The sequence below is a fragment of the Antedon bifida genome, chromosome 7, assembly GCF_963402885.1.
Source record: "Antedon bifida chromosome 7, ecAntBifi1.1, whole genome shotgun sequence".
Lineage (NCBI taxonomy): Eukaryota > Metazoa > Echinodermata > Crinoidea > Comatulida > Antedonidae > Antedon > Antedon bifida.
Genome location: NC_136232.1, coordinates 14,890,493 through 15,034,671, shown reverse-complemented (window position 1 = coordinate 15,034,671; position 144,179 = coordinate 14,890,493). Strand labels below are relative to the sequence as shown.

At 33.8% G+C, this 144,179-nt stretch overlaps 5 protein-coding genes and 2 long non-coding RNA genes across 7 annotated transcripts; 6 read left to right on the top strand and 1 right to left on the bottom strand.

Annotated features, from left to right (window-relative positions):
• Nucleotides 1-1,247: 1,247 nt before the first annotated feature.
• Nucleotides 1,248-17,589, bottom strand: LOC144848397 (uncharacterized). The gene is made up of 3 exons (XM_078705123.1): nucleotides 17,453-17,589; nucleotides 16,911-17,269; nucleotides 1,248-2,358 (listed from the first exon to the last, which is right to left on the bottom strand). The coding sequence occupies exon 3, from the start codon at nucleotides 2,209-2,211 to the stop codon at nucleotides 1,456-1,458; it is 756 nt and encodes a 251-aa protein (XP_078561249.1). The 5' UTR covers nucleotides 2,212-2,358; nucleotides 16,911-17,269; nucleotides 17,453-17,589; the 3' UTR covers nucleotides 1,248-1,455.
• Nucleotides 17,590-57,743: 40,154 nt separating this feature from the next.
• LOC144849230 (uncharacterized) lies at nucleotides 57,744-59,065 on the top strand. The gene is made up of 3 exons (XR_013613960.1): nucleotides 57,744-57,828; nucleotides 58,279-58,617; nucleotides 59,029-59,065. It is a non-coding gene; the product is annotated as an uncharacterized LOC144849230 (long non-coding RNA).
• A 1,498-nt stretch (nucleotides 59,066-60,563) lies between these two features.
• Nucleotides 60,564-65,561, top strand: LOC144848942 (uncharacterized). The gene is made up of 8 exons (XM_078705893.1): nucleotides 60,564-60,741; nucleotides 60,844-60,895; nucleotides 61,269-61,316; nucleotides 62,855-62,947; nucleotides 63,513-64,040; nucleotides 64,562-64,612; nucleotides 64,800-64,901; nucleotides 65,281-65,561. Exons 2-8 carry the CDS (start codon nucleotides 60,850-60,852, stop codon nucleotides 65,559-65,561), a joined length of 1,149 nt encoding a protein of 382 aa, XP_078562019.1. The 5' UTR covers nucleotides 60,564-60,741; nucleotides 60,844-60,849.
• Nucleotides 65,562-98,703: 33,142 nt separating this feature from the next.
• LOC144848941 (uncharacterized) lies at nucleotides 98,704-113,629 on the top strand. Its single transcript, XM_078705891.1, has 11 exons — nucleotides 98,704-99,096; nucleotides 99,314-99,658; nucleotides 99,959-99,997; nucleotides 100,327-100,722; nucleotides 107,464-107,538; nucleotides 107,680-107,766; nucleotides 108,928-108,978; nucleotides 109,162-109,209; nucleotides 112,381-112,479; nucleotides 112,846-112,977; nucleotides 113,328-113,629. Exons 2-11 carry the CDS (start codon nucleotides 99,514-99,516, stop codon nucleotides 113,627-113,629), a joined length of 1,374 nt encoding a protein of 457 aa, XP_078562017.1. The 5' UTR covers nucleotides 98,704-99,096; nucleotides 99,314-99,513.
• On the top strand, nucleotides 109,745-112,337 carry LOC144848247 (uncharacterized). Its single transcript, XM_078704962.1, has 4 exons — nucleotides 109,745-109,818; nucleotides 110,399-110,524; nucleotides 111,112-111,639; nucleotides 112,225-112,337. The coding sequence occupies exons 2-4, from the start codon at nucleotides 110,419-110,421 to the stop codon at nucleotides 112,335-112,337; spliced, it is 747 nt and encodes a 248-aa protein (XP_078561088.1). The 5' UTR covers nucleotides 109,745-109,818; nucleotides 110,399-110,418.
• A 2,354-nt stretch (nucleotides 113,630-115,983) lies between the features above and the next one.
• Nucleotides 115,984-118,785, top strand: LOC144849229 (uncharacterized). Its single transcript, XR_013613959.1, has 4 exons — nucleotides 115,984-116,628; nucleotides 116,676-116,892; nucleotides 118,021-118,212; nucleotides 118,367-118,785. It is a non-coding gene; the product is annotated as an uncharacterized LOC144849229 (long non-coding RNA).
• Nucleotides 118,786-128,809: 10,024 nt separating this feature from the next.
• On the top strand, nucleotides 128,810-134,409 carry LOC144849225 (uncharacterized). The gene is made up of 3 exons (XM_078706289.1): nucleotides 128,810-129,152; nucleotides 132,636-132,686; nucleotides 133,690-134,409. The coding sequence occupies exons 1-3, from the start codon at nucleotides 128,975-128,977 to the stop codon at nucleotides 133,896-133,898; spliced, it is 438 nt and encodes a 145-aa protein (XP_078562415.1). The 5' UTR covers nucleotides 128,810-128,974; the 3' UTR covers nucleotides 133,899-134,409.
• The last annotated feature ends 9,770 nt before the right edge of the window (nucleotides 134,410-144,179 follow it).

The window sequence follows — 144,179 nt, the reverse complement described above, 5'->3', positions numbered from 1 at the left end:
ACCAACTCCAACAATAACCAAAACAGCAAAAGATCCAGAACCTCAACAACTACCTAACCAACAACCAATCACGCAACCAACAGTAAAAGGCGAACATTATGTTACCCGCTCAGGCAGAATCAGCAAGAAAGCAACAAAACTGGATCTATAAGTCTCTTGAATTTCCAAAATGAACTATAATACTTGAACACTTACAAAACTTTATAAATACGCAACACTTTTAGACAGAAATCAGACAAAGAATGTATATACTGTATTGGATATAGATACACTGTAAATAATTACTAAACTACGTCATAAGTTAAGGCAACTCACCAAACTAAATGCTAGCCTATTTAAGCGAAACAACTCACATAAATCAAAATGTTGTGTTTTACGTTAGTTTTTTTTTCTTACGTTAGCTAAAGTTAAAAAAAAAAAAAAAAAAAAAAATGAGATAAACATTAACTTTATTAAAGAAAAAAAGATGTTACGTGATGCTACGCCTGAGGGCGCACTACCATATCTAATGTACACATGGCTCGCTCTCTCTAGATGATCGTAGATGTTAGCGAACGTGTTATTATATTTGCTTTAATAAACACTTGAGTAATCACAAGTACTAGAGTCTATTCTCGTTTCTTTCATATGGGTATGACACACGAAACACTTACCTGTTCGAAGTTTGATCTTTATTTTATGAGGTAGGTGTAAGTGAGAGATAACATGAGATCCCGTTGCGCACGCGCACGTCAGTCTTCAACATGAGGCCAGAGTTGCATCCGTATGGAATTTCTGACCAAGTGGAGCGAAATTCAATAATCAAGTTTATAACATATTGGAGCTGTCTTCCATTTATTAAAGCTCAGTTAATTTTAGGGTAGGGCGTGGAGGGCATGTTATCTCTCACTTACACCTACCTCATAAAATAAAGATCAAACTTCGAACAGGTAAGTTCTCGTTTAATCTTCTTATTTTATTTCGCTACGGTGATCGTTCGAGATCACATGAGAGTTTAAAGAAACTCTGGCCTCAACGACCAGTTTGTTTAGGTAAATAATAACGACACATGTAATTAAATAACATTGATATTTATTATTTAAATAACATTTTGATTGCTGGGTATAACTTCCCAACGTGGGATTTCAAAGTTAATCCCAAACATAACTTGTATATTGCCATAAACACTTTTAACAACCTATACTTCAACTTGTTTTGAAGTACCTTAGTATTTAGAATGCCATTTTAAATATAACGTTTTGTAGCAACTTCAATTTCTCTGTGTATAACATTCCCATCATGGGATATTAAACTCAACACAACATGTAACTGTACTACAGTTATAACATTTTATCAAACTAACTCAATAAAGTGTCCTCGCTTGTTAGTTGTGGTAATTAACATTTATTCTTTCAATTTCATTAGTGCGAGAGAAAAGTTACAACCATCTTCTCGAATGGGTTTATCGTAATATGATCAAAATGTTTTTTCACTGTTCCAACTCACATATTGCAAAATATCAGAGACTGGAAGCATAGATCGTTTTACTTTTGAAACTGCTGCCGACCTAGTTGAGTGAGGTTTAAATTGTGTAACATCAATTCCTGCAATTTGCATATCGCATTTAATCCATCGTGCTATAGTGTCAGTTGAAACTTTCTTATAAGGTTTTTTATAGCTTATAAATAAATACTCTTCACCATTGCGAAGGTCTTTCGTGCGGTCAATGTATTCTACCAACGAGGTGTAAACACAAATATTAGGGTCTGGTAGATATTTCTTGATATTGAGATAGCAACCCGTCGGCTTCCCTGGTCTGTTCTGTTTCAATAATTCATTTATTTTGAAATTTACCGACGACGACGTCACTTGCATTGTGTCTATGTTTAGCAAATGTAGTGTTTGTTGACGTTGTGCAGTGACTAGAGCTACCAGCATGTATGTTTTTATGGTCAAATCTCGAAGGTTGAGAGATTCAACTGGAGACTGTTTCCTTATAAGGTTAATTACTGGTTTTATATCCCATGTAGTGTTATAGCGAGGTGCAGGTGGTTTCAGGTTAAATACGCCTTTCATAAATTTGCAAATTAAAGGATGAGTGCCTAACGGAGTGCCATCTTTGAGGGTCACAAACGATGACAACGCAGCTTTTGCGGTGTTGAGAGCACTATATCCTAACGTAGGATATAGTGCAGTAAAAAAATCCAGAATGTTTCCGACAGTGGTCTGCATAGAATTAATCTGTCGTTGATGCGAAAATTCCAGCCATTTGTTAACAAATATGGAGTATTGTTTTCTGGTTGATTCTCGCCATGATGATAATAAGATGTTGGTAGTCTCTGCTGAAAAGCCATTGTCTTTGAAGATTTCCCCGACAACCTGCAACACATAAGATATAATCGTTTGTAAAGTGGGTGTTCTCGACCGGAAACCGGTTGAGTAATTATATTTTTCCCAGATGGAAGTATTATTAGCTCTTCAATTAATAATGAGAGTAGCTTAGCAAACCAGGGTTGTGAAGGCCATCGTGGTACTATCATAAACCCATCCGATTCTTCCACCTCTATTTTTCGAAGGCACCTTGCAATGAGGCAAAATAGGGGAAATGCATAGAAAAACGTTTTTCCCCAATGAAGTGTAAACGCATCAATAGCAATTGCGTTTGGGTCTGGTTTCCATGATACAAATGTTCTCACTTGAGCATTGAGGCGAGATGCAAACAAATCTATGTCGGGTTTTACATACTGTATACACAGTTTTTGGAAAACTGCCCCATCAAGTTCCCATTCTATTTGGTCATTAAACTTCCTAGATTTTGTATCAGCAATAACATTTAGAATTCCAGGTATGTATTGAGCAGTGACAAATATGTCTCTGGGTATGCACCATTCCCAAATCTCTTTTGCCATAGCATTGCAAGCCTGTGATTTTATTCCCCCCATGTTATTTATATACACCACTGCAGTGGTATTGCCAATTTTTATCAAAACATGGCTATTTGAACTATTTACACAAAAGGCTTTTAGTGCAAACAAGGCAGCCTTCATTTCTAGATAGTTTATTTCATTTGACTTGATTTTTTCTATTTCCTTGGAATTCCATCCGAGGCCCGAAGCATCACTAGTTAGGTTCACAGAGGGTACCCCATGATCTATTTTCTTTGTTGCCGATTTAGAATTTTCAATCCACCATTTGAGTTCCCTTTTAGCGGTTTGTGTGATGGCCATTTTTCTATCAAAGTGGCCCTTGTTTAGTCTCAGTGCATAGATTTTGTCTTTTTCAAGCCTACGGTAATGTAATGGTCAATATTGAAAACCCGGAAAAGCCGCAACGAGCTTACCTATAACTGATGATACAGAACGAATAGTGGGCCTAATTTTTGTATTTAGCGATATACATTGATTACATATTTCTTGGGCCTTTTCTTTTGTGAGGCTTATTTTCATGGTGCGAGAGTTTATTACAAATCCAATAAATTTGATTTCCCTCACTGGCTCAATTACAGATTTAGATGAGTGTATGGCAAACCCTAAGTTAGAAAATAGTTCTGCTGTTTGTTTAACTGCTTCGTGGGCAGCTTTTTTATTCTTAGCAATTATAATTGTATCATCAATGTAGGCAATAACAGTATGTCCACAAATTCATAGTTGCTAATGGCGGTTTTAGGAGTTTAGTGAATATGCGTGGACCTGAAGAGAGTCTGTTGGGCAAACAACAGAATTGCCATAGATCATCATTCCATCTAAACTTTAAATATTTTCTATGGTGTTTTGCAATAGAAATTGAATAATATGCATCTCGGAGATCAATTGATGCCATAAAGCAGTCTTTTGTTATGAATGTCATGGCTGTATCAAAACAGTCCATCTTGAAATGGTAATATTTTATGAATTTGTTTAATTGAGATAGGTCGAGGATCATACGATATCCGCCATCTTTATTTCGCCTGGTAAAAATATTTGATAAAAATTCACCATTCTCATGATTGGAGTGTTCAATCACACCAATTTGCAAAAGGCGATTGATTTCATTGGGGACTGCCTTTGTTTCCTCATGATTGAGTTTGTAAGGCCTTGGTATATAGGCTGGGATTGGTGGTTCTGATGATTCAAATTCTAATTCATAACCATTTACAATACTCAGGATATTAATATCTCTGGTAATACGGAGCCAAACTGCTTTATTGTGTACCAATCGACCTTCTGTATGTTTAGTTTCAGTAACATTTAATCGAGAGGAGAAACCGTTACTAACTTGGTTTAGATTTGATACTGGAGAAGATTGGTTTAGTTCTGATTGAACTGCCGCTTTCCCAACGGCAGTGGAGGAAGCATATCTTCCCCGTTTGTACCTGGGATTTCTCATCGACAGTGCAGGTTTTTGGTGTTGGGGATACTGATTTTTGTAACCTTGCCCTAAAAAAGACAGGTGAGATCTACTACGGCTTGCTGACCCGCCTGTGTTTATCGAACGGTTTTGATAAGACCTCCTATTAGCAATAGAGCCCGAATTCTGATATGGTGTGAACCGATGTGACCTATATTGCCCCTGGCGGTTTTTCATAACGCCCCTGGTTTTCTGTTCTTCCTCTAATTCTTTTACTGCCTTGTGAAGGTCATTGCCAAACAACCATTCAGTTGTCTTTACTCGTGTTTTACAGAGATGAGTGTATCGAGCATTGAGATCAGGTTTGATCAGCTCCTTTCGCAACTGATTTAGTTCAAAGTGTGCGCCTTAGTGAAAGTTGGCAATTCATCAGCTGATCTCAAAAGGCCACAAGTCCTTTGACAAGGGGTTTCTGGCATTTCTGAATCTTCAAATCCAGATTTCGTACATTTGGTGTTAAGTTTTCCCATATCAATGGGTTTACCTTTGGTACAAGAAGATTCTGACAGTTTATTGGTTTGGGATACTTTTGACAAATTTCTGTCATGTATTTCTCTTCGAGCGGAGTCGTGACATTCTTGCAGAGGTTTTCCCTCCTCAATAAGAGTGGCAAAACGTTTAGCAAACTCTAACTTTTCGGTTTGTTTATCCTTTTCTTGGCACTGGGCCAAACTCTCTAGGTCAACCGCTTCTTCAGAGTCAGATATATTGTTATTGATGTACCCACTTGCAACATCATTCTGTTGGTGAGTTTGATATTCTGATTCTATGTATTGACCTTGATCATCATCATATTCATCACTAGGCCTGGTACGTTCTAGCAATACTGTTTCTAAAATCTCCCGTAGTTCACTGTTTTCCTGACGAGACTCTGTCATAAAATGCTCAATTTTGTCAAGACGGTTATCAACCGTAGGTGTTTCTGAGACAGGTTTTTGTTTTGATTTAGTGGATTTATGTTTAGAATCAATCAATCAATCAGTTTCCCCTGCTGGGAAGCTACTGATACATCAGCGGGAGCAGCCGGCCCGGACGGGGCAACCTTCCTACGCTTTCCACTACTAGTACTATGCTTCATAGTTACCGGCCCAGCGGGCGCGGTATTATTCCCGCTATTAATTAGCACGTCTGGCCCCGCAGGGTCGGCGAAACCTGTCGAAGTTTCTGAGCTCTCAAGCCCTACTTCTACTATTTTTCTTGATTGTTCGTTATCCCTCTTACCAAGTGATAAGTTGTCCATAACAAACAATGCTTGATAGATAATATGACGTGTATTTCTTACAAAATAATCAATTTTTCTTTAGATATCGGATGTCGAAGACTTCTGATTTTGTGCGTATGCAACGAACTGACGTGCGCGTGCGCAACGGGATCTCATGTGATCTCGAACGACCACCATAGCGAAATAAAATACAAATGCTGCCTGACTAGTAGTAGAGGCTATATATGGTTTGACCTTGAAAAAATTCAAATAAAAGGTCTTTTGGTATTTTCTTGTAGCTTTAGGTGTCAATAATTCTAATAATAATAGTTGCTGCGTTAGTGAGATATTGAGGGTCAAAGGTCAGTGACCTTTTTGTGGCATTTGATGGCTCATAACTCCTCAACTCCTGGGTTTAAAAAGACAAATGTGGTTTCTACATCTATGTTTTAGTGGTCAAACAACAAAATAAAGTTTTTGCAAATTTCGGGTTACTTGTGCCATTGGTCAGATAGTCGGGTCCAAGGTCATTGACCTTTATTCATTAATAACTACTGCTAGAGTAGGACCTGAGTAAGATTTGTATGCATTCAATTTAGGAGAGAATATCTCAACTGTTATAGGATAATTTGACCCCAAGGAACAACATGGGATATGTGTCAAATTCATTATCTGGGGCGAACATGCCCAAAATCGGGGTCAAGGGTTAGAAATGTGTGGTTCTTATATCTCGACAACCACTTGTCATACAGATTTGCTTTTGGTGTCAAATTGTTCAGAATATACATATTTATTTATTTTATTTTTATTTTATTCAATTTTCAGGCACAAAAATACATAACAACAAGACAGCGGTGCAGCACCCTGAGGATTGCCATGAGTGCAAAGCACTATCGAGATGGCTCTCCATATACTGCACTTGAACATATAAGTAAACCATAAAAAAACAAAGATATAAAAATTTTAAAACTGCGAGGCATCAAGTTGAACAATCATTAAAATTGAATCTAAAAAATATATATATATAAATATTATGTACAGATAAAAATGATTGTTTAAAGATAAAAAAAAGATAAAAAGTTTAAAGTTGCCTGACATAAGACCGGAGAGCTGTCACAAATGTGTTAAAACTAAATAAAGAATGTTCTCTAATATAATTAGGAATCTCTTGCCATACACGGGGAAAATTAGTGTACAATGAATATTTAAAAGAATTGGTTCTGGCATATTTGTGTTTAAAAATAACTGATTCGGAATACCTTGGATTAAAATCAACAAACTCGTGAATATTAAGATCAATTCGACCATACAAACATTTCATAATAAAAAGTATACTGAGAAAACACACTCTCTGGTCCATAGATGTCAAATTTAAATGTTCGAGTCGTTGCTCGTAATCGCCCTTAGCACACAATTTTGTGATCCTTCGAAGAGGTTTATTTATGCTAGTAATATGTTGTTTTTGATGAGGCACCCAAACAGGGGCAGCATACTCAAGTATGGGCCTACATAAACCGTTAAAAAGCCTCATCAAAATTACAGGGTCGTTAAATATCACAAAACGCTTTCTGAATCCGACAATTTGGAGAGATTTTGTGGTAATTGCGGACACATGCGTTGACCAAGAGAGATTGCTTTCAAAGTGAATACCAAGATATTTGTAGGAGGTAACTGCTTGAAGGTCATTAGTGTGAATATGATAACGAGCATGAATGGGATTACGTTTGCGAGTAATATGGAGAACTTTGCATTTTTTAGCATTAAGTCTCATCATGTTATTTTGACACCATTCATCGATGTTATCTAGATCTTTTTGAAGTAATATCGCATCATATTCACATCTAATTGGCCTAAACACCACCGTATCGTCGGCATATTGTCTAATTTGAGAGGTGATCGACATAGGGAGGTCAAAAACGAACGAGTTGAAAAGTAATGGGCCAGGTACCGACCCTTGAGGTACACCTGAAACAACAGGTGTACGGTCAGATATCAGTCCATTAAGGACAATCTGTTGGCAACGATCAGTAAGAAATGAGCCCATCCATTTCAAAATTGGACCACATAGACCAAAATTGTGGAGCTTACGTAATAGTTTAGGGTGACTCACACGGTCAAATGCTTTTTCCCAATCAAGGAATATAGCATCGACGACTGGTGGGTTCGTACCATCTAATATTTTGGACCATTCGTGGTATATGGATGAAGCTTGTGTAACACAAGATCTTCCAGGATAGAACCCGTGCTGTACAGGACTAACAAACGCATTACATTGAAGATGAAATAAAAAATTATCAGCCACTATACGTTCTAGAACTTTGCCAACAACTGAACAAAGTGATATTGGTCTATAATTACTTATATCATTTCTACTACCAGATTTAAAAATTGGTACAACATTGGCCAATTTCCATTCCTTCACCACAATGCCTTGGTCAAGGGACATTTGAAAAATTTTGAGCAAAATTGGGGATATAACAGGTGCAGCCATACTCAACATCATAGGGGTAATCCCGTCGGGCCCAGGGGATTTATTAGTATCTAAAGATAACAGAGCACGGAAAATTTGATCCCTATTGATGACAATACTAGTTAAAGGTAAGACAGTTTCACTGTGATTACAATAAGATGTTTCGTTTGTTACATTGAAATCATCATTATCTTCAGTAAAATTAGAATGAAAATATGTCGAAAATGCTTTAGTAGCATTTAAATCTGAGTCTATGATATTGCCGTTTAAAGTATACTTTCTTTCTGTTGCACATTTTCGTTTTTTCTTAACATATGACCAAAATCGTTTAGGATTAGATTTACAGCCTAAACTAAGATTATGGAGGTAATCATAATGAGACTTTCTCGTAGTTTCACGCAATGCGTTACTAAATTTTCTGTATTTTTCCCACTTATACATGTTATTCGGATGTTTCTTTGCATCTCGATAAAGGCGTCTCTTTTTACGAGACATTTTAATAATTTCAGTTGTTATCCAGATTGATTTTCTGCGAGGTTTGCTTTTAGCTTTGGGTATGCAATCATCAATTGCGGCTAGAAAAAGGTCTTTAAAACAAGCCCAAGTGGAATCTAAGTTAAGCTGCGTAAAGCAGAGATCCCACGGGACTGAATTAAGAGTTTGGAAAAAATCATCATGATTAACCTTTTTATATTGATAAAAATATCTAGGAACTTGTTTAGGACAGACCAACCGTCCAGCTAAGTCAAAGAAGATACCTATATGATCACTTGTACTAATTCCAGGTTCACCTGTGACATTATGAATAATGTCATTATTATTACAGAACACAAGGTCTAACATAGAATGTGATCCATTATTTGCATATCTGGTAGGAAAATTTACAAGTTGAACAAGATTAAGAGATGACATTATATTTTCAAACTCAATATTACAGTTCGAGTTCGAACTAAAGTCATAATTGAAATCACCAGCGATGATCACAGCAGTATATTTGTGCATGATGGAGAGTATATTGTCTGAGAGTTCTTGAAAATTGGTTAACCATTCTCTTGATGAACTCGGGGGTCTATAAACACAGCCAAGCAGAATACTCTCTCCAGATACATGGATTTCAGCCAGTTGAACCTCAATATTAGTGTCAATGTCCACAGGTAATACATCTATAGAATTTTTGCATGCTATCAGAACACCACCACCGTGTCTTTTTCTGTCGTTTCTATGAACACAGTAATCTAACGGGAAAATCTCTGCACTCTTAATCGTTGGATCCAACCATGTTTCAGTCAACAACACTATATCAACATTATTTTCTATCCGTACTTGAAGATCCTGGATTTTATTAGCAATACTTCGGGCGTTGAACATAGCGATTTTTATGTTGTTGGGTCGGTGGATTTCGTTTAAATCTTTCATTCTGGAATTCATTGGACCTGGATTTGTTTCAATATCACCAGCAGACAAGATATCAATACTAAAACATGCCGTATGGTTACTGTAATAAGCGATTTACATATATATTTATATTATTATATTTACAAAAAAATGACCGGAAATGCTTTTACTGACCTTTGACCAAAAAACACATTTTTGGGTTAAATTATTATTTAAAATGTCAATGGACACACTGTATGGTATCAAATGAAAGCATATACAATATGCTACCCATTGCTACCCAACTTGTATTGAACATTTTTTAATTAGGAATCTAATCTTATGGAAAATGTGCCTAATTTGATTACTTTTATACAAAAAATGAATATTTAGTAGCGTAATTGTTGTGCTTATTTATATAATATTAAATAATTTTAAATAAGTGTTTGGAAGAACTATTTGGTATCAAATAAAAGCCCATACAATATTCTATCCATTGCTATCTAACTTGTAATAAAAATCTGTAATTACGATGCTACTTTGGTGAAAAATGTGCATATTTTATTGCTTTTTGACAAAAATGGGTATACATTACCAGATAATTTATTTTGGTTTATTTATGATATTAAATAATTCAAATGTTTGAAAAGACATATTTGGTATCAAAGGAAAGCACATACAATATGCTATCCATAGCTACCTAACTTGTATTAAATTATGTGATGTTATTTTTGGAAAATATGCATATATTTTATTAAATTTAGACAAAAATGAGTATAAATTAATGTAAGTTTATTTTGGGTGAAATAATTCTAGCGTTGTAATGAAATATTTGGTATAAAAAAGAAAAGACTTAGTTGTAGTTTATTAAGTTCTTTATTTGGTAGACCAAACAAAATGGCATTGCAGTAGTCTAACCGTGATGTTATTAGTGCATGGACAAGTTTAATAAGCGAGGAGTGGGTTAAGGATTTGCGAATTGATCTTATGTTACGAAGGTGGTAGGTATCAGATTTACTAATGTTGTTGATATGTCTGGACATAATCATTGCTGAATCAAATACAACTCCGATATATCTAACCTCCAACGATGATGTGATTGTTGTTTCTAGCAATGGCCAATTTCTTAAAGTGTTTTGAATGAAGAAATAAGATTTCTGTTTTACCAGGGTTAAAAAGAGCATGTTTTTAGTTAACCAATCCTGAACATCAACAACACTTCGATAACCGACTTCGCCTCATTAAACTCTGCTGAATTAAAGCTGATGTACAGTTGTGTATCATCTGCGTACACATGATATTGGACACAATGTCTCTTAATGATATCACTCATGGGCGAGATGTAAACTAAAAACAATACTGGACAGTATTGATCCTTGAGGAACACCGCATTTCAGGTCGATAGAGGTGGATTTGACATTACCAATCTGGACCTGCTGCTTCCTAGAAGACAAATATGACTTGAACTAATTTATAGCAGATCCACGGATGCAATAATAATGGAATAGTCCATGGTATCAGAAGCTGCCGACAGGTCTAGGTACACAGAAAAAAGACAATTACTGTACCTTTATCCAGAGCTAAAATAATATCTATGCACCTTGAGAATGGCTGACTCTGTACTGTGGTGCTTTCTATATGCTGATTGAAGAGGGTCGAACAGATTATTGTCGTCAAGAAAATGTATGAGATCTAAAGCAACGCATTTCTCAAGGATCTTAGATAAGAAAGCGACATTAGAAATAGATCAAAAATTTGCCATGCAAGTATGATCCAGTGAAGGCTTCTTTAAAATAAGTGTAACTAGACCCAACTTCAAATCATCAGGAAAGGTCGTACCAGTTGATAAAGATAAATTAATAATAAATAATAATTCTAAATACTGAAGTCAATTATGCACATTTTCCATAAAGTTATTGTAATGATATTACATTACAAGTGACTGAACTTACAGGTTCAACAGGTCCACACACCTTACTGGTATCTAGGTTAGCTATCCTCATAGCCATGACAACCACATACCAGACGTATTAGTAATGATAACTAATGTTTCATAACCACTTGCTATATTGCTGAGCTACAATAAACATCTACCAAACCAAATTAACGTCTTCGTTCATTTATATATTATATTGTTGTGTACAAACAAAGACATAACATCACATGGTGTCAGAAATTCGAACCAATTTAATGTGGATATATTTTATGTTATCATCGGATTAATTTTTTCATTGGCATATTGAAGTTAGACCTCGATCTTTGGACTCTTCTTGCTTCAGTGGATAATATCAAGGTCTGTGAGTAACTTTATTTTATAACACATTAACAATGGCCGACAAGAATAAACCAGCAATGGACTGGGCATCACCAGATTTGTTGAGAGAATTTAAACGGTTCAAACAACACTGTCAATTCACGTTTGATGGTCCTTTAGGCGCAAAGACGGAAATACAAAAAGTTAACTATTTAATGACTTATATTGGGGACCGTGGACGAGAAATATATGGGACATTTGTATGGGCCGCAGCTCAGCCCGAAAATGGTGACCAAGCAGCAATACCTGCAGAAAACGAGATGCTGAGTGGGGTTTTAAATAAGTTTGAAAATTACCTAAAACCCAAGCGAAACGTGATCAAAGCAACAATAGACTTCCACAAAAGATGCCAGCACAAAAGTGAAAATTTTAATGACTTTTTGACGGACATTAGAATTCTTGTAAAATTGTGCGACTATGGCGATCTAGAGGAAAGGATGTTGCGCGATGCTATTGTACTGAGAGCCATTCATCCCAGAGTCAAGGAAAAGTGTATGGATGAAGGGGACAATCTAACCCTGGATAAGGCAATCAGCATTGCACAAAATCAATAAGTTAGTGATGACACGTTGCAAGCATCGGCAAGTCAACTAAATGCATTGAGCATGAATAATCATAGTAACTCAAAAAGGAGCACTACTAAACACTTTGACTGCAGAAGGTGTGCCACAAAACATGGACCAAAATCATGTCCAGCATTTGGTAAAATATGTGACAAATTCAACGGGCGCAATCACTTCGGAAAATGCTGCACAACGAAAACAAGCTACGCAAAGAAACACGCAAAAGATGATAAACACAAATATCACAGCAAAAGCTTTAAAAGAGCGAATGTGGTTGTGGCATCGGAATCGGAATCTGAGGAGGAAACCTTTCTATTGAACACAATTGAAATAGAGTGTAACGCCATTTCAAAACCCTCCCATGGATTTTTCTGTCAACTTGACATAAACAACAACAAAGTTGTATTTCTACTTGACAGTGGGGCAAAAGTTAACATATTGCCATACACGGAATACAGCAAACTGAACAGCAAACCACTCCTCATTCCCGTAAGTACGCCAGTCAAAAGCTACTCTGATGCTGCTATCCCAATTTCAGGGAAATGCAACCTGGACATAGCGTACAGTAAGGATCGTAAAGGAACATTTGCAGTATACATAGTTGATGACAAATTGACAAATTATAAACCACTATTAAGTGCCGATACATGTTTGCAGCTACAACTAATAATACCAAACTTTGAGGAAGCGTCACTGAATACAGTGGAACGAAACACAACTAACGTTGTCTTCAAAGGTCTTGGGTGCTTACCAAGGAAGTATCACATACACACTGACAAATCGATTCCACCAGTTCAAAGTCCTTGTCGGAAAATACCCTTTCAAGATAAGAGATAAAGTTAAAATGGAACTTGACCGCATGGAACAGCTTGGTGTGATAGAAAAAATTCAGGAACCAACTGAATGGGTAAGCAACATAGTTACCGTGAACAAACGGAATGGTGACATTCGCCTATGCCTTGACCCTAGAAATCTCAATAAAGCCATAAAGCGTGAACACTTCAAGCTACCGTCGAGGGAAGAAATTATGGCCGAATTCGCTGATGCTAAATTTTTTACAAAACTAGATTTCACATCAGGATATTGGCAGCAACCTCTCGATGACGAAAGTGCTCAACTAACATGCTTTATTACACCTGTGGGACGTTACATCTTCAAACGTTTACCATTTGGAATTAACTGCGCAAGCAAAGGGTTCCAAGTGGCAATTAGCAACTTGTTGGAAAACATACCACGAGTAAACTCAATGCAAGATGACATCATAATATCATCTAAAACAATTGAAGAACATAGAGACACATTAAGCCAAGTACTTGACATCATAGAGAAGAACGGCATAAAGCTAAACAAACGAAAATGTGAGTTCTGTGTCAAGCAAGTTGTATTCCTTGGTGATTTACTGACAGATAAAGGCATAAAGCCAGATCCAGAGAAAATTAAGGAAATAACAAATATGCCACAACCCTCAACCAAGCTCGAGATGCAACGATACTTAGGCATGGTCACATACCTAGCAAAGTTCGTACCAGACTTATCAAACATAACTGCTCCGCTAAGAGAGTTGACGAAAGATAACGTAGTCTGGGTATGGCAAACATCCCAAGATAATGCTTGGAGAGAAGTTAACAAGCTGCTGACAACTGCGCCAGTTTTGCAATTATATGATCCAAACAAGCAATGCAAAGTCAGTGCGGATGCATCAAAGGATGGCATCGGAGCTGTTCTACTCCAACAGCACAATGATAGATGGGCGCCAATAGCATATGCCTCAAGAGCAATGACCTCAGCAGAAACAAGGTACGCACAAATTGAAAAAGAGTGCCTAGCCACAATGTTTGCATGTGAAAGATTCCACCAATTTCTTTATGGACAATCAGTTATATGCGAGACTGATCACAAGCCACTTGTATCAATTTTCTCGAAACCGCTAGCGGATGGACCTCTGCGTCTACAAAGAATGCGATTGCGTCTGCAAAAGTACGACATAAAGATAATCTATGTACCTGGAAAATCACTCCAAACAGCGGATACTCTTTCACGAGCAGTTGACTCGACATACCAACTGTCGTTAGAGCAACAATTTAATGATGAAATTGATATGTATGTACAATCAATAATTGCAGCGCTACCTACTACTGACAAAAAACTCAATGAAATTGAAGTTGAATCAGGCAACGATGAAGCGATAAGAGAACTGAATCGCACAATTCAACAAGGATGGCCTAACAAGCGAAACAAATGCCACCCAGCAACACGAGATTACTGGAATTATCGTGATGAGCTATCAATAAAAGGCGATCTCGTATTCAAAGGTGATCGAATTGTAATACCTGCTAAAATGACAAAGGACATGCTTAAGCAAATCCATACTGGACACTTGGGTATCGAAAAATGCAGGAGACGGGCTAGACAAGTAATATTCTGGCCAAACATCAACAAGGACATAGATGACAAAGTAAAATCTTGTCCGACATGCCAGAAACACCAACCAATGCAACCAAAGGAACCAATGATATATGCAGCCAATAACACCCAACCATGGCAAAAAATTGGGGTTGATCTTTTCACGGTAAACAATAACAATTATATCACATGTGTTGACTATTATTCTCAATACATTGAAGTTCGTCAACTAACAAGTTCATCTTCAGCAGCTATAATCAACATACTGAAATCATGGTTTGCGATACATGGTACACCATTTGTACTCTTTTCTGATAATGGTCCACAATTCGTCAGTGAAGAATTTCGGAAATTCACCAACGAATGGAACATTGAACATACAACTTCCAGTCCATATTTTGCGCAGTCAAATGGACAAGCTGAAAATGCAGTAAAGATAGTCAAACGAATTATCAAGAAATGTACAGAGACAAAGGAAGATATATACTTAGCACTACAGATATATCGTGCTACACCACTCGAGCATGGACTTAGTCCAGCAGAAATGATGTTCTCAAGGAAAATCAGATCAAACCTCCCAGTTAATGAGTCAGCGCTAAAACCAAAACTTATTGAATTAAAGGAAAAGAAGGATGAGCTAAAGCAAAAACAAGCGCGGAACTATAACAAACATTCAAAAACTCTAGAAACCATACAATACGGACAGAAAGTTAGAGTATATGATACAACATCTAAGTTGTGGAACAAAGTTGGAACAATTCACAAATCACTACCTCATAAATCTTATCTTGTGAAATGTGGAAATGATATCTATAGACGGAACAGAAGGCACATCATGCCAATACCATCCATTGACAGATATGACAATGACGACTATGACTCGGATGACGACGTACCGGTTACAAATGACAGAAATGGTCAAACTACCGATAAAAGCCGACCACGACGTCAAGCCCGACGACCAGCATACTTAGACGACTATGTTACAGACAAAATATAATGTATATAGATAATTATGCAACGACTTATGAATAATGCTAGCATGTACATAAATAAATTTAAATAACAAGATAAAAATATTAAAAAAAAAAAAAAAAAAATCTAAGTATAATACTCTTGAAATCTTATGCATGAACTATGGATACATAAATAACGGATTTAAAAGAATACTAAGAAAAATATTTTAACTTTCAAAAGAGGGAAGATGTAATGATATTACATTACAAGTGACTGAACTTACAGGTTCAACAGGTCCACACACCTTACAGGTATCTAGGTTAGCTATCCTCATAGCCATGACAACCACATACCAGACGTATTAGTAATGATAACTAATGTTTCATAACCACTTGCTATATTGCTGAGCTACAATAAACATCTACCAAACCAAACTAACGTCTTCGTTCATTTATATATTATATTGTTGTGTACAAACAAAGACATAACATCACAGTTATATTCCTAATTAAAAATTTTCAATACAAGTTGGGTAGCAATGGGTAGCATATTGTATATGCTTTCATTTTATACCATACAGTGTGTCCATTGACATTTTAAAGAATAATTTAACCCGAAAATGTGTTTTTTGGTCAAAGGTCAGTAAAAGCATTTCCTGTCATTTTTTGGGGTAAAAGTTGTCTTAGACTGAATATAAATATGTATATTCTGAACAATTTGACACCAAAAGCAAATCTGTATGACAAGTGGTTGTCGAGATATAAGAACCACACATTTCTAACCTTTGACCCCGATTTTGGGCATGTTCGCCCCAGATAACGAATTTGGCGCATATCCCATGTTGTTCCTTGGGGTCTAATTATCCTATAACAGTTAAGATATTCTCTCCTAAATTGAATGCATACAAATCTTACCAAGGTCCTAGACTAGCAGTAGTTATTAATGAAAAAAGGTCAATGACCTTTGATCCGACTATCTGACCAATGGCACAAGTAATCCGAAATTTGCAAAAACTTTATTTTGTTGTTTGACCACTAAAACATAGATGTAGACACCACATTTGTCTTTTTAAACCCAGGAGTTGAGGAGTTATGAGCCATCAAATGCCACAAAAAGGTCACTGACCTTTGACCCTCAATATCTCACTAACGCAGCAACTTCTAGAAGGCTGCAAAAATTTTTTGGTATTTATTCACACCTAAAGCAACAAGAAAAGGCGCTACTGCAGTTTCGCACCACACCGTTATATCTTCGATTTCTTACCTAAACTTTCCTTTTCACACTCACAACATAAATATTATGTAACATGTTTATACGATTCGACCACTTACAAAGTCATTTTTTTTAAATAACAATACTTTTCAAAACATTTTAAACGATACTGAACTCGCTGTCAACACACTGCGAAATGTTCGCCATCTTATATTTATCACTTAATTGCCAGAATGTATGCTTCATTTTCCCAAAAAATGTAGAAACTATAGAGGGCAGTGTTATAAAATCCGATTACTCATATATTAGGCCTATTTAGTTTTGAAAGGCAAGAAATGTTTTCAGCTGGCGAAATAGAGGTTAAATTAATATTTCATTATTAGTATTATTATTCATATTAATAGGTCTGACTCCTATCAATCTCGGTCACTAATCAATACATTCACTAAAACAAAAACAATAATTTTCTATGTTTTAATACAGTGAGTGAGATAGCAATATTTGCTATGATCATGGATTAATCCATGATGTGTTTTACATATTGAAATTGAAATATGGTTTATGATTTTTAAAACTGTGAATTGTTTTTTAACGGATGGTTTTATGTACGGACTCATATCGTCGCCGTTTTGATGTACAGCTGGTTCTTTATAAAAACCACTCTCTGCAGTTTAAAAATAAAAACAGAAAATAAAACATACATTGATTTCTGGCAATTTTCTAATTCTAAAATGGCAACAGTTCGATCGAAGTATTCATGGAAAAGGAACGGTTTTCAAAGGCATTTTTTATTGTGATAAATGTAATTTAACGGTGGCTAAATCATGGGAACATTACATAATGGCCCAAAATTGTATGATGTGAGTGTGAAAAGAAAATTAGGTGAGAAATCGAAGAAATAACAGTGTGGTGCGAAACTGCAGTAGCGCCCAAGGGGAATACCAAAAGACCTTTTATTAGAATTTTTTTAAGGTTACATAGGATAAATGTCACATATAGCCTGTACTATAGCCTAGTAGTAGGTGTGGTGGTAATGAGAACAAACCAGGACTGCCGCCATGTTGATTCAACTTGTTCTTTTCCAATAAATTCCGGAAGGTTTTCAAGTATGTACAGCAGTATACTTTTAACATTGTAACAATTAATGTCCCTAAACAATCAGCCTACTTACTAGCTAGGCCTAGGCCTGGTAACTTATAATAGTTTTTAGGGGCTAGGCCTAGGCCTAGCTCAGCACAATGATTTACAGTACTTCCAGCCGGTGGGAAGTCTCCACCGAGTACACCTTGCTTGGCCCTGGAATGTCGTGTGGTTCCACTCATAGCCCACTATGACACTAGGTTTAAGTTAGGTAGTAGTAGTAGTGTATTAAAGTGGCAATACGACCACATCCGACGCCTCGGGCCGGGTTCACAATAGTATAGATTGACGTAGTATGGTCCTGGCATACTAGAAATGTGCCAGTTGTCCCGGCCCAGTGCGGGCAAGTACGTGTTTTAAAGCAATTAAAAAATGCGTATTTTTAGTGTTATTTTACTAAGTGTTAATACTAGTACCACTTTTAAAGTGACAATATGACCACACCCCGACGCCTCGGGCCGGGTTCACAATAATACAGATTGATCTAGGCTAGTATGGTCCTGGCATTCCAGAAATGTCCCACTTGCCCAGGCCCAGTGGGGAAAAGTACGTGTTTAAAGCAATTTAAAATTATATTAATTAATTAATTAATTAATTTAAAAAACACCACTTTTAAAGTGGCGATATGACTAAACCCCGACGCCTCGGACCGGGTTCACAATGGTATAGATTGACGTAGTATGGTCCTGGTATTCAAGAAATTGCCAGTTGCCCCGGCCCAGTGCGGACAAGTACGTATTTTAAACTTTTAAAGCAATTTAAAATGCGTATTTTTAGCATTAATTTAGTAAACACCATTTTTAAAGTGGCCATTATGACCACAGCCCGACGCCTCGGGCCGGGTTCACAATAGTATAGATTGACGTAGTATGGTCCTGGCATTCCAGAAATGTGCCACTTGCCCCGGCCCAGTGCGGGCAAGTACGTGTTTTAAAGCAATTTAAAATGTGTATATTAGCATTAATTTAAAAAACACCACTTTTAAAGTGGCCATATGACCACACCCCAACGCCTCGGGCCGGGTTCACAATAGTATAGATTGACGTAGTATGGTCCTGGCATTCCAGAAATGTGCCACTTGCCCCGACCCAGTGCGGGCAAGTACGTGTTTTAAAGCAATTTAAAATGCGTATTTTTAGCGTTATTTTAGTAAACACCACTTTTAAAGTGGCCATTATGACCACAGCCCGACGCCTCGGGCCGGGTTCACAATAGTATAGATTGACGTAGTATGGTCCTGGTATTCCAAAAATGTGCCACTTGCCCCGGCCCAGTGCGGGCAAGTACGTGTTTTAAAGCAATTTAAAATGTGTATTATTACCATTAATTTAAAAAACACCACTTTTAAAGTGGCCATATGACCACACCCCGACACCTCGGGCCGGGTTCACAATAGTATAGATTGACGTAGTATGGTCCTGGCATTCTAGAAATGTGCCACTTGCCCCGACCCAGTGCGGACAAGTACGTGTTTTAAAGCAATTTAAAATGCGTATTTTTAGTGTTTTTTTACTATGTATTAATAGCACCACTTTTAAAGTGGCAATATAACCACACCCGACGCCTCGGGCCGGGTTCACAATAGTATAGATTGACGTAGTATGGTCCTGGCATTCCAGAAATGTGCCACTTGCCCCGGCCCAGTGCGGGCAAGTACGTGTTTTAAAGCAATTTAAAATGTGTATATTAGCATTAATTTAAAAAACACCACTTTTAAAGTGGCCATATGACCACACCCCAACGCCTCGGGCCGGGTTCACAATAGTATAGATTGACGTAGTATGGTCCTGGCATTCCAGAAATGTGCCACTTGCCCCGACCCAGTGCGGGCAAGTACGTGTTTTAAAGCAATTTAAAATGTGTATTATTACCATTAATTTAAAAAACACCACTTTTAAAGTGGCCATATGACCACACCCCGACACCTCGGGCCGGGTTCACAATAGTATAGATTGACGTAGTATGGTCCTGGCATTCTAGAAATGTGCCACTTGCCCCGACCCAGTGCGGACAAGTACGTGTTTTAAAGCAATTTAAAATGCGTATTTTTAGTGTTTTTTTACTAAGTATTAATAGCACCACTTTTAAAGTGGCAATATAACCACACCCGACGTCTCGGGCCAAGTTCATAATAGTATAGATTGACGTAGTATGGTCCTGGCATTCCAGAAATGTGGCACTTGCCCCGGCCCAGTGCGGGCAAGTACGTGTTTTAAAGCAATTTAAAATGCGTATTTGTAGCATTAATTTAAAAAACACCACTTTTAAAGTGGCCATAATGACCACATGACCACACCCGACGCCTCGGGCCGGGTTCACAATAGTATAGATTGACGTAGTATGGTCCTGGCTTTTCAGAAATGTGCCACTTGCCCTGGCCCAGTGCGGGCAAGTACGTGTTTTAAGGCAATTTAAAATGCGTATTTTTAGTGTTATTTTATTAAGTATTAATAGCACTAAAAATACGCATTTTAAATTTCTTTAAAACACGTCCTTGTCCGCACTGGGCCGGGGCAAGTGGCACATTTCTGGAATACCAGGACCATTCTACGTCAATCTATACTATTATGAACCCGGACCGAGGCGTCGGGTGTGGTTATATTGCCACTTTAAAAGTGGTGAGATTAATACTTACACTTACAGTAGTAAAAAAACACTAAAAATATGCATTTTAAATTGCTTTAAAACACGTACTTGCCCGCACTGGGCTGGGGCATGTGGCACATTTCTGGAATGCCAGGACCATACTACGTCAATCTATACTATTGTGAACCCGGCCCGAGGCGTCGGGCTGTGGTCATAATGGCCACCTTAAAAGTGGTGTTTACTAAATTAATGCTAAAAAATACGCATTTTAAATTGCTTTAAAACACGTACTTGCCCGCACTGGGCCGGGGCAAGTGCCACATTTCTGGAATGCCAGGATCATACTACGTCAATCTATACTATTATGAACCCGGCCCGAGGCGTCGGGTGTGGTTATATTGCCACTTTAAAAGTGGTGCTATTAATACTTAGTAAAAAAACACTAAAAATACGCATTTTAAATTGCTTTAAAACACATACTTACCCGCACTGGGCCGGGGCATGTGGCACATTTCTTGAATACCAGGACTATACTACGTCAATCTATACTGTTGTGAACCCGGCCCGAGGCGTCAGGGTGTGGTCATATGGCCACTTTAAATGATGTGCTTTTTAAATTAATGCTAAAAATACACATTTTAAATTGCTTTAAAATACGTACTTGCCCCCCCACTGGGCCAGGGCGAGTGGCACATTTCTGAAAAGCCAGGACCATACTACGTCAATCTATACTATTGTGAACCCGGCCCGAGGTGTCGGGGTGTGGTTATATGGCCACTTTAAAACTGGTGCTATTAATACTTAGTAAAAAAACACTAAAAACACGCATTTTAAATTGCTTTAAAACACGTACTTGCCCGCACTGGGCCGGGGCAAGTTGCACATTTCTGGAATGCCAGGACCATATTATGTCAATCTATACTATTGTGAAACCGGCCCGAGGCGTTGGGCGTGGTCATATTTTGAATTGAAAAGTGGTGTTTTTTTACTAAATTAATGCTAAAAATACGCACTTTAAATTGCGTTAAAATACGTACTTGCCCGCACTGGGCCGGGGCAAGTGGCATATTTCTGGAATGCCAGGACCATACTACGTCAATCTATATTTTTTTTAACCCGGCCCGAGGCGTTGGTATGGTTTGTAACTCACAGAAAGCAGTAAAACAGATGTTGTCACTTTGCATAACAAATGCAGGTTTCTTGATTGTACAGTAGCATTATATGCTAGGCCAGGTAGAAAAACAAGATTAGAAAAATGGAAATTCCGTAAAATGAGCTGAATTTTTTGATAAAAACATACTTTTTACTTAGGAAACCTACTGTTTAGTATTAAAGATGTATTGTCCCCCATAAATGAAGATTAATAAAATCAGAGTTTGAATAGACCATTTTGTAGTTTGCAAACAAATTCATATGTAATTCTATATTTAAGCTTTAATATCAAAATAGAAACTGTAATTATAATAAAAACAATATTAACTAATGCTATGAAAAAAGACAAGAAATTAAAACTCAAAACTCAAAAAATTTGCTTAAAAAATTGTCATAATGTATAGTAGTAGGCATGTTAAAGGTGCATATTTTAGGCAAATCCTTCAAATTGTGATAATATTTTGAAACTTTGCACAGTTATTCATTAGGGTGTCAAAAACATGAAATGGAAGGGTTGCACAAAATTTGGTCAGGGGAAAGCCGCCATTTTGGATTTCAAAATGGCGGACCCCAAATTTTCACTTTTCAGGTATATCTCTGCTAAAAAGGCACCTGGAGTTCTGATTTTAGGTGCAAATTATATGGTAATGGGGTCACCAAACATTGGTATAACTAACATTTTGATTGCATGGCGGCCATGTTGGATTTCAAAATTTTCACTTTTCAGGTATATCTCTGCTAAAAAGGCACCTACTAGTTCTGATTTTAAGTGCAAATTATATGGTAATGGGGTCACCAAACATATTAGTATAACTAACATTTTGATTGAATGGTGGCCATTTTGGATTTCAAAATGGCGGACCCCAAATTTTCACTTTTCAGGTATATCTCTGCTAAAAAGGTACACAGACTTCTGATTTTAGGTGCAAATTATATGGTAATGGGTCACCAAACATATTGATTGTTTTCAAAATGGCGAACTCAAAATGTTTCAGTACGGTACCTACAGTTATAATTTTAGGTACAAAGTATAATATGGTATTGAGGTCAACAAACATATTGGGATAACTTCTTTGATTGCATGGCGGCCATTTTGAACGTAGCTCAAACTGTACTGGCTTTACACTATTTGGTTATGTTTATAGTTACATGCATTTAACATGGACACTTATTGTAGGTCACATTTTCCCTGGCAACCACACAGCTCTGTACATTGTAAATCACTCTTTCTGCATTTGCAGCGTCCAAGATCACAGTCGGTGTGTCCACAGCGAATTAAAACCTTTGTGACATCTGAAAGTTTTGGCAATGAACTGTTTCACTAACATCCCCTACAGACAATGGAGTGTGGAGCACTGTGGCGCAGTGGTTAGAGCATTGGACTTGCAATCAAGAGGTTGCTGGTTGAAGCCCGGCCGGTCACTGCAGTGTTGAGTCCTTGAGCAAGATTCTTTATCCATATTGTTCCTCCCCACCCAGATGATAGAAATGGGTACCGGTATGTAAAATGTACTGGGAAGGTAAATCAGACTCGTTTGTGCGGGAGGAGTGGCGTACCCCCACAAACATACACACTTAGTGGAGTCTGGCTCAAACGCTAAAGAAATGGAGATGGGCACCACGGCCATTAGCATTAGCTTAGGTCTCGACAATAATACAGACAATGACATCCTATCGAAAACTAAAGTCATACATTGCATCTTTTTCCAAGTCTCGTTAAATGTAGCTTTACCTTTTCCTTGAACAGATGAAATTGTATCACAACCGCTAAAGGAATGAAAGAACAAGTAAGCGGCTGATGCTTGTGGTCCAAGAGAAGAAACAGTGTGTATTGGGATGTGCTTCCCCACTCCAAACTCGATCATCGTGGATGCCAGGTATTCTGTGGAAAGCTGACAATGCAATAACAATAACATCACTGTAGTGTCTACAGTCTTGACAAGAATGCGCGGAAAAATTTCAGTGGCATGTTTAACATGAACAAACATACGTTCATCTGCCTCTATGTTACATGGCATCAGCAGTTATATTTACAGACTGGTTTGTTACAGCTCTGTCTCCCAGTTCGCCATTTTGAAATTCAAAATGGCCGCCATGCAATCAAAATGTTAGTTAAATACCAATATGTTTGGTGACCCATTACCATATAATTTGCACCTAAAATCAGAACTCTGTGTACCTTTTAAGCAGATATACCTGAAAAGTGAAAATTTGGGGTCCGCCATTTTGAAATCCAAAATGGCCACCATTCAATCAAAATGTTGGTTATACCAATATGTTTGGTGACCCCATTACCATATAATTTGCACCTAAAATCAGAACTCTAGGTGCCTTTTTAACAGAGATATACATGAAAAGTGAAAATTTAAAGTCCGCCATTTTGAAATCCAAAATGGCCGCCATGCAATCAAAATGTTAGTTAAATACCAATATGTTTGGTGACCCCATTACCATATAATTTGCAACTAAAATCAGAACTCTAGGTGCCTCTTTAGCAGAGATATACCTGAAAAGTGAACATTTGGGGTCCGCCATTTTGAAATCCAAAATGGCGGCTTTCCCCTGACCAAATTTTGTGCAACCCTTCCATTTCATATTTTTGACACCCTAATGAATAACTGTGCAAAGTTTCAGAATGTTATCACAATTTGAAGGATTGGTTCACTTAACAGGCCTACTATAGTTAATCCACAGTTATTGAATCCTGATTCCTAACATAATGTCAAATGTACATTTATTGCAGATTTGGTAGTAAAATGGCTGAAATTGAATATAAAATGGAAAAATTCACAAAATTAAAAGCTGATGTTAGTAAACACTATGTTGGTGACACATATGCTTGGTTGCAGTGCTTACTGTTTGATAATTTACATGTAGGGGACATCACCAGACAAGATTACACTGCACAAGATTTACTAAATGCTCTAGATGCCAAAGGTCATATTTCTCCTACTAATGTCCAACTTTTACTCGATATCTGTAAACTATCAGAATTGAATGCTGCTGAAAATCTTATCATTCAGTATATGAAAGACGTTGAACAAAGTACTGAGAATTATAAACAGTTGTCATCGTATAGGATAACACTGTTTACTGCATTGAGAGAAGTTGACCCAAAAGGGTTTAGTGATGTTACTGCTAATTATCAACTTAAACAATTACAATTTGACAATATTTGGGAGGTAGTACTTCACCTAGAGGTTAATCAACTGTTAATCAATAAACCAGAAAAAATTAGAAGGTTTGCAGGTTGCCTTGGACAATGTGCAAAGAATATATTACTATTAGGTACGTATAAGAGAATATTTAAAAGCTCGTTGGAATTTCTTTTAAATTTGTATTCTTGTTTTCTCTACATGTTATATAATTTAGTTTATGATGAATTGAAGTTAGTAAATGTTTCATTGTTCAACAAATTGTCGAAGAATTAGTTAAACTAGAGGGTGAGCTCACTTCGCTCGCTCCCCCTCTAGGAAGTGTAGACGATGGTTCTCGGAATGATAATGTTCTTCTTTTACGTTTTCTGTCGGTTACCATTATTGAAAATGCTTGACATTCGTAAAACTAAACTATTCTGTTTCACAGTGTCTTAGATGATTAATAACATTTTAAAATATAGTCTTTATTATTTGGTAGGGCCCTTATAGGGCGGAGGTGGGGAGGCGGAGTTCATTTGACTCGAGGGAGGGGCTTATTCGAGGGATATATGTTAATTTTTTTAGTTTTAATAATATGGTAACATTTATAATCAAATGAAATCCTCTATGGGGCATTCCACAGTATTTGGTCCGTGGGTTTAAAAATTTCTTTTACTGATTTTGATGTAACTCTTGGCCATTTCTCAAAGTAGACATGTTGAAGTTTATCAAATAACATTTTTTTTATTTTTCTGATATTGATTTTTTAAGTTATTGAATATTAAATATGAAAAAGTCATATTTGGCGTTACGGACGGGACATTTTTAATCCTATTTATTTCATAAACTATGCATCTTATTACTGTTTTTTCAACAGATATAGTTACTTTATGTCTCAATAATACATAATCAAGTATTTAATTAAAATTTTGTTGTTTATTAATTTCATACAACCATTTCAAATTCATAAATGTCCCGTCCGCGACGTTTTAGGCGGTTTTTTTACATTTATTTTAAAAGTAATGAAACAAAAATCTTGATATTTCATTTTCTCCTCCTGAGGACTATATCTCATTATATTATGAACACATTTTTTGAAAATTTTAGATTTTGATGAAAATATCATATTTCAAAAATATATTGTTACGGACGGGACATTTTTGTTAAGGACGGGACGTATCATTTAAATCCTAATTATTTCACAAACCATGCATCTTTTGAACATTTTTTTGCCAGATATAGTTACTCTATGTCCCTATTGTACATATTCAAGCATTTTATAACACATATTTTGTTTATTAAATTTCATATATACATTTCAAAATTCATAATTGTCCCATCCGCAACATTTTAATAGTAGTTTTATGGTGTTTTTTACATTTCAGATAAGTATTGATACCACAATTTAATATTTTGTTTTCTCCTTTTAAAACTATATGCAATACATTATAAACAAATATTTTGAAACTTTTGGTGAAAATATCATATTAAAAAATATATTGATGACATTTTTCGTAGGCACGGGACAGACATTTTTGTTAAGGACGGGACATATCATTTAAATCCTTTTTATTTCATAATAAAACCATGCATCTTGTTAACATTTTTGCCCATAAATATACTGCCGTTACTTTTTTTTCAAAGTAAGCTCCAATTATTCATAATAAAGTATTTTATTAAAATTAATTTCATACTTGCATTTCAAAATTCATTATTATTACTTCTGAGACATTTCGATTGGGGGTTTTTCCTCACTTGTGTTTATTGAAGTAATGGCTTTAAAATTGTTATTTAATTCCTAATTTTAAATCTTAATTTTCAACTCCTAAGGATATTAAATTGCAATAGATTTAAACAAGTTTTTTAAAACTTGTATTTTTTTATTAAAAAAACATTACTATCAAAATTTATTGAATGTTACGGATGGGACATTTTTTTTATAGATGTGATGACAATATTGTAAGAATTAAAAAGTGTTATTTGTACTGTAGGCTGAGAAGTACTGTACAAAGGTGTTAACTGTTGTTTATTAATCACAAAACATTGTGGTCTGTATTTAAAATAACAATCCACAAAAGAACAATACCTAAATCCAAAACAACATGACCAGTATGAATGGGAGTATTGGGTGCGGTCATCGCTTTGTAGATTTCATTATTTGGTGAATTTGCAACCAAGAACCTTTTATAAATCAGATACTAAATAATTAAGATTGAATTTTAATAGAAGTAGGCCTACAGTTATTAAATCCAAGCAAGGATAGAAGAAAATTTCAGATGCAACTTGGATCCACTAACAAATTCAGACGTCAAACGCCAACGCCAATTTTTAAAGATTCGCCTTAAATGTGTTAATATCTTGAAGTCTTGTTTAATATGCCAAGCATAACTTTTATATTAGTGTAAATAAATATTTTGATAACATTTTACAATATTGCTTCTCGTTATAACTCTTCGAATAATTAATTTTATAAATAATATTTCATATTTATGAATTTTAATATTTTCAATTGACATAAACTTTTAAACAGTGTTTCAAAGGTTGAATTATATTTTGATTTGTAAATAAAAGATTACATTAACATTACATTACATTATTAAATTTTTTTAATACCAAAATTATACAATTTTTTAACGTGGACAAAGTTGTCCTGTCCGCGACGTTAGAAATGTCCCGTCCGTAACGACATATAAATCATATTTATTAATAAATTTGCAGTTCAATTTTTATAATTAACATTCAGTTATCTAAAACAACTATCTGGCAACATAATAATACAAAACAAATTTTAAAATCTCTTTTAAATTAGGAGAAATATTACAATACGTAAACCTTCTCAAAAGTCATGTCCATTTGCCGTCCCATCCGCGACGCATACAATTTTCATAATAAAATTTTTTTTGTACAGTCTTTTTTCTTTTTTTGACTTTCATAATAAACATTGGCCATATATGTATATATTTATTCTACTTTGAATCTTGTATTCTTTTTTATTTCTAAGATATGTCTAGTTATATTCTCAAAAATGTCCCGTCCGTAACAAAAAAATACTGTGGAATGCCCCCTATCTAATACTATGAAAAGTGGTAAAAAAGAATAACAAATGCTTGGTAAATTGTAGATAACAGTGGGGGGGGGGGGGGGGCTGGGGAGGTGGGGGGGGGGGGTGGTTATTATTATTTAAAGTGATGTTTTATTGGAGAGGCGTTTATTCAAATAAATATCATCCTAATAAGTATTAATACATTATTTATTCCGCCGTGACAGAGTGAGCCATTTCGGCCCAAGAAAGAAGCAACATGGGCAGACATCCCGGTCCTAACAGGACACAGATAGCCTACAGTTATTCCTGTCAGCTTACTTAATAAAACTCAGCTATCGGGATTTCACTCGATTAATGTCTTATCATCAAATCTCCCTATGTAATTTTATAATACTATTCCCCACAATATATTCCGATTCTTTATGGCGTATATTTGATTTGATCTTTATTAATTTGCAGTATAATTTTTATTTTTTAACTACTGTACCTTTCACACGCGCGGTCCGTTCCTAAAATAAACAAAAAACTAAAATGGCTATGACTAATGGCCAGCTCCAGTCCTACTATAGTATCTGTTTTTTTATTCCGTCTTCCAAAGGGACACTGTATTGATTGATGGAAAGTGCCTGTTTCCAGTCACCTTTAGGGTCAAATCTATTATTTTAACTGCTCCCTTGTGTATAAAAGAGAGAAAATAGTTGAAACCAAGTTGCTGCAAGGTGAACTTATCATAAAGCCGGAAATAACTTGACCGCCAAGAATTGAAATTGAGTAGAAAATCTACTGTTGAAATCATAAATGTTGTTAAAAAACTCTTTATAATATCTTGCTAAGATAGAAATATGGAAAAATAGCGTCGAACTGCACATTAATGTTATCAAATCTACGTTTCGCGGTACATCTGAGATAGATAAGGTAGGTATCCAAGGCGGAGATTTGTACCGAAGTTTTTGCATTGTGCTCGCCTATGTCAGAATTAACCATAATTTATATATAGATGTAGATTCAAATATAATAGTCTTTCTTTATGTTTATTATATTGGTGTTTTCAAATTTGTATCTTCCATTTTGTGTTTAATTCTTATATACAGTATACTATTTGAATGTATTTGTATTCATATTTTTAAAATGTTGGTATTTATTTTTTTTTAAACTGCAGTCATACCTAGTTTTGAGTCAAATCTGAACTTGCCCAATAGATCTGTTGAGCAACAGAACAACTTAAACCAAACTACATCTCCTCCCTTTGAATGCATTACATTAGTAATCAACAATCCAAAAGCATCGTTACATTTTCGTATTTGTACCAGTGATCGAAAAGCTTTAGATGATTTATTGAAAATGCATAATGAAGACGAGCTAATCGATGGTCTAGCTGACATTTTAAAACCAATAGATCGTCAAAAGTTTGTAAAAGATTGGAATACCAAAATTGACTTAGAGGAATTCAAAGCTGCTTTAAGGAAACTGAAACGTAAAGGTATCATCTCATTGAGTTTTCTCAAAATACAAAAAAAATAATTTGTATTCATTATTAATTTTATTTCAAACATATCTGCCAAAGCAGTTAGTTATCACTTATTGTTTGTTTCTTTCCCACTTCTTATTTATTTTAGAAACAGAACCACTTTTTTATTTTCTAAAAACAAATTAAGTGAGTAGCAGATTGTTATGTTTTGTATATTTGTCAGCCAGACTTACTCACTGACTTATAATATTTTTGTCACAAAAAATCGGCAGTTATTGGCAGGTTTTGATGTAAACTATTGATAAATTTGATCAAATCCTTCAATAAAATTTATCTTACAGATGCCCCATCATCAAGCAGTGGAAAGGAAAGATATGACGGTAATAATTTGTTGAATTGTTCATATTCATTTTATTAGAAGAACATTTTAAATTCCTGAAGATGACACATCCCCGTCAAATAGCGGAAATGAGACATTAAGTGTTCTGAGAGCCCTTTTGATTTTTAAGTTAGCCGGAGCCTTTTTCGATATAAATAGAAAGTTACCGAACGTTTCGTGCGACGAAAGTTCTTAATTCCGTGTTTATAGGCGGTCTAAATTTCCTTTTTAACAGGTTTATATTAAATTATATTGTTGTTTAATTGATTTCTGTGTATTTGGAACATTCATATTAAACCAAAATCACAACAATAGGAATTTTAGTTGATTTTGGATTCATTTTATACTAAGATAAATGTAAACAAAACGAGTCATACGGCGAAAAGAAAGAAAAACTAATTAATTTGTTAAAATAGCTAACATTAATTTGCAATTTTTAAATGAACTTCTGAAAATGCTATAATATTGTCTTATATGTATTTTCTAAGATTTCCAAATATAAGATTGGGGTTATCTTTCAAACAAATTCTATAAAGAGTTGAATATGGGTGTGTTTTTAGCGAAAGCATGGTGCGCATCAGCCTAGGAAGACGTGGAAGGGCTGGAATAACTGTTTTCTTAGGCGAAGAGAATGATGGAAGATACGCTTCATCACTGGGCTCTCGATTGTAATTCCTTGTTGTTAAGTGGCTGATTCATAATCTTAAAATATGGCAACACAGGGCTTATCAATTTTAAAATAAAGTGCTGAACTTTCATTTTTCTTAAAATTATGAAGAATTGGGTGAAGTGGGGACTGCCTGCATGCCTGGACTGTTTAATTAATTATGCTGTTTAATTAATGTACAGTATATAATTATTTTCATGAATAGAGCTACCTACTAGTAGGCTTACTAATCTCCTAATAACTGTTAATGTCACCTGTAACTAAAAGTATGATTGATTTAAGTATTTGTTGAAAATGTTTACTTTTTATCATAGCCCAAATGAAATTTCACTGTTCCCTGCTTTTTATTATAATAATGGAGCAATAAATAAAATACAGTACACACCAATTAACGTTTAACTTTTAATATTATCACAAATTTCACCTTAAATCAGACAAGTTTTGTATATCAAATTAGCTAACATCTTTTGTACTAGGCCTAATCTTTAAAAGATTTTCTATTACTGTATTACCATTATTTATTTACCGATTTAAAAATTACATTTAAACTTTATTAAACTACCGCACAAAAACCAACCGCTGCTTGAACCTTTAAATAAGTCAATTAGTTAAAAGTTTTTAAAAATGAAATGTCCTTTGGCAATACAAATCTGTAGATCCATAATTACTGTATTAATTATAGTGTTGTTTCACATATGTCAGCTGTAAATTAATATGAGAAATTGATTTAATGCTATTTGTATTGAAGTATGCAGAACAACCCTCAGTCTGTGGTCTGTAAAAAAAAACAACATTCAATTAATAATAATCATTATTTAATTATATGTGTATATTTTTTCTTATTTTCTTAGGCCTAGGCCTATAAATAACGCGCGCCCGACAATAATAGGTTAAGCCTGGCTCTACTAACTGTAAACTAGGCCTAGACTAGACTGATTTAAAAAAAAAGGCTTTGTAAAGTTTTATGATTAAAAACAGCTTCCCTATATATTATATGTTGTTCTTAATAACTTACAAAGCAAAATGTTTTATCTTATGGCATAAAAAATGATTTTAGCTACAACCATGTGTTCCATTTTCAGTAGTACAATACCCAAGAAGTACATGTTTAAACAGCCATTTAAAAAAAATTAAAAAAACCCAACAAGATTTTTTCATTAACTAGTATTGAAAAATAAAATATTCAGAAACTATAAAACCCACCTTTTCAAAAAATTGTGTTTTTTTATTACAGCCTCAACAAATTTTAACTTTAGAATAGCCTAAAATTGTTTTAAAAATATCGGTGTCATTCACCCTTGTTTGACACAAATATATAAATGGCTTCATCGATTAAAAAACAATATCACATGGTTTGTAGATGCCAGGTCAAAGATTTTCATGAATTATTCATTAGTAAATAAAACCAAATAAAGTTCCAATTGGCCAGATTTATTTTTCAAAACAAAGTTGCTTCCGGGTAATTTTCCACGCTGCCTCATGTGCAAAAACAATTCGCAGCCGATAGAGGGCTCACTACTTTTTGTCCCTGGTGAATTGAGTGTAATGAACAAATAAAGTTAGAAATATAGAATCACAATCTTTAAAAAAAACGTCTTATGCCATATAACTTGTTGAATAAAACAAACTTAAAATGTTATCAGGGACGAGATTGTTCTAAAACTTTGGTATATTTGAAAAGAAAAATAATAAAAAATTTATTATATTAATGTATTTAAAAAAAAATTGATTGGGAAAGCTCATGCTAGCCAGCGGACGAAAAATTTGGACCATCAATCACGCAAAAGCATAAAATCTTTAAAAAGTTCACTTGCTGTTTGTGGTAAAATGCATTTATTTATTTTGTTTGTTTATCATGTTTATAGTTGAATAACCGAATTATAACGACGGAAATGTATGCTATTTATGCTCTGCAGCTATGCTTATACACTGTGTTTGCTTATCATTTAAAGAGATCAAAAAGGCCTAAACCAAGGCAAGGCAGTGCTCCAATTTATGGCGCAGAAGAGATCAATTATAGATGGTGCACAATACAGGTTTATCAAATATGATAGTCAACAACAGCATATAGCTTTATATTGCACATTTGGTTGCTCACTGTGTAACAAAAATGAACCCACAAAATGAAATTGCATTACTTGCATAATTATAACAACATTGCACTCTTGATGACAGAATTAAGAGTTCAATAGGATATTTCTTGAATATCATGTGACCCACAATCTTCCAATCAAATGACAAAAATCTACTTAGGTTTATTATAATAGACTCTATTTTAATCAATAGTAAAATTAAGAAAATGTTTTTTTTTAATTAATTTAAGGTGTGCAATTATCAATAACTCTTATCAGTAACGAGTCTTCATCAGTCCATGGCAATGAGCAAATGGAACTTTTCTTGACTAAGGCAGCTGATTATGAAACAATAAAAGGTCTTACTTGTTTGGAACAAAGAGAACAACATGATTCTGAAGCATCAGAAACATCTTCCATTAAAATGCAGACAAAAATGTTACCATTAATAACAATAACAGGTCAGTACCAGCATGAACATCAATTGATTGACAAAAACGCAACAAAACAAAATATATAAACAAAAATCCATCTACTTCTGGCAGATAGGTTTAAGCTTTTCACAGTAAGAGATTATTAGCTAATCTACTGTGTAATCTTGTACCCAAAGGAAGTTCACCTTGTTAAAAGTTAAGACAAATATTTAGTCTCTGCTCTTCTTGTATGGTTTTAAGAGGTTTTTTTTCCATTCTTTTATTAAACAGAGGAATTTGACAAGAATGCTGAGGAATTGCCAATGAGTATTGAAGAGGAACCTACATCACCCACATCACAAACAGGTAAGACATTCATTTGTCAGTTATTGAAAAGTAACATACCACAATTGATTGGTGCCAGTCATATTATTCGGACAAATACGGGAGCACCACAACGTACTGTACTTGCACCGTTTTTGTTCACATTGTATACGTCGGATTTCCAACCTAGGTTCCCGGACTGTCCAGTAATTAAATTTGCAGACGATTCTGCAATGATAGGTTTAATAAAAAAGGATGACGATACAAATTTCAAATCTGAAATAGTTAGGTTTACGAAATACTGTGATGAAAATTTCCTGAAACTTAATGTAGCAAAAACCAAAAAAATGCGAATACATTTCCGTCGTAAAAAAGAATGGAAATTGAGCCTGTCCAGATTAAAGGATATGAGGTAGAAATCGTTAAAACATATAAGTATCTTGGGATAACGTATGACAATAATTTATCATGGGGAGAGCATGTAGATCAACTAATTAAAAAATTAAATACTAGACTGTACTGCTTGAGAAAAATGAACGTTTTTAGGGTTAGGGAAGAGATACTTACTATTCAATTCAATTCAATTCAAAGCAACATTTATTTTCTCCTTTTATATACAAAACAGATTTCAATGAACAATATATATGTAAACAAAATTTCGAAAGAAGAAGGTACACGCCCAGAAAGATGAAAAACACATCTTGTGGAGGACGTACCTATTACAGACACAGACAATGAAAATTTTAAAAAAAATATAAATAAAAAATAAAAAATAAAATTGACCGAGGAAAAGTTAATATTTGGAAATAAGGTGACTTTTAAGTTTAGATAAAAATGATTTGCTAGAAACAGAGTTTAAGATGGGGAGTGGCAGATCGTTCCAAAAAGTGGGTCCAGAATACCTAATGTTGTGTTGAAAGTGGTTGGTTTTATGGGTTGGAATATTTAATTTTGAACAAATACGGGTATGATGATAATGAATTGAAGAATTTGGAGTGAACATGGAGCAGAGATGTTTGGGAAGGTTAGAATTAATAGAAAAAAAGATGAACGAGCCTTGTTGGGTTAGAATGATATCGGAGACTTTGAGAAGATTAAGCTTTGAAAAAAGATGAGATGAATGAGACAGGGGTGGGCGCCAGATATAACCCTGATGGCCTTTTTTTGAAGAGTTTGAAGTTTTTTAATACTGGAAGGATAAGAGTTGCACCAGACAATATTGCAATAGTTAAGATAAGGCAGGATGAGGGAGCAGTAAAGAATACGAAGAATGTTAGGGGGTAAAAAAGAAGAAAGTCTAGTGATGATGCCAAGACTTTTGGAAATTTTATTCTCAACAAAATTGATGTGATTTTTCCATGAAAGTCGACTGTCAAGATGAACTCCTAAAAATGTAGCAGATTGGACTGAGGGAATATCATGATTGTTAATAGAAATGTTATAGTTTGCAGTATCAATGTTTTTAATTTTCTGAGGGGTCCCAAACAGGATGAAATTACATTTTTTGTGGTTAAGAGAAAGTTTGTTAGCTGAAAAGTATTGAGACATGAGGGTCAGATTGGTATTAACAGTATTAAATAAGGTTTGAATATCAGGGTCAGAGTAATAAACAGTGGTGTCGTCAGCATATAGAAAAAAATTAAGAATTGAAGAAGAAAGATATATATCATTAATATATAAAATAAATAGGAGGGGGCCAAGAAGAGAGCCTTGGGGAACACCACAAGTAACAGGGTTGAAGTTGGAGACAGAATTAGAATACTTGGTACATTGGAAACGATTGGTAAGGTAACTTTTGAAAAGATCATATGCGGGCCCTCTGATTCCATAGTGGGATAGTTTAAATAAAAGTATATTGTGGTCTATTGTGTCGAATGCCTTTGACAAATCTATAAAAACGCCGATGGCTAGATGACCACTTTCAAATGCGTCAACAATTTTGTTTGTTAAGTCAATGAGAGCCATGGGTGTGTTGTGACCTTTTCTAAAGCCATATTGATTTTTGTGAAGAATGTCATGTTTTGAGATAAATGAAAATGTACGATCGTAGATTACCCTTTCTAAAGCTTTAGAGAAAATAGAGAGGACAGAGATGGGGCGATAGTTAGAGAAAACTATGTTTTATTCATCTGTTATTTTTTCAATCTGGGATTATTGTCTATTAGGCTGGGGTGGGAATATAAACATGGGAGATAAGGGCCGCATACGTAAGGTGTTAGAAAGGGCATTAGGAGTGATTGGCTCATCGGCGCTGACGGCGGACTCAGTCTACGATTGTCACTACGGAGAACAATTGGAAAATGGTTTACAGGCAATCATGGAGGAGGAAAGCCACCCCCTTCATTCGGATCTTCTTCGCTGCCACATTGGTAGAAGTGGTAGACTGAGGCCGGTGGTGGCGCGGACGGGTTGATACTCAAATTGGTTTCTCCCAACTGGGATTAAAAAATTTAACGATGACTTTAAGAGGTAACTACAATAATGTTAATAATAACAATAATAATAATATAATATATAATTAATAATGAGATAAAAGACACTTATTAAACCGTTTTGTAATGATCTTTATTTTTAACTTAAATATTTGTGAACTGTAATTTTAGGATGTACTTTTTTTAATCATTGTGTATTTTTATATTGTTATTCTACATTTTATACTTTATTTTATACAATATTTTTATACGATATTTTTATGCGATAAGTGAGCAAATGCAATTTCCAGTTTATTTGGACAATAAAAGTTATCTGTGTCTGTATATTTGGAAAATAGACCTAAACATGTATGTATTGGTGATGCTATCTCAAAAGCTTCTTTATTAAACTTTTCGGTACCACAAGGATCTGTTCTTGGGCCGCAACGGTTTACAGTTTATTTACACCCGATTGGATCACGACAACAGTTGACAAAACTTTTCTTTACGTTGGTGAAACTCAAATTGACCCGGCAAAACAGGTTAGAAGTCTTGGAGTTGAAATGGATGCCGGTATGACAATGGGTTCTCATATCTAAACAGTTATTTCTGCGTCATTTTTTTATTTGCGTAACATTCAGAGGATTCGTAAATATATTGACCATGCAGCAGCTGAACAACTTGTAAATCTTTAAATGGCATGGCTCCTGACTATATTGCTGACATGCTTAGGCTGTATGTTCCTGGGCGTAATCTGCGTTCTAATGATAAGCTGCTTCTACATCAGCCCAAGTCTTGCCACTCACGGGGAGACAGAGCTTTCATAGTTCCTACTCATCATTTATGGAATGCTCTGCCGAGCTCCATTAGATATTGCAAAACTGTTGGTATTTTTAAAAAAACTACTAAAAACACATTTATTTCTTAAGGCATATGAAAACCATGAGGTTTCTTAAATTTTACGATGGATGAATTCAAGTAGGTTTTTGAATGGCTTTTTTCTGGCCGGCATTATCTTTAGGGTGCCATCAATCTTGGTTGCCGCCTGTGGCAGGGCAAATGTGTATCCAGCTTCTTTGTTTGGTCACCTAGGTAGGGGTTCGGGACCGCGACAGATGAAATATTCCAAATACATTGCATATTGTTAAGCCAGATATTGTATATTGAATTTCATTTTTTTTAACGTTCCTTGAGCGCTCTTGAGTGGTATGTGCTCTATGTAAATCCATATTATTATTTGAATAGATGGATAAACACTAGTTAACAATCTTACACATCATGTTGGAGGAGACAAACGAAACATCAAATTGTTATAAACTTATTGTTATTTTATTTGATTAAATTACTAGTTGCTAATTATTGTAATAAAATATTTTGTGTGTTGAGATAAAAATATATTTTTACAGATGAAGTTGGAACATCAATATTATTTGGACATTTAGTAATATATTAATAGCTAATCTACTGTATAATCATGTACCCAAAGGAAGTTTACGTTGTTGACAAATAAGACCAATATTTAGTCTTGTATGGTTTTAAGATTTTTTTTAAATTAAATTCTTTTATTAAACAGAGGAATTTGACAAGAAAGCTGAGGAATTGCCAATGAGTATTGAAGAGGAACCTACATCACCCACATCACAAACAGGTAAGACATTCATGCAGTTATGGAAAAGTCAGTAACATACCACAATTATTATTATTCAATTTTACCCTTAAATTGACAAATTAGTGATGTTCTTTGGATTTCTTTTGATACTGTAGCTGCACGATACCAACAACTATTAAATCAAATGTTTGATCAATGTAAGCAGTTTGCTGTATTAAAAACAGAGTATCGTCAGAAAGAAACAAAATATGATAAAGAAGCTGTTTTCAATAAAGGTAACTTTAAAATTTATATAAAATGTTAAGTACAATTTGCTTCTAATTTGGTTTAAACACCGGATAATTCAAATTCTGTCGTAGTTGCAGTAGAAGGCAAAGTCACATGAATGGCTCAATAATGCATTCAGTTACAATATACAGTATATATAACTTATTTACAAATAAACACAAATTTGTATTTGTCAATTTAAAAAGACTTTGACAAAGTTTAAGTGACTATTTCCTTCATGTGGCCACAAGTTTTATGGTAATGTACAAGTCAATACAATTTTATACAAAATATTTTGTAATTTTTAAATTAGATGTCATTGAGACTGAGTGATCATGTGACATTAGTATATACCACATTAAAATAGACTACATACAATGTTATTTGTATAAATTTATAACATAAATTTAAACTTTCACTCATCCCATAGATTTATCACTAGTAGAATTTAGTCACATCACCAATTCGATTTGTTAAAACCACATTATTCAAAATTAAAATTAACTATTGTACTAATTATTTCTAAAATTATTAAAATGAATAGTACCTAAACAATCTTTTTAATAGATAAGCCTGGACCATCACACCTTTACAGATGTAGTTCAAGATACCTTAAAGGTATGTTTTTATTCATTGGAAGGTAAATTTGGTGGTCTAGAAGTATGAACCTCCGGCTAGTAATCTGGAGGTAGTGAATTACTTGGACTTAACTGTCCTCAATGTGTAAATTATTGCAATTATAAAGCATTTTTATGTGATTTTTTTAGTTCAATAAATGATATATAAATTCTTTTTACTACAATCAATTTCATAAACCAAAATGAACTAAAAATTGGAGATGGCCAGCCTAAAAAGTGTCTGAAGGTTTGAGTTGATAGCATTTAAATTTTAGATAAGTACCTGTTTTTACGAGTGAAAAAACCCAAGACCCACAACCCTATTTTCTATTCTAAAAATTTAGAACAGAAGGTGTTATAAGACAATAATAATGTGTTTGAACTCAAACATTCATTTGTATATTATGAAACTGGTGTTTTTTACTAATGTGTATGGGTTTGAATAAATAACATTGTAATTTATACAAATTTTTTTATAATACTAATTATTATTATTAAACAGAGAAAGTTTATGAGAAATTGGATGAATTTGACAAGAAGTCGGAGAATTTGGGAATTTATATCCAAGAAGAACCTAAGTTACCAAAATTAGAAATGGGTGAGTCCAGCATCTAAAGTATTAGTAAACTCACCATATTTGTATTCTCACCATGATTTTAACTCGATTAAAAATGTATTATACATGAAAAATAATATTTTTTATTTCTCCTTTAAAACCGAAGTAAATTGAACATCATTGCAAATGTATCAGAATATTTTTGTCTATTCTTATTAGGGTATTCAGACAATTTGTCTACATCAACAGAGATGTTGCCGATTAGTTTTAAAGAACAAGGACTTGTGAAATCAGAAACAGGTGAACTTACATGAAAAATATACCGTGAAATTTCAATAATTGGACTTTTGACCATCCTTAAATTTAAATATAACAATAAAGAAGACAGAAGTCAAATTAAATAAGAGAATATAATTGTAAATGTATTTTAGCACATTCCACAAACAATGTTGTCTCAATGCACTGTGGACTTGTAGTTGTACATGCTTTTCCCTAAGTCTATCACCAGAACCATGGAGTGAGGGAACCTCGAAGGCTATGGATCACGGTTCCACTGTCTTAACCACTCGGCCACTCCTCCTTGTGAAACGCAAACGGAACAATAATGGTTTTGTAACAAAAAATTAAAATTAGTTTCTGACTCTTTATTGAAAGATGACTAATTTGCCAAACAATTTATGTTGCTTTAAATTTAAATCCATTTCAGGCAACCTTTACTTAATTGAATAAATGGATAACAATCTAACACGTCACGTTGGAGGAGACAAACAAAACATCAAATTGTTATTGTTATTTTATTTGATTAAATTACTAGTTACTAGTTGCTAATAATTTATATTTTGTTAAGATATAAATATATTTTTACAGATGAAGTTAGAATATCAAAACAAGATAAGAGGTCATTAGGTCCAGATCCAGGTATTTTTTACATTTTCATTTTCTTATGTGAGAGTGGTCCATTTATTTCAGCTCAACAAAGTTCCAATATTGAAATTAAAATTAATAATAAAATGGAATAAAATGTATCTTGATTAATTTTCAGAATTGTAGCAAATTAGGCACATATATTAATCACTACCAAAATGTATGAAAGTTGCTGTATTAGCTATGTTTTAATAATGGGTTTGGGTGGGTGAGGTATTTTCTTTGTTTTCTAACGTATTATTGAGGAGGAATTACAGTATAATTTTCCTTAATAAAAATCTCCCCCTGTATTAGGACTGTGTGGGATTAGGCTTTGCACTACAAATTAGGATTAATACTGAATGTAGATCTTTATACCGTTTTAGGCTCTGTAATTTAAATCTTCTCTGCATATAATTGTTATATCATATTTAGATTTTAAAACAAAATCAACATATTTTTTATAATCTATTAACCTATTGGCCTCAGATAAATAACCATTGTTTATCATACAAAGAAAATGTTTTATCATTAATATATATATATGTTCCTAATTTTTCTATTCATTGAATGAATAATATATAACTTTATTTTTGATAGATGAAGGTAGACCTTCAAAACAGTTTAGGAGTTCAAGCCACCTTAAAGGTATGTTTTATTCATTTAGCAGATTCAACATATGCCTAAAGTACAGAAAGAAAATACTGCAACTTTTCCTACGAAGTAGCTTCGTAGATAGAATGTAGGCTATATTGTTGGCTTCCTAGGTTCCATTGTTTGTCTTTGTAACCTCAATAAACAACTTTCAATGAGCTGCGTCTTGAACTTTATAGGGAGTTCGTAACCTTAATAAACAACCCTACAATGTTCTTCGTGAAGTAACAAGGTATGAAAATTAATGAATTAATTTTAACTGGCGGAAGACCAACTTGTAAATTACTAAGAAATATATAATATTTTTTAACTCTAATCGTTTCCTTCGTGTGTGTTTACCTACTCAACGGCGAATATAAATATATATTTCCCACGATGTAAACATAGACACGTTCCAACACAATGAACTAGGCCAACTAATAAAAATAATATAGCGAATGTCCAGTCTATGCAGAAACGATGCCAACAAAAAAGATCGTAAAAAATTCATTCTAAATATAGTATCAGAACGTTAAGTAGGTCGCTCAAAAAGACTGCCGACAGAAGACAGTAATTAATACAGACCTAGTTTTTTGGTTACATGGCATGAAACGCGATACTCTCAGTTTTACCGCAAGCTCTCACTCGCTACAAAACAGTAATTAAGATCGTGTACCTGGATTTTGTGTCACATGACATGAAACGTAATATAATACTCTCTCAGCTGCTCCAAACTGTTCCCACGATTCACATGTGTTTTCCCCTCCAAATTCTAGTCGGGCCTTTTCTTTACACATGTCGTAATAATTATTTAAAAGGCCTATGTTAAATCTTAACATGGAATATATATTTATTTTGCATATATTTTGTTAGTGTCCTAGCCTAGGTGTCGTTGTTTTATAATTCGCTAACCCAAGGTAGGATTAAATCATTTATAGTGTAGGCCGCCGAAACTCTCTCTGCGTGAGCTGAAGGCCCACGGGCCCGATGTCGTCACGTCGGCGGATGTCCGGCCAAATTAGGATAACCGATGCGTAGAGCGGCTACAAAAATTGACGTCTTCTAGCTTTAAATAGGATTTTAATTAGCGAACAATACATTGTTTGCATTGTCCATGCTTCTAAAGGCGATGACAATGATGTTTACTAACCCTACGAACCACCCTACGGTCCACGCATAGATAATTATCATAACAATACATCGTAGGCTACAAACAATACTTCGTAGGCTACGTTCAGAGAACAATGACCTACGATCTACCTACGCGTAGGCTACGAAAGGTTACGCATAGATACGAAGCAGTAATTTCTTTCTGTATTGTATATAAGTTCAATTAAAACCATTTTCTATAACATTTATCTGTATTTCTATTTAATTTACAAATGTTGACATTCATGTTTTTTTGGAATGTTTTATTTACTTTGAATATAATACATATAGAAAGTAAATACAACATTCAAAGTGTTATGAAATTTAGGGACACATTTTAAGTGAAGCTATATATATATACTCTTATAAATTACATCCAAATAAATATATCTATGTGTTCTTCTTCTGATTTGATTAATAGGTCTACCAGAGGAGCACCTTCAAACGTTTCAACAAATGCTTGACCAATTGAAACAGATTGCAGAAACAGAATATCAGCAGAAACAACCAAAAGAAATGGAACATGAAAAAGTACCTGTTTGGAATGAAGGTAAGTTATAATTATAATTTAATTTGAACATCATATATTATTAGATCGAAGTTCCATGGGCCACTATTTGCATTTTTGAAGGGCCGTGGGTTGGTTTGAGAAAATCAACAAACAAAATACGATGATAGTGTTTCAGCATTAATCATCATTAATGTACTTTATACTATAAGTAAATTGAAAACAAATTTGCAAGTAATTCTCATTACAGTACAGTATGTTTTTTTCCAAAAAATATAGCATAGTTTGTTGTTGCAGGTATTATTATATTTGCAAAGGACCAGTCCAAATAAATATGAAATACAGTAAAACAATTTTCACTACAACTAATTTTGTTTTCAATCTTACTAGGAATTCATCATTTAAACTTTACATACATTAAAGAAGAATTTTGCCACTGGTATGATAAGAGGGATTCACTTAATTTGCTGAAAACCTTGTTCAAAGACCTTCTGCTCCCTCATTTGCTAGACAAAGCATCTAGCACAACAGACCTGCTAGAATTCTTAATTGAATCTAATCATCTGACAAGCAAAGATTTCACATTGTTTTTCGACACCATCAATGTAACAGGAGAATTTGAATTAGTAAGAAAAATTCAAAAGGAAATTGTAACATTCCCAAATGTCGAGGAAATTTCCGTTTCAAAATTCAGTCGTCACAGATGCATGTTGGTAGAATTTGGAAATAAGCTGACCACAAAAAATGTGGAATCCATCAGTGATCTTGTTAATGAGGCACCAACATCTTATGAAGATAAATGGGCTTTGATAAATGATCTTGAAATCAGACAGATCATTAGTGAAGGAAAGATGCAACCATTTATCAAGAGCATAGGTATCTTGAAGCTTGGAGAACCTGAACAAGTTCTAACAAAATGTATGTATTTCATGTTTGTTTTGTTCAATAATAAGAATAATTATTATTATCTTTTCATGACAGTTTGTTTTTATTATTATATTATTATGCATTCATTTTATTAATTACTAAGTTAACTAAACCTAAATATCTATAGTATTTTACATTTTATAAATTATCTATTAATTATAGGGTTAATATATATTTTTAGCATTTTCTCTTGTTTTATTAGTTGAGTCAGAAGATCAAGTTAAAGTAAAGGAACCAAGAAAATATAAAAAGAGTAAGACAGACAATAAATCCTGTATTTTATTTTAAATGTCTGTATGTATATGTATGTATCCAAGATTATTATTTCTTTATCACAAGCTTCATGTATGCTAGGAGTTAGTATCTGAGAGTTTCTAAAACTAAGGATATTCACATTAAGTTATTAAACAAGAAATTCTAAACACAATTGCAAATAAACTTACACTGTTTTACCTTAATACATAGAATTTAACATAATAATAATAATAATGTTCAATTTAATATGCGGGTCGCCACTAAGTGATGAACAATCTACAGGAACTGTTACAATTTTAGAGAAGAACAAACAATAATTTTTAAAATATTGTTTTTATATGATACCTAATAATTTGATTTCTTTGATAGAGACAACATTAAGAGACTATGTAAGAGAAATGTTTGTACAGAAAAAATGTTCTGTTCAAACAGATTCTGAGAATTCACCAAAAGAAATGGAACTAATTCAAGGTACATAAAAAAAAAAAAAAATTAACATTTATTGTTGTTATTATTATTTATTGTTTAGAAATACCGGTTATGGAAAATGAAATGTTTTTATTCATATTTTGCTTTTTATTAATAAAATAACATTTAACTACAGAATATAATTATAAATTCTATACATCTAAAAATACACTTTAATAAGTGTGTATTTTTTAAACCTATAATAGTTGTGCACATTTTACAGTTTTTGTTTTTTTTACATTATTTCAAAATTGTCTTATATTAATTTATGCTGTCTATATTTTAAGCAATAAAGAAAATGTTAATAGTGTAAAAGTTGACATGAATGTGGTAAATATATATTAAATTGCTGCACACCCATTGTCTGGTTCCACCATGTCTTAATAATATAAAATTAATTCCTTTTACAGGTTTTGATGATAGTGAGCCCTCAACTTCACATCAACAGCTACCAAGTCAAGATACAATGAGAGATGAACATGCTATAGATGAGATATGTAACTCTGTAAGACGATTTTGCACTTACTTGAGACGTGGTAAGAGTTTAAAAACAGATCAGGGTATCATAAAGATGATAAGTAGTCTGAATCAGGAAGATAGAAAATGGAAAGACAGTAAAAGATGGGAATGGATTCGACAGGAATCATCAGAAGACATTGGTAGAATGCTAGCTCATGTTTTGATTGCTGTAAAAGATGAAGAGTGTGTGTTATTTAGAATCAGTAAATCATGTACTGAAGATTTGGTGAAAGGTCTGTTTACCGAATGTAGTAAATACACTTTTAAATACACTATAAAAGCTTTTCAAGGCGGGCTATATGCAAGTGATACACATTTGTCTACATCATTTTTAATTCATTTGTTGATTAATGCACCACGACTCAAAATGCTTCAACTACGTAATTTAACAGGTGTAAGTATGAATGATACTGTTGATGCACTATCAAAGAAAGGAGTAGTGTTGGAATTAGAGAACCTTGATATCCATAATAATAATTTCTGTGATATCAAAGGTTCTATACTTGGCACATTACTGGCTATTTCTCCTAAACTGAAAACACTTAACATAAGCTGGTGCAGTCTATCAGGTCTTATCATAGATGCTATGGTGAGGGAATGTGTCAGTAGGAACCTAGTGTTGGAATTAGAGAATCTTGATATCCGTGGGAATACTCTCAGTGACATCACAGGTTCTGTACTTGGCACATTACTGGCTACTACTCCTAAACTGAAAACACTTGACATGAACAGCTGTAGGCTGTCAGGTGTTATCATAGATGCTATGGTGAGGGAATGTGTCAGTTGGCTCCTAGTGTTGGACTTAGATAATCTTAATATCCATGAGAATGATCTCAGTGATGTCACAGGTTCTTTACTTGGCATATTACTGGCTATTTTTCCCAAACTTAAAACACTTAACATGCACCACTGCAGTCTGTCAGGTGTTATCATAGATGATATGATGAGGGAATGTGTCAATAAGAACCTAGTGTTGGAATTAGATAATCTTGATATCCATGATAATAATCTCTGTGATATCACAGGTTCTGTACTTAGCACATTACTGGCTATTTCTCCTAAACTGAACACACTTTACATAAGCTACTGCAGTCTGTCAGGTGTTATCATAGATGCTATGGTGAAAGAATGTGTCAATAGGAACCTAGTGTTGTTGGAATTAAATAATCTTTGTATCCATGGGAATATTATCAGTGACATCACAGGTTCTGTACTTAGCACATTACTGGCTATTTCGCCTAAACTGAAAACACTTAACATGAGCTGGTGCAGTCTGTCAGGTGCTATCATAGATGCTATGGTGAGGGAATGTGTCAATAGGAACCTAGTGTTGGAATTAGATAATCTTAATATCAGTGTGAATACATTCAATGATATCACAGGTTCTATGCTTGGCACATTACTGGCTATTTCTCCCAAACTTAAAACACTTAACATGTACAACTGCAAGCTGTCAGGTGTTATCATAGATGCTATGGTGAGGGAATGTGTCACTTGGCTCCTAGTGTTGAACTTAGATGATCTTATTATCCATGAGAATAATCTCAGTGATGTCACAGGTTCTGTACTTGGCATATTACTGGCTATTTCTCCCAAACTGAACACACTTAACATAAGCTACTGCAGTCTGTCAGGTGTTATCATAGATGCTATGGTGATGGAATGCGTCAATAGAAACCTAGTGTTGGAATTAGATAATCTTGATATCCGTGGGAATACTCTCAGTGACATCAGAGGTTCTGTACTTAGCACATTACTGGCTACTATTCCTAAACTGAAAACACTTAACATGTACAACTGCAGACTGTCAGGTGTTATCATAGATGCTATGGTGAGGGAATGTGTCAATAGGAACCTAGTGTTGGAATTAGATAATCTTGATATAAGTTCAAATTATCTCAGTGATATCCCAGATTCTTCCTTTACCACATTACTTGCTATTTCTCCTAAACTGAAAAAACTTGATATGCATTGGTGTGAATTACCTAATGATATAGTGGAGAATATGACTCAACACTTCCAGAGTATAAATGGTGTATTTAAATATTTTTAACTGCCATACAGTAGTTATTAAAGTGCCCCTCAATTTGACATTCATTAAACTGCATGATACAGGTACTTGGAAGAATTTTCATTTTTAACTTGAGAAAATTTTAAAAATATAAATTGTAAATTACGGATGCGTATTGCAGCCAAAAAAAAACAAAAATGAACTGACATTACCTCAATATATCTCGTATATGAAGAATAGATATTTTTTATACTGACAAGACAATGCCTGATTTTTTTTAAAGCATAATTTTGATTTATTTATGATGTTTGGTTCTTGCATGTCATTTCTTAATACTGTAATAATGTGAAACTTTAATTTTCCCAAAAGTAAATGAAGTATAGTGGTTGTTACTGTGCATTTTCAGTCAATAGCATATACTTGTGTTAATTGGGGCAGGGGGGTTGTAAATGAAGTACAGTGGTTGTTACTGTGCATTTTCAGTCAATAGCATATACTTGTGTTAATTGGGGCAGAGGATTGTAAATGAAGTACAGTGGTTGATACTGTGCATTTTCAGTCAACATACAGTATACTTGTTTTAAATGGGGAAGGGGGGGGGGGGGGTGTAAATGAAGTACAGTGGTTGTTACTGTGCATTTTCAGTCAATAGCATATACTTGTGTTAATTGGGGCAGGGGGGTTGTAAATGAAGTACAGTGGTTGTTACTGTGCATTTTCAGTGAAAAGGGTTTCTCTGGTATTTTGCATGTTTGTACATTCCACTTTTTAAAAAATAGTATATAAATAAAATGAAGCACCTTGATATTCAATATATTTTCAGAATGTAATATATAAATGTATATATGAAATAAATACATATTTATCTTTTATTATTAATTAGTCCTTTCTGTAGTATTTTTATTTCGACATCTAATTTTGATTGCAGTTCATTTCAGCCGCCATAATAAAAACACATCCCTCTGGGTAAAAATATTGAAGACGATGCTTAGCCACCCTAACCCTTGTACTCAAATAGTGAGTAAAGACAATGCTTAGCCACCCTAACCCTTGTACTCAAATAGTGAGTAAAGACGATGCTTAGCCATCCTAACCCTTGTACTCAATAAAGATGTAGTAAGTTATCAATTTAGGAGTTGAATTGAATTGAATTGAAAAAAAATAATCGATCCTGAATTATTTTGAACATCTTTCTGGCAACAAATTCTAGCCCACGGTAGGCCTACTTATTTAGAATTCTTAAGCTTTTCTAACTAAAGTAACTTCCAACGGCCGTATGAACACTAGGCAAATTACTAAAGGAGATCTTCTTGTCCCTCGTCCTTACCTTGAAATCTTTAAACTTTCTTTTAGTTTCAATGCTCCTTCTTTCTTTAAGCATTCGTAACTCTTACAATTTCTCCTCCTTTAAATCTCTTTTTCACACACCCGTTTCTCTCTCTCTGATTTTATTTCTTTTTATCCTTCTTTCATTGTAGGCATACTGTATATTTATATATATATATATATACTGTAAGATGAAGGCGTATCAATTTGATCTCTGGTGCGCATGCGTACAACTGAGGACTAGTGCTGTTCCCCTGTACCACGCCGAGAATGTTAAAGAGTCACTATCCAATCGAGTTCGAACAATACCATGAAAGCCCCAGTGGTCTAATGGTTAGGACAACTGCATATCAAGCAGACTGTCCGAGTTCGAGTCTCGGTTGGGGCGACTTTTTCCTCATTCTCACAGATTTCCTCATCTTTATCGTTTCAAATTAATTAATTAAATTTCAGTATACATGGATGATGGCCATTTTATGTTGTTCTTTTTAAATAATAATTATAATAAGTAAAAAAATGTGCTATTTCTGTATAAACTGATTTCATAAAAATTAAAGAAATTACTGAACAAAAATAAAACTGAATGAAGAAATAATACCACAACCCAACTGTACAATGTTTTATGAAAGTACAAATAATATTAATGAAATGATTTCTGAGTTATCTTTGGTTATGTTTTGGCTGGAGGGACATTTTACTGTATAGTAGTTTGGGAGAGAAAGACCTTGTAATAGGCCTGTATTATTTACATAAACATGATTGTAAAATACAGAACTTAAAATCTATTGTAATGATGGATTGTCATTTTTATATTACTTATGTTATGAAATATTTTGAAACAAAGGGTATGAATAATTTACCCTTCTACAATTTCGTTAAACTCACTCAATCGCAAATTTATGAAATGCTCTACCAATGTTAAATGTTGTCTCTTTAGATCTTACTGTATTAATATGTATTGTGCAACCCTTTGGTGTAACTATTGTATGAAGACTATTAGATCTCTTAATGTATGCTACAATAATGCTTTGCGCCGTATACTTAATGTCTCTAGAAGTAGTAGTGCCAGTGCAATGTTTATTGAACATGGTGTCCTGGAATCATGTAACAACTGGCTTATAAACAACAAACTATCATTACATCCTGATAAAACTGAATCAATATTGTTTGGTACTAAAAGAAAACTTAAGAATGTTCATGATTTTGCTGTTATGTTTAAAAATAAGTTGATATGTAAGAAGAATATGATCTCATATCTTGGTTGTTTGCTTGATGAAGACCTGTCTGGAGAATCTATGGTTCAAAAAGTTCTTAGTAAGACTAATTCATGACTTAAATTTTTGTATAGACATTCTGCATGTCTAAATTTCTTTTCTCGTAAAATTCTATGTTCGGCACTGATTACTTGTCACTTTGACTATGCATGTTGCTCCTGGTTTTCAGGTGTTTCTAAAAAACTTAAACAAAGACTCCAAACCAGTCAAAATAAAGTTGCTATACTAGGTTTATATTAAATAAAAATAATCGTGCACAAGATGAACTGAACCAAATCGGTCAATTATGTCTAGAGGATAGAATTTGCCAACTCAAACTTCATCATGTTCATAAGATTTTTAATGGAAAATCAGTACCTTATTTGACTGAAAAGTTTCAAAGAGTTTCATCTAACCACCATTATATGACTAGAAGTAGTGTCAATGGTTTTTCAGTTCCTAAATCTGATAGTCAAATATCTAAAACGTTTTATTATACAGGCATAAAGGCATGGAATAACCTACCTCATTCCATTCAACAAATAGAAAACAAATTTAATTTTAAGAAAAATGTTAAATCAAATTTCTGTTCTACCAAATAACTATATAAGTCAATCATAGTCTTTAATTTATAACTTGTTTTTTATATTATTGTTTTTGTTATATTTATGTGTTTAATGCTATACTTTGTAATGTTTATATTTTTTATTTTAGATTGTAAAAGGATCCCAATGGAAATAAGCTGATAAGCTTTTTGGGCTATCCTGGAAAATCTTTTACAAATGTATTATTTGTAATGTCCGTAATTTATGTTATCACTTTGTATGTATTTTTTATGATGATTTTCCAAATAAATTCAAATCAAATCAAATCAGTCCCTTCCTTTAATGAGTACATGCGAAAATCTACCTATGGTTTCATGCAACGTATGTTGAATAGTGGTAACATCCTTGTTGCTTATACTCCATAACTCCAAAATGTATTGTAGATGGAGAAGCATTCTATATACTTGTAGAGTTCGTAATTTCTTAAAACTATAGAGCGCCACCAACGGAATCAATCGCAAGTATGATACAAACAAACAGGACAAACTTGGTTGAGAGAAACAAAATATAACTTTAATCCTGATTATCTTGCTCTTAACATGCATACAATATCGCTGTCACTTCGTATCTCGAGGGAGGGATTCACTAAATGAGAAAATAATTAAACATCAATCAATGAAAATTTGGGCAGCACCCGTGCTTTAGCAACATCAACAAATTAATAATTCTAAGTCCTTTATCAATACAATATACATTAAGTATAGCAATTTCCTTATACAGTATTATTATTCAAACAACATGCAATAATCAAATGGACCCGTCACAACTAGGCCCTAATCTCTGCACTAGCAAAACACAGTACTGTAAACAACAGTAACACGCCGTCGTAGGCTGTAATTTAGGGCTATTAGCTAGGCTTACAAAATTCAACTAATAACATTAACATTCAATAACAAGATAATATAATTATAACTCCAAAGCTCACCGAAGTTTTGTGGCTCAGTAGAAAACCTTTACGAATCTACAATTTCTAACTAATATCTTTAACAAACTTGACTAAAGGGCAAGGCACAACCACGCTGCATACATGAAGGCCGCCATGATACTTCTCCCAGGCAACCAGCCTAGCGCCCTCACTAGCTCAGTTCAATAGGAACGCTATAATACTTAAGTTTAGAGTTTACAATTTTTTTTTCTGTTTATTTATTAATATGGATGATATTTCCGAAATAAAAAAGAAATTTAATTAAATAATTTCATTTAGTAGGAAGGGCAACAAAACCTTATAAAGATAACATGATTTTGAATAACATAAACGATAGCGGAATTTAAGTATTGAATTCTTATTTTGCTTTACGATTAATTCATATTTTCCTTCCCGGTAAACGTCACAGCTGCAGAAGATACGATTGGGCAACATCAAGCAAGATATTCAATGACGTCATTCCAGAAAGGGGAATTCCCATTTCCAGGGCTCTTTTGCTACCACGACGCTGACCTGGTAGTGGTGGTGGTAATGAGAACAAACGAGGAAAACAGGACCGCCGCCATGTTGATTCAACTTGTTCTTTTCCAATAAATTCCGGAAGGTTTCTAAGTATGTACAGCAGTATACTTTTAACATTGTAACAATTAATGTCCCCAACAATTAGCCTACTAGGCTATAGGCCTGGCCCTAGATAGTACTAGCTAGCTAGGAGGCCTAGGCTAATAACTAATTAATAGTTTAGGGGCTAAATGATGCCTAGCTCAGCACAGATTTACCTCCAGCCGGTGGGAAGTCTCCACCGAGTACAGCTTGGCCCTGGAATGTCTTGTGGTTGGTCACAGTGCATTTCGGCCGCCAATCATTTCGGCCGCCGGTTATGGAACGACCAAATTCATGAAACTCCAAAAAGGACAAAATATGGCATGATCATTTCGGCCGCCAGGTATGGCGCGCCAAATTGAAATAGCCAGAAATAACTACAGTATTACAGTGAAAAAAATATCTTTACCAAGTCTATGGAATGCCACAGAGAACTATGGTCATTTAAACCAGAGATCAGTTGTGCAATGGGCTAAATACATTTTGTTTTTGCCGTAGATTTAAAGTTATATTACGGTATTTTACCGTCTGAATATTTTGGTCAAAATGAATATTGATTTTTTATTTTACAGGTCTCGAAGATGTGTGTGCTTTGTAAAAATGTGTTTCTTTATGAATATAATAAATGTAAAACATACGATTTACGAATAAAAGTGTTTTTGACTGGCACATAAAAAAACTTCAGCATCACCTCTTATTATTAAAAAAATATCATTAATATTCACTGTAGTGATGGCAATGTGCACGCCATAAATATCGCTGCTGTTTCTGGAATTGAAGACCGCCGATTCGGCTTATATAATACAGTATTTAGTAAAATATTAACATTTTAACACACATGGCGTGTCATACATATTCAAGAATAATTACAATTCTGGCGGCCGAAATGAAAAGTACATATTTTTTCCTTTTTGCCGTTTTATGAATTTGGCAATTCCATAACCAGCGGCCGAAATGTCTGGCGGCCGAAATGATCAGACACCTTGTGGTTCCACTCGTAGCGTAGCCCACTCTGACACTAGGTTTAAGTTAAGTTGGAATTAGTGGGTATTAGTGTTATATGTACACTAATTCCATTACTCAATTGATCTGTTTTTATAATCAATCTCACCTATAATTTGTCTAATTATGGTATTTATTTTACTTACAATCCATGAATGATTTAATTCTCATTCTGTGACATTTCATTGATAGGGTCATAATATAATGTATGAGTGGGCCTACTCCTATTTATATGAATGTAATTTTGTTTCATGGAATGTTGAAGCTAGATGCTGTGTACTGAATTAGGTTTAGAAAAGTGACACAAAAATGAAATATTAAAATAGGCCTATTCATTCATTCATTAGTGGAAATCATCATTTCCTTTTATTGTCATTTGCAATACAGTAAAACAAAATGTAATTAATAAAAGTCTGTCAGATATAAGTTATACAGTAGGGTAAAACGGACAGTAACTCTTCTAAAATATATTAAGCAAAAGAAATGGGTACATTGATTTAAAATGTAATAGTAATAAAGTTTTACATTACTTTAAAGATTAAAGCCAAGGAAGTCAATTATTGTTTAAATTTAACTGTTTACCTTGTCTTTTTTATTTAGCACAATCATTATTATCATAAATTTGTTGGGCAAAAGTGAATATTAACTATAAAATGACACGATTGAAAGTTTGATATTATTCATCTTTATTTTTTATGTTTTTTGTTTTGATATACTTTAATTAATGTGTCAGGTCAGTCAAAACATCTGGACTGCTATCGGTCAAGCTGTATTCCGATACAACCTGTATCAGCAAAATATTACCAAAGGTCTAGTTGTCATCAAGTCTGAAAGCTATACTGGCAGGGACACTTGTCCCTAGTAGGTTTAACCAAGTCAGGCAGGTTTCAGGCTCTTCAGGCCTATGGTAGTACTGTACTTTACACAATAGTATTAAATATCCAGTTATGGGTTAAATAACCATTGATTGATTAGCAAGGTCAATGTAGACATCAAAGCGGACGAGCTTCTATTATTGCCAACGGTTTGGTGTCATATTCAGCATGCGGATGATCTTTGCAGACAACGGATGGTGGTAACAGTCAAGTTAGCTGACATTGCTGGCCAGGAAGGAAAACCTGAACGCAAACCAATCGACAACACGCCTTGCCAGCGCGTCGATTTAAGGCAAAAAACCCTTCAGCAATATGGAAAAGTCAATTAAGAGAGGCCGTAAAGCCCATGGCCATAATGGGCAACGAATTGGTAGCAGCTCCAAAGACCACTCAACAGCATACGCTAATGATGACGCCTTAAAGTTAAAGCCGCAAGGACGCTCTAAGGTCGAAGGGAGGAAGGGACGCGGAAGACTGACTACAATTCAATTATGTACATATAATGTAAGAACAATTAGAGAGGACGACAAATTAGAAAGCCTGATGGAAGAGCTGGTGGACTTCAATTGGAGTATCATCGGTCTAGCAGAAACTAAAAGAGGAGGAACAGGATTAACAGAATTAGAGGATGGCTCATGGCTATATAATCACGGCAAAACAGAAGACAACAAAAATGCCAAAGGAATGGGATTTCTGATACATGCCAAGTTTAAGGACTACATCAGAGAAATAAAAGCATATTCTAACCGAGTTGTAGTTATGGTTATTCAGCTTGCCAGAGACGATACTATGAGTGTTATCCAAGTTTATGCTCCTACCACCGACTACGAGGACTCGGAAGTGGAAGCCTTTTATGAAGACATAGATAAAGCCATCAGAGACAACAAAGGCAAATACACTATAGTTATGGGAGACCTAAATGCCAAAATTGGTCAGCGTAAAGCAGGAGAAGAAAAAACCATGGGCAGTTTTGGAGTCGGAGAGAGGAGCAGACGAGGTGATATGCTCATTGAATTCGCAGAAGAACAGAAATTAGTAATTACTAACACTTACTTCAAAAAAGACAAAACACGCTATTGGACGTGGGAGAGCCCAAATGGAGCAACCAGAAATCAGATTGACTTCATTTTAAGCAGCCAACGAGGAATCGTAAAGAACTGCGAAGTCATTACGAAGGTGTGCATCGCAAGTGATCATCGACTGGTGAGAGCTAAAATCTGCATAAACACCAAACTTGCACGGCTCAAATTCATTAACAACAAAAAGAAGAAAAGCATCAACATCATGAAACTGAAAGAAAGGAAGGATGAATTCCAACTGAAGCTGAAAAACAGATTCGCTTGTCTAGAAGTGGAGGACATCGACTTGGATAAAAGATGCGACAAACTAACAACAGTAATGTTAGAGGAAGCAGCAAGTCTAGCCTCAACAAAGAAAAGTGAAAACAATAAATCAAAAGAAGACAAAACAATTGAGGCGCTTAACTTGAGGAGAAAGGATCTCAGGAAAAAAGAGATCAAAACCCGAGCCGAGAAAATTGAATATGCTGAAATGGTAAAAACGGTCAGAAAGAAACGAAGGCAAAGAACAAGAAAAAGGAAATATGACATTATACTACAAACCCTTAAATCTGGAAGAGGTCCAAAGGCAGCTAGGAAACAGGACAGCAACAAATCTAGAATATGCCAACTAAGACTTGAAGATGGGACCTTAACATCGGACAGATCACAAATTTTAGAGATATGCGCCAAGTTTTACCAGGATCTGTACAGCTCTACTAAACCAGAAACGGATACACCAAAGTGTAAGGCAAATAGTAAGGAGAAGGATGAGCTACCTCCTGTACTACAGAAGGAAGTGACACATGCCATAGCACAAATGAAAGACAGGCAGTAATCCAACTTACCAAACTTTTTAACCAGATTCTGCAATCCAAGAAAATACCACAAAGCTGGAAAGAAGCGAAAGTCATACTACTCCACAAAAAGGAGGACAAAGCAGACATAAAAAACTACCGGCCAATCAGCCTTCTGTCACATGTTTACAAAATATTCACCAAAGTAATCCAAAACCGATTGAGACATATCTTGGATCAAAACCAGCCCAGGGAACAAGCAGGTTTCAGAGGGGGCTATTCAACTATAGACCATCTGCAAGCAGTAAACCAACTAATCGAAAAGTCAAATGAATATCAACTGAACGTCTGTCTTGGATTCATATATTACCAGAAGGCCTTTGACTCGATAGAACACACAGATATGTTTGATGCCCTGAGGAAAATTGGAATACAAGAAGGATACATTACCATCTTGGAAGATATCTACACAAATGCAACCGCCAAAATACACATCGATAAAGACATCTCAAATGCCATCAAAATAAAGAGAGGTGTGAGGCAGGGTGACACGATATCTCCAAAGATCTTCACAGCAGCAGTTGAAGATATCTTCAAAAAGGCAGAACTTGAAGAAAAGGGTATCAACGTAAATGGAGAGATGCTAACAGACCTCAGATTTGCTGATGATGTAGCTTTAACAACTACAACTGTTAAGGACATGGAAGAACAGCTCAATCGTCTAAACAAAGAAAGTAAAAAGGTTGGCCTACAAATGCACAAAGGAAAGACTAAATTTATGACCAACTTCTCGACTCAAGAGACAATAACAATAGACAATCACCAGATTGAGAAAGTTGACAAATACAAATACCTGGGGCAGACCTTGAAAATGGTCAACACCACAGAGGAGGAGATATTAACACGTGTAAAAGCAGGTTTGAGAAGCTTCGGGATGCACAAGCATATCCTGACCGACCAAGACATTCCCATGTCACTAAGAAGCAGGGTGTACAATCAATGTGTTCTAACAACTATAGTTTATGGGGCAGAGACATGGGCAACAACGAAAGAGATGAAACAAAAATTGATAACAACACAAAGAGCGATGGAAAGAAAAATGGTAAATCTATCAATACAGAGTAAAGCATAGTGAGATACGGAAAAGAACAAAAGTCAAAGACATCATGGTAAAGATCAAAGAACTGAAATGGAGATGGGCAGGACACATAGCCAGAAGAGACGACAACAGATGGACGAAGAGATTGAATGAATGGCAGCCGAGGACAGGGAGAAGAAGAAGAGGACGGCAAAAAAAAAATGGCGTGACGACATAATGAGCGTACATGGAAACAGCAACATGGGAAAGATCGGCAAGGAACAGAACTAAATGGAAACAGCTGGAGGAGGCCTTCACACAGCAGTGGGTGAAATAGGCTATGAGATGAGATGAGAATTAATGTTTATTAGTAGTAACACAATTTAGTTTTGTCATGTCCAGCAGTGTAAATGATAAATCCTAAAGTATATTGAATACATTCAATCTGGTGAAATAACGATGTTGTTATTGTATTCCTGTAGCAGAGGGCTCACTCTACACATTTAAGTCAATCAACAAATTCTGTATTGTTGATTTATCATGTTTATCAACAGAGGGCTCACTCTACAACTTTAGGCCAATCAACATTCTCCATAGACACGATGATTTATGTAGTCAACCAAAATTAGCACCCTGGGAATTACTTCCGAAATAGAAACTTACCACAAAATTAGTCCAATTTCTTTATACTGGGTAGCTGTGTGTGTCAGTGGCTGGGGTAACCCGTACTTGCTCGAAAGATGTAATAGGTTCTTTAAAGTGAACATTAGCTAGACCTATGGTTTATAGTCCTTATCCGAGAAGACTTGTTCTACCACCAGAACCATAAAGTGAGTGAGCCTCAAACCCTTGCCAATGTTATGGCTACATATTATACAGTTCCACTGTCTTAACAACTCACTCGCCAAAAACAAAAGATAAAAATATATTTTAATGGAAAAACTCACAACTTCGCCTGCGTTAGAAAAGAAAGTTCTGAAAATAGTACAATAATGTAATGTGTAATTTAAGGCTGTTACATTTAGCTGCCAATTGTAGTTTCATTACTGAAGACTAGTAATTGTACTTAATAGTTGGGAGGCAATTTGATTACTTGACCATTATTAACTGGTTTTATTTTAGTGGTTGAATTGTATTATTCCAGTGTTTCCTATTATTATTAACAGTTGTAATATTGTATATCATGCATGACTGATTGAGGAAGTCATGTGACACAGATGACGCGGTAGAAGGATGTTGTATGCAGCTTCATAGGCATGTACTGTGTAGTAGCAGAATTATTAAAATAGGCATATTTTTACACAAATTTGCTTAAAATTACCCATTTTCAAGCTCTTAAATTTTGACATGCACGTGTGTCATTATTTTACATCCGTTCGTTCGTTTTTATTTCACAATGCATCAAACTTGTTATTTATAGAGATTAATTCAAAGTATTAAATAAAAGATGCAAAGCCTGAAAAAGACCAAAGCCTGGAATAGAGCTTTAAGCCTGGTTTCACCAGTACAAAATAAACTAATAATTGTATCAAATACAAATAAACAATACTTAAATCTTAATCTTAACTTAAGATCAGGCAAGTTGTAGTAATAATATAAAAAATATATTTTAAAAAAAATTACACAATTCATGTGCGGTACGATTTGCTTGAAAATCATGGCGCTTTTTTTTTTGCAGACTGGTACTATATTTGCTGAAATGGCAGAAGGTGATGCTGGAAAGGAGAAGTTCTCTGATTTGAAAGCTGATTTTAGTAAACATTATAAAGGTAACAAATACCTGTGGTTGCAGTTAGTCTTGTTTGATCAGTTAGCTTTAGGGGACATTACCTGTAAAGATAATGTGGCTAACGATCTACTCAATTCACTACAAGACAAAGGTGTAATATTACTCCTACTAAAGTGCAGCTTCTTCTCGAGATTGCCACACTGACCGAATTGAAAGAGGTTGTAGATATTGTAATTCAGTATATGAAAGATAATGCGATAAGTACTGATCACAATAAATTGTCATCTTATCGAGAAAATCTGTTTAAAGCGTTAAGAGAAGTTGATCCAGATACGTTTAATGATGTTATTTCGTTCTATGAACTGAAAGTTTTTACTTAACAAAATATTTGGGACGTTGTCCTTAAACTTGAAATCAAAGGAAAATTGGCAGATGAACCAAACAAAATATCCAGGTTTGCCTGTCGCCTTGGACAACGTGCAAAGAACATATTGTTAGATAGAGGTATGCATAAGTTGCTTAAGTTTTTAATTGGTTGGGTACAGTATCAATTGTAAATTACCAAAGCAAATAATATAAATTTGTTAATAAGTTCAGAACTTACACAGAATAATAATAATCTTTTGTAAAAGTTATTGAGAGGATTAGGGTTATTACAAAAGGTATTTAGTTAGTTTTTATCATAATTTTTGTCTGGAGGAAATAAGAGCTAAGTGCATGACAGGATAAATGTGATTTATAATTAGATCAGCTAGAAATTTAAATATAGGCATGTTCTCTGAATAGTGTTAAAATATTCTCCTTGTTAATTTCATGGGAAATTGTCTCCTTATTAGGAATTTCCCCTGAATATTGGTGTCCCAAAAGAGGAGTCCTACTAGATATTTCACTTCACTTCTGTAATATTTTTTTTATATGTATCATAACAAACTTTTTGTTCTTTTTCTTTAAAAGATGTAAAACTTAAAATTAAAGTGAAGTCCAAGTGTATTCTCAGTCCGCTTAATGGATGTGTGGAGGCTGTTGAGCAACAGAACAAATTTAAACAAAGTATATTGTCCTCATTTAAGTTTAATGGATTGGGAATCAAGGATCCAAAAGCATCGTTGTCTTTTTGTCTGTGTACAAATAATCGAAAAGCTTTAAAAAAATTGTTGAGAATTCATCTGAATGACAAATTAATCAAAGGTTTAGCTGACATTTTAGTACCAGCCAATCGACAGAAATTTTTAAAAGACTGGGCAACCGAAATTGATTTAAAGGATTACAAAACCGCTTTAAAGGAGTTAGAAGGTAAAAGTTGAATTGACTAATTTGTTTGTGGACACTATTTGCAACATTATTTCCAAGATAAACCAAAAAGGGATTAGTAATTTTATTAAATTGAAACAGGAACAATCTGATATGTCATTACTCTTTATTTGTATTGAGTTGTACTGTTACACCAAAACCAGTCCTGTGTACTTGTTTTGCATGTTTTGGTGGACCATTATGGCTCTTAAAACCAGTTCAGGCAGATGAATTTTGGGCACCGCCAAGTTAGTTGGGCTAGGATAAAATCAGCGGTAGGAATGTTTTTGGCTGCCAAATTGTGTCCAGGCTTTACTGGTATTATTAAACCATAGTATGCTAATCTATTGTTAGTTTACCTACTGTTCTTTCACATATATTTATAATAATAATCAATATCTATTTATTTTACAGGTGCTTCTTCATCGAGCACTGAACAGGAAAGAAGTGATGGTAAATTTGTTTGTGATCATTTTATTAGAGAAAAGAAGCAGTTTAATTATAACAAAAAAGAATTTATCTCTGTACAATTGAGTCTGCCCAAGACGAACCAGATTTACTGTGGGGCTAATTTATTATTCTCCTTTATTTATTAGTCAAATGTGACTCATTGTAATGAACATCTTTAAATTGTATTGATGTTGTGGTAATTATATGCATTCTTAATGAGCTCTAACACAATTTAAATATATTTACAATTTATTTTTTATTTAGGTGTGCAATTATTAGTAACTCTTGTTAAGAACAAAAGTTCATCATCAGTTCATGACAGTGAGCAACCACATGCATTGGAACTTCTCTTTAAAGCAATGAGAAAACAGGAAGAACTAAGTAGAAGAATTGTCAAAGAAATTCATGAAATAATGGAACAGCTCACTATTTATTTTGATGGAATGCATTTACAATTTGAGAAAGTAGTAACTGGGTGTATAGCATTATGTGTAGTGTCACATGACTCTGAAGCATTGGAAAAGTTATGGAAAATGTATTGTGATAAAACGCTGCTTAAAGATTTAGCCCGAATATTAGTAGTAGATGAAGACCAGAAAGACCAACTTGGTGAATTGGTTGACATTACTATCAATGAACACGATTACAACAGTGCATTGAGAAAATTAGAAGAATTTGGTAGGAAATTTGTAATTTGTAGTTTGTATTTAAGTTAGTTGGTGTGGCCGAGTTGTTAGTAGCTATCATACAGAAAGACCTGGGTTTAATTCAGTCTACTGAGCTGTAAATTAGTACCTAGTTGTAGGATACTAGGGAGGATAATGTGGTGTTGAAAGGAACAGGTCACCCTACCACGTAATGCCGAGGCTTAGTACAATGAGCTCCTAACAACTCATTTCCCTTCATTAAGAATGGATACAGGACTCGCCTTTACATTTTATGAAAGTTAAATGAAAATTTAACTTTAAATTAAACTGAACTGTACACAAAAACAAAAAAAAAACTGAAAACTAGAGGGTTAGGTCCAAAGTTGTCATTCTGAAAACCATCAGTTTTAAGCCAGCCCAAGAGTGTAAATGTATGAAAAATCACAATAGTTTGTTTAATCAACAAACCATCCACCTTTGAAATACATTATTGTTATAGTTATATATACCTATAACTAAATACTAAAATTAAGACAAAATGTTTGATTCACTTCACTTTAAACTGCCATGGAACTCAAATTTCAGAAAGGTGAAATTAATTTAAATAAAGATCAAGATATTAAAATTTTATTCTTTTATTTTCCAGATGAATCTGACAAGAAATGGGATGAACTCTTTATCAACAATAAAGAAGAACAAATGTCACCCAAATCACAAACTGGTGAGCCATTGTAGTTTATTTATATGAAATATGTGTAGTTTTTCTAATTTAATCATTCTTTCTAAAAATGCTCCTCTAAAGTTACTATTTAAAATAATTTTATTTCATAGAGCAGAATTTTAATACTTTTTACAGATGAACCAAAATACTATGATAAACAAGCACTGGAACAAAAGCAGTTTTCTGTAAAGAAAGAGTATTTACCAGGGATTTTAGAGGATTCAGACATTGTAGCTGGTACATCAATAGAGATATTGCCAACCAGTATTAAAATGGAGCATGGATCAGAAGGACATGTGAAATCAGACTGTAAATAAATGAAATGTTTGATTAATAAAAAGTAATTTGCAACCTAATATTTTACAATAGAACAATAATTGCCAAAAGAAAAAAAATACATATATTTTACAGATAAAGATGAAACGTCAAAACAGTTTAAGAGATCTTTATTGTCCAGATCCAGGTATGTTGTTGTCTTATGATAATGAGTTTTAGCCAATTCTAATATTTCACTTAAGTTAATACTGTATACTACATTTTCTCTATTTTCTTATCTTCACCTCCTATTTTTTTTATTTGTTTATTTAGATTAATATTATACTAAAGGAACTAAGTAAGATTTATTCGTTTCCAATTATCTAGCAAAGTGATAGAATTATAAACTTCTTTGATAAAAAAATATTTTTTAATTGTCAAAACTTAAACTGAATATTATTGAATTTGATGATCATGTGACATTATATTTAGGAGAAACAAAATCATTCATGCTTTTTTGTTCCTGAATTCTACATTTTCTATTTAAAAACGAATAATTACTATAGTGTTTTTTTTAATAGATGAACCTGGATCATCTAAGCTATTCAGAAGTTCAAGTCACCTCAAAGGTATGATGTTTTATTCATTAATATCTCATTCAACAGACCCGCAATAGGGTGTCACAAAACCTAAGATCACGAAACTAAGACCCCCTAAGACCTAAGGTCACGAAACCTAAGACCCAAGACCTAAGATTACCAATAGTTCTCTTTTGCACCTGCCTTATATTTTAACTCTAAATTTGTTAACCAACTTTATCCTGAATACCACACCTTAGAATTAGATGAAGAAGAAATAATATATAACAATAAATTCTTTAAATAAATTGATGACGTTTTTCTCATGCGAATTTCGCATACTCTATGTTCAATATTTTATTTCTGTGGAACGCCAAAAAAGCAACATTAATAGAGGGCTAAAAACTATGTGGAATCCATCTATTTAACTAATTTTTTGGTAAAAATCATGTTCAATTCAATATATTTTGTCACTGTCAATACAAATAAAATGTTACTGTTGATACTTTACACGGTTTCGTTAACTTTAAGAATAAAATCGACAAATTCATCATATCCCCTTAGGTCGCCCTTATGACTAGGCCTAGGGTAAGTAGTGATGCTGATTTTAAGATCGATTAAAATTCTTTGAAAATAGAAAAGTATCAGCAGTAACATATTACAGCATTTTTATTTACAAATTGACAAAATATATTGAACAAATTAAACATGCTTTTCACCAATAAATGCATTAATTGTAGACGCATTCCATCGAGTTTTTAGCCCGTTTAGTATTGTTGCTCTTTTGGCGCTCCATAGAAACGAAAATATTGAAAGTTGAGTATGCGAAAGTGTGCAAGAAACACGTTTGTAAAATCACCAATTATTATTTATAAATAATACCAAGTATTTATTTGTTACTTTTTATGTGAATCCCTTTCATAAAAGTACTTATGAGGCCTAATTGTAAGGTGTGGTATTCAGAATAAAGTTAGTTGAGTCAAAATGCAATGCAGGTGCGAAAGGGAAAAACCCCCTGAAACCAACACAATGGAGTAAATTTATATCAACAAACAAACGTCCAGTTTGTTTGTTGTGAAACAAAGGTATATACAGTATTTACTCAACAGGCGAAAATATTGTGAGTTTAATTAAATTTATGGTAAAAAACATTAATAAATGAAACCTACTATGTTTAATATTATGTATAGATAAACAATTATTGTTTTTAAGCTGTCGTATATCTTAGAATTTGTAATCTTAGGTCTTGGGTCTTAGGTTTCGTGACACCCTACAGCACATGTTATTTATCAGTTGAAAGCATAATATGTCTAAAGAAGCTTAAATAAAGCAACACTCTGCAACATAATGAGTGTACCATTAGATAACTGGGCTACTACATTGTAAATGAAATTTTGAAATTTAGTATCTTCAGGCATTGTTGCCATTAGACCTCTGGGTTTACATTGTAGTACTGTATTAACAATTATTGTACAATTTTTTAGAATGTTATTTTTTATAGATGAACAAAATTTATGAAGAAGTAATTGTCACATGTGTTTACAATGTAGGTATTATTTCTTTAAAATAGTTATAAAATTATTTTATAGATGAACCAAAATTCTATGAAGAACATGCTCAACAAAAACAGGTTTCCAAAAAAGATTATGAAAATTTACAAAAGGCAATGAAGGATGAAATTGGTAAGGAGTTAATTGTATTGTATTAAAATAAAGTATTAAAGGAGAACTTGACAGAGTAAAAACTCATTAAGTAGATTTTGCGATGCACCTGTGACGTCACAGCAATTTACGAAGACGGCTGTACGGCAAGCGCGTGCGACTATATCCTTAATCTTGCAATTGTTCTGAAATCATATGTACATACCTAATACGTTGTAAAAATATGGTCCTTTATGGCAGCTTTTAACTGTTAAATGTTGTAGTTGTTTTGTAACCTATTTGTTGTTGTTCCCCTAAATTTCATACATTCATTCAGACTTGTTTGATATATATTTTATGCTGAAAATTTATAAATTTAAACTGAAAATAAATTGAGGCTGAGTTGCCTTGTTGCTGAGTTGTCTGGGGCCGAGATGGTTTGGGGCCGTCTTGAACAGCTTCTGAACATAGGACCAAGGTTCTAGTGTAGTAAAATATGTTATTTCAATCGCAATAGAAAATAGTGCCCTCACTTCAATCGCTATTGTATTTTTTGACAAGAAATACTGTGAAACATTTCTTATTGAGATCTTTATTTCCAATCTAGAAATACAAGATGATATGTTTGCATATGTTAAAGAAGAATTTTGCAGCTGGTATGATAAGAGAGATTCATTGTATTTGCTGAAAGCCTTGTACAAAGACCTGCTGCTTCCTCATATTTTATACAAGTCATCTAGCACAATAGACCTGCTGGAATTCTTAATTGAATCTAATCATCTGACAAGCCAGGATTTCACATTGTTTTATGACACCATCAATGCAACAGGAGAATGTGAATTAGTAAGAAAAATTCAAGAGGAAGTTGTAACATTCCCAAATGTCGAGGAGATTTCCATTTCAAAATTCAGTCGTTACAGATGCATGTTGGTAGAATTTGGAAATAAGCTGACCACAAAAAATGTGGAATCCATCAGTGATCTTGTTAATGAGGCACCAACATCTTATGAAAGTAAATGGGATCTGATTAATGATCTTGAAAACAGACAGATCATCAGTGAAGGAAAGATGCAACTATTTATCGAGAAATTAGGTATCTTGAAGCTTGGAGAACCTGAAGAAGTTCTAACAAAATGTATGCATATTTTATGTTTGTTTTCTTCTATAGGACTTTAAAACGATATCTTTTCATGACAGTTTGTAATTTGGAAAATAATTTATTATATTATTATGCAATCAGCATATTTTATTAATTACTAGTTAATCAAACCAAAATATTTACAGTATTCCACATTTTACAAATTCGCTATTATAGATAAAAAAAAAAAGGAGAAATAATTATTTTATTATTATCTATTTTAAGTAGTATCTAAAATCACTCCATACCATTTATTTAAAAACATTACATTTCAGCACTATTTATTGTTTGATATCTCATAGCCTGTGAGAGCAATATCTGTCACTTACATTGAGAGATTTTTAAACAACAAACCAAACCTCATTTGTGATTCTGTAAACATATTTGTGCAATTAATGATTTAAAAATCGTAATATTTTAAATTTAAATATAGCAGATATGGATGATGCATACATTTTATTAAAAATGACCTAATTTATTATCATTATAATTTCACATTTTCTCTTGTTTTATAATAGATGTGTCAGAAGATCCAGTTAAAGCAAAGAAACCAAGAAAATCAAGAAAGAGTGAGTATACTGTAACCATAAGGTGTGTAAAAATGAATTGTTCTGGGAGCTGAATGACAATAAATCATGTATTTTAATTTAAAATGAAAAACATGCAACAAAAATTATTATTTTATTATTTTTAAGTTATTAAAAAAAAAAAAACTTTTTATATAATGCGTAATCTGATATTTGATTTCTTTGATAGAGACAACATTAAGAGACTATGTAAGAGATATGTTTGTAGAGAAAAAATGTTCTGTTAAAACAGATTCTGAGAAATCACCAAAAGAAATGGAACTAATTAAAGGTAATTAAAAAATAGTAAATGTAACATTTATTGTTATTATTTATTGTTTATAAATAATGGAAAATAAAATGTTTTTATTGATATTTTGCTTTTTATTAATAAAATAACATTTAATTACAGAATATAATTATAAATTCTATACATCTAAAAATACACTTTAAGAAGTGTGTGTTTATATTTTTTAAACCTATAATAGTTGTGCACATTTTACAGTTTTTGTTTCTTTTACATTATTTCAAAATTGTCATACATTAATTTATGCTGTGTATATCTTAAGCAATAAAGAAACTTTTAATATTGTAAAAGTTGACATGAATCTGGTAAATATATCAAATTATTCCACCGTGTCTTATTAATATAAAATGAATTCCTTTTACAGGTATTGATGATAGTGAGCCCTCAACTTCACATCAACAGCTACCAAGTCAAGATACAATGACAGATGAACATGCTGTAGATGAGATATGTAACTCTGTAAGAAGATTTTGCAGTTACATGACACATGGTAAGAGCTTAAAAAGAGATCATGGTATCTTAAAGATGATAAGAAGTCTGAATCGGGAAGAAGAAAAATGGAAACACTTTAAAAGGTGGGAATGGAAACACAGGAATAGATGGAAATGGATTCAACAGGAATCAGAGACATTGGTAGAATGCTAGCTCATGTTTTAATTGCTGTAAAAGATGAAGAGTATGTGTTATCTAAAATCAGTCCATCATGTACTTGACATGTTTTGAGACTTTAGAATATCATATAATTCATAGTCATACACGCTCGTTCAGGTTCGTGACCAAAGAGGTCGTTTATTCAGTTCCGTGTCAAAGGTCATATGTCATTACAATATTATAATCAAGTGTAAATACTTGTCATTCTCCCTTGTTAATTAAAAGTTATCTTCTGAATAAATTTGCACAAGTTATGTTTTAAGTAAATCAACTATTTCAACAAAAACATTTTAACAAAAACATTTCCAGAATGTTTTAAACAATCTTTTCATCATTCCATAAAACATCATTCTGTTAATTCTCCTATCTTATACTTTGACTGTTTCTTTCTTAATTACTTCTTCTACCCGTTTCCTAGATAACATTCTTCAATTAATCTCATTCTTTCTTTTCTAACTCTATTTGACCTTCGCACTGGAGCTGGGGTCCTAGTGGGTGTTTCCGGTACTACCGTAACTTTGTCATTTATTACATTACTTTCTGAATTATCATTATCAAGCAATTGGTCTAACAAATCCTCCAGATTACCGGTCTCGGTTTCTGAAACATCAGCCATTCTAGATCTGATTTGATTTGTATGCCTTTTCCATGTGTATGATCCCACTTTAACAATATATTTTAATGGACCTTTTTTCTCAACTATGGTTCCTGGCGCCCATTTAATTTTGTGACTCCCTTCCTTCCTAAAATCTCTTACATATACTTGATCATTCACAACAAAACTTCTCATTTTCTTATTAGATTTTTCCATCTCTTTATGTAAGTGATCTCTAACTGTTATATTAACATTAGGTCTAAGTAAATCTAATCTTGTTCTCAGCTGTCTCTTTACAAACAATTGAGCAGGTGATTGTTTTGTTACACTGTGTTCAGCGTTTCTGTACGCTAACAGAAATTTACTTAACCTTGTTTGAATTGAACATTTATCATCAATTGCGGCTTTCAAACCTTGTTTCATTGTTTGAACAAATCTCTCGGCCTGACCATTAGTAGCCGGATGACCTGGACATGAATACTTATGAATTATGCCATTTGCTCTCATAAAATCCTTAAATTCTGAAGCCGTAAACTGACTTCCATTATCCGAAACTACAAGGCCCCACTGACTAAACATTTGTCGAAGTGCTTCAATTGTGTTCGTGGATGTGGTCGAATTCATTATTTTTACTTCTGGCCATTTACTAAATGCATCAACTACAATAAGGAACATTTTTCCTTGAAATGGACCAGCGAAATCAATATGAATTCTTTCCCAACGTTCCCTAGCAGGTACCCAGGGATGCATCGGCACTGTGGCTGGTCTATTTTGAATACGTTGGCAAGGATCGCATGCCTTAGCCAACTGTTCAATTTCAGAATCAATATTCGGAAACCAAATATAAGAGCGAGCAATGCTCTTCATTTTAACAACTCCCAGGTGACCACAATGTAGATCATCCATGACCCTGCTACGGAGCCTTGGAGGGAGTACTACTCTCTCTCCCCACAAAATACAACCTTTTTCAATCGATAATTCATTACGTCTTAAATAATATGGCTCTATGGTTTTATCATCATTTGACACCCAACCATTCATTATTAAGCGTTTCACTTTACTTAGATGTTTATCTCTACTAGTCATTTTACTAATTTCGTCAGCTGTTATAGGCAATGCATTTATCATGTCCATAAAGTTAATATTTACATCTATGTTTATGTTTTCCGCTTTATCAATTGGTAACCTGGAGAAACAATCTACGTTAGCATTTGCCTTACTACATCTGAATTCAATATCATAGTTGAACCCGGCTACAAATAATGCCCAACGTTGCATTCTCTCCGCGGCTAACACTGGTAGACCCTTTTTAGGCCCAAATATGGTAACTAAAGGTTTATTATCCGTTATCAGTGTAAATTTTCTTCCATAAATATATGGATAATACTTCTTTAGCGCAAAAATAATTCCCAACGCTTCTCGTTCTATCTGAGGGTAATTTTGTTCCGCTTTAGTTAATGCGCGTGAAGCAATTTTGACTGGACGCTCTTGCCCATCGATCATATGGCTAAGTATAGCACTCACCCCATACGGTGAAGCATCCGTCGCTATTTTGACTGGTAAACTTGAGTCAAAATGTACCAAAAAACCTGAGTTAGCCAGTGCTTGCTTTGAATTATCAAAAGCTGTTCGCGCTTCTTCAGTCCATACAAATGATTTACCTTTACATATCATTGCATTGGTCTCAATAAGGTAGCTAAATTTGGAATGAATGATTGATAATAATTTATCATGCCCAAATATGATCTCATTTGTCCAACATCTTGTGGAAGTGGAATTTGCATAATTTGATCAACTTTAATGGGACTTTTATGCACCCCATCTTTATCAATTACATGACCCAAATATGTAACAGATTCTTTCATGAAATGACATTTATCACGTTTTAGTTTTACACCTTCCTCTTCCAATCGAATCAAAACTTTTTCCAAATTCTTAAGATGTTCAGCATCATCTTTTCCTGTTATTATTATATCATCCAAATAAACCATGACTTGTTCTAGGCCAATAATAATTTTAAGCATCGCATTTTGCCAAATAGATGGGGCAGAAGCCACACCGTAAACAAGTCGATTTACTTGGTAGAAACCTTTCTCAGTTATTAACGTTAACAGACCCTTTGATGGTTCAGTAAGCTCCATCTGATTATATGCCTGTGTTAAATCTAACGTTGAATATTTCTGTCCCCCTGCCAGTTTTGATAAGATATCGTCTACATTAATATTGGGCGGGGCCACTGGTTTCAAATTTTGATTAATAGTCGTTTTATAATTACCACAAATTCGGATACCCTCTCCTTTCTTTATGGTCACTATTGAACTAGCCCATTCTGTATGCTTAACAGGTGTTAATATTCCCTGTTCGACTAATCGGTCAATTTCGTTGTTAACTGGTTCTTTTAAAGCATAGGGTACACGATGACATTTACCGATAATTGGTGTAACCCCCTCTCTCATTTCAATATGGGCTTTAGTATGCTTAAGTTGACCTAATTTGCCATTAAACAAACTTTTGTGTTCATTTAGTATTTTGTTTATCTGAGCATCGACATTTACAATGTTAACATAGTGTGGGCTATGTATTAGTTCCGACCAATTTAGTTGAATGTGTTGCAGCCAATCTCTGCCAAATAACAATTGATTGGTTTCTTTTACAACATACATATCTAGTTTCTTACATTGGTTTTTATACTGCACATTTACAGTACATGTACCTAAGGGTTTAACCCGTTCACCTGTAAAACTTTTAAAAAGGATATTGGTCTCTGAAAGAGAAACATTTGATAATTTTGTGTATACGCATTCAGGTACAACAGTGAATGTAGCACCTGTATCAATCTCAAAGTCAAATTTCTGTCCATTTAGTTCAAGATCAACTTTTATTGGGTTAGAAGCATTAGACTCGCTGATCATTGAAGCCATCATTACACTGTCATCACTTTCTTCACTGGTGCTTTCTTCAGCTTGTACTTGATTTTGTTGTTGTTGTCGCTTACTGGTACTCGTATTCTTTTTTGTTCTGCATTGTGACGCAATGTGTCCCTTTTTCTTGCAATTGTTACATTCTTTCTCTTTAAACCAACAATCTTCCGGCTTGTGTCTGCCTCTTCCACACCTATAACATGGATTCTGTTGCTGCTGATGTGTTTGTTTATGTTTATAATACTTGCCACTACCACTACTTCTGTCATTCGATGCACCTCTTTGATTTGTACGATGAACTGCATTTACATTACTTGTTCTACTAGTACTACCCGTTGCCATAGTCTCCGACTGCTTCTGTACTAGCTCAAATGAGTTTGCTATGTTGACTGCTTTTGATAGAGTCAATTCGTTACCCTTTTGTAGCAACACTTTCTTTAACTTTTCTGACGTACATCCATCAATCAGTTGATCTCTGATATTGTTATCTATTTCTGTGCCAAAATCACACAAGTCCGCCTGTTTTCTTAATCTAAATATAAAATTTGTTACCGATTCTGCTTCAAATTGGCTTAATTTCCTAAATTTATGTCTCTCAAATGGTGAGTTCACTTGAGGTTCAAAATAAGCATCAAGCTTCTTTATGGCGATTTCATAAGCAGAAGGTCTCGCCTCTCCGTCTTCAACAACTATTTCGGGCAATGTAAAATAAATTTCTTGCAGGCGTATGCCTCCCGCATGCAATAAAATTGCCTCTCTCTGTGTCGCGTCTGTCACGCCTTTCGCTGTGATGAGAATATGCACGGCCTTTTTCCACTGCCGCCATCTTGCCGCTAAATTAGTTGGATCGTTTCCTACCTCAAATGGTGGAATATTGTCCAATGTGTCTAGCCTAATCATTCTCAGTAACTTGTATATAACTCACGTAATACGCCTATATACTTTGTATACCAATCCTCGTCGCCATTGACATGTTTTGAGACTTTAGAATATCATATAATTCATAGTCATACACGCTCGTTCAGGTTCGTGACCAAAGAGGTCGTTTATTCAGTTCCGTGTCAAAGGTCATATGTCATTACAATATTATAATCAAGTGTAAATACTTGTCAGTACTGACATTGTGGTGAAAGGTCTGTCTACTGAATGTAGTAAATACACCTTTAAATACAATATAGAACTATATGCAAGTGATACAGATTTGTCTACATCATTTTTAATTCATTTGTTGATTAATGCACCACGACTCAAAATGCTTCAATTCAGTAATTTAACAGGTGTAACTATGAATTATACTGTTGATGCACTATCAAAGAAAGGATTAGTGTTGGAATTGGAGAACCTTTATATCCATTCCACTATCTTAATGATATCACAGGTTCTATACTTGGCACATTACTGGCTATTTCTCCTAAACTGAAAACACTTTACATGTACAACTGCCGTCTGTCAGGTGTTATCATAGATGCCATGGTGTGGGAATGTGTCAATAGGAACCTAGTGTTGGAATTAGATAATCTTGATATCAGTGGGAATAAACTCAATGATATCACAGGTTCTATACTTGGCACATTACTGGCTATTTCTCCTAAACTGAAAACACTTTACATAAGCTACTGCAGTGTGTCGGGTGTTATCATAGATGCTATGGTGTGGATATGTGTCAATAGGAACCTAGTGTTGGAATTAGAGAATCTTAATATCAATTGGAATACTCTCAGTGATGTCACAGGTTCTTCATTTGGCACATTTAAATTGTAGTGATCATTGTACGGGGAAATTTACATGGTTCAGGAATAACTTGCAAAGTACAATTGATTACATGTTATGCTCTAATAGTGTACTCAATTGTGTAAATAAATTTATTATTGATGACGACAGGGTGATGGGTCTTGGGAGTGACCACAATGTCCTTCTTAAATTATATATTAATAATAACTATCATGAAAATATTAATTATCAAAATAGCAAAATATGTTGGAATATCCAAAGGAATCAAGATTTTTCTTTGTTTAAGCAACACATTCGGATATTGTTTCGCGAATGGGATGCAGATTTCTTTAATGATGTTAATTGTCTTTGGGATTCATGGAAAAATAACCTTATATTGGCCGCGACAAAGGGTATAGGAATTAAGAAAAATAATGTTAACATTAAATGCAACTCTTGGTTTGATAAAAATGTCGATGCGGCTATTAAAGATAGAAGGGAAGCATCGCCTCTTCATCGTAGATGGGCTAAGGGTCTCGACCCCAATAAGAATGGTGATGATTTATGGAAATCTCACCAAGAGAAACGGTCTTATGCTAAAGAACTGATTAAAACTAAAATAACTGAAATGCGTGTGAATAAGTCTATTGAATTGGCAAACAAAGGTAGACGTAACTGTAGCGATTTTTGGAAACTGTTAAAAGGCAGTAATCGTAACCAGCCTGTTAGTTGTATCAAAAGACCAGATTCTAGTGAAATAGTCTCCGACGAAAAGGAAATGAACCAAATAGCCCTTGATTACTGGCAAACATTAGGTAAAACTAATTTGGCCGAACTAAACAAATTAATACCTTTATTAATAACATTAGAACCACGAAAAATGCCCACGACGACAATGATGAATTTCTCTCAGATGTTGAATTGAATTTAGATATTGTTGAAACCGCAATTTTAAGGTCAAAGAACAATAAATCACCTGGAATTGACACGATCACTAATGAAATTTTAAAAAATGGTGGTCAATGTTTGAATATGTCAATCCTTTCTTTATTTAATAGAATAATTGCTTTAGAAAAAGTTCCAAATGACTGGAATAAAAGTATTATTGTACCCGTTCATAAAAAGGGGGACCGCAGGGATCTTAATAACTACAGGGGGATTTCCCTTACTCCATGTATCTCGAAAATATTTAACCGAATCATTTCAAACAATATTTCTGACTTTCTGGAAGATAAAAATGTGTTGTCAGAAGTACAGGGAGGGTTTAGACCTTCGCGACGATGTGAGGATCACATATTTACCCTCAAAAGCATAGCTTCCTGTCGTCTGCTTGAAGGGAAAAAAACCTTCATGGCTTTCTTAGATTTTAAAAAAGAATTCGATATGGTTTGGAGGGAAGGAATGCTAATGGCAGCATGGAATATTGGGATTAGAGGTAGGCTATGGAAATTAATCGATAGTTTATATCACGATGTGCAAGGTAAAGTAAGATTTGGTAAAATAGACACTAAATTCTTTAATATTGATGGAGGAGTTAAACAGGGATGTGTTTTATCACCGACTTTGTTTTGTATTCTTATGCACGAGTTTACCAAATTACTCAAAAAACATGATCTAGGTGTTCATATTTATAATGTATGCATGGGTAGCCTTTTTTGGGCAGACGACGTTGTACTTATGGCAAACAATGAAAATGATCTGAGTGAGATGCTCAATCTAGCATCTAAATTTGCAAAGTCATGGAAATTAAATTTTAATCATGAAAAGTCGAAGGTCCTTATTGTTGAACAGCGCATAAACAATAAGATGTGGAAATTGGGCGATCAATATATTTCTGAGGTTAAAACCTATAAATATCTTGGTACTTACATATCAAGAAATATTTCAGATCATTTTCACATCGACCAAATCATCAATAAAGGCAATAGAGTCATTGCTTATATTAAGTCAATTATAGACCGATTTGATAATTTTAGTAGAATTTTCTATGGTGACATTCTATGGAAAACAATTGCTCTTCCTAAAATAAATTATGCTTGTTCAGTGTGGGTCAGCCAAAGCAGGAAAGATATTGATAAAATTGAGTCACTTCAATTACAAATGGCGCGGTACATCTTAAAAGCTAGTAGAAATACACCTAAAGAGGCCTTGTATGGGGATTTAGGGTGGGTTCCAATTAAAGTTATTCAAGATATATCTAGAGCCAAATTATTAATTATGTAATGAACATGGATAAACACCGTTGGCCTAACTTTATGCTTAATACGTGTCTAAGTTCAACTACAAATGTAGAACCACGCTATAAACTGATTCCCAGTTTTGCTAAGACGTGTGCATCTATTAATATGGACATTGACTCAATTTTCGAAACTTCCTACCTTGGCAATGACCCTGATAGTCATTGGGTTAAGAGATTTAAAGATTTGATGCATGACACAAACATTGCATTTTGGAAAAGTGAAATGCTAAGAAAATCATCACTTCAGACATACTCTCTTATTAAGTCTAATCCGTGCCTTGAAAAATATTTATTGGATTGTACAGACTTTCTAGGATCTAGCCTCAAATTCAAACTACGTTCTAACACCCTTCCTTTAGGTCACAGGAGTTGTAAGTGGCTTCCTGAATATGATGGTATCTGTAAAATGTGTAAGAATGGTTTAGAAGACATTCAACATTTTCTATTCACATGTAACCAACTCAATGGCATAAGGATTGAAGAATATACCAAATTAGAATATATGTTAATCGATATCAATCATTTAGATGTATGGGAAAATTTTATCTCTGGTGACCTGAACACCAAATTAAATCTTGTATTAGGTGGAACTGATAACTACTATCATTATATGTATGACGTCTATTCCATATCAAATATCTTTGATTGTTACTGTAAGCACTATGTTAAAAGAGCTTGGGCACACAGATGTATTGTTCTAGGCGAGTAATGTTCATATCAATCAAACTAAATGATTGATATCTATCTCAATAAATGATTGATATCTATCTCATTATAGTGTTAGGTCTACATTGTTGTTGCCCAATTCATTTTATATTGTACAGTTCCTACCTATTCTATATGTTTATTTCTTGTAATTTTGTATTTTTAGGTGTCAGTGGGTTTCCTGCTGCTGTAGTGTTAATTATCAATGGTATTGTAGTTACTGTAGTTGAATTGTTTTGACATGTTGACCTACGTCGACTTTTTATTGTAATTGTTATTTTCTATATCATGTTTTTTTTTTTTGTATATTTCTTTTGGATGCACCTTCCATTTGGTCGAGTGCCACTGTTGTAAAAGTGTAATCTCCAAATAAATTATTATTATTATTATTACTGGCTATTACGCCTAAACTGAAAACAAGTGTCAAGTGTTATCATAGATGCTATGGTGAGGGAATGTGTCAATTGGAACCTAGTGTTGGAATTAGATAATCTTAATATCAGTGGGAATACTCTCAGTGATGTCACAGGTTCTTCATTTGGCACATTACTGGCTATTACGCCTAAACTGAAAACACTTGACATAAGCTTCTGCCATCTGTCAAGTGTTATCATAGATGCTATGGTGAGGGAATGTGTCAATTGGAACCTAGTGTTGGAATTAGATAATCTTAATATCAGTGGGAATACTCCCAGTGATGTCACAGGTTCTTCATTTGGCACATTACTGGCTATTTCTCCTATACTGAAAACACTTGATATGTGTGGGTGTGAATTACCTAATGATATAGTGCAGGATATGAGGCAACACTTCCAGAGTATAAATGGTAAATTTTCCTATGAATAACTGCTATACAGTAGATATTAAAGTGCAGCTTAATTTGACATTCATTTAACTGCATGATACAGGTACTTAGAGGCATTTTCATTTCAACTTGAGAACATTTAAAAATATATAAATTTTAAATTAGGGATGCGTATTGCAGCCTAAAAAAAACAAAAATGAACTGACATTACCTGAATATGATAATTATTATCTCGTATATGAAAAATTGATATTTTTTATACTGACGAGACAATGCTTGATTTTTTTTTGGTAGCAATATGCTTTCATAGTAACTGTACATAATTTCGATTTATTTATGATAATGTTTGGTTATTTAAAGTTCTTGCATGTCATTTCTTAATACTGTAATAATGTGAAACTCTAATTTTTTGGATAGGATATGTTTTTACTTTAATACTAATATTTGTTTGTTATCATAATCTTTGGTAATATAAATGTCAATGTTTTATTTATTGTGATTGAGTTAATATTATACAAATTATGTTATAATATTTCTAAACAATATATCATATTATTATACTGTTCATTTTCAGTTAATAGCATATACTTGTGTTGATTGGGGCAGGGGGGGTTGTAAATGAAGTACAGTGGTTGTTACTGTGCATTTTCAGTCAATAGCATATACTTGTGTTAATTGGGGCAGGGGGGTTGTAAATGAAGTACAGTGGTTGTTACTGTGCATTTTCAGTCAATAGCATATACTTGTGTTAATTGGGGCAGGGGGTTGTAAATGAAGTACAGTGGTTGTTACTGTGCATTTTCAGTCAATAGCATATACTTGTGTTAATTGGGGCAGGGGGGTTGTAAATGAAGTACAATGGTTGTTACTGTGCATTTTAAGTCAATAGCATATACTTGTGTTAATTGGGGCAGGGGGGTTGTAAATGAAGTACAGTGGTTGTTACTGTGCATTTTCAGTCAATAGCATATACTTGTGTTAATTGGGGCAGGGGGTTGTAAATGAAGTACAGTGGTTATTACTGTGAATTTTCAGTCAATAGCATATACTTGTGTTAATTGGGGCAGGGGGGTTGTAAATGAAGTACAGTGGTTGTTACTGTGAATTTTCAGTCAATAGCATATACTTGTGTTAATTGGGGCAGGGGGGTTGTATGAAGTACAGTGGTTGTTACTGTGCATTTTCAGTAAATAGCATATACTTGTGTTAATTGAGGCAGGGGGTTGTAAATGAAGTACAGTGGTTGTTACTGTGTATTTTCAGTCAATAGCATATACTTGTGTTAATTGAGGCAGAGGGTTGTAAATGAAGTACAGTGGTTGTTACTGTGCATTTTCAGTCAATAGCATATACTTGTGTTAATTGGGGCAGGGGGGTTGTAAATGAAGTACAGTGGTTGTTGCTGTGCATTTTCAGTTAATAGCATATACTTGTGTTAATTGGGGCAGTGGGGTTGTAAATGAAGTACAGTGGTTGTTACCGTGCATTTTCAGTCAATAGCATATACTTGTGTTAATTGGGGCAGTGGGGTTGTAAATGAAGTACAGTGGTTGTTACTGTGCATTTTCAGTCAATAGCATATACTTGTGTTAATTGGGGCAGGGGGGTTGTAAATGAAGTACAGTGGTTGTTACTGTGCATTTTCAGTCAATAGCATATACTTGTGTTAATTAGGGCAGGGGGGTTGTAAATGAAGTACAGTGGAAACGAACGCGTTCATCCGTGTCTATTGATTGATTGTATTCAGCGGTCAACTGTGAGGCACTACCGATGCATTTATTTGGTCAAATAAATTCTGTGTGCACTAACATTTATTATTCATTTCATTCCAGACAAACAGCGAATCATCGCCACTAACATGCTGGTTAAAATCTTAATAAAAATTACTTTAGATAACAAATTTAAATCATTTAAACAAGATGACATCGAAAATAGTCTTTTTTTTAAAAATGAAACCATAGAATTGACTATAAGTACGGTCATTTCAGTAAATCCGACACGCCCTTCTGTCAGTGATGGTATTCTGTTTAACAATGCGTGTGTCTTTTGATCATATAAAATTGTACCCAAAGTATTTATTCAAAACAATCCAAATGTTATCATTTTCGATTTCATGTAATTATTATTCCGAAAGTCGATTATCATTTAAAATTCGTTTACACATTCTGGAGAAATTGTACAAAGACATCTTCAAAAAATTGGTACAAAAATACAAAAGAATATTACGCACAGAATTAATGAAGGTTATTTTTTCAAACCAAGGTTTAATTGTTGGATGCAAAGGCGAACATGACTTCCAAAAAATGTCGATTTAGGCCTACTAAAGGAAAGAATCTTTAAATAAAATCCTGATTTTGTTAAAATACGCTACATTAAAAGTAGACAAGAAAAAAGATCGTGAAACCAACAGGCCATTTTACCCCTTTTGTATGATAAACTTCCACGTTAATTAACACAATCATTTTTAATTTAACATAACGATAATAATTAATTGCTGATTCTATGCGATATAAAATACACGATAATACTTTCTGTTCTTGCCACATCCCTCTTCTATGATTCTACTCTTTTTTTTTAAGTACGAAAGCCTAACGAATTTTAAAATGATAATCGACTTTCGCCGGAAGAATATTTATTAAACAGAATACCATCACTGACAGAAGGGATTGTCGGATTATTACTGGAATGAACGTAGCCAATTGTATGGTTTCATTAAAAAAGGACGAACAAAATATCAACCAAACAATAGTTGCTTTAAGTTTTATTCATTTTTAGATGTTATAGTGTACAAAAAGAATTTCTGATTTTATTTGACCAAATAAATGCTGTGAGAGCAGTTGACTGAGTAACAAACGCGTTCGAACGCATTCAGTTCTGGAATGGCGACGGCGAGAAATTCAGTTTTAACTTTAATTTTATCAGTTTCTGAAAGAATTAAGCCTTGAAATTTGTAATATACCATTAATAATTCATTCCAGTGCGCTGTCTACTATTACAACCGCGCCTAATAACAATGGGTCCGCCTAAAAACCGGAAAAAACCAAACAAAACCCGGAAAATACCAAAAAATACCGGAAAAAACCAAAAAAATACCGGAAGAAACCGGAAAATACCAAAAAAATGACTATTTACCAAAAAAAAAAGACAGGAAATTACCGGAAAAAATTGTAGAATTGTGATATTTCACGAATAGAGGGCGCATTTAAATAATAACGATTTTTCTGATTGCTGCCCTCTATACATTTATTTAATTGATTTTGTATGTGCAATTGTAACTAAGTATAAAGCTTTCTACTTTGATAAATTAATACGGGTTTAATTTAAAGTTTATTTCATTTACCATATACTGTACAATTAGAAATAATAAAATGTCCGTGTATTCTCATAGATGCTTAAAACTTCAGTATAAATATTTGTTTATGCTTCGCATCTCTAAATGAAATGTTAAGGAATATCATTTCACGAATCCAATGAAAGTAGTTGTTGATAACTTTCTTTTATTTGTTGCAGAATAGGCTATTTTTTTTATTATTGAAGTCTTAGATGTTTGAATGAAATGAGAAGGACCTCCACCGGTAGTCTACGGAATGTGGGCCGGCTATCCTTAACACCCAAAATTTACTTCTGGCGTGTTTCTTTGATTTGAGACGAAATTGTAGGTCGTATTTCAAAATGTAATTTGCTGTTATTTATGATGACATTTAATTATGTATTATTCCTTTCAGTGGTGAAAAAAAGGAGCACCGAGGACAAGAGCAATGGCAACTATCGCCACGGGCGTGTTCTCCAACTCTGGACAACAAAATAAACATAAATAACATTTAGGCTACACACAACATAAATAATAGGGTTAATTATGTACAAAATAGAAAACTAATTTAAAAGAAGAGAAAATGTAATATTTGTATAAACACAATACATATGTAGGGGATATAATCTACAATTAACAATGACAATTAGAAGGAATGAATCAGTGATCAAAATGAGTATTATTTATTATGTAATGGTAATAACTCCGATGAGAATTTTGATATGATTATACAAGAATTATAATATCCTAGTAAACAATTATGAATAGATAACAGACACTATGGGCAAAATATGATACTTAATTAAAATATACATAACTACGGGTGGAGTAAAGAAAAGCACCGAGAGGCCCGGAGTCAAAAGTTTTTGGCTGCGAAGTTTGCGGAAAGCTGCTTTAGACCCTTGTCAGTTCGTTTTACACGAACGAGTTGCTTTTTACGGCGGCTAATGAGATGGAATTCCCATTTAATAACCGTCGTACCTCCTCCCTTTCATCGTACAGTACAGTTGAAGTGAAACTGGGCGTCTCTATATCAACATTTTCAAAATTAATTTAACGATATTTATAAAAGAATTGTATTGCCTAAAATAACATTGGGGTAACCAAGTCGTTTAAGTTGTTATGTGTTCCCGAATAAAATAGATACATTATGTTTGCCTCGATTGAGTTTAATTCATAGATGTGATAAAATTTAATACAAAACTTGTTTATTATGAGTTCGACCGTAATAAAAAATATGAATTATGAACATGAAGAGTTTGGTGCTTTTTGTTTATGTGATCTAAATGTCTTAAGTTATGAATAATGGAGAACCATGTTTAATGTTTCAAGCAGTCCGAATGAAACCTTGAAAAAAGTGATGGAGTGTTGTACTATGACTGGGTATTAGCGTGTTTTCATCAAAGGTACAAGTATGCCCTACGAATTAAACATAAATCAATGTATAGGACACATACTTTGCATTGATGTTAAAAGTTTGGGACTATATTATTATTATTATATGCACAGTACAGATATTATGACGTAAATTTACAAAAACTGGGAACAACCATGATAGCCACGAACAAAGGTGAATGCCACATGAACCATGCATGGGTTATCAAATCGGCAACAGTTTTACATGCCAATCATTATTTATTGAGTTTACGTCCGAACTGTTGATTCAATCCAAGGTTTCGGCACCATAAAAGGATAAATAGAAAAGAGGTGCATTTTATTTATTACGATCAGTGTCCAGAGTGACAGTTAAAAAACTATGCAAGAATGTAAATATTATATTACTAATAAATCAGCAATCACGAAACGGAAACTGCTGCAAGCAAATCTTGGTTGTGACGTCTTTTTTCATTCTCACAGATTTCCTCATGTTTACCGTTTCAAATTGATTAATTAAATTTCAGTATATCACGGGCATTATATAAGAGGTCTCTGTTTTCGAGAAAAACTCGAAAACAGAGACTCCCACTAAAACGTCTCAATATTACATTATATAGGAGGTCTCTGTTTTCGAGAAAAACTTGAAAACAGAGACATCTCTTTGACCGTTCGAATACTTCCATCAACAGGATTCAGTCGATAAATATCGTCCTCTTAGTCCTTAATTTGTATGTTGTGTGTTATGTCTAGATGGTGCCAGAAGGCAAGATGAAACAGTTGTTATCAGTACACTTCTTCCTGTATTATCAGTTGGGTTACACATACCACCTGTTTAGTCATGTAGATAGTGGATTGTGAATAAAACAGTCAGCTTTTATTACAATACATTATACATTACTTACTTACTATAAAAAGGTACTGGTGTGTATTGTTGTATAAATAGTAAAATGTTCTAGTTATGAAGAAGAAAGAATAACAATCACAGTAGAAAGAAATAAATGAAGTTTCTATCGTTAAATATACCTTAATTGTACGAAAAGTACTATTTGTCAGTCCCCTCCACTTTTTCACATCAAAATCACAGAATGACGTGTTGGTATTACAAAAATCCGAATAACCTTTTTTTTTGCTTGTCAGTTTTATTGACATTTTATTACGTTCAATTTACGGGGTTTTTTTTGCAAACGATAAAAGTTCGTGCAAAATGAATAGGCTAAACAAAACCAAACAAATTATTAACAACCAATTGACAAAGTTGATTGTCAGTTGAACATTATGTAACAATAACGTTTTAAGTCAAAATAAAACGTTATGTGAACGTTTAAAACACAACGTTTTTTTCAGCGGGCGTCAAAGAGAATCCACACATTTGAACAGAAAATAGGTGATTTTCATTCAAACCGCAAATATAATATTGACTTAATATTGAGACGTTTTAGTGAGGGTCTTTGTTTTCGAGAAATCTCGAAAAAAGAGACCCCCCTATATAATGTAATATTGAGTCGTTTTAGTGGGGGACCCCCTATATTACGTAATATTGAGACATTTTAGTGGGGGTCTCTATTTTCGAGAAAAAAAATCTCGAAAACAGAGACCCCCACTAAAATGGGTCTCGGGTCTCGGGTCTCGAGTCTCTGGTCTCTGTTTTCGAGGTCTCTGTTTTTGAGACACCCGGCCGGCGGCTTATATACAATTTAAATGTATCTCTTCGGAGATCCCGGTTCGTGAATAAAATACTGAAAGATGAGGGCGAATCAATTTGGGACAATTGAGGGACACTAGTGTTCTTCCGCCGTACCACTAATAACATGTGAAAGCCCCAGTGGTCTAATGGATAGACACATCATGCATAGAACATAAACTCTAAACAGCCTGGTGTATACTGAAAATGTATTAATTAATTTGAAACGATAAGAGAGGAATCTGTGAGAATGAGATTCGAACCCGGGACCTTCTGCTTGATATGCAGATGTCGTAACCATTACCCGGGGCTTTCATGGTATTGTTCAGATCCGATTTGATAGCGACTCTTTAACACTCTCGGAGTGGTACGATGGAACAGTACAAGTCCATCGTTTACACGCGCACCAGATACCACAATGTAATTAAAGTAGGTTTATCTAGGCATGTGTTACATTATTGTATTTTTGTTACAAAATTACGTTTCTGTACTTAATTTGGATCATAACCCACACAATATACAATAGGCCAAATAATACTTAAACAAGTCGTAGTTGGTGGGATACTTAGTATAAAGAAAAAGGCCCAATCATTTATACGACGCCAGTTTACGTTTAAATAAAAATGTTAATTAATATAATATAGTCAATCAGTGATTCAAACTGGTTGAATATCCTTTTGTTTCAAATACGGATGCGATCGCCTGAACACCTTGCCTCCTTCATCCTTTCTATCTTTATGGTAAATTTAATTTCATTCACTTCAATTCTTTTTGTAACCTAAACCAACAAATAATAAAATGTATTATTACAGAGCAAAATGCAATCAATACACATACAGACAAAGGTTTTCGCACGAGCCTACAACAACAATATAAAGATGCGAGTCCGATTCTGTTAAAATTACTGAATGTAGGTTGTGATTAAGCTGTAAATTAATTAATTATTTGAGTCATTTATTAATACATTAAATTACGAAATAATTTCATCGAGAAATTATCAACTTCTCATCTCATATATAACATGTCTATGATTTGAGGGAAGGAGGCCTCGAGTGTCATTCTTTAGGAATGTTAAAATATGATGGATTAGAGGATGTGGATTTCAAGGGAAAGGAAGTCGGGGCAACAACAGGACATTACATAAACCACGAGGAATGTAAATATAGGCTAAAGAACGGATAATGGCCTACAAAAAGTTACAGGTTAATGAAAATAATCAGCACTGTTTTTTGTTTGTTTGATTGATTGGTATACGTACATCAGAATCTCTTTCCTACATTTTGATTGGTTAGCAACCGTAATTTCTTTTTGCTAAATTTCTATAAATACAGATTAAGTTATTAAAAATGTGTAAAAGAAATTGTCTTCATACACCATGCATTGCTGAAAAAGATATAAACTAAATAAAATAATTGAGAAGTTTGTTTGCTACCAGTTTGAAATTCCAGCAATTAAGTTATATAAACTGAATTGAAATACTTGAATAATACAATTTTGGCTTTCAACTAAAATTTGTTAATATCTGAATTACGATGTGTATACTTATATTTTGTTTACGATTATCTTCCACTAAGAGGGAAGTTTAATGTAGGCCTATGATCAATGAAACCCACATTGCTTATATTTCATTTTGGTGTCTTACTGACTTTTAATTTTGTTAAAAGACTCGGAACGCATCTAGGGAAGGATAATGCATTTGTTCTTGTACAAGGTCCATGCCTTTTTGCTAGATTGAATGCAATTGAATTAGGCCTAATTACGCAAGCACAAACGAAGAAAAACACTAATTTTAAATTGATCGAAGATCTCCAGTTGTTTTGGGATTGTTTTTTTTCTACGTAATCGTGTCTAAATTGAGACATAGTTATGTGACGAATAAAATTAATTTCACTTAATAACAATGTATTTGTAGGTACGCATTTACAGGATTTTTCGGGGTTTTTTTATGTAAAACGTGTAATTGCTTTAAATATACTTTCTTGTCTAAATTGATATAAACATAATTCCCTATGATAAATAATAATTAATTCCACACAATAACAATATAACGTACATTTGCGCATTGCAAGATTTTCCCCTGAGAGAGTGTAGTTTATTATAACAGCATTTGATAAACTATTTATGGCCATTGATTTTATTAAACATTAGCCATTCACTTTGAAATATGTAAGATAAAAAATGAAAGCATTACTGGATATGGAACTTTATACTTTTCTTTTGACTGTTCTGAATTTAATGAAAATAAAGACGCTAAAGAAAAATCGTGCTGTGTGAATTAGATGATGGGTGAAACGAAAGTATAAAATATCAAACTATAGGCCTAGTATTTCGGTTGTTTTCCAGATATACTAATTATTTGATACATATAGCTAAATCGACACATTGCTGCGGAAACACAAATGGTTAAGTTGGTTTCATCATAGAGGTATATATACCTCTATGATTTCATGTTCGACAATCAAACCGTTTGGAATCGCTTTGTTTGATGTGTGTTCATATTTATTCATTCACATTTTGTTATTTTGATGGTTTGATATTTTGCAATGGGATGGCTAAGTGTAATAAAAGTGCACTCTTCCGGCCCCTGACAAACTATTAAAGATGTATTGTCGCCCTGAAAAAATAATTCTTAAACATTTTTTGTTGAATATTCCATTTTAGTGTAACGTAATAGTTATCCATTTTGACCACAAATTGGATCGAAAAAAAATGTATTTACCTGTTTTTAAATGTAAATGTTTTTACTGAAAAAATGTAATTTAAAGCAAAAAATGGTCAAATTGGCTGTTCGTTTTTTTCTATGGAAGTAATTAACAAAATAACATATTCAAAGATTTAATTAATCTTCATTTTTTATGTTTTTGGGGGACAATACATCTTTAAACAAAACAAACTAAAAAACAAATTACCAATAATAAAATTCGGAACCATTTACGGCCATTGATTTTGTTATACACAAAGGATTCCTTTACTTTGAACTATATGTATGCTACAAAATAAAAGCAATAGTGGATATGAATCAGAAATTGACAATTTATTTTTTTTTTCAATGGGTTTTTATACTTTGCAATTGTGTGAGGTTTGGTATCTATTTTGCTAGTTTTGTAATTACATTGTTGTCTGGTTTTGATTTTTTTGCTTTAAGCGTTGATACTTAATATTATTTACAGATCGCGGATTCGTCAAATTACAATTTTTTAAAGTTTTTAATTTCTTAAAATACAATCTATCAAATCTAAATTGATATAAACATATTTCCATGTGTGATGAATAATAAACATTACATTTGCGCATTTATAACATTCTTTCCTAAGAGCGTGTTTTTCTATTTTAACAGTATTTGATTATAGGCCTACATTTCGTTTGACACACGAAGATAAGAAAAGTCCAACTTCGTCCTTCCTAGGTCGTCAAGTCTGATTATTATCAAAATTAAAGAGTTATATGATTTTATAATTGTCTATTTAATATCAAGTATTTATGATTTATATGACTCTCACCCCACATGACTTAACTACTTTTCATTGTATGTATATGCAATTTTATTTATTAATAATTAACATTATGTTATTTTATATTAATATTATGTATGTTATATTGTAGAAAGCAATTGAAATTGAATCAATTTCAATTATAGGACAAACGTCGATTAAAATTATTATGGTATGTGTGAAGAGTAAGATTATTTGTACGTGGGATAGTTTTAAAAAGTAGGTCACTACACCTGTCCTATTTATTCAGTAGAATAAAGTTGTAGTTGGTAATTGTCGTTTGGAAGTATTGAATAAATAAGCTGTTTTTAATGTCTTCAGACATTAGGTAGACTTAGTAAGTTATAGTAAAGGTACGGTCTAATTGTCCAACTGAAAATAAATTAGGCCTATTTTAAACAATGAGTATGATATTTTAATGCCGCACCAAATACTGGGCATTTGATTCAATTTATTTTTTATGACATGTTTCAATTTTCTGTTAATAATATGCCTAAATAACAATTATTACAACAATATCAAAATGTTAACTTTTGTTATTACGACGAATGATCCGTAATGGTTATCGGCGAAAAAACACTTTAGATGATGAATGTTATAAACTGTATTACACCAACATCGACATTCACAATATATGTAAGACATGTGATTTATCTACATTCATCAAAACCCAGCAACGAAATTATGCTGCACATCTGATTAGATCCGGTAATGATTGGATGACGAAAAAGCCATTCTTCCAAGATGACAAATGCTCGAAGCGTGGTATGTTATTCAAACAAGTTCTAGATAATGTTGGAATGGTCAGACAAGCCTTCATTAACAACTCGAAGGCCCGCTTATTTTGAATCGGCATTTATTTATCATATGCCATCTAAAACACTCTGTCAGAGTTACAGATTAAATTTTTATATTATATATATTATATTACACACACAATAGTAAACATACATTAAACTTAACTTTACTGTACCTCCAATGCGACCACACGGATTCTCCTATTGCCATTATACCTTACATCAAGGTGCTTTCTTCTCCGTCTGTTTCAATAGCGTAAAACATCGGTTAATTAATATATATTCAATACAGTATTCAACAATATAATAAAAATTATATTTTGAAAGTTAAATTCAAATGATCTAACGTGAACTTTATCAATTCCATAGTTAATTGAAGACTTTTCGCTTACAGGCAAACTTTTTTTTTAGGTGATCCGACATAAAGCATTGGATTGAGTGACTTTCCTGAAACTGAGTCCGTTCAAGAAACATTTCTTTTAGTTCCTTTTACTGCAGATAAGGTGATGGAAAGTAAAAGGAGAAAGAAATCCAGAAAGTCTTGTCAGAGTTGCAGCAATGCCGGGAGGAAATGGTTGTGTGGCGTTTGCAACATCAGTTGTGCAGGCGATTCAATTTATTGCGATTTATGTCAACGATGGTTTCATATAAAATGTGAAAATGTAACCAAAGCAAACCTTAAGTATCTCTCAAATACTAGTTTGGCTTACAGTTGTAAACAATGTTGTTGCTTATACGACGGAACGTTTGACTACTTTCAGTCACTATTCAGAATGTCATCAGCAATTGGAAATGATGTAGATATAAAGGAAGTGGCCAAGATGGAACATTTTTTGCTAAGAGATACACCTTTTAATGTTCTAACATCTCAGTTGACTGGGAATTTTCAAATTGATGAAGTGTCAATGGCACTACTGAGAAGATGTGGTAATGTCAGAGAATTGAAACCCATATCAGTCTCTGGTGACGGAAGCTGCCTTTTCAATGCTGTGTCCATGGCGCTGACCGGAGATGACACACTATCTATTGAATTGCGCGTCCGAACATTTATTGAAATGGTTTCGAAGAAAGATTTCTATATAGAGATGCACCAGTACTCAAAAATCGGCCTTGTGAGCCCTGATTATGACACGGCTTGTATGGATTGTAGTCGTGAAAGTGGATATTCGTCTTCATGGCAAATTCAAGCGTTAGCCACTGGCATAGGTCACGAAATAGTTTCAATATACCCACCATTGAATGGCATGATGGACAAGGTGTATCGAATTCTGAATAGTTTTTACCCGTGTAAACAAAAGGCAGGTAGTCAGCCAATTTTTATCATGTGGACGAGCACACAAATCTTGGATCCGAAAGAAGAGAAACACATTTGGACACCAAATCCCTTTGTGCCGCTAATGGATGTTCCGCATTTGACAGCAAACAGAAAATACAAAGGCAAGATCGGAAGTGGTCTTAAAATAAATTTAAAGAAATGCCAAGACAAATCTGAAGGTATAACTTTAGGTCTATTATATTATATTTAACAACTTTATTCATTAAGTTAATTTTTTATTTTAAGTTTCTGGCATCTAATGGTTTGCTCTTTGTATTTCAAATCAGGTTTAAAAACATCTCCCATAATTACGATAAGCTCATCCGAATCAGACGAAAGCATTGACAAGTCAAGACAACGCAACGGGCACGAAAAGCTAGAAAAAGAAAACAAAAAGAAAAAGAAAATAAAAACAAAGAAAGGGTAAAAAAAATTAATATTTGAAATATAAACTTGAAACAACTTTCAAAATAATGTACAAGTAAAAATTCAGAATTAATTGATTTAGATTGTTTGGGTTTCTCTTAGGTTCAAAATTCCGCAAAACAATTCCAACAGAATCTTACGAATCAATGCCTCGTGCAAATAGGCCTAAGCTGGAAAAAGAGAAAGACAAGAAAACAAATTACAAGCAAAATCAACAACCAAAAGGTAAGAAACCGTATACTGTTAACAAGCGTTAAGCTTGTTTTCCTGTCGACGTAACGTTACGGCGAGTTGCGTTGAGTTGCGTTGAATTTTGAAAGCGTTTATGACATAAAAACATTTCGTATAAGGTCAAAAACACAAAAAAAATCGTGAAACAGCGGCCCATTTACAACTATATTAAAAGTATGGCCTTATTTTTTCTATATAATTCAGGGTCGATGTCCCCGATCATAATTTCATCGGAACCAGACGAAGCACCGCTGCACACGGATTCAAAGCCGAAAAAACGGAAAACGGAAAGAGAACAAAAAAATGCAGAAACGAAAGGTGACTTACTTTTTCCTACAAAATATTTTTCTCTTTTCTACCTTGTTTACTATACTCTAAATTATTAAATGTTTGCATACATTTTAAACGCATATCTTACGCAACAAAATAAGAAGTGGTAACAAAGTTGTGTTCCAATGATAAACTCGACCGTTAGTAACAGTTATATTTCTTGTACAATAGGTGTATGTTCATCATCTGACATAGATTCAGTGCCAGAATTTTACTGGAAGGATGAACCAAAATGGACCGAAATTCCCACATCAATGGATGCTGAACCACCAAGGGCCGTATCATCCTCTGACCCAGAGTCGATTGAAGATCAGCATTCGCAGACACCAAACAGACAGGGAAACAAGCCGGAAAAGGAGAAAAGCAGGAAAACAAAGTACAAGAAAAATAAACAAACAAAAGGTAAGGTCGAACATGTTAAATAACACATCTTTTAATAAAAACTAAATAATCAGCCGAATCAACGCTGCAGACGGAAATTTAAAAAACGCACAATAATACGGCAAAAGAAAAATAGATCAAAACGAAGATACATAAACAGACGGCTACTTATTTCTCGACATTTTGTTTACAATTTTTCACCCATTAAGATTATTAAATGTTTTGAAAAAAAAGATTAGACGCCTACCTAAATTAATTAATAAAAAGTAGCAAATCTCAAACAATTGACGAAATCTTTGAACTTGTTTAATCCATTTCTTTTATTATAATAGGTGTACCATCGTCTAATGCAAAACAACATAAAAATGAAGATGTATGTTCATCATCTGACATAGATTCAGTGCCAGAATTTTACTGGAAGGATGAACCAAAATGGTCCGAAATTCCTACATCAATGGATGCTGAACCATGCAGGACGGTATCATCCTCTGACCCAGATTCGATTGAGGATTTCAAATGGAGGAATACATTCTACAGATCACATCCACCCTCGGTATCCTCGGACTCAGAGTCGCTTCAAAATGCTGCAGAAGTTGTGCAACCATGTCAAGGACAGGGTATCAAATTGACAGGTAGATTTCTTGGAATCAGTCGCGTGAGACAAATTTTGGTACACACCCCAATTAGTGAAGTTGTCAATGAGGTTCCTTGTGGCATAAAAGAAAACGTTGCATTTGTTGTAGACAATGAAGAAAACTTTGCACTCAGGGCAGATGGTAAACGCAGTATTTTTTACGATGACTGTGGTACTTGGCATTCATCTCAAACTACAACACCTCGGACAATAATTGCTTTGATGAATGGCGTTATGATAACTGTGGTTAAACGGGATGGTGTGTACTGTACAAAGGTAAAAGGTGCCTGGAAACCAATGAACCCACAACCTGAAAACATAATGTTAGTGTGCCGATGTTACATGACTCTTAAACGTGACCCTTCTTTCCGAAAAAGGGTCACGTGGATAGATAAATCTTTTCCCGACGAGTCAACAAATCTAGCGCTGGTGGAATACCTAGGCAAATTTCCTAAAACAAAGAGAAGTCACGGAAACAGAAATACACCCGGAACCGAATATATAAGAACCGCAAACAGTACAATGATGGCAGCAAAACATAGACTTTCTGCCACACAAGACCCAAGAGACGTTTATACCGATCTCCTGTTAAATGAAAGCAACGCTAATCCTAGAGACATGAAACAGATACGAAATATAAAATATAGTATGAAAAGGAAAGAAAGGGGACATCATGCAGGACAGAATACAGCAGACGAATTACAAACGATCTTGACGAAGCTTACTGACAATGAATTTGTCAAGAAAGTATACGCTGTAGGTGACAAACCACCAAGTGTAGTTCTTTATACAGAAGATCAAATAAGTGACATGAAGAGATTTTGTTGTGGCCCGGTAGAAAAATCTATTGTTGGAGTAGACCGGACTTTCAACCTGGGTGGTTGTTTTCTAACCTTAACTGTATTCAAACACCGGTTAATGCGTCGAACAACCACTAATGAACACCCGATATTTATTGGACCTATGTTCTTGCACTGGGATGGGTTATATGAGACCTTTCTAGATTTCTTTGTGCATCTAAAAGGGAAGTTAAATGCAAAAGATTTTGAGTCTGGCCGATGACATAATTATTGGTTCTGACCAAGAGAAAGCGCTGGTAAAGGCAATAAAGTTTTGTTTTCCTTCGTCCCATCACATATTATGCACACGGCATATAAAAGAAAACATCATACAATCCCTGAGGGACAAAGAAGGGGTTAGCAAAGAACAACGAAATAGGATAGTGAATATGATTTGCGGAGAATTACTCAATAGCGAAAATGACAGAGAATTTGAGGCGAAAGCCCTAGATATAGAAATCTACTTAAACCAATTAGCCCCTGGTTTCTTAAACCATTTTAGAAATACACTTCTACCCACTATAAAAGAAAAAGTGTTCTCTCCGCGCCGAAAAGAAACGGTAATTCCCAAAAAATGGACAAACAATAATTGTGAAAGTATTAATCACATATTGAAATTGGCAATTAATTGGCAACCAAAAAAACTACCGGAACTTGTTGACATCCTGCACAAAGTGGTACAGCTGCAGTACGCTGATGTTCGACAAGCACTACACGGACAGGGGAATTATTATATTGTAGACAAAAAATTCGTGGTAGCGCATGCGATATGGGCTGGGAAACAAGATGACGAAAGAAATCGTCTATACTCCAAGTTCATGAGAGTTCAACTAAACGCAAACATTTCAAAAACTTCAATATCATCCACTGACGGAAAATTGAAAATTAAAAAAAAATCATCTGGAACAGCAAAAAAAACAGGCCAAAGAAAACGACCGCGATCAAGCAAGACTCGTTCGAAAAACGGAAAGAGTAATTAGTATTTGATTACAGCCTTACCATTTACACATTATATTATTTTGTGCATAATTCTCTTCAATTCTCTGTCATTTTTGCTATTGCCTTTATTCCAAATTAATAATCGCTTTTATTAATCTTAATTTTAATTCATTTAATTACATCATCGGTCAGATGCACTTCAGACTCAAAATCTCTCTTATCTTCCCTTTAAGAAATCTAGAAAGGTCTCTCATAACCCATCTCAGTGCAATACATATCGGGTGTTCATTGGTGGTCGTTCCACGCATTGTTTGTCTTCTGTATTTTGTCCCGGATGTCCCTTTTCTTTTTTTCCATGATATTCCTTAATTACTTTATATTTCGTATCTGCTTCATGTCCCTAGGATTAGGAATTTCTTCCATTTAACAGTAAAAAGGAAGGCAATGATTTGTTTAGTTATATAACCATATTTTATATATTATAAATAACTATTCTTTTCTTGATTGAAATACCATAGGAGATCAGTTAAACTGTACTGCCGGTCATAATGTACTATAGATACAATGTAACGATAATGTGATGATATGATATTCTATAGTTGGTCCTACACGGTCCCTAATTATAATACTGAACACGTTTTAATATTTAAATAACAATGCACATATATAAACAAATTAATTAATGTTATTTATCACAGTTGTTATTTTTAGTGTTATTGAATATTGAATATGTTTCAACTTCATTGTATATGAAAAAAGCAACACAATTTTACAATTTTAATTTAAAAATCTAAAATATTGGTGCGTTCTTACTGTATACCTTTTACAATTTTTTTCATTGATATTGATACAATCTGTAAGGCTAGTATTAGTTGTAGGCCTTACTGTAGTGTTAAACATAATTATTTGATTTTCTTGAATTTGATTAATTTGTAGAAATGTTAGTGCTGAGGGTTGGCACGGTCTTTGTTGTTACTGTTATTTTGTATCATTTATTGTTGGTTATTGTAGAAAGTACCGTATACTTACGGTCTAAACGTTAATAATTATAATTAGCCTATAATTAATTATATATAAATTGAGGGAGTGCTGTTCCGCCGTACCAGGCCCAGAGTGTTAAAAAGTCGCTATCCAGTTTGAACATGAAAGCCCCAGTGCTCGAATGTTTAGGACATCTGCATATGAAGCAGAAGGTTCCGGATTTGAATCTTTTTTTTTTTCATTCTCACAGATGTCCTCATCTTATCGTGTCAAATTAATTAATTAATTAATTAAATTTAAGTATATCACCGGGCGGTTTAAAATAAATGTTCTTTGTCTGTTGTGTTTATATAGATATAATTATATCAATTTATTTATACAGTATAATATTAATGTTATCAACGAGTATTTTGGATTGGAATGCTCTGTGTTAAATAAATGGACAATTTAAATGTTCTGAAACAGATAATTATGCGGTGTTTTTCTTATATATGTATAATTTATGAAAATAGTGTAATGGGATAAATTGGACATTGTTGGTTATATAGGGAGACGAAAAGGGGTGACTTGGTGCGTACGTGCCTACAAAAAAAATTATATTGATTAAAATTAATTATAATATTACAGTATTGTAAATATATATTTTTTTAAACCTCGATTAAGTACAGCAAGAATGGCCGCCTATATTATTTTTTATTATTTTAACCATAATCTGACTGCGCCCTCTATACAAAGATGTTTACTTGTGGCGTTTGACGATCGATTTTGACACAAAAATCACATTTATTTGTTACTATCTGTTGTTTTTTCCGGTAAATAGTCATTTTTTTGGTATTTTCCGGTTTCTTTTGGTATTTTTTTGGTTTTTTCCGGTATTTTTTGTTTTTTTCCGGTGTTTTTTGTTTTTTTTCCGGTTTTTAGGCGGACCGATAACAATGTTCAATTTATTTTATTGTGTCTTTTAGCATAAACCTTTTGGTCTCAGTTTCTTTATAGAATTTATTGAAACGCAGAGTTCAATTTTTGATTAAATAACATAGCATGCAAGACTAATTTTGTAACTCACAGAACGCAGTAAAAAGGGAGTTGTCACTTTGCATAACAATATAGGCAGTGGAAGTCTATTGACGTACAGTAACGTTATGTGCTAGGCCAGGTAGAAAAACAAGTTGGCTCATCCAGGTAGAAAAACAAAGTGGCTTTTTAGACTAAAACTTACTTTTTAGGAAACCTACTGTATGAGGTATATTCTATAATAATCTTGATATACTGTAGATTCAGTGCAGCAACCATGTAAGTTTATAGTAACTTTCACAATTATTTATAAACTTGTGATCCAGTATGATTTTGTATAAAGAATATTTTCCTAAAGTTTTCTGTCAATCCGTCATGATTCTGTCCATGATTTGTTTCCAATTTTCGGTTTAGGGCAGGATTGTTTGTTATTATGTTATTGTCTACATTTTTTTGCTTTTAAATCTTTATTTATTTGGTTCATCCAGTTTTTTGGTCTTCTGGTTTGTTCTTCATTGTTATAAAAGGTGCCTGTCTATTAAAATATGGATAAATAAAAGATCATTTCATATAGTATAAAACGGTTGATGAATGAAACAGATGGCAACACTGTTTGTGAACATGTATGATGGTAGGATACAATACTAATAATATACATGCTTGTAATTATTAAAATAATTATTATTTAAAGTGTAAAGAATATTAATTGAAGTAATATTGTTACAATAGTTATTATTGTGATATGAATTTTTGCATGGAAAAGATGATACGATGAATAACACGTCTTAGCTATAAATAATATACTGTAGTTGTTAAATGAAAGAATCTAGAGCAAAGAACATGTGAGATGTCAAATCACCAATATTGGAGTATAACCTTAATAAAGGAAGGAGTCTGTGTTTTATGCTTTCATTTGTGTTTAGGAATTGATATAAATACAACATTTTTTACTTCTAATTTTTCGATCACTGAAATTATTTAGTATATATGTATAATTTGTATATTTAAATTTTGAATTGCTAATGTTGCCAGGAAATCATTAATTATAATCAAGCAGATTCTGGTAGAGATACCCTATTATTATTTCACTTAATAATGCTTAAAATGTAATTAATTATTTAGTATTTCAATTTTGCAGATTTGTAACATTTTATGTAACATGGCCACTGCTTTATCAGAATTGAAAGATGATCTGAGCAGACAATATGATGGTGATAAATACCTTTGGCTCAAATGCTGTCTGTTTGATCATCTGGATTTAGCAGACATCACCCAACCAGACCAGACAGCAATTGATCTATTCAATGCTTTAGAAGCCAAAGGTATTATCACTACTACTAATGTGAAACTGCTTCTTGATATTGCTGAACTGTCACAGTTGAAGGAAGCTGTAGATCTTGTAGCTCAGTATATGAAAGACAATAAGCAAAGTATTGAGGATTATCAACAGTTGTCACCATATAGGAGAACCCCGTTCAAGGCATTGAAACAAGTTGACCCAGATGCGTTGAAGAAAGTTATTTCTTACTATAAACTAAGAAAATTCAATTTCCAAAATATTTGGGATGTAGTCCTTCATCTAGAGCCAGCCAGCCAAAAAAAAAAGATTTGCCCGATGCCTTAGACCACGTGCACGCAACATATTTCTAAATAGAGGTATGTATAAAAGTCTCTTAAGGTTATATTTTTCATTAATATATTATACATGATGATTAAGTAGACATTTCATTGTTCAACCAATTAGTTGTCAAAAGTTCTATCATATATATTTCAGTTGATATATTCTACTTTAACTATATTTTAACTTTTGTATAACATTATTTTTATATTCATATATTTATATATAAAACAAATTGTTACCATTTATTGAAAGGTGCAAAACTTGATGTCACTGTCAATTCCAACTCTAATCTGAGCGTACTTCATGATTGTCTGGAATCCATTGAACAACATAACAAACAGAGCCAAAGTATACCAGCATCCATCAAACACATTGGATTGGGAATCAATGATCCAAAATCATCTCTATATTTTTATCTGTATGCAGATAATCAAAATGCTTTAAAAGAATTAATGGAAATTCATTTAATTTCATTTCACATTTATTCAATTAATGAAAACTTAGACAATGTAAACAATATAAACAAATAATGATTTCATTAATTTGGATCAGACTTAGAGGCCAAGGCCTGTCTCAGAAAGACCCAACAATACAATACAAAATAAAAATGTGTACAAATTAGGTAAAAGTGGCATAATAATAATAATATATTTATGAATGATAATTTTCCAAATAATTAATCTTAATTTGATGTCTGAATAATTTTGCATTTTCACATTTTTTTAGATTCTCTTTTAAGTTATTCCATAATTTAGGTCCATGAACTGTAATAAAAAATTGGCTTTTGCTAAGTCTTACAAAAGGAACATAAAGTAAATTTGAGTTCTTAAGATAAAAACTATGGACAGTCTTTGGTTTTTTAAATAGTGATATTATAGAGAATGGAAGTTGACCTTTAACATATTGGAACATAAAAGTAAGTATTTGTTGTCTATGTAAATCTATTACTTTTAAGATATTAAGTTTTTTAAACAATGGTTCAGAAGTTGAGGCAAATGGTGCTAGGTTGATTATTCGAACAACACGTTTTTGGAGTTTTAGTAACCTATCCATGTTTGAAGGATAATCACTGCACCAAATAAGGTTGCAGTATTGTAAATAAGGAAGGATAAGAGAATTGTATAATGTAATTAAAATATGTTGAGGGAAAGTAAACTTCAGTTTATTCATTATTCCAATAGATTTAGATACTTTATTTGCAACATAATATTGGTGCGGTTTCCAACTTAGATGTTCGTTTACAATTATACCTAAGAATAGAGTTTCAGATTTTTTGTTTATATTTTTTCCATTTAAAGTAACTTTTAAGTTTGATACGTTAACTTTCTTCTGGATGGGATGAAATAATAAATAATTAGTTTTTTCAATGTTTATTAAAAGTCCATTTGCATCAAACCAAGAACCAATTGTTTTTAACTCATTGTTTATAGTATTGTATAAAATATCTATGTTGTCATGCGAGAAAAATAATGTAGTATCATCGGCGAAGGACACAACCTGTAGAGTGTCACTGACACGAGTCAAATCATTTACATATATTAAGAACAATAACGGTCCCAGAACAGAACCCTGTGGAACTCCACAGGTTATGTCCCTCGTCGATGATTTACATGAATCCAATGAAACAAATTGCTTGCGGTCAGTAAGATAACTTTTGAACCAGTCCAAGGATATACCTCTGATCCCATATTTATCAAGTTTGGAGAGTAAAATTTGGTGATTTATAACATCAAAGGCTTTTGATAAGTCTAGAAATATGCTTAACTGAAATAAATTATTTTCGAAAGATTCAGTGATATTATTTATAAGTTCAAGGATGGCATGACAAGTGGAATGTTTAGGTCGAAAACCATATTGATGATGGTTTAGGATATCAAATTTTTTTAAATAGTCTAAAAGCCTTTTATGCATGAGTTTTTCTAATAATTTTGAAAACACTGGTAAAATAGATATAGGTCTGTAGTTAGATAATAAACAGGTGTCTCCTTTCTTAAATATAGGAACTACCTTTGCCAATTTCAGTTTAGTTGGTACTGTACCTGAGCAAAAAGATGAATTTATGGCAAATGTTAATGGATTTATAATACATGGAAGAACAGCTTTTAATGTGCGAGGAGATAAGTTATCATGCCCACCTCCTTTTTTTGAATCAAAATTAAGAGTTATAGAAAGAATCTCAGATTCAGTAACTGGACTAATATAGAATGAATTAATGGTTGGTGTTGGAAGGAATGTTAACGGATCAATAGCTGAAGCTGGTAAAGACTTATTGATATCAGGCCCTATGGATGAAAAATAATTGTTAAAATGATCACATATAGATTTATCATTTTTTATTACTTTATTATCGATTTTAATTAAATTTATTTTATTGGATACTTTTTTGCTTGGACTTACAACCGAATTTATAATATCCCAAGTACTTTTTATATTTCCTTTAAATTGTTCAAATTTATGTCTAAAGTAGTTGGATTTAGCAGTACGACACAGTCGAGTAAAAATATTTTTATATTTAGTGTAAATTAATTTGTGGTTAGCATTTTGTGAAGAGATATATTTTTTGTATAATTTATGTTTATGTTTACTTGATTTAATTAATGAGGCGCTCATCCAAGGCTGTTTAAAAGCTTTGTGTTTCGGAATAATTTTAGTAATTAGATGTTTATTGTGTATATAAGTAAATTTATCAATAAAAATATCAAATGAGAGCTTAGGATCAGAGTTATATACATCAGACCAGTCCTCTTGCATTAAACTGGTACAAAATGAGTTATGATCATTTATTACATAAGAAATGTTATTGTTAGAGGTTTTTTCGAAATTGTGGTCAATAAGTTGGAAAATAGGAAGATGATCAGCAATGTCCGAAATTATAATACCAGAAGTTATATTTATATTTATCTGATTCGTATAAAAATGATCTAATAGAGTTGCACTGTTTGTAGTAATTCGGGTAGGTTTGGAAACAGTAGGATAAAACAAATGGGATAGAATAATGTCTAAGTAATCAGTTATTGAGTTTTGATTGTGGAATTTTAGTAAATCAATATTAAAGTCACCCATTAGGTTGCAATGTTTGTTTTCAATATTGATACGAGTAAGTAATTCATCTAAGCATATAGAGAAATCAGTAATATTAGAATTAGGGGGTCTATATATAATACCAATTATTATATTTTTCTTGTTGTTTAATATAATTTCAACAAATAAAGAGTCACAAATATTTCTCGGAAGGGCAAGGTCGGTTCGAACACGGATATTTAACTCGTTAAGTAAAAACAGTCCTACGCCACCTCCAGTACTATATTGTCTATTACTTGCAAAAAAAGTGTAATTGTTTAAAAAGGGGGATTGTTTGTTATCATTTAGCCAGGTCTCTGATATACCAATGATGGAAAATTTAGTGTGCAGAGAATATAATAAACTGTCAAAAGCATCAGATTTATTTGAGAAGCTTCTTATATTCAAATGCAGTAAAGATAGTTTGGGTTTGGTTAAAGAGTCATGCAGGGTGTTAAATTCAGTTATTTCATAATATTTACAATGATCAAGTGTATTGGATCTAGTGGTTAAGTGATTAATTAGCATATCAGCCTGAGTATCGTACCTATTTTCATTTTGAATGAAAGGATTAAAATTTGGTTCAAATGTTGAATTTAAATTTGAGTTGAGTGCCAACAGATGAAAACAAAGGGAGAAAAGAAGATCCATTTACATCCATAAATATATAACAAATAAATTAAAGAACAACAATAAAAATGTGTATATGTAATTAATTACAAGGTTCACGGTATAAAAGCTAAATGATATTGTATATCACGCGTATGCATTGACATAGAACTATATAAAGTACATCTGCTACTTTAAAAGGTCCATAAAGTAAACTTCGAGTAGGCCTATTTGAGATCATTCTGATAGCGAGACAGATCGGATCGGGAATTGATGACTACTTTCTTCATGCTGTTGGTTAGTATACATATCTTCCCGTCTTGGGTCCAGGTGGCCTTGATCGATTTTGCATATGTATGTTTTACTTCACGAAGCAGTTGAGATCGTTTTGATGTTAAGCTTTCATGAATAAAATAAGGTGAATCTTTGAAACGTTTCTTTGCCCTGAAGATTGCATTTCTCATTTTGTAGCTGGCAAATTTAATGATGATCGGCCTAGTTTTGGACTTGTTAGTGTTTGCCGCCATGTTTCGTCCAAGGCGATGAGACCTATCAATGTCGATAGAATCTACAGAGACATTTAATTTTTCTTTAAAGATCTTTATCACTTCTTTATCCGTATTTTCTTCTTGTTTTTCTTGTATTCCGTGAATTACTAGACAGTTTCTTCTAGAATACTGTTCAGCTAGATCTAATTCATTTTCAAGTGCAGAGATTTTGTTTTCTAGACTACATAATTTGTCATTCATAACGTTTGTATCGAATTTTAGAGACTCTTTGATAAGGTCAGTTAGTTTCCCGGTTAATTGATCATGTACCACTTTTGATACGGCCTCGGCAATCTTTAGCGTAAAATTTGAGTCAGAAGCTAGACACTTTTGTAGCTCAAAGTCAATTAGTTCTTTTACTTCAGCTATGTTAATTTCATTACCTTATTTTTTATGATGCAATGCCTCGTCCATATCTGACGAATCGCCATCAAGGTTTTGGGTGCTCTCTGGCTTAGCTTTAGCTACAGGTTTACGCTTTTTGTTGATAGCAGCCATCGATTGTAGTTTACGGTAACGTGCTGCTGAAGTGCGGTAACGTACTGTGTCTGTGTCTGTTTGATCATCTGGATTTAGCAGACATCACCCAACCAGACCAGACAGCAATTGATCTATTCAATGCTTTAGAAGCCAAAGGTATTATCACTACTACTAATGTGAAACTGCTTCTTGATATTGCTGAACTGTCACAGTTGAAGGAAGCTGTAGATCTTGTAGCTCAGTATATGAAAGACAATAAGCAAAGTATTGAGGATTATCAACAGTTGTCACCATATAGGAGAACCCCGTTCAAGGCATTGAAACAAGTTGACCCAGATGCGTTGAAGAAAGTTATTTCTTACTATAAACTAAGAAAATTCAATTTCCAAAATATTTGGGATGTAGTCCTTCATCTAGAGCCAGCCAGCCAAAAAAAAAAGATTTGCCCGATGCCTTAGACCACGTGCACGCAACATATTTCTAAATAGAGGTATGTATAAAAGTCTCTTAAGGTTATATTTTTCATTAATATATTATTCATGATGATTAAGTAGACATTTCATTGTTCAACCAATTAGTTGTCAAAAGTTCTATCATATATATTTCAGTTGATATATTCTACTTTAACTATATTTTAACTTTTGTATAACATTATTTTTATATTCATATATTTATATATAAAACAAATTGTTACCATTTATTGAAAGGTGCAAAACTTGATGTCACTGTCAATTCCAACTCTAATCTGAGCGTACTTCATGATTGTCTGGAATCCATTGAACAACATAACAAACAGAGCCAAAGTATACCAGCATCCATCAAACACATTGGATTGGGAATCAATGATCCAAAATCATCTCTATATTTTTATCTGTATGCAGATAATCAAAATGCTTTAAAAGAATTAATGGAAATGCATGTTGTGGATGAACTAATCGAGGGTTTAACAGACATTTTAAAACCACAAAATAGACAAAAGTTTGTAGAAGACTGGAAGACATTCATTGACTTAGAGCAATATAAAGCTGCTTTAAAGGAACTAAAGAGCAATGGTATAATTTAATTTAGAAATTCATTCTGGACAAATTGATAATAAAGTAGTTTACATATATATACATATTAAGATTTTACTTCCTACTATTGAATTTAGGAAGTATAAAAAAATATATTCCTCTTATTCATAAATATATTACAAAATTATTATAGCACCCCAGATTTTAGGTTTTAAATGAAATTTTAAATTTATTTTATTTACTTTTGTCTAACCTCTAAAATAAAATAAAATGTTTGGTAAAATGCTCTTTCTCTTTCAATGGGTAATGTACTGTAATATTTCTACATTTATCTTACAGAGGCTCTTTCATCAAGTAGTGGACAGGAAAGATGTGATGGTAATCTATACTTTAAAAAAAATATTTATGTTTATCTTTTTAGTGTTTATCTCTTTTTTTGTTGTAAAAATCACAAAAAACCCTATACAGAAATCTTTTAACTAACTTGGCACCACTTGGCGAGTATAGCATTTCAAGAACATACGCATAATAATATTAGAGAAGTGTTTGTTCTTTAGCATCCAGGAGTGAAACTAACCCATTAAAGTGCCTACTATATACTGTTACTTCATATTGAGACACTGCAAAGTAAAAAAGATGCAGTGGTACCTATTTTTAGTATGAATTTTGCAGTTTGTTTACCTTATTAGTGTTCTTTTTCTTTTAAGGTGTTCAGTTATTAGTAACTCTTGAGAAGAAGCATAGTTCTTCATCAGCCAATGACAGTGAGCAACCACAAGCACTGGAACTTCTTTTTAAACAGAAAGAATGGAGTAAAACAACTGTTGATGTAGTTCATGGAACAATAACAAACCTTGTTACTTATTTTGAAGAAAAGCATCTTCAATTTGAGAAAGTAGAAACTGGAAGTATAATGTTGCATCTAGTGTCACATGACACAGAAGCATTGGAAGAGCTGTGGAGCATGTATTGTAATACAAATCTGCAGCTACAAACAGATTTAAAACATATATTAGTAAAAGATAATAAGGATGAACAACAATTGAACATTACAATAAATGAAACAAATTACAAAAATGCACTAAAGAAACTAAAAGAATTTGGTAAGTATCAAAAATAGAAGTACTTGAGTCTTAGTTGGGAAAAGAGAATGCACACTACATGTCCATCAGTGTATTCTCATAACCCTGAAGAACTACTGTAGCTTTGTTGAATTGTTAAGACCAAAGAGAATGCACACTACATATCCATCAGTGTATTCTCATAACCCTGAAGAACTACTGTAGCTTTGTTGAATTGTTAAGACCAAAGAGAATGCACACTACATATCCATCAGTGTATTCTCATAACCCTAAAGAACTACTGTAGCTTGTTGAATTGTTAAGACCAAAGAGAATGCACACTACATATCCATCAGTGTATTCTCATAACCCTAAAGAACTACTGTAGCTTTGTTGAATTGTTAAGACCAAAGAGAATGCACACTACATATCCATCAGTGTAATCTCATAACCCTGAAGAACTACTATAGCTTTGTTGAATTGTTAAGACCAAAGAGAATGCACACTACATATCCATCAGTGTAATCTCATAACCCTGAAGAACTACTGTAGCTTTGTTGAATTGTTAAGACCAAAGAGAATGCACACTACATATCCATCAGTGTATTCTCATAACCCTGAAGAACTACTATAGCTTTGTTGAATTGTTAAGACCAAAGAGAATGCACACTACATATCCATCAGTGTATTCTCATAACCCTGAAGAACTACTGTAGCTTTGTTGAATTGTTAAGACCAAAGAGATTGCACACTACATATCCATCAGTGTAATCTTATAACCCTGAAGAACTACTATAGCTTTGTTGAATTGTTAAGACCAAAGAGAATGCACACTACATATCCATCAGTGTATTCTCATAACCCTGAAGAACTACTGTAACTTTGTTGAATTGTTAAGACCAAAGAGAGTGCACACTACATATCCATCAGTGTAATCTTATAACCCTGAAGAACTACTATAGCTTTGTTGAATTGTTAAGACCAAAGAGAATGCACACTACATATCCATCAGTGTATTCTCATAACCCTGAAGAACTACTGTAACTTTGTTGAATTGTTAAGACCAAAGAGAGTGCACACTACATATCCATCAGTGTAATCTTATAACCCTGAAGAACTACTATAGCTTTGTTGAATTGTTAAGACCAAAGAGAATGCACACTACATATCCATCAGTGTAATCTCATAACCCTGAAGAACTACTGTAGCTTTGTTGAATTGTTAAGACCAAAGAGAATGCACACTACATATCCATCAGTGTAATCTCATAACCCTGAAGAACTACTATAGCTTTGTTGAATTGTTAAGACCAAAGAGAATGCACACTACATATCCATCAGTGTAATCTCATAACCCTGAAGAACTACTGTAGCTTTGTTGAATTGTTAAGACCAAAGAGAATGCACACTACATATCCATCAGTGTATTCTCATAACCCTGAAGAACTACTATAGCTTTGTTGAATTGTTAAGACCAAAGAGAATGCACACTACATATCCATCAGTGTATTCTCATAACCCTGAAGAACTACTGTAGCTTTGTTGAATTGTTAAGACCAAAGAGATTGCACACTACATATCCATCAGTGTAATCTTATAACCCTGAAGAACTACTATAGCTTTGTTGAATTGTTAAGACCAAAGAGAATGCACACTACATATCCATCAGTGTATTCTCATAACCCTGAAGAACTACTGTAACTTTGTTGAATTGTTAAGACCAAAGAGAGTGCACACTACATATCCATCAGTGTAATCTTATAACCCTGAAGAACTACTATAGCTTTGTTGAATTGTTAAGACCAAAGAGAATGCACACTACATATCCATCAGTGTATTCTCATAACCCTGAAGAACTACTGTAACTTTGTTGAATTGTTAAGACCAAAGAGAGTGCACACTACATATCCATCAGTGTAATCTTATAACCCTGAAGAACTACTATAGCTTTGTTGAATTGTTAAGACCAAAGAGAATGCACACTACATATCCATCAGTGTAATCTCATAACCCTGAAGAACTACTGTAGCTTTGTTGAATTGTTAAGACCAAAGAGAATGCACACTACATATCCATCAGTGTAATCTCATAACCCTGAAGAACTACTATAGCTTTGTTGAATTGTTAAGACCAAAGAGAATGCACACTACATATCCATCAGTGTAATCTCATAACCCTGAAGAACTACTATAGCTTTGTTGAATTGTTAAGACCAAAGAGAATGCACACTACATATCCATCAGTGTAATCTCATAACCCTGAAGAACTACTATAGCTTTGTTGAATTGTTAAGAACAAAGAGAATGCACACTACATATCCATCAGTGTAATCTCATAACCCTGAAGAACTACTGTAGCTTTGTTGAATTGTTAAGACCAAAGAGAATGCACGCTACATATCCATCAGTGTAATCTCATAACCCTGAAGAACTACTATAGCTTTGTTGAATTGTTAAGACCAAAGAGAATGCACACTACATATCCATCAGTGTAATCTCATAACCCTGAAGAACTACTGTAGCTTGTTGAATTGTTAAGACCAAAGAGAATGCACACTACATATCCATCAGTGTAACCTCATAACCCTGAAGAACTACTATAGCTTTGTTGAATTGTTAAGACCAAAGAGAATGCACACTACATATCCATCAGTGTAATCTCATAACCCTGAAGAACTACTATAGCTTTGTTGAATTGTTAAGACCAAAGAGAATGCACGCTACATATCCATCAGTGTAATCTCATAACCCTGAAGAACTACTATAGCTTTGTTGAATTGTAGACCAAAGAGAATGCACACTACATATCCATCAGTGTAATCTCATAACCCTGAAGAACTACTGTAGCTTGTTGAATTGTTAAGACCAAAGAGAATGCACACTACATATCCATCAGTGTAACCTCATAACCCTGAAGAACTACTATAGCTTTGTTGAATTGTTAAGACCAAAGAGAATGCACACTACATATCCATCAGTGTAATCTCATAACCCTGAAGAACTACTGTAGCTTTGTTGAATTGTTAAGACCAAAGAGAGTGCACACTACATATCCATCAGTGTAATCTCATAACCCTGAAGAACTACTGTAGCTTTGTTGAATTGTTAAGACCAAAGAGAATGCACACTACATATCCATCAGTGTAATCTCATAACCCTGAAGAACTACTGTAGCTTTGTTGAATTGTTAAGACCAAAGAGAATGCACACTACATATCCATCAGTGTATTCTCATAACCCTGAAGAACTACTATAGCTTTGTTGAATTGTTAAGACCAAAGAGAATGCACACTACATATCCATCAGTGTAACCTCATAACCCTGAAGAACTACTATAGCTTTGTTGAATTGTTAAGACCAAAGAGAATGCACACTACATTATCCATCAGTGTAATCTCATAACCCTGAAGAACTACTATAGCTTTGTTGAATTGTTAAGACCAAAGAGAATGCACACTACATATCCATCAGTGTAATCTCATAACCCTGAAGAACTACTATAGCTTTGTTGAATTGTTAAGACCAAAGAGAATGCACACTACATATCCATCAGTGTAATCTCATAACCCTGAAGAACTACTATAGCTTTGTTGAATTGTTAAGACCAAAGAGAATGCACACTACATATCCATCAGTGTAATCTCATAACCCTGAAGAACTACTATAGCTTTGTTGAATTGTTAAGACCAAAGAGAATGCACACTACATATCCATCAGTGTAATCTCATAACCCTGAAGAACTACTGTAGCTTTGTTGAATTGTTAGGACCAAAGAGAATGCACACTACATATCCATCAGTGTAATCTCATAACCCTGAAGAACTACTGTAGCTTTGTTGAATTGTTAAGACCAAAGAGAATGCACACTACATATCCATCAGTGTAATCTCATAACCCTGAAGAACTACTGTAGCTTTGTTGAATTGTTAAGACCAAAGAGAATGCACACTACATATCCATCAGTGTAATCTCATAACCCTGAAGAACTACTGTAACTTTGTTGAATTGTTAAGACCAAAGAGAATGCACACTACATATCCATCAGTGTATTCTCATAACCCTGAAGAACTACTATAGCTTTGTTGAAATTGTTAAGACCAAAGAGAATGCACACTACATATCCATCAGTGTAATCTCATAACCCTGAAGAACTACTGTAGCTTTGTTGAATTGTTAAGACCAAAGAGAGTGCACACTACATATCCATCAGTGTAATCTCATAACCCTGAAGAACTACTGTAGCTTGTTGAATTGTTAAGACCAAAGAGAATGCACACTACATATCCATCAGTGTAACCTCATAACCCTGAAGAACTACTATAGCTTTGTTGAATTGTTAAGACCAAAGAGAATGCACACTACATATCCATCAGTTGTAATCTCATAACCCTGAAGAACTACTGTAGCTTTGTTGAATTGTTAAGACCAAAGAGAGTGCACACTACATATCCATCAGTGTAATCTCATAACCCTGAAGAACTACTGTAGCTTTGTTGAATTGTTAAGACCAAAGAGAATGCACACTACATATCCATCAGTGTAATCTCATAACCCTGAAGAACTACTGTAGCTTTGTTGAATTGTTAAGACCAAAGAGAATGCACACTACATATCCATCAGTGTATTCTCATAACCCTGAAGAACTACTATAGCTTTGTTGAATTGTTAAGACCAAAGAGAATGCACACTACATATCCATCAGTGTAACCTCATAACCCTGAAGAACTACTATAGCTTTGTTGAATTGTTAAGACCAAAGAGAATGCACACTACATATCCATCAGTGTAATCTCATAACCCTGAAGAACTACTATAGCTTTGTTGAATTGTTAAGACCAAAGAGAATGCACACTACATATCCATCAGTGTAATCTCATAACCCTGAAGAACTACTATAGCTTTGTTGAATTGTTAAGACCAAAGAGAATGCACACTACATATCCATCAGTGTAATCTCATAACCCTGAAGAACTACTATAGCTTTGTTGAATTGTTAAGACCAAAGAGAATGCACACTACATATCCATCAGTGTAATCTCATAACCCTGAAGAACTACTGTAGCTTTGTTGAATTGTTAGGACCAAAGAGAATGCACACTACATATCCATCAGTGTAATCTCATAACCCTGAAGAACTACTGTAGCTTTGTTGAATTGTTAAGACCAAAGAGAATGCACACTACATATCCATCAGTGTAATCTCATAACCCTGAAGAACTACTGTAACTTTGTTGAATTGTTAAGACCAAAGAGAATGCACACTACATATCCATCAGTGTATTCTCATAACCCTGAAGAACTACTATAGCTTTGTTGAAATTGTTAAGACCAAAGAGAATGCACACTACATATCCATCAGTGTAATCTCATAACCCTGAAGAACTACTGTAGCTTTGTTGAATTGTTAAGACCAAAGAGAGTGCACACTACATATCCATCAGTGTATTCTCATAACCCTGAAGAACTACTATAGCTTTGTTGAATTGTTAAGACCAAAGAGAATGCACACTACATATCCATCAGTGTAACCTCATAACCCTGAAGAACTACTATAGCTTTGTTGAATTGTTAAGACCAAAGAGAATGCACACTACATATCCATCAGTGTAATCTCATAACCCTGAAGAACTACTATAGCTTTGTTGAATTGTTAAGACCAAAGAGAATGCACACTACATATCCATCAGTGTAATCTCATAACCCTGAAGAACTACTGTAGCTTTGTTAAATTGTTAAGACCAAAGAGAATGCACACTACATATCCATCAGTGTAATCTCATAACCCTGAAGAACTACTGTAACTTTGTTGAATTGTTAAGACCAAAGAGAATGCACACTACATATCCATCAGTGTATTCTCATAACCCTGAAGAACTACTGTAGCTTTGTTGAATTGTTAAGACCAAAGAGAGTGCACACTACATATCCATCAGTGTATTCTCATAACCCTGAAGAACTACTATAGCTTTGTTGAATTGTTAAGACCAAAGAGAATGCACACTACATATCCATCAGTGTATTCTCATAACCCTGAAGAACTACTGTAGCTTTGTTGAATTGTTAAGACCAAAGAGAATGCACACTACATATCCATCAGTGTAATCTCATAACCCTGAAGAACTACTGTAGCTTTGTTGAATTGTTAAGACCAAAGAGAATGCACACTACATATCCATCAGTGTATTCTCATAACCCTGAAGAACTACTGTAGCTTTGTTGAATTGTTAAGACCAAAGAGAATGCACACTACATATCCATCAGTGTAATCTCATAACCCTGAAGAACTACTATAGCTTTGTTGAATTGTTAAGACCAAAGAGAATGCACACTACATATCCATCAGTGTAATCTCATAACCCTGAAGAACTACTATAGCTTTGTTGAATTGTTAAGACCAAAGAGAATGCACACTACATATCCATCAGTGTATTCTCATAACCCTGAAGAACTACTGTAGCTTTGTTGAATTGTTAAGACCAAAGAGAATGCACACTACATATCCATCAGTGTATTCTCATAACCCTGAAGAACTACTGTAGCTTGTTGAATTGTTAAGACCAAAGAGAATGCATACTACATATCCATCAGTGTAACCTCATAACCCTGAAGAACTACTATAGCTTTGTTGAATTGTTAAGACCAAAGAGAATGCACACTACATACCCATCAGTGCAATCTCATAACCCTGAAGAACTACTGTAGTTTTGTTGAATTGTTAAGACCAAAAGTGTCTGCTCTTCTTAGATTTAAATTTATAGACATTTTGTTTTTGTATTATCAAACAGAGGAATTTGACAAGAAAGCTGAGGAATTGCTGATCAATATTAAAGAAGAACCAACATCACCCAAATCACAAACAGGTAAGTTATTCTTGCAGTTCTGTAAAAATAACATAAATAAGATAATAGTATTTGAATTTGTTTTCAGTTGGACAGTAGTAGTTTCTTGCACAAGATACTTACTTCATGTAAAGTGAAATAACATTTAAACATTCTTATTAGATTCAGACGATTTATCTGGTACATCAACAGAAGAATCTGAGGAAAAGAAAAAAAAAAAAAACCCTACATCGCTCTCATTACAAACAGGTAAGTCATTCATACAGTTACGTAAAAACATACTATTACATTCAACAGAATTAATTTATTGCAATAGATTACAATTGAATTGTAGGCTACTTGATTGGTCTACAGTGTTTATGAATTAAAATTTCCCTTTTCAATCACCTGTGTAAAGTTATGTATTTCAAACAACAACTCATAAAGCCTGGCGGAGAGTTACAGTATGTGTTGGTTACGCATCACAACTCTTCCATTTTTACCCCTCTTTACGCCCATAAAAATATATTTTGTTTTTATTAATTTCTTTTGAAAGTTGAAAATTACCAACAACAGTTAAATCAAATGTTTGACAAGTTAAAGGAGTTGGCTGTACTAAAGAAAGAGTATCAGCAGAAAGAAACAATAGAAACAAAATATGAAAAAAAAACCTGTTTCAAATAAAGGTAAGTTTACAATTTATAAAAAATTATAAAATGTTTGCTTATAATTAATTTACTATGTTTGGGAAAGATAAGGGCACATTGAGATCATTGAAAGTATGCTATAACAATGCCTTGCATTTTCTGTTGAAGCAGTCTTGAAATTGTAGTGCAAGCATGTTGTTTGTCTTAAACATCACCATTATTTATTTATTTGTTATAAAGTCAATGCCAGTGTTAAGTGTTAATACACTAATCATAGCTATAGTTATTTGCTTATTGTGTCTAGAATACATATACAGTTGAACACTTACTTACATTTACTAAATCAGTCTTTATTTGTGAGTGTACAACTTTTCCACTTTCCTATTTAAAGTTTTTTACATGATTTCTCCACCCCACCCACCCTCTAGAAAAATATTAGTGTTAACAAATATTAAAAAGCGTGTTTAAAACCGCTAACAGAATTGCAAAAATATAAATAAACATTTCCCATGGCGACAACGATGAATAGAAATAGACCTGTGTGGTGCAGCCGTTGAACCAGCTATTAAGCATATAATGAACATTCAGTTGGATCTCACAAAAGGATGCCGACACAAGAAAGTTGACACATGCCATGAAATATGTATACCACTCAAGTTCTCATTTTTTTCCTACTCGGAACACTATTTTGTCCTTAACTGTTTTCAATTATGTCAAAGTAAAAACAACATCTGACCAAATTATAATTATATCACTTTTTATTTGTTGTATGTTTAATTTACAGACGAAGTTGTAACATTAAAGACATTTAAGAGATCATTAAGTCCAGATCCAGGTATGTTGTATTTTTTCATGGTAATGAGAATAACTTTAAAAATTACATCTTTTAAAAAAGGATTATATTTCATTTCTCACCACAATTTGTTTATTGAATATTGTGTAGGAAATTTATTATGTGAAATTTGTATACAACCTTTTATAAAAATACAGTATCAATGTATAATACTTATTTTAATAGATGAACCTGGACCACCAAAACAATTCAGAAGTTCAAGCTACCTCAAAGGTATGTTTTATTCATTTGCTAAAGTAAAACATTTATATCATTTTTTAGCTATATTTATTTTTTAAAAGGGCATGCCGTACTACTGCAATGTTTTACATAAACCAGAAAGAATAGTTGTTGGCCAATGTGCTTGCAGGTTGATGAGAATGAAAAGAACCAAAGCTCAAATATTTATTACAACCAGCTTTGGAGTTTTGTACTAATTACAGTAATTAACACATTTTTCCATATTCCATGTTTTGGATGAGACCATGGTAAAATCTATACACATTTTGTATAGCTAGCTGTTATTATTATTATTCTATTAAACAGAGGAATTTGACAAGGAATCTAAAGAATTGTCAATTAATATCAAAGAAGAACCCAAGTCACCAAAATTGGATTGTTTTAATCATTAATAGTGAATTCTACAATATAATACTTTATTATAGCAACTATTATTACTGTATCTATATTATAATATATTTATAGCATTTATAGCCTGCTTGATAGTTTTGCTATTTTTTCAAAGATGTAACAAAGTATTATGAAAACAATTGCATGAAGAAAAAAAGCCTTCTGAAAAAGGGGAATATAAAGATTTACCAAAAGCAATAAAGTATGACATTGGTAAGAAGATAATTGTATTATTTTTTAAAATTTAAAATTCCAGTTTATAAACAAACCATTATTACATTATGCTATTAAAGGTTTATAACCATAACACAATTCCTAAGTGGGCATTATTATTTCCTTGTTCATAATTACATGTAGTGACATGGACTATACTTTGATTAGAGTTGCAGCCTAAAAAGATGAGCGGCATAATTCATAGTCACTTTATTGGCATGAATTTGTGGCCTGATCTTGCTATGGTTCTGGTGGTAGAATAAGTAAGTTTCCCCGCTTTTGACAGCTTAAATTACATTATTAATACTTTTTTGATATTTATTTTTGGCACACTATTAATAATATTATGTTTTATGTTTGAAAAATCCTGGATCCACCCCTGTCTTTTGAGATGAGTAAGGTAGATTCAGACTGCTCAAATCAACATCTATATATACAATTCTAAAAAAAAAACCAATATATTAATAAAGAACAGAATTACAAAGTATTATAAATACAATATATAGGAACACATTTTAGCGATATGATTAAAATCAGATCCCAGTGGGTATATCCATGTGTTTTAAATATTTGTTGATAGATGTATCAGAACACCTTAAAATGTTTCAAGAAATGCTTGACCAACTAAGACAGATTGCCGTACTAGAAACACAATATCAAGAGGAAGAAACAAAAGAAATGGAACATGAAAAAGTATTTGTTGAAGGTACACATAGAATTATAATTAAGTTGAACACATGTTTTCATCTTTGATGATTTAAGAGTGATAATGTTACATGTAGATTTACACTCAATCAATCTTTATTTTGCATCATAACAAACATATAACAGTTTAAGATGGAGGAAATATGACAAGGACAAAGCCTGACAAACTATTGTACTATCTTTACAATAACAACACAAAAAACAATTATTAAAAAATAAATAAATTCAATAAGTGCAATCAATTTATTTTATAATATAATAATTTGTTATTCATTTTTATGACAATAATATGCAGTTAACAGATTGAATGCATTTTTGTAAGCAAAAAAAAAGTTTTAAATTAGTTTATATTTGAAGATTGGCAAAAATAAAGATTCTATTGAACAGAAAAAACTGTTGTCCATAGATTTTAAACCTTTTTTAATGGAAAAGGAAGGAAACCTTCATAAACATTCATTATTTGTACATTACTCTCATTTTATTTTGTATGTTTTTCTCCAAAAATATAGCATGCCATAGTCTTTTGTTGCAAAGATCATACCACAGTCCAAATGTTTCTATGACTTGTTTTGTTTTAAATCTTACTAGGAATTCGACATTTAAACTTTATATACATTAAAGAAGAATTTTGCCACTGGTATGACAAGAGGGATTCACTCAGTTTGCTGAAAACCTTGTACAAAGACCTTCTGCTCCCTCATATGCTAGACAAGGCATCTAGCACAAAAGACCTGGTGGAATTCTTAATTGAATCTAATCATCTAACGAGCAAAGATTTCACATTGTTTTTCGACACCATCAATGCAACAGGAGAATTTGAATTAGTAAGAAAAATTCAAGAGGAAGTTGTAACATTCCCAAATGTCGAGGAAATTTCTGTTTCAAAATTCAGTCATCACAGATGCATGTTGGTAGAATTTGGAAATAATCTGACCGAAAAAAATGTGGAATCCATCAGAGATCTTGTTAATGATGCACCAACATCTTATGGAGATAAATGGGATCTGATTAATGATCTTGAAAACAGACAGATCATCAGTGAAGGAAAGATGCAACTATTTATCGAGAAATTAGGTATCTTAAAGCTTGGAGAACCTGAAGAAGTTCTAACAAAATGTATGCAAATTTTATGTTTGTTTTCTTCAATAGGACTTTAAAACAATATCTTTTCATGATAGGATAATAATTTATTATATTATTATGCAATCAGCATATTTTATTCATTACTAGTTAATCAAACCAAAATATCTACAGTATTCCACATTTAAAAAATTCGCTATTATAGATTTTAAAAAAAGAGGAGAAATAATTAAATAAAATCTACATTAATTAGTATTTAAAATCACTCCATACCAGTTATTTAATAAACTTTACATTTCAGCACCATTTATTGTTTAATATCTCATGGCCTGTGAGAGCAATATCTGTCACTGACATTGAGGGATTTCTAAAACAACAAATCTCCTTGTTTGTGATTCTGTAAACATATTTGTGCTACAATTAGTGATTTAAAAATCATCTAAGCCTAATAATTTACATGCGCATGTTACGATGTGTTGCGCGACAGCCTAACTCGTTACTGTGACGAATTCAAATCTATGTTCATTGAAATTGTCTTCTGAGAGATTCGGTGTTTTATCATCAAAATCTCTACATTGTCTGTTTATTAAAATCAATTATGTATAATACTATTTTTAATAGATCAACCTGGACCATCAAAACTATTCAGAAGTTCTATGTATTATATTTTTGCTCAGAGCAAATTAGTAGTAATACTTCAACAATGTAAGAAACTCAACTCTCCTGGTCTGTGAAAATTAAAACTATTTTAGAATGTTCGATTGACTTCTTTTATAGATGTACCAAAGTACTATGAAGGAGAAATTCTTGGGCAAAAACAGCTTTTTGTGCAAAATGAATATGAAGATTTACCAAAACCAATGGAGCATGAAGTTGGTAAGTGGTTGAAGACACTAGACCTACAATTGTTGATGTTTTGTAAAAATATTACGTTAAAAACATTACACATAACTACATGTGTTACAGTTTATTGTAAATGTTTATTCTTAGGTTTTTTCATCCTTAAGGGCCACAATGGAAATAAGTTCGACCTTTGGTTACTTTTTTGTGTTACCCTGAATTCATTCTTTGTATTTTATATGTTGTGTTATTTTGTGAATTCGAATAAAGAAATATAAATAAATAAAATAAAAATAAATAAAATTTATAAAACACCAGGTCACTCCTTGTCTTAAATGTACGTTTTGTGGTTTATTATAATAAAGAGAGAGAAACAATTAACAAGTAGCTTTTTTTATATAGTTGTATCAAACTATCATCAACTGTTAAAACAAATGCTTGATGAATTAAACCAGTATGCTGAACTAGAAACAGAATATCAGAAGAAACAAACAAAAGAAATTGAACATGAAAAAGTACCTGTTTTAAAAGAGGGTGAGTTTAAAAGAAATAAATTCATAATTTACACCACAACAGACAACACACAATTTTATTTTGGTTAATGTAATCTCTGTAATCATGCAAGGGCTTTCAGGCCACATTTTGTAATAACATTCAGATTGATTTTCAGACCATCATTATTATTAGTTCACATCACATCAAAGTAAGGCACTTTAAATAGTTATAGACAATGTCAAATAGACAATTTCAGTTGAGAGCATGATTTTAGCCATAGGAGCCAAATATGTGTTACGTAGTACAGTAGTATGTGTCTTTTATAGTTGCTTTTTCTGAAAACAAATACATTAAAACAATTTTTAATACAACTTTTCTTTTCAATCTAGGAGTACGAGATTTTATTTTTACCTACATTAAAGCAGAATTTTCTCGCTGGTATTACAAGAGGGGTTCATTCAGTTTGCTGAAAACCTTGTACAAAGACCTTCTGCTCCCTCATATGCTAGACAAGGCATCTAGCACAATAGACCTGCTGGAATTCTTAATTGAATCTAATCATCTGACGAGCAAAGATCTCACATTGTTTTTCGACACCATCAATGTAACAGGAGAATTTGAATTAGTAGGAAAAATTCAAGAGGAAGTTGTAACTTTCCCAAATTCAGTCATCACAGATGCATGTTGGTAGAATTTGGAAATAAGCTGACAACAAAAAATGTGGGATCCATCAGTGATCTTGTTAATGAGGCACCAACATCAACAAAGAGTAAGTATACTGTAACCATGAGGTGTGTGAAAGTGAATTGTTCTGGGAGCTGAGTCTTTTTAAATTACCAGAAGCAGCAATATATTCACCAAGAATTAGTCATTCTAAACCTAAGCTTGAAAAACACAAGAAACACCATTTACTGAAACCTATGAGAAAATGGGAATAAAGGGGACATTTAAAGAATTCAAGTTAATTTGTAGTATTTTCTCTTGTTTTATTAAATGAGTCAGAAGAATAGAGTAAGACAGACAATACATCATGTATTTTAATTTTAAATGAAAAACATGAAAACAAAAAACTATTATATTTTTTAAATATACTTTTTATATAATACATAATTTGATATTTGATTTCTTTGATAGAGACAACATTAAGAGACTATGTAAGAGAAATGTTTGTAGAGAAAAAATGTTCTGTTAAAACAGATTCTGAGAAATCACCAAAAGAAATGGAACTAATTAAAGGTAATTAAAAAATAGTAAATGTAACATTTATTGTTATTATTTATTGTTTAGAAATAATGGAAAATAAAATGTTTTTATTCGTATTTTGCTTTTTATTAATAAAATAACATTTAATTACAGAATATAATTGTAAATTCTATACATCTAAAAATACACTTTAAGAAGTGTGTTTATATTTTTTAAACCTATAATATTGTAAAAGTTGACATGAATCTGGTAAATATATAAATTGCTGCACACCCATTGTCTGGTTTCACCATGTCTTATTAATATAAAATTAATTCCTTTTACAGGTATTGATGACAGTGAGCCCTCAACTTCACATCAACAGCTACCAAGTCAAGATACAATGACAGATGAACATGCTATAGATGAGATATCTCTGTAAGAAGATTTTGCACTTACTTGAGACGTGGTAAGAGCTTAAAAACAGATCAGAGTATCATAAAGATGATGAATAATCTGGAAATACATATATGGAAATACAAGAATAGATGGAAATGGATTCGAAAGGAATCATCAGAAGACATTGGTAGAATGCTAGCTCATGTTTTGATTGCTGTAAAAGATGAAGAGTATGTGTTATCTAAAATCATTCCATCATGTACTGACGATGTGGTGAAAGGTCTGTCTACTGAATGTAGTAAATATACCTTTAAATACAATATAGAAGCTTTTCAAATCGGAGTATGTGAAAGTGATACAGATTTGTCTACATCACTTTTAATTCATTTGTTGATTAATGCACCACAACTCAAAATACTTCAATTACGTAAGTTAACAGGTGTAACTATGAATGATACTGTTGATGCACTATCAAAGAAAGGATTAGTGTTGGAATTAGAGAACCTTGATATCAATTCCAACTATCTCATTGATATCACAGGTTCTGTACTTGGCACATTACTGGCTATTTCGCCTAAATTGAAAACACTTAACATAAGCAACTGCTATCTGTCAGGTTTTATCATAGATGCTATGGTGAGGGAATGTGTCAATAGGAACCTAGTGTTGGAATTAGAGAACCTTGATATCCATTGGAATGCTCACAGTGGTATCACAGGTTCTATACTTGGCACATTACTGGCTATTTCGCCTAAACTGAAAACACTTAACATAAGCAGCTGCAGTCTGTCAGGTGTTATCATAGATGCTATGGTGTGGGAATGTGTCAATAGAAACCTAGTGTTGGAATTAGATAATCTTGTTATCAGTGGGAATGATCTCAGTGACATCACAGGTTCTTCATTTGGCACATTACTGGCTATTTCACCTAAACTGAAAACACTTGACATAAGCAGCTGCAGTCTGTCAGGTGTTATCATAGATGCTATGGTGAGAGAATGTGTCAATAGAAACCTAGTGTTGGAATTAGATAATCTTGTTATCAGTGGGAATAATCTCAGTGACATCACAGGTTCTTCATTTGGCACATTACTGGCTATTTGTCCTAAACTGAAAACACTTGACATAGGCTGGTGCAGTCTGTCAGGTGTTATCATAAATGCTATGGTGAGGGAATGTGTCAATAGAAACCTAGTGTTGGAATTAGATAATCTTGATATCCGTGATAATACTCTCAGTGATGTCACAGGTTCTTCCTTTACTGGCTATTTCGCCTAAACTGAAAACACTTAACATAAGCTTCTGCAGGCTGTCAGGTGTTATCATAGATGCTATGGTGAGGGAATGTGTCAATAGGAACCTAGTGTTGGAATTAGAGAATCTTGTTATCAGTGAGAATACTCTCAGTGACATCACAGGTTCTTCCTTTACCACATTACTGGCAATTTCTAAACTGAAAGAGCTTAATGTGCAATTCTGTTATTTACCTAATGATATAGTGCAGGATATGAGGCAACACTTCCAGAGTATAAATGGTGAATTTTACCATTGGTAACTGCTATACAGTAGTTATTAAAGTGCAGCTTAATTTGACATTCATTACAACTGCATGATACATGTATTACAGGCACTTGTTTGTTATCATAATCTTTGGTAATATAAATGTAAATTAAATCATGGTGAATATTGTATTTTAATACATGTCATATTATATATAAAATTGTTTATTTGATATTTGTAAACAATATATTATGTTTAAAATTCAATATTACCTTGGATTTAGTATATTAGTATCTTGACAATTGCTAATGCAACCTAATATACTGCACACATAGCATATCATTTGTAATATGTCAGAATTAAGATTTTGATACAGTCTATTTTGATATGCCAGTATTTTTATAATTTGATGAGTCATCTTGAATTTGATTGTAAGACATATTACGCCAAATTTTGTTTAAAATTGTTAATTTCACAGGATTTGAATGTTGCTATGAGGGGATTTTCATCATGATCATAATTCTTCAACTATTCTCTCAATTTTTATTCACTGAAAATTGTACAACCATTTAGTTTTTAAAATAGTTCTTTCCTTTTCTTGTGAATTATGTTTATTTTACCTCCATGGTTTATCTATATATACAAATAAATGACAGGTAAACAATATTTAATTGTTTCTAATTTTTATCTTTATAAATAAATCTACATTCACACCAGAACAGAAGATGGCGCTGTTCATTTATTTTTATAATTTTCCATGAAGTTCTGTCTGCACCATCAAACTTTATGTGACAAAATGTGATGTGCCCATAATATGTCATATCACTACCATATTTGAGCACATCACACTTTTTTTGTCAAACTAGTTTGATAGTGTAGACAGAGAAATTATATAAATTTGTTGTAAATGTAGTATAGTGGTTGTTACTGTGCATTTTCAGTCAATAGCATATACTTGTGTTAATTGGGGCAGGGAGTTGTAAATGAAGTATAGTGGTTGTTACTGTGCATTTTCAGTCAATAGCATACTTGTGTTAATTGGGGCAGGGAGTTGTAAATGAAGTATAGTGGTTGTTACTGTGCATTTTCAGTCAATAGCATATACGTGTGTTAATTGGGGCAGGGAGTTGTAAATGAAGTATAGTGGTTGTTACTGTGCATTTTCAGTCAATAGCATACTTGTGTTAATTGGGGCAGGGGGGTTGTAAATGAAGTACAGTGGTTGTTGCTGTGCATTTTCAGTCAATAGCATATACTTGTGTTAATTGGGGCAGGGAGTTGTAAATGAAGTATAGTGGTTGTTACTGTGCATTTTCAGTCAATAGCATACTTGTGTTAATTGGGGCAGGGGGTTGTAAATGAAGTACAGTGGTTGTTACTGTGCATTTTCAGTCAATAGCATATACTTGTGTTAATTGGGGCAGGGGGTTGTAAATGAAGTACAGTGGTTGTTACTGTACATTTTCAGTCAACATATACTTGTGTTATTGGGGCAGGGGGGTTGTAAATGAAGTACAGTGGTTGTTACTGTCCATATTCTTTTTTTTTCTCTTTCGTGAGGCCAACCCACTTTTATTTCATTCTTCGTATTACACATTGTAGTTATATATAGAAATTGTATAAAATGTCATTAAAAAAAATGTTTTAAATATATATATATAAAAGTAAAAATTAAAATAATAATGAAACAATTAAAAATTAATACACGTAATTTTAAGAAATACAAGTTAATAATTTTTTTTTTACGCTACTCCATTTCTTTTTTGCCTTGCTTATGTTACAAGCATATTGATTCTGTATAAGATTTTTTAGCTCAAATCGGAACAAGTTCCAGACGACTTTTGATCTAATTTTTGAATGCTTTTCTAATGATTTAATAAAATTTGTTTTATAAATACAAAAAGTAAACAATGATAATAATTCATTGACATTTTCACTTTTTGTTCCAATAACAATGTCTAGCCAATCATGTACGGTTTCTTCAAGTTTATAGCATTTTAGATTGTGTTAATTGGGGCAGGGGGTTGTAAATGAAGTACAGTGGTTGTTACTGTGCATTTTCAGTCAATAGCATATACTTGTGTTAATTGGGGCAGGGGGTTGTAAATGAAGTACAGTGGTTGTTACTGTGCATTTTCAGCCAATAGCATATACTTGTGTTAATTGGGGCAGGGGGGTTGTAAATGAGGTACAGTGGTTGTTACTGTGAATTTTCAGTCAATAGCATATACTTGTGTTAATTGGGGCAGGGGGTTGTAAATGAAGTACAGTGGTTGTTACTGTGCATTTTAAGTCAATAGTATATACTTGTGTTAATTGGGGCAGGGGGGTTGTAAATGAAGTACAGTGGTTGTTACTGTGCATTTTCAGTCAATAGCATATACTTGTGTTAATTGGGGCAGAGGGTTGTAAATGAAGTACAGTGGTTGTTACTGTGCATTTTCAGTGAAAAGGGCTTCTCTGGTATTTTGCATGTTTTTACATTCCAGTTTAACAAAAATAGTACTATACATAAAAGGAGCACATTGGTTTTCATTATGTATATTTTCAGAATGTAATATATAAATTTATATATGAATATGAAATAAATACATATTTTAATTACCATAGTCCTTTCTGTAGTATTTTTAATTATAAACAACATCTAATTTTGGGATTTATTTTTTATTTTGTGGGCGGGGGAGCATTTCGACTGCAGTTCATTTCAGCCGCCATAATAAAAACACATCCCTCTGGGTAAAAAAAGTGAGTAAAGACAATGCTTAGCCGCCCTAACCCTTGTACTCAATAAAGATGTAGTAAGTTGTGAATTTAAGAGTACATAAACTGGTGGCCGAAATAATTAGATCCCGAATATATTATAACATCTTTCTGGCCTACTTATTTAAAATGCTTAAGCTTTTCTATTAAATACATGGATGATGGACATCTTATAATGTTGTTGATTCTTTTTAAATAATAATTTTAATGATGGAAAAAATGTGCGAATCTATTTCTGTACAAACTGATTTTAAAAAAATTCAAGAAATTACTGAACAAAAAAAAACTGAATAAAGAAATTATACAACAACCCAACTGTACAACGTTTTATGAAGGTACAAATAATATTAATGAAATGATTTCTACGTTATCTTTGGTTATGTTTTGGCTGGATGGAAATTTTGTATTTATGTAATTATGTATAGTCACAGTTTGGGAGAGAAAGACCTTGTAATAGGCTTGTATTATTTACATAAACATGATTGTAAAATACAAAACAATACAGAACTTAAAATCTATTTTAATGCGGATGGATTGTCATTTTATATGTTATGAAATATTTTGAAACAAAGGGTATGAATAATTAATGTTTCTACAAAGTAACATTTTCGTTAAATAATTTTATTTAGGAAGGCCTACAAAACCTTAAAGATAATATGATTTTGAATAACATAAAACGATAGCAGAATTTATGAATTCTTATTTTCCTTCCCGATTAATTCTTATTTTCCTTTCCGGAAAACGTCACAGCAAAAGATGATACGATTCAAAGATTTCAAACCATGAGTATGCATTATGCATAATGCTAATTAGGATTGTTTACAATTCGTCACAGTTGAGAAGGTGTTGTCACACAGATCGCGAGGAAGTTTTATGGGTATGCATACAGAGTAGCCAAATAAGCGCGTTGCATTATGAGATATGTTTTGATCGATTATTTTTTTAACCAAAAAAACGTCTGAATTTCAATTAAATGATTTTTTTTCGACTAATTTTTGGTGAAAGTTAATAACTATTATGATACTTCAAAATGACCCACTCTTAGTTTCAAAATCTTTTATTTTTTATTTTTTTTGGAATTTGACAAAGGGACAATACATCTTTAATCGCAATGGAATGGAATCATTTCTTGTAGTCCAGTCAATCTACAGTTTCAACTCCCAAAAGTAGACAAAATTGCAACAAAAGATTTTTTTTATTCAACTTGAAGCTAATTTTACGATAAAAAACATACAAAAAGTCTACCAAAATCGGACAACTGGAAAGGTGATAAAAAGACAATAAATCATAGCACTATTTCATTAAAATATGTTCGTATTCGGCGTAGTAATATTGTCAGAAATTGTTGTCTCTGATTGGTCGAATAAGTTTTGTGCTGTGTTGTTGTTACGACGGAAAATCAGATATTCCCCAACAAGTAATGACTTTAAATCTTGTAATCAGGTAATTTATTAATTTTTTTTATAATTCATAATTTTAAAAGCAACATTTACTCTTTCATTAACTATTTAAACGAATGCGGCAATGTAAATTAGTCTTAATAGATACGTACAGAGAGATAAAGCATAGGGAGCGGGGATCTACTCGCGATGTTGTTGAAAAACGTTACGTCACGCTAATTTGCGTGTACTGATGATAGGCCTCCGCTCGTCGTCGTACCACCACCTACAGACACGTGAGACGAACGAAGGTGGGCCGGCCGGTGGCACCCCGTCCGCCGCGTGTAGCTAGCTAAAAGAAGACCGCCGATATAATAGGGGATGATACTAAAAACGATCTTAAATTTAAGCCTACTCTGACTAGGCGTGAAAAGACAAAATTCGGATAATATTATATAGGCCTAGAGCCAACCGCTCTTCATTTTTTTTATGAATTAAGCACAAAAATAGGGCCTAGGCCTAGGTAAGCTTAGCTAGGCTAGCCTATACTGCCTAATAAAAGGTCAGGCAGCCGCTCCTACCCGACTGGGCCATCTAGATCTAATAGATGTACAGTATAGGGCATATGCCTAGGTAGTAGACACAGCTATGCACTAATCTTAACCCCGGAATGTTTATAATAATTAGTTGCCAACCTTTTTAGTAACTTAAATAGTATAGTAGTGAGGCTAGGCCTAGGCCTCTAATAATAAGTAATACTACTATCTATGTATTTTTTATCAAACTAGGCCTAGTAGTAGTAGGGCATAGGCCTATTTATGCGATATACATTTCCTCTGTGTAAACTACAGATTATATTCTATTAATATATTTGTTGTGATATCTATTTCATTTACCATAGATATCTTATACTGTACTACTATTAAACAATACTGCATCATTTGCAGAGAAACAATTGATGAGAAGAGTTATAAATCTGTATCATCAATCAGACAGAAAGGTATGTTTAGTTACATTTTTCTCTGGCATTATACATAATTAATTTTTTTTTCCAATTACATTTTCATCTTCAATGAACTAAAAAAACAAATGAAAGTTTGTTTTTCTATGTATAATTTTGTTACTACTATTTTAGGAGCAGATAGTGTGAATACAGCGAGCATTCAAAGAGGATTGAAGCCCAATGCTGTTGCGGGGTCAGTAGTCCATACAAATTGCCAGAAGAATTACATAAACGTGAAGGTCATAAAATATGGTGTACATTTTAAGATACATACATGCATGATCAAAACAGTTCCTTGAACATGGTTTCAGTGAACTATTGGCAAGTTATTTAGTTTTATTATGGTGATGTAGTGTTGACTGTTATACTTTATTGTAAAGTAAATAATTAATGTTTATGAATTGAATAGAGATATTAATATTTCAGAATGATTGACTTATATTTAACAGGGCAGAGAGTTCAATAGAAAATAGTCAATCTTTAAATGAATGAAATATTCTCTCCACTTCACGAAAAAAATACATTCATTATTATTATAAACTTTTATTCAATATATGTGTAATTATTGTACTTATTACTTAAGTTTCCTGTCTCTTGTAATAAGAAATGTTACATAAATGTACTTATTATTTGAGCTTCCCATACAAATAATGTTGAAATACATACTATGGCTACTGGAAAAATAATGCCACTGACCAGCTGCAGCATGTTAATTTATAAGTAGTGCTCAGGTAAATGATTTTTGTGTACATCTTATGAAAACTACAGTACTGCCATTATTAAAATACACATTGCACGACTGAAATATTTTATACATATACAGTAGTACATGTAAATGCATGTAAAAAGAAATGCTGTGTGCAATATAATATAGTTACTGTATTTATGAAAATAAATATTGAGAAATTACTTTACAAAATGTAATTTGTGTTATTTGTCGTCCAATGTCGTATACAGTACTCGTAATAGGGCTAGATCTTAAATTATACAGTATTAAAATAAAATAATCATGGGTTAACAAAATTAATTTAGTCGGTCTCGGATGTTGACCTGTGTACAGTAGGGCTCTCCCACAATTGCCTATAAGAATATTAAACGGTGGTAGTAGGGCTATATATAGCTAATCTAAAAATGTAGTGCAAGTGAGTGGCCCATAATAACGTAAGTAGGCTATTATTTATTGATTCATTACATTCAATCCTATATGAAATGCATCTCTGGCTGGCACCAATTTACCCATACGGAATAGGCCTAACCTAAAAAGTTGGCCTAAGCCTAGAAAAAAGGTTTAGTCAGAGTCTACACGCACAACATCAGGAGGGTGGCAGTCCAGAACAGACAGGTCTAGGCTAGAGAGAGGCATACACCAGTTATTTGGCATGTTTGTTTGCTTTACAATTTTATTTATACTAAATCAACTCACTGACTTGAAATACCAATGAAAACTACATTAGCATTGTTTTAATAAGTGGCCTTGCAGGAGATTCAGCATGACCTACTTAGGGAGCGCAACCAAGATATGACATTGGAAGTTGTAATTTCGTATATCGAGGCAAAAGAGACGGGTGTAAGCGCTCTTCCTCTCGTCTTACAACTACAGGAGCATCGGCCAGCAGCTCATATCGACAATGCAGAAGCAACAGGCTAAGATTGGCTCTGACCCAATTTGTACATATGCGGCAATAAAGGACATGGTGCGAGGAGTTCACCAACGATGCGCAGACAGTTACTGTATGCCCTGCCTATGGTAAAACCTGCTCCAAATGTGGCATTAAACATCATATTGAATCAGTCTGTCGATCTTCGTCAAGGAAAGGTGATGCTAACAGTACGACCACAGCGTTGTGTACAACATTGCATGTAGATATGGTCGTTGTTCGGCTTCTTGCTCTTGACCATCACATATATGATGACTTGAATGACACTTGGATTCGAAAGAAAGCAGGACCGCATCCATTCAGGTAAGCTTATGGTACAAGCCTTACCAGAGGACTATCAAGCACTGGGGTATAACCTATCACAAAGTAGTCTTGAATTGAAGCCTTGGTCATAGCTGATACTGGTTGTCAAAGTTGATTGGCTGGTATTGATATTTTACGTTGGCTACAGATGAAAGTAACTCAGCTCCTACCAGTCTCGATGAAAATTAAAGCTGCAAATAATGGCGGAATCACGCCGCCATCCTTCGATATAATGGTACGGTGTGGACGAACTTGATAAGACTGTCACTACTAGACAAGTTACGTATATCACCCGAAAGCTCAGAAAAAAATATTCTTTAGTCGTGAGGCATGTGCCCACTCAGAAAAGTAGCACCACCTATGCCAAACAAACTGCCCTGTGAGGCCACAGACGGGAATAAAAAACGGCTTGAAAACTTTCTATTAGAATATTATGGATCAAGCACCTTCAATGTCTGCGAACACCAACCACTGCCTCTTATGAAGGTTAAGCCTATGAAGTTGATGATTGATCCCGGGCCAAACCTGTTGCACATCACACCAGTCCCAGTTCCTCTCCACTGGCAAGAAGCGGTTATGGCTGGACGACGACGGGGTTATTGAACCTGTTCCAGTTGGTGAACCAGTCACTGTCATCGTATGGTCATTATTATGCGCTAAGAAGAATGGTAAGCCAAGACGCACAGTCGATTTACCGTCATTGAATGCACATAGGCCTACTACACTTTGAGATATCACCAACATCTGTCCGTCCATTTTTCTGTAGCTGATCGAATGCTACCGTTTCGACAATTGAAACCTGGGACACCATTTGAATGGAACAATAACCTACAGCATACTTGAAGAATCCAAACTTATTATAGTCAGTGAGATCGAGGAAGGAATATAGAATATTCAACAATATGCGACCTACATGTCGACAGATTGGTCCACCAAGACGGGTATCGGATTCTGGTTGCTTCAGAAGCATTGCGAATGTCCATCTACCATCCCATTCTGCTGTAGTAGTTGGAAGATCACGCTAGTTGGTAGTCGATTTACAAGCTCAGCAGCCGAATCACGATATTCTCCAGTTGAAGGTGAAGTGTTGGCGGTCACATACATTATGCACTTGAGAAAAATCACGCTATTTTGTCCTAGGCTGTAATGACCACACTATTGCAGTTGATCATAAGCCTCTATTAAAAATATTTTGTGACAGATCGTTGGTGGACATTCCAAATGGACGTCTACGAAACCTAAAAGAGAAGACACTTCGGTGGTACAGATTTCGATTCATATCCCCGGAGCAAGTCACTGAGCTACTGACTCAATCTCTCGACACCCATGCAGCCCTAAGAATGTGCTTACACCAGTGCTTATGGACCGTAGGCCAATATAACCAACCTCAACAACACGGAGACTACCTCACCAGTATTCTGCCTTCGGACCGACGATGTTGACTCAACCAGTGGGAGAGTCGATCAACAGTTACTTATTACGTGGGATAAAGTCAAGCTGAAGACAAATAGCGACGACAACATGGCCAATCTGCTCACTATAATTGATTTGGGTATGCCTCACTCACGCCATGAACTGCCTGGTATTCTACGTGTATGCTTTTCGATCCGTGAGGACTTGAGTTCCATCGATGGTGTCATACTATATAAAGACCGCATAGTTGTGTCACCTCAATTACGGACAATGTCTTAAAATCGCTACATGCTGCACATCAGAGAGTTTCATCAATGATCGCACGAGATGAAGCATCAATATTTGGCCTGGTATTACAAAGGATATTCAGGCTTATAGAGAGAGATGTATGACTGTAACAGGATGACACCGTCTCAGCCTGCAGCACCACCTTATCCGCTAATGTATCCACGGTACCCATTTCAATGCTAGTGTGCAGATTTTGTTCACCACAAGGGGAATAACTACCTAATTATAATCGATATAGATATTCAAACGGGCCAATAATCGAAAAAGCATTTTAAGGGGCACAAGGACTCATCGCCACGCTCCATTGGCATCTGTGATGAACTATCTTCAGACGGAGGACCTGAATTCACATCAGGGAATACTAAAAAAAAAAGTGTAGGGCATTCATCACCGCTTATCATCAGTTGCGTTCCCGCATTCTAATTATTGTAGAGCTGAGGTAGGGGTGAAAACAGCCAAGCGCTTGATAACCAATAACACAGGCCTCCATGGTGAACTGGACACTAATGTATTTCAACAGGCAAGTCTTCAGTACAGGAACACACTGGAGCCAATGACCAAAACATCTCCCGCTATATGCGTCTTTGGACGTCCGATTAAGGATCTGATACCAATTCTTGAAAGCAAATACTTGCCGCATCCGACATGGCAGAGCACTTTAGAAGATCGTGAAATGGCACTTCGGAATCGCCACATGCATTCTGCAAAGTACTGAACGCAACACACTCGCCGTCTTCCACCCTTAATTGTGATTTGGTACGGATCCAAAACCAAACTGGCACACATCCAACTAAATGGGACAAGACAGGAACAGTCGTTGAAGTACGCCAATTCGACCAATATAATAATGGTAAGGGTTGATGGCTCTGGTAGGATAACGTTGCGTAACAGACGTTTCCTTCGAAAGTACGAACCTGTATATCAACCGGAACTCAAACATACCATATCTTCAAACGTACTATAGACCCATTGCCCTCACGTCAAATGTTGTCAAATGTCTTGAAAAAATAATTCTCAAGGATGTCGTCAATCAATCAAGTAATTTTCAAGACAATTATCAATTTGCTTATCAGTCTAATAGAAGTGTGGAGGATGCTATTTTAACACACCTAAATAAGATCTGTAATCACTTAGATAAGTCAAGATCATATGTTAGATCTCTGTATATGTGCCTTTAACACCATTATTCCTGCATTTCTTGCTCGTCGGCTTAAAGACATGGAGATAAACCACAATATCGTCAGGTGGCTGTCCGATTTCCTGAAATGTAGACCTCAGTTTGTAATAACTAATGGGCACATGTCTGACAGCAGGACAACAAATGTAGGAGTACCTCAAGGCTGTGTAATATCACCTGTGTTGTATTCCCTTTTCACTTCTGACTTTAAGTCACCAAATGAGTCATGTTCTGTGATTAAATATGCAGACGATATTGTTATCACAGGATACATTTTAGGTGATAAGCATGATAATGAATATGACTACCGTAAATTGATATCAGATTTTGTAAATTGGAGCAAATTGAATAATTTAAAGTTAAATGTTGGTAAAACTAAGGAGATGGTCGTAGACTTTAGAGTAAAGAAAGATCCTATTATTCCAGTTCTGATTGATGGTAACGAAGTAGATAGAGTAGAAGAATATAAATACTTAGGTTTTGTCATGGACCACAAACTTTCGTGGGAAACCAATACAAATAGAATAGTTAAAAGAGCCAATCAAAGAATGTTTATACTTCGCAAAATGAAATCACTTAGTATTGATAGCTCCCTGTTAAAATTGTTTTATACCACCATGATCCAAAGTATTATGTCTTTCTGTTTGATATGCAATTATGAAAATATTAATAAAAAAAGATAAAAAGAAATTGAATCGCATTACAAAGAAAGCTGAATATATTGTTAAAGATCCGTTGGTGCAGTTAGATGAAATATACATAGATTGGATAGTGAAGGCAGCTCATAAAGGATGTTGATCATCCCCTTAGCAAATACTTTATTATCAAACGCAATGGTAGAATACATGTTCCAATAACTAAGACAAACAGATCGAGATATGCCTTTGTTGCAAATGCTATTTATATACCGTAGTTCCCCGGGTATAATCCCACCCCCCTTGTACGTGAAATTTGCCCGAATTTGGGAGGTGGGACTATACCCGGGGATTTCCCGCTGCATGAACTGAAAATGACGATATTTCTTCTAGCTACGATTTAGGCTATCTAAAAGCTATATTCCGATGTAGGCCTAGCAATTAGACGGCCAGGCCATCTAGGCCTAGGCGGCCTAATTGGTCTTACCTGTGCTATGCCTACCGTATAGATTTTCCCCGAGATTTCTACTTAAAAAATACCCTAAAATGTGATCTAGGCCTAGCTTCCTAAATCGACATGAACTCGATCATACGAGTTCTTCATGTTCACCCACACGCTCGAGCTCTCTGTGTAAATCGCATGTTGCTGCATGTGACACAAACTCTACTGCACAAGCCGGTCGGTATAGAGGGCGGTGTTTTTTTGTTTTTTTTACGGTAATCAAGCATGCACAGTAGTGTAAACAACAAGAAAGAATGTACACGACGGCGAAAGGATGTACAGAACGTGACGATCGGGGCATGCTAGCCTTAGGTTGTATTCAACTTAAACAATGTTCGATGAGTTTTAAGTCAGCCAAATTCAGAGAAATTACTCTATTTTTTTGGTGAGAAATTGACGTCGGCCTAGCTAGCTACAGTAGGCCTAGGCCCACCTCTAGGCTCTGGCCTAATGTTAAATTATACACTGGGACTTTGCCCGGGGATATGCTTGCGTGCGAAGGTAATCGTAAAGTCGGGGGTGGGATTATACCCGAGGAACTACGGTAATTAATTCACGTCACCATCGATAAAATGTTATGTAATACAAGACTATGTAAACAATGAAACTTTATAAAATGTTTTTATATTTTTAATATTTTTAAACGTTTTTAACATTTTTAGCCTATTTGAATTTTAGCAATTTATAAATTGTAAGGTTTTAGGAACATTCTAATGGTTTGAATCCTTTTAAAGCTGTTTTTAATCCTTTTAAAACTGTTTAAAACTATTTTAATCTCCTGAATCCTATTCAATTTTAATACCTTGTCATTTTTACACCGTGTTTCATAACTTATATTTTTTGTGCAATTATGTGTGTGTACATATTATATTTTATTGTATATATATTTATTATTTTACTAATAATTGTCAATCTTCAAGAAGAATTTCTGTTGTTATTTTATGATGATGATGGACAAATAAAGCATTTCAGTATTCAGTATATCTTCGTTTCCTTTCCCTGTGAAACAGGCACCAGCACTAATAGCTCATACACCAGCCCATTCTCCCACCCACATGACACCACCTCAATCTATACCTGCACCGCTTGAAAACCAACCGCCTGCCACACAGATAGGACAAAGGCATCAACTGAAACCGTACCTGTACCGAATGCCACCCGACGGCTGCAGATAAGACACTGACCAAGCCTCCAACTTACCAGTCCAGCCAGTAGTTGTTCCACGTCGTTCGGATCGCAAAAGAGGACAATAACAATTAAATTAGTCTTTGATGACCATTGGCTACAATACTATTGCTCAATAAATATATTGGTAACCAAATAGTCTTGACATTTTTTATTTAAAGATTATTGTTTTTGATATTTACGGCCGCCATCTTGTTGGAATCACTTTTCAGCCTGGAGTACGCCCTCTAGCCTTAGGCTTATTACAACTCTCTGGTTTTACTACACTATCTTTGTTTAATTTAGATCGTTCGTTTGTGAAAGTACGTTGTTCGTTTGTATTGTGAAAGTAGCCTACGTTGTTTGTTTTACTTTTATATTTTTGGCGGCGATTGCCTTCCATAGACCAACTACTAAAACACGTCATCACTACCTTGCTAAAAATAAAACACCAAAAAATACCACATCATCACGAGTATAGTATTTATATATTTGCGTGTGCACTACTTCCGGTGTTGTCGTACACACACTTCCTACCTTGCTGACCTACCACCACCAAAAGAAAGCTAGGCCGGCCTGCTACTACTAACTGTAATATTGAAGTTGGGAATGGAAATAGGATACTGTAATAGCTAGTGCTTATAATTATTTTGAACTCAATAAAGTCTCCAAAATGAAGTCTTCAATGGTTATTATAGGCGGCCTAATATGTGTTATTGCTTCAGTTTTGATTTTATTGCCAACGACGTCGGCAGTGCCAGTGGACACGTTGGCGGAGGAGCCGACTACAAATCCAAATAGGACTAGTCCTAGTCCTACAGATTCCAACAATACTACGGACATTTATGGCAGTAAGTTAACTATTCTGTAAAAATACTGTATCCACTGTATGACACAAATTGGACACAATTCGTCACTGTAAACATTTACTTCATGTCGCAGGATGGCATAACAATTATTTTTCGGGGTTCATATTTTAACGATACGTCATATTTGGGCATGTGGCGGATAACCCCTTGTTATTGTCAGGATCTTTTTTTTTTTTTGGTTTTCCGCACTTGTCGGATAACCCCTTGTTATTGTCAGGATTTTTTTTTTCCTATCTTATTCTTTCTTTTCTTTCGAGTGTTGTTCGCAGTGTATCTCTAATAATAGTAATAATGCTTATTATAGAATAAGAATAGATTGTATAACTTTGTCAGATGTACAAGAAACTTTGTTATATGACGTTAGAGTCGCGCATTGTAAGTTAAGCGCGATTATTTTATGACATTTTAAGGTTGATCATAAATTCTGAACAAAAATTCATTTACAAAAGTGTGTCATGTGTGCGCTGATTCTGTGACTCGATCAGACCTAAGACTAGCACATCTACATATAGTGTCATTCCACACAAAAGACAGTTGACATTATACAAATGGTAACAACAGATTGCCATACAATTCAACTCTTTCGACTTTACAAGGGGTGACTTGACCATACAGTAGGCCCCGTTTACGATCAAACATTTGTTAAAAAAAATAAAATCTTCCGGCATTTTGTATGGAACGCTGCTAGCTATGCTGTAATTTTTATGTCATTTAGTGATTGTCCTTTATTAAAGGAGTTATGAGGCCTAATTGTAAAAGGTGTCAGGTCTAAAAACGAGTGAGGGCGATGTAGTAAATTAAGGAATAGAAATCGGTGACTGCAAAACTAATCAAACATTTTGTGGACAACTTTACTGAAATCTGATTGGTCTATAACTGACCCTCTATAACTAACCTCTGATGATGTTCAGCGGTAAATTTTATATCGATGTCACTTCAATATCCAGCTCACAGATTATTTTGTGCATGCTGTACACAGTGCATATGGGTCATTCTTCAGTAAGTGTCTAATTTCAGGTTTATAAAAAATCGATTTTAAAATTTGCATTTTTTAAATTTTAAAAGTATATTCAGATAAATGAACATGTATTACATGGCAAGCGTATGTTTGGCGCAATCTTTATTATATATTTCGTATTTTATTCGTATTTATAAATACATGGTTCTATGTTATTGTCATTTCCGTCACATTTATGGGATATACAAAGATAGAAAAAATAACGGTTTAGGAATTATAAAATTATTTTCATTATTAATTCTTTGATACTATACGTTATTTCTGTCTCTATTAATCAAAAAATAATTGTTTTAACATTTATTAGTATGATGTTATACGTTCAAAACCATTTACTATTCCAAAAAATAATAATTTTCAGAAAATAGTATGACTGTCACTGATGTTTTACAAAATTCTGTTTTATAAATTTTAATTAATATTACTATCCATTGACATAGTAGAAGAATATTGTTTATATTTCAATTATACCATATAATTGCGTTCATTACTTAAATATTTTAGCATTTAAAAGGATAAAATATCCTTGTGACGGAGATGAAACCGTGACGGAGATGACGAACCTAAAAAATCATGTGACGGAGATGACTTTAAGATATGATTTGATTATGTTTATTGACCAGAGTCACATAGATATACAATGTAATAACATAATAAAGATATACAAAACAAAATGTGCAACTAAAAAAGGCCTTGGAAATAACAAAAAGTCATATCCGTCACGGGCCGTCATCTCCGTCACAACGAAACATTGGGAAATGTGACGGAGCTGACCGTGACGGAGATGATGTATTTAGCATAGGACAGCCTAGGATCACATCGTAGGCATGTCTGACAGCGGAGACGGATTGCATACTTCTAAATACCGTGAATAACTTGTACTTCCAGTTGAAAAAAAACAGAAATTATAATTATTTAATGAGTTCTATACCGTTCGGATATGACATTCAATAAAGGTACGCAACTGTAATTTTTCTAAAACCTCGTTTTATTAGCTTTTTTCCTCTTTTATTGAAAATGATGTGCGGCTAGTTTTATTTCAATATCTTCGCATGTTTACAACGCACAGTCAATTTTTTTCCCCGCCGTTCATTAAACTGTAGACGGCACATTTAAATTATGTGACGGAAATGACACAAAACTGCGGGACAAGCATTTTCCAAACAAAAACTTTAAAGTTTGAGATTTAATGTATGTAGAGATGTATTTCGAAGAATATAATCGCATGAAATCATGATTAACTAACTTTTTACAATATTTTCGATAACAAAAGTCCTGTTATCAAATATATACGGCGATCATAAAATTGAAGATGTACGATCGGGACATAGGATTTTAGGGGGTTGCCTGAAACATTTTTAGAAAAATTAACAATATCAATGTAATTATCTTTGTTTTATGTAATTAATTATATTTACAATAATGTTGATTATGATTTAAGTCAAGAATTTTTATTTTTTAATGATGAATTTTCAGTCTCTATCCCACCAAAGTATCGGGACACGATTTTAGACACTTACTGAAGAATGACCCATATAATGGTTTGCTTGCTATGTGTGATTTGATAGATAAAAGTTTAATATGAAAAAAGTTTTATTTACAATTCAACAGCTTCTATAAAAAGTTTATTCTGAGTATCTATAACACAGGGATTCAAATATATTGTATAGTTGAAATCAGGTGGTTTTTTAGACATGATTACAAAATTTAAATTGTGGTAACACATACTATAGATAATTGATTAACAACAAAAATATAAAAAAGTTGGGGAATATAAGGCATGGATGAGCAAGATGCGCTCTATTAAATGTGGTGATCTATGGAAATAAAAGGTCATGATGATGGCCATCCGCTAGGTAAAGATTTTACAATTTAATCAAATATCACAATACTTAATTATTTGAACTATTAAAAACATCAAATCAAAATAAGTGAGTATGCGCATGCATATTTTTATCTGCTGAATAAATGAACAATAAATGAATGCATGTGGTAGAAGAGATCGCACAGTGGTTTGCAATGTTCTTTTTATCATTATGTAAGCCTTGTCTACACTATCAAACTGTATGTGACAAAAAAATGTGCCCATATATGCACATGATGATGTCATATCACTACCATATTAAGAAATATCACTACCATATTTAGGCACGTCAGCCTCTCATGTAAAGTTGAAAGCCTTTTTGTTCTACTGTATGTACCATTGCTTCAATCGATGATAGCATTATTTTCGCCTATAGTATAACTTAATAATTTCAACTGACTGTTCGATTTTCAGAATGTGATGAGGTCCGGACTAAAAAAAATCAGGATGTGTTATTAAAGAAAGAAAAGGAAAGAATTTTAGACTTTCGTTTTACACAAGATTCGATTTTGGGAGATTGATGGTTTAATTTAACAAATTGTTTGATTGCTACAATTGGAATCTTATGATGATCTTTTTTTTTCAGATACCACAATTGTTATGACAACAGAGGTGGGAGATACCTCAACTGTAACACGTATGTAACTTTAAAATTGTTTTACTTTGTAACAGTTCTCACAAGGAGTTGATAATTAGTTTATATTAGTTTTTGAGTTTGAGTTTTTAATTAGTACATACATTATATCTCTTCAAAAATGTACTATCATCGCGGTACGAGTACCACACTCAAATCATCGCGGCTGAAGTACAAAATAGTTGGCACTGTTGGATTTCTAAGGTAATGGCCTTAAATAAAATATTTTCCGCACATTGCGTACTGTTGCACACCATGTGCCCCACAATGGTCCAATCAAATGACAGGAATTTATTTATGTGTTACATAATAATAATATTCATTATTAAAGTAATAGTTTTTTTACCCAATCTCCAAATTCCTTCAAGAAAAAAAACAATTCTGTTCATTACATAAAGAGATATAAATAGACCTTTATGTGAAGTTGTGCATCTGACTTTTTATGAGTTTAGGTTTGTGCAATGCTTAACTTTAATTGAATTTTGTTTGCAATGAAATTTGACAAAAGATACTTCCTGTATCATACAAATGGCATGCTATTAATAAGTTAATAGTGACAAATTAAAAATGTGCACAATTTTAACCAGGTTTCAGGCAATTTTTTAAGCATTTCAAAATTATACAAATTGTGTGTGTCTTGTTTGACCCACAAACAATAATTATATAGCATATTTCGTGACAAGAATTTTTCCTAGTAGAATGAAGATGGCCAGAGTTGTTCAAATTTTTAAATCAGGTGATAAAAAGACATCAGTAATTATAGACCAATCTCCATACTGCCTACCGCTTCCAAAATATTGGACAAAATTGTATAATTACATACATAATTACATTATATCACAAAATGTGACATCTTTAATAATGCGCAATTATGCTTTCAGGAAGAACAGTTCCACTTTTATGGCTGTTATAGTAGAATGAATAACCAATTCGCTTGATGAGCAAAAAACACAATATTTTTTATTATGTCTTGTTCCATTATATGTCATTTCTCTTTTTTAAACAGCAAAATCCACTTCGTCAGCAGTAAAAGTAACCACACAGAAGGAAACTACACGTTCACCAAGTGAAGCACCACCTGGTGAAAGTGGTAGTAGCTTTGATGCAGGTAGTTTTATTGGAGGTATTGTTCTTTGCGGGGGTGTTATTGCAATCCTTTTTTTTGGATACAAGTTTTACAAGGCAAGGACAGATAAAAACTACCACACCCTCTAAGCTTAATGTTTATTTTATAAATAATACTAAAGGCTAAAGAAATTACTTAATTTGTTGTGTTTTGGGTGGTATTTGTTACTAAATCAAACTTAGTGCTGAAGTCAAATTAAATGGACATCAACACATTTTATAAACACTAATTTGAATGTTAACTTTGCTATTACAACAGTACTTTTTAAGTATCTATATAATATATAGTAGATTAGTTTCTGCATTATCATTGGACATACAGTAGTCTTTCTTTCTATTAAAAATGAATAGATCCAAATCTGATTTTCAAATACTAATTACTAAAAAGTTTGTAAGTTTATTGTGGCAGTCTAAAAGCCAAAAGTTTAAAATATTGTTTCTTTTCAATTGCTGAATGCAAGTGCGTTGGATCATGTATGTATTTTGATTTTTTTAAGTTGATAAACAAATAACCATTGATAGATAGCAATAATTTGTTTAGGAACTGTATTAAAATTGTTAATTATTGCATTTACTGTAAATTACATTTGTGCTATTTTCTTTTCATTATTTACATATTATAATACCTTTGTCTTATTAATTAATTTGGTCTTTAATCAATTTGGGTAAAGTGTAATGTATCATGTTGATTTTTTTCCCATTGATGAATTTTTGCTGAATAACTTAAAAAACTAGCTTTATTTTAGTTTATTATTGATAAATGTTTCTACTGCAATTTGCTTACTAAATCTTGTGTAGATAAGTATGATATTAGTGTATGATATTCATGGGTAATCAGATATTAGTTTGCATTACGATATCAACTGCGACAACATTGGTAATAACCCCCTTCAGAAGCAGAATGAGCATAAAAATAAGTTATGAAATTCACTAAAATTCATTTACAGTATGTACATTTGAGGCATTTTTTCTTATTAGGAATAAAAGTGTTAGCTGTCAATTTTACACAAGAAAAATACTCCTTGTATTAGAAATGGTTACCTAGTTAGCATTTAATTGAAAATCAGTAAAATTCCTACAGTAACTTCAATTAGCAAACTGCAATTTTATGGTATAGACCAACTGAAAAGTTGGTAATCGTTGTTATAGAATTCTTTTTTTAACTGTAGTTTTTTAGTTTATTTTCCTCCATATATTAAAGGAAATCTTGGTGATTTATATCAAGGATGACTTACATGTTTTACAATTCAGTCATCTGTGTGTAAAATGAATGCTGTACCTTATAAGATTCTTAAAACATTCCAACAAAAAATTATTAGAAATAAAATTAATATAAAATATTAAAACTACCAATAAATCTTAACAGTAAATAATAAATTTATACTTGAGAAAAAATTGTTTAAAGTGATTTTGTATAGTATGTTGTTTATGGAAAAAAGTTTGACTTTTTTGGTGAAAAGTGTCAATTGTACTTGCAGAATTGCCCCAAGTCTCTAGTTATTGTCTTTTTTAAAAATGTTTTTGACCACCATTCGACATTTCGATTTTTGTATTGTAAATAGGGAGGTCACACTATGCTCCAGACAACGTACGCACTGTAATTCTGACTCTGAGGTCAATAAAGCAGTCATTTTGAAATTGCTATCATATTAATATAAAAATCGTTTAAAGAGTTGTTTTCAGAGTCGCTAACCGATATATGCACCTACTAACCTCAACTTTATTTGTACATAGGAATAATATAAATGTATTTATAACAAAGTATTTATAGACGAATATTCCGAAAAAATTCTAAGCAAATGATAGCCAATGATAATGTTTATATTCATTGTAATGGAAGTTTTTGTCATAAACCTATCATAAGTTATCATAAATTTAGAAAATACTGATTTTCATTCATTTTTTGTTAAAAATCGCAAAAATGCTATCTCGTAAACTATTTGTCGTAGTATAAAACGCTAAATCATTCATTAAATGAAAGCCAATGATATTAATGTTTATATTACATAGCCTATGTAAATACGTGAACGTGATTGGTTGAAACTGCATCACATGACTACCGCTGCGAGGATCGTAAATCGTATATATATCCTCGAGTACGATGATATTGACTGTGTAATTTTCGTGTGACAACACTCGCGTTTGCTGATAAATAAACAAAAGTCATCCACTGGGTCTTGAACTCGCGATGAAATTGTCACTCCATCACAAGACAACGCTTCATGCGCTGCGCTACGGAACTTGCCTGAAGAAATTAATCATCTAAACTATTTAAACTATGCCTATATAGCGCCCTCATTTGTTAGTAGTCCTCCCTAGATGTGATGAAAGACCGTTTGTGATTGGTTAATACTCACGGTAGTAGTTAGTTACGCGCGACGCGGCGAACATCCGGTGATTCGACTCGCGAAAAAGACGAATTATTATTTATTTGGCCTAGGCCTACCTGATAATAATATTATTATTATTAATGTAGGCTTATTGGTGGAAATCCTTCTTTTATTATTTAAACCACCTACAGTAGCCTAGGCTATTGATTATTTTATTGCCAAGGAATCATTAATTAGTAATTATCTGTATATTATTCTTCGCAAGGTAAGGTGTCTAGGCTAGGCAGGCTTGTTTACATACAATACAAAAAGGAGGCCTAGCCTAGATAAGATACCTGACCCAGCAGATATTCTACTTGTTGTTGGCTATGTAATATAACAGATATCGCCTTTTATATCGGTAAAATATAAGATTTGACATCCATCGGGAATGATATTAAGTTCTCAGGAATATATATATATATATATATTTCCTTCAGCTGGCGCTTCGGGAAATATATATTCCCTCGGAACATAAAATCATTCCCTCGGGGATGTCAAATCTTATATTTAACCTCTAAACTAAGCAGTCAATATCTTTATAATATTCATTGTAATGGGTTTTTTGTCATAAACCTATACCGTAAGTCATAACTTTAGAAAATACTGATTTTCATTCATCTATATATCAATTTACGTAAGCGCAAAATTCGGTAAATCGCGCGTTACTTCTAGAATGTTTACTCGATGGTATATAAAGTTGGTTTGTACTATCGGTACTGATTTTAACCCCATGATGTAACCCTGTTTACTAATAAAATTAGTTATTGACGATTAAAACGAATTTAGGTTCAACAGTTTGCCCCAAATAGGAGTGTTTTCCGATCGTGGTATACACTGTCTAATGGATGTCCATCTTGAAAAATACCCGCACACAATAATACGAGGATGCTTTGAATTTGCATATCTCCTTCTACGATAATTGTTTTTAATAACTGAAAACTGGTTGAACAGCTCGAGTTGTTGAAGACGGGCCGATTTTCTTAGATTATACTATAGACTATTTTCTTAGATTATATTTAAGACTATTTTGATAGATTTAATATACGTTTATACAAATGTATTGATTTGCGATGAATGGAACATTCCAATCTTTCAGTCTCTCCCAGTATAATTATTTGGTTTAACACAAGTAGGTAAATGTATTAGCCCTTGGGGGATAAACTTAAAACCCTTAGATTTAGTATTGCAATACTTTGACAATACTGTAAATACGTATTAACCATTTTTGGTCGCCATTTCAATCGCAAATTTCTTACTGTGAGTGTGGGTACTTTTAGATATATATAAACACGTTTATTACTGTGAGTGTGGGTAGGCCCTATGTTAGATATATATAACACATAATATACAAATATTTTTTATATTATTATTAATATAATATTATTACGGACAGTTACTTCTCAACGTTTGTATAAATTAATAGGCCTAATTACAACTAAATATAAACGTCGTAGTGGTGTATCGTTACATGTACTTTACTATTTCAATCAACTATGACAGTTTTAACAAAGTATTACATCGCAAATGTTTATTGTATTTAGTGAGTATATTATTTATAGGCCTTAAAACATGAACAAATATTTCGTTACTGAGTGGATAAAGAATATATTTAAAAATTGTTTCTCTTTGTACCTATCCTCTTCCCCATCTCCCAACCTAATGTTACATACAAACACAAATTGGGTTTGTTTAAATGAGTCCAAATAAAAAATGTGGACTCATTTTGTGACAAGTTTCTCTTTCGGAAGTAATTCCTAGGGTGCTAATTTTATAAAGACTACATATATAGACTGGGCGCCCAGAAAGTTTATTCATGTGAAAAGCCACAAAAGGTTTGATGGGCTGATTATTTAGATATATGGCTAAGATTCAATAATCAATATTGCTGCCGGGTCATATCCTGTAAATTTTCCCTGGGGATTAATCATGTGAAAAGCCACACGGATAAACGTTGTTGGATCGTCCCCATATGTGTATACAATGTTAAAACAGCAATGACAGCAACTTTATCCTGTAAGTTGCCCGAGACAGTAGCCCAAAGTGACCACTCAAAAATGGTGTTAATCATGTCAAGAGCCACACTGCTAATTCCTTTAGCATTGTAACGGTTACAGTTACACATTGGGATGCACAAAACCATTGACAGCAACTTTATCATGTAAGTTGCCCCAGACAGTAGCCTGAAAATGCCCGTTGGGCCATACAAGATTTAATCATGCGAAGAGACACATGTCTAATTTCCATTTGCATTGTAACTGTTACACATTGGGATGCACAAAAATACCATTGACAGCAACTTTATACTGTAAGTTGTCGCAGACAGTAGCCCAAAAACGTCCGTTGGGCCATACAAGATTTAATCATGCGAAAAAGCCACATGGCAAATTCCTTTTACTATTATATTAACTATTATACTTTGGGATACGAAAATACTGTGGGTGCTCCAGATAGGCCAACCATTTCCGATTCCGACCCCTACAAGATTTAATAACTCGAAGAGCCACACTTTCCATTGCAGGGGATATACGAAAACACCATTGACAGCAACTTTTCTGTACGTTGCCCAAGACAGTAGCCTACAAATACCCCAGCCACTACAAAATTTAACCACACGGGTAATTTGTTTTGCATTGTAATTATTACCCATGTCTTAGTATGAATAAGTGTTTTGTGGTTTTGTTTAGTTGGTTCAAATTGGAACGATGTCAGAAGGTGATTTTGACGGGAAATGGTTTCTCAATTGGGGCTATAAGAAGATGAGCGATCGCGACGGCTAAAATCGAAGCATCTAATATGAAAGAATGTCATGATTGAATAAACATTATTTTGTGTCAACAGAATCCAGGACAAACCAAAGGAAACAAACACCGAACTGGATGGAACATGTCATTTATTATTAATGACGAAGAACTAAATATAATGTAAAACTAATGTAATAATAATAAAAGGGGGCAGCCACCTTTATAAGTAGATTATAGTATTGACATTACATCTAATACCTTACATTGTTGAATATATAGCATTAAAGATGTATTGTCCCCCAAAAACATGAAAAATGAAAATTAATTAAATCAGACTTTGAATATGTTATTTTGTAGTTTTAATAAAGGTAATCACTTCCAATGAAAAAAAAAACAAAAAAAAATAATGTTTTCACTTATAAGATGACAAAATAACTCTAGGTGCCTTTTTAGCAGAGATATACCTGAAAAGTGAAAATTTGAAGTCCGCCATTTTGAAATCCAACATGGCCACCATGCAATCAAAATGTTAGTTATACCAATATGTTTGGTGACCCCACTACCATATAATTTGCACCATCAGAACTCTAGGTGCCTTTTTAGCAGAGATATACCTGAAAAGTGAAAATTTGAGGCCGCCATTTTGAAATCCAAAATGGCCGCCATGCAATTAAAATGTTAGTTAAATACCTTGACCAAATTTTGTGCAACCCTTCCATTTCATGTTTTTGACACCCTAATGAATAACTGTGCAAAGTTTCAAAATATTATCACAATTTGAAGGATTTGCCTAAAATATGCACCGTGAACTATAAACTCACCACCCTTGCTTGGAAGAACCTGGTTAGAAGTTGGACTGGAAGTCATTATTTTCACCGTCAATTGCTCAGAATTTGGTAGAAATAGATAACGATGTCGGTCAGTCATTCAAACGGAAGTTCCGGGAAGTTTTCCGAACGGAATTAGGTACGGTTCAGGGACACAAAGCGGCATTACATCTAAAAGTGAACGCAATCCCAAAATTCTGCAAAGCTCGAAACGTTCCATTTGCGCTACGCTCCGCAGTGGAGGTAGAGTTAGACAGAATGCAAAACGAAGGAGTTATTTATCCGGTAGACTTTAGTCAGTGGGCAACCCCATTGGTATGTATTCCAAAGGCCGATGGCAGGGCACGTGTCTGCGAAGATTATAAAGTAACAGTAAACCGAGTTTAAATTGCGACCAGTATCCAATTCCGACCCCAGAGGAAGTTTTCACCAAGTTGGGAGGTGGAAAGCGATTCTCTAAGATTGATTTGAAATGTGCGTACCAGCAGTTAGTACAGGAAGACGAGGCGCAAGAGTTGGTAACGATCAACACGCACCGCGGATTATATCGATACACGAGGTTACCGTTTGGTATTTCGTCCAGTCCAGCCATATGGCAGCGATTCATAGAACAGGTGATGATAGCAGGACTTAAAGGAACATGTGCGATCATGGACGATGTTCTTGTTACAGGTGCGTCTGATGAAGAGCATATTAGTAATCTTAAGAAACTATTTGAGAGTATGGTCTCAGAGTGAAAGCTGAGAAATGCGCGTTTGTACAAAAGGAAGTACATGGGACGTAAGCTATCAGCCTCAGGAATTCAACCGACAAACGATAAAGTGAAAGCCATCAAGGATGCACGAGCACCACAGAATGCAACAAAACTAAGATCCTGGTTAGGACTAGTTAACTATCACACGTCATTTATTCCACGATTATCGACGATGATACAACCTTATGAATGAGCTGTTGGGAAGCAAACCATGGCCATGGACTGACGACTGTAGTAAAGCGTTTAACGCGGTAAAGCGAATGATTAGCGAAGACATGATGTTGACGCATTATGACCCATTAACACCACTGGAACTATACACGGACGCATCACCATACGGAGTTGGCGCCGTCATTTGCCATGTAATCGAGAACAATATCAAAACACCGATCGCGAAGCCTGCATAAACACGAAAAAGGTTATGCACAACTAGACAAGGAAGCCCTAAGCATCATGTTTGGACTTCAAAGGTTTAGAACATACCTATACGGACGGACATTCACGATAAGAACTGATCATAAGCCACTTGAACGCATTCTAGGACCTAAATCAGCTATTCCGACACTGGCCGCACAGAGATTACAGCGATGGGCAATCGTACTGTCAGCGTTTGAATACGATTTAAGGTTCATTCCTGGAAAACAGAATGTAATTGCCGACGCACTCTCACGTCTCCCAATACCAGACGAAGGGCGTGAAGACGATGCAGCATACAACATAGCGGAGCATACATTAGACAACTCAGAGAAGCAGTTCTGGAGGAGCTTCATTGTGCTCACCCCGGAATCGTGCGTATGAAAGTGCGTATGTATTAGCAGCTATGTGTTATGTAAATAAAAATTAAAATCACCAAGTATTAGTAATATATATTTTTTAATTTAACCCATTTTACACGTTGATCACAACCCTTTGTGCATTTCAAGAAAAGATGGTTAAATGGAATGGAATAGTGATTACCAGCACGAAGTCATGTCTGGTGGCCCCAGATAGATTCCGACATTGAACGAATGGTGAAGCAATGTCAAGCATGTCACCAAACACAAAGTCGACCAAGCGTAGCACCAATGATGCCCTGGATCTGGCCAAATCAGCCTTGGACATGAATACATATTGACTATGCGCAGAAAGATAAGCGAGATTATCTAGTAGTGGTTGACTCATATTCGAAATGGCCAGAAGTCATTCAGATGAACAGTACGACGAGTGCAGCGACCATCAAAGCGATGAGAGAGTTGTTCAGTAGATACGGATTGCCTGTTCCAACTTGTAAGCGATAATGGACCTCAATTCGTTAGCGACGAATTTGAATTCGGGGTGAAACATGTAAAAAGTTGCACCTTATCACGCCGCAAGCAACGGAGCAGCAGAACGAATGGTTCAATCTTTCAAAAGATCGTTAGCGGCAAGCCGAGCGAATGGGAAGGATTTCCAACAATGTTTGGACAGATTTCTTTTATCGTATCGCACAACAAAACACGCAACTACAGGACAAACGCCAGCGAAGTTATTCATGGGCCTTGAGTTGAGAACGCGAGTATCACTTTTACATCCCAGTACAGAAAACAAGGTACTGAACAAGCAGAGTGATCAGAAGCTTCATCACAACAAAACGAAAGATCTACGGAAATTTTACCCAGGTGAAATGGTATTAGTGAAAGATTTCCGACAAGAGGGAAAGTGGTGGCCAGGTACCGTGATAGAACGTACCGCTCCAAAATCATACGTAATTAGTGTTGAGGATGGCAGAGTGTGGAAAAGACACATTGACCAGTTGAAAGCTTACTTACAAGTGTATTCTTCTTGGAATAATACCTTCATTCAACTTGACTATCGTCATGCAGTTTTGAGAAGAGGTCGTAGAGCAGGGGTTTGAACTGGAAGTAGTTCTTTAAAAACTTGTATATTGCAGATGAGATACGCCAATTGATTCGAGCCGAGAGAGGGTGAAGTAATCGGGATTAAAATAAAAGAAGTTATTTTTGTATTTATTTATCCTGTTCGTTTTATACTTTGAATTGAATTGAATATCATGCTTGCCATTGATTCCGTTTGTGGCGCTCTATACGAACTGTGACCTTAGTTCTGACAGCTGGTCGATTCAATCCGATTACCACCAATCAGAGTAGATCTGTTCAATGGTTATCTATTATTAAGTTTCCAACGTGGCTGGCAGCATTTAATTCATTGGTAGAGGCATTTTCCAATTATGAAAGACTCGCCTCTTGTTGCAAATTATTTACTTCTACAAACAGAAGAAGCATATGCATGGTCAAGCCAAGAATGAGCTTAAGAGAAGATGCGTACACCCGTCAGTAGTTGCTAAAGCGCTGATATCTAAACTAAATGAATGGCCCATGATATCAGGTAAGGATACTACGAATCTGAGGAATTTGTTTTCAGATTTTATGTGTGGTTGCTGCAAAAATGTCTATTTGGTCTTAGGAGTCCTTGATTACCCTCAAGAAAACATGAAGTAGTTAATAAGCTATCATACTATTTGAAAACCAAGTGGTGCAGTATAGTCAGTGCATCAATGGATACTTAAACTTTTCAGAGTTTCTAAAGGGTAAAGCGAAGGAAGCAAATATGTCCATGTTCTTGACAGCAAACTGTCACAAGGAGCAGTTGACAACTTCATCAAAGAGAGCATATGTGACCTACAAAGGTTTGTAACTTATGCAAGAATCCTCATGAGATAGCAAAGAGGTTCATAGAGTTTATTATGTTAGAAATAATTAAAGAGGAAAGGTTGTGTTTTTGGCTGTTTACGTCAGGGTCAGAGATCCAAAGAATGCTGGCAGCGCATGCAATGTGGAACCTGCAAAAGAAAGCACCATCCTTCACCGGGAAAAACCTGCTCGAGTGAAAGAGCAAAATAAAGTTGTGAAGGAGATAAACCTGAAGCCTGCTACAGTTCCCTATGCCCAACGTATGTGTTTCTTGATAAAGTGTATCACAGACCGTTTGTGAAATGAACTAGGACTTTGAGGATGAAGGGCGCAGATTACACCATGGTGTCAAATCAGGGTTTAAGAACTCGCGTAATCTCAAATATTAGTAACTTATATGGAGACAAAGAGTTTAGACTTCCAAACATAAATTCAAAGGATACATTGCCTGTCACAAAAAAGCATATTTTAACACGATGTGTTAACAAGATGTTGGGGATGAGTGGTTGTCCCAGAAGTTGATAAAGAAATTGGCTTGATGTTGGGCAATACTGTGGCCGAGGCATATACTCCCAAGCGGTTACAGGCCCGCCGGGGTCACCTTATGCATCAAAGACAGCATTGGGCTGGATCCTGTCGAGCATTGTAAGACAGGGTTAGACAGCTATTTATAAAGCCTGTAAATAAAGTTTATTTAATAACATGTTAAAGGATTCTGTAAATATTGATTTCACAGATAGATCAACAGAGTTGGCAGGATTATCTGTGGAAGACAGATAGTGCGAGTAGTTTTGTGGACGGACATGAAGTACAGTCTTGCCCGATAATAAATTTTTGGCTATCAAACGTTTTAAGTCCATAGAAAGGAGATTCCAACGTGATCTGGAATTAAGAAAGATGTATAGAAAAGATACATGGACGAAGTTACAATGACAACCACACCTGAAGGGAAAAGAGTATGGTATATACCTCATCACACTATATCTAATGGTTGAAAGCCAGGAAAGA

Coding starts and splice junctions, on each gene's coding strand:
- LOC144848397 (XM_078705123.1), bottom strand. CDS start 2,211: ATGCAGACCACTGTCGGAAACATTCTGGATTTTTTTACTGCACTATAT.
- LOC144848942 (XM_078705893.1), top strand. CDS start 60,850: ATGAAACGTCAAAACAGTTTAAGAGATCTTTATTGTCCAGATCCAG. Junction 62,948..63,512: donor GGCAATGAAGGATGAAATTG/GTAAGGAGTTAA, acceptor TTTCCAATCTAG/AAATACAAGATGATATGTTT. Junction 64,041..64,561: donor TGAAGAAGTTCTAACAAAAT/GTATGCATATTT, acceptor GTTTTATAATAG/ATGTGTCAGAAGATCCAGTT.
- LOC144848941 (XM_078705891.1), top strand. CDS start 99,514: ATGGAAATGCATGTTGTGGATGAACTAATCGAGGGTTTAACAGACATT. Junction 107,539..107,679: donor ATCACCCAAATCACAAACAG/GTAAGTTATTCT, acceptor CATTCTTATTAG/ATTCAGACGATTTATCTGGT. Junction 109,210..112,380: donor AAGTTCAAGCTACCTCAAAG/GTATGTTTTATT, acceptor CTTCTTTTATAG/ATGTACCAAAGTACTATGAA.
- LOC144848247 (XM_078704962.1), top strand. CDS start 110,419: ATGTTTCAAGAAATGCTTGACCAACTAAGACAGATTGCCGTACTAGAA. Junction 110,525..111,111: donor TGAAAAAGTATTTGTTGAAG/GTACACATAGAA, acceptor AAATCTTACTAG/GAATTCGACATTTAAACTTT. Junction 111,640..112,224: donor TGAAGAAGTTCTAACAAAAT/GTATGCAAATTT, acceptor TATTTTTAATAG/ATCAACCTGGACCATCAAAA.
- LOC144849225 (XM_078706289.1), top strand. CDS start 128,975: ATGAAGTCTTCAATGGTTATTATAGGCGGCCTAATATGTGTTATTGCT. Junction 129,153..132,635: donor TACTACGGACATTTATGGCA/GTAAGTTAACTA, acceptor TTTTTTTTTCAG/ATACCACAATTGTTATGACA. Junction 132,687..133,689: donor AGATACCTCAACTGTAACAC/GTATGTAACTTT, acceptor TTTTTTAAACAG/CAAAATCCACTTCGTCAGCA.